Raw genomic sequence first — 144,179 nt, 5'->3', positions numbered from 1 at the left:
AGGCTAAGTTTACATTATGAACTCAATCATTCCTTATATGAAAATTAGTAGATACATCATTGATCAAGGTTTTCTGTATCAAGTTGGAAATGCTAATGGGCCATAGAAGCAAAGAATGCTCATTAGACGGTTTAACTGGTTATTGAAATAGAAGCTGAAATTAAGATAAACACTTGAGATTTAGTCCTTCTGAAGAGTGAATTTCAAACAGTATTCAAGTATGAGATTACAACACAGTTTGCACACACAAACACAGTTTGTATACACACAAACACAGCACAGATTGAATACAAACTGTGGAAAATTCTTAAAGAGATGGGAATACCAGACCACATTACATGCCTCCTGAGAAACCTGTATGCAGGTCAAGAAGCAACAGTTAGAACTGGACATGGGACAACAGACTGGTTCCAAATTGGGAAAGGAGTACATCAAGCTTATTTAACTTACATGTAGAGTACATCATGTGAAATGCTGGCTGGATGAAGCACAAGCTGGAATCAAGACTGCCAGGAGAAATATCAATAACCTCAGATATGTAGATGATACCACCCTAATGGCAGAAATCAAAGAGGAACTAAAGAGCCTCTTGATGAAGGTGAAAGAGGAGAGTGAAAAAGCTGGCTTAAAACTCAATATTCAAAAAACTAAGATCACAGCATCCAGTCCCATTACTTCATGGCAAATAGATGGGGAAACAATGGAAACAATGAAAGCTTTTATTTTCTTGGGTTCAAAAATCACTGCAAATGGTGATTGCAGCCATGAAATTAAAAGACGCTTGCTCCGTGGAATAAGAGTTACGACAAACCTAGGCAGCATATTAAAAAGCAGAGACATTACTTTGCCAACAAAGGTCCATATAGTCAAAGCTGTGGTTTTTCCAGTAGTCATATATGGATGGAAGTGTTGAACCATAAAGAAGGCTGAGCACTGAAGAACTGATGCTTTTGAACTGTGGTGTTGGAGAAGACTCTTGAGAGTTTCATGGACTGCAAGTAGATCAAACCAGTTAATCCTAAAAGCAATCCATTCTGAATATTCATTGGAAGGACTGATGCTGAAGCTGAAGCTCCAATACTTTGGCCGCCTTATGTAAGAGCTGACCCATTGGAAAAGACCCTGATGCTGGGAAAGACTGAAGGGAGGAGGAGAAGGGGATAACAGAGGATGAGATGGTTGGATGGCATCACTGACTCAATGGACACGAGTTTGAGCAAACTCCAGGAGATGGTGAAAGACAGGGAAGCCTGGCTGTGCTGTAGTCCATTGGGTCGCAAAGAGTTGGACACAACTGAGTGACTGAACAAAAACAACAGTGAGATTACTAAGTGCAATAGGCAGACTTCTGAGACAGTCTCATGATTCTCCCTCTCCTGTACTCACACCTTTGTGTAATCCTTTTTTCTTGAGTGTGGAACCTGTGACCTGTTCTAACCAGTAGAAAATGGTAGTGGTGGTAGGATATTACTCCTGTAATTTGTAATTATGCTATGCTATATGGCAAAGGTGAAGGTATGTTGCAGCTGTAATTGAAGCCCCAAATCAGTTTATGTTGAATCAATTAAAAAAGAGATTATCTTGGGTAGACCTGAGCTAATCAGTCGAGCCATTTAAAAGAGGGACTGAGGCTCTCCCTAAGTTCAAAGAGATTTTCCTGCTGGCCTTGAAGGAATAAGCCACCAAGAGTTCTAAAGCTGCAGGGAAATGAACTCTGCTGACAACTCTGTGAACTTGGAAGAAGATGGCATGCTTCAGGTCATGTCACAGCCCTGGTCAACACCATGGCTGCAGCCTCGTGATATCCTCAACGGAGAACCCAGCTGAGCCATGCCCAGACTCCTGACCTATGAAAACTCTGAAATAAAAATATGTCTTTTTTAAACTGTTATCTAGGTGGCAATTTGTGATGCAGCAGTAGAATACTAACACACCAATGGAAAAAGAATATGAAGAGAACCAAGGAGGTTCAAAAAATTCTGACAAATATATCCACATTTGAATGACTGGGAAAAGAAATAAGTACACTAATAATTATTAAAAGGAGGTGGTGGTCAGATGGTGTCTTAGGTAGTGTGGGCTGCTATAGCAAGAATTCTGGAGACTGGGTGGCTTAAATAATAGTTATTTCTTATAGTTCTGGAGGCTGGAAGTTTTATATCAGGGTGAAAGCATGGTCAGGTTCTGGTGAAAGCCTTCATCTGATTTTCTTATAATGTGAAGAAAGAACTTAGGTTTTTTTTAACCCCGTAAGAGAGCACGAATCCCCTCATAGGGGCTGTATCCACATGACCTCATCCAAACCTATTATTCCCTCTCCCCCCAAAAAAAGTTAGTCACTTATTCGTGTCCAAGTCTTTGTGACCCCACGGACTGTAACCCACCAGGCTCGTCCATGGAATTCTCCAGGTAAGAATATGGAGTGGGTTGCCATTTCCTTCTCCAGGGGATCTTCCCTACCCAGGGATCGAACTCAGGTCTGTCGCATTGCAGGCAGACTCTTTAACGACTGAGCTACCAGGGAAGCCATTATTCCCAAAGGCTACCTCCAAATACCATCATATTGGGGAAAAAGGCTTCAACAGTACGAATTTGGGAGGGGAGGACATAAATATTCTGAACATGGGAGGTGGAGACTCCCTCATACTAATACAGCAGCTGATATAAGAAGCTGCCTCTAACTCCAAACACATGGAAATTTTGAATTTTTTTTTTTGTTTAAAATACATAGCCAAGCCAAAAGCAAGAAAGAACAACTCATTTGACAGAAATGAAAAGTAAGAGCACTAAGTAGGGGCTAAAGCAAAACAACTCACAGGGGTGAAGGAAATAGAGATCTTTGGCACTCGAGTTTTACCACTTGTGAGAAGAATAAACACATAGACTCAGACCCAGGCTTGATGGAAAGCTTGAATAATCTTCTGGACTACATGAGGTTGACTTTGTTAGTGAAAATGGTACAAGGAAAACTCCATCAAACTAATACACTAAGATAATTAAAAAGAATTAGAAGAGATAAAGTTTGCAAATTTTTTGGTGATATATTTACATAAAATAAGATAAATTATAAAACCAATAAGAAACTATTATAAAATATTTGTATAATAATTTATCAGAACAAGATCTGCATATAAAAATCAACATTAGTGCCCCCTGGTTCCAGCAATATCAATTAGAAACATAATAAAAAGATTTCTTTTATAATAGCAACAAAAAATAAAGTTGGAATTAACACAATAAGTAATGTCAGACCTATATGTAGAAATTTTTAAGTAAAAATTATTCATAAAACAAGTATAACATGCATATAGTTCAAAAATTTAAAATACAAAAAGAAAGAAATAGTACTTTAAAATGCCCTTCTACCCTTTCTCAGCCACTTAATTCCCTTTTCCTTATAATGTGGAAATCATCGTGGTTTCTTATGCATTTTTTCAGAGATACCCCAGGGATACATAGGCAAAATATATTTTTTTCTTTTTGCTTAATAAAATGACAACAGAGTGGAACATTGCTTGGTATCCCAGCTTTCTTCACATATTAATATACCTTGGAGATAATTTTAGATCAGTACATATGAAATTGCCTCATTCTTTTAAAATGAAGCATTGCATCCCATTTACATAACCAGTCCCACACTAATTAACACTGGTACAAACAATGCTATTGTGAAAATCATTGTGAAAATCATTTTCCACATCTTCATATGCAAAAATATCTCAAGTTCAAATTGCTAGAAGAGGAATTAAACCAAAAGTTATATGCATTTAAAGCAGTGATAAAGAAGACAAGTAAGCCAAAAAACCTCCCTAGACTTGCACTCACTCACATTCCCACCAGCAGAGTGGCTTAGTGCCTATTTTCCCCCAGTATACTCTCCATCTCAGTGTTTATTCAAAATTTGATCTATGCCAATATGATAGGTTAAAAATCGTCTCATGCAAGTAAAAACCACAAAGAGGTACTTCACACACAGTAGGATAGCTAAACTAAAAAAGACAGATACTAGGTTTTAGTGAAGAATCTTTATACACTGCTGATGCTAGACACATTAAATGATTCAGCCACCTTGGCAACATATTGGACATTTCTTAAAAACTTAAACATACAGTTACTATATTAGACCAAACAATTTCACTCCCAGGAATATACCCAAGGGAAATGAAAGCATATGTCCACACATAATTTTGTACATGAATGCTTATGTTATTCTTGTTGTTATTTAGTCACTAAGTCATGTCCCACTTTTTGCAACCCCCCCAGACTGTAGACCAGCAGGCTCCTCTTTCCATTGGATTTCCCAGGCAAGAATGCTGAAGAATGTTGCCATTTCCTTCTCCAGGGGGTCTTCCTGACCCAGGGATGGAATCCGCATCTCCTGTACTGGCAGGTGGATTCCTTACTGCTGAGCCAGCAGGGAAACCCTACGTGAATGCTTAGAGCAGCATCATTCCAACAAAAGGTAGGGACAACTCAAATGCCCATCAATTAATGAATGGATAATCAAAACATAACTTATCAATTGAGCGTGTACATCACTTACCACTCAGGACTTCTATTGATATTTCTGGGTGCACACCTTAGAGAAACATTCACATGCATGCACAAGAGACATACAAGAGGAGGTTCAACATATTATTTGTCATAGCAAGGAGTTAGAAGCACCTGAGAAGCCCATCAAAATGAGAATGAATGAGGAAACCTGGATTATGCTTTTGAAGGAATGCTATGCAGCAACCTGAAACAATGAACCAAAGCTACTTGCAACAGTGTGAATTGATCATAAAAACATGATGCTGAGAGGGAAATAAAAGTAAAAAACAGTATTATATTTATACAGCAATCAGTTCAGTTCAATTCAGTTAAGTGGCTCAGTCATGTCAGACTCTTTGTGACCCCATGGACTGCAGCACACCAGGCTTCCCTGTCCATCACCAACTCCCGGAGTTGACTCAAACTCATGTCCATTGAATCGGTGATGCCATCCAACCTTCTCATCCTCTGTCATCACCTTTTCCTCCTGCCTTCAATCTTTCACAGCATCACAGTCTTTTCCAATGACTCAGTTCTTAACATCAGGTGGCCAAAGTATTGGAGTTTCAGCTTCAGCATCAGTCCTTCAAATGAATATTCAGGACTGATTTCCTTTAGGATAGACTGGTTGGATCTCATTGCTGTCCAAGAGACTCTCAAGAGTCTTCTCCAACACCACAGTTCAAAAACATCAATTCTTCAGCACTCAGCTTTCTTTATACTTCAACTCTCACATCCATACGTGATTACTGGAAAAACCATAGCTTTGACTAGACAGACCTTTATTGGCAAAGTAATGTCTCTGCTTTTTAATAAGCAGTCTAGGTTTGTTGTAACTTTTATTCCAAGGAGCAAGCGTCTTTTAATTTCATGACTACAGTCACCATTTGCAGTGATTTTGCAGCACCCCCAAAAATTAAGTTTGTCACTGTTTCCATTGTTTCCCCAACATTTGCCATGAAGTGATAGGATCAGATGCCATGATCTTTGTTTTCTGAATGTTGAATTTTAAGTCAACTTTTCCACTCTCCTCTTTCACTTTCATCAAGAGGCTCTTTAGTTCTTCTTCACTTTCTGCCATAAGGGTGGTATCATCTACATATCTGAGGTTATTGATATTTCTCCCGGCAATCTTGATTCCAGCTTGTGCTTCCTCCAGTCCAGCAGTTCACATGATGTACTCTGCATATAAGTTAAATAAGCAGGGTGACGATATACAGTCTTGACGTACTCCTTTCCCGATTTGGAACCAATCTGTTGTTCCATGTCCAGTTCTAACTGATGCTTCCTGACCTGCATACAGATTTCTCAAGAGGCAGGTCAGGTGGTCTGGTATTCCCATGTCCTGAAGAATTTTTCACAGTTTGCTGTGATCCACACAGTCAAAGGCTTTGGTGTAGTCAATAAAGCAGAAATAGATGTTTTTCTGAAACTCTCTCGCTTTTTCGATGATCCAACGGATGTTGGTAATTTGATCTCTGGTTCCTCTGCCTTTTCTAAATCCAGCTTTAACATCTGGAAGTTCACGGTTCAATACTGCTGAAGCCTGGCTTGGAGAATTTTGAGCATTACTTTACTAGCGTGTGAGATGAGTGCAATTGTGCAGTAGTTTGAGCATTCTTTGACATTGCCTTTCTTTGGGATTGGAATGAAAACTGACCTTTTCCAGTCCTGTGGCCACTGCTGAGTTTTCCAAATTTGCTGGCATATTGAGTAAAGCACTTTCACAGAATCATCTTTGAGAATTTGAAATAGCTCAACCGGAATTCCATCACCTGCACTAGCTTTATTTGTAGTGATGCTTCCTAAGGCCCCCTTGACTTCACATTCCAGGATGTCTGGCTCTAGGTGAGTGTGAGTGATCACACCACATGATTATCTGGGTCGTGAAGATCTTTTTTGCATAGTTCTGTGTATTCTTGTCACCTCTTCTTAATATCTTCTGCTTCCATTAGGTCCATACCAGTTCTGTCCTTTATTGTACCCATCTTTGCATGAAAAGTCCCCTTGGTGTCCCTAAATTTCTTGAAGTGATCGCTAGTCTTTCCCATTCTATACTGCAATATCATTCATTTAAAATTTTCAAACTTTTAGTTTTAAAAGTTACATAATTTAAAAAGTTAGATACTTTTTAAAAGTTAGATAAAGTTATCTAACTTTAAAAATTAGATAAGTTAGATACTTATTAGAAATTCATATTATGTAAATAAACACACAGAATGCAGATTGGAAAGACACACATTATATAAGAGAGAAAGTCAATGAGGAGATAAGGATAATAGGACTGGAGCCAGACAATAAGAAAGGCAAAAAGAAAAGTAGACAAAACTTTTAAAGGGGGCTATGAACTAGACTCACCAAAAAGAGAGATAACTCAAATAAATAAAATCAGAAATGAAAGTGGAGATGTTACAACTGATACTACAAAAATACAAAGGATTATAAGAGACTATCACGAACAATTATATGAAAGAAAATTGGACAACCTAAAAGAAATAGATAGTTTCCTAGAAATATACAAAGTACCAAGACTGAGTCACTAGGAAATGGAAAGCCTGAAAAGAATGATTGCTAGTAAGAAGACTGAGTCAGTAATCAAAATCCTCCCAACAAATAAAAGTCCAAGACCAGATGGCTTCACTGGTGAATTCTAACACTTAAAGAAGAACTAATATCTAGCCTTCTTGAAAGCTTCCCAAAAATAGAAGAAAAGGGACTCCTCCAAACTCATTTTATGAGGTCGACATTACTCTGATACCAAAACCAGAGAAGGTTATTACAAGAAAATTGCAGGCCAATGTCCTTGATGAGCATAGATGTAAAAATACTCAACAAAATATTAGCAAACCAAATCCAATAATAATTTAAAAGAATTGTACACCATATTCAACTGGGATTTATTTCAGAGTGCAAACATGGTTCAACATCCACAAATCAAAGTGTTACATCATATTAACAAAAAAAAAGGATAAAAATCATATGAACATGTTGATAGACACAGAAAAAGTATTTGACAAAATTCAACATTTATTCATGATAAAACTCTCAACACAGTGGAAACAGAAGGAACAAACCTCAACATAATAAAGCCCATGTATGACAACTCTATAGTTAACATAATACTCAGTGGAGAAAGGGCCTCCCTTGTGGCTCAGCTGATAAAGAATCCGCCTGCAATGTGGGAGACCTGGGTTCAATCCCTGGGTTGGGAAGATCCCTTGGAGAAGGAAAAGGCTACCCACTCCAGTATTCTGGCCTAGAGAATATCATGGATTGTACAGCCCATGGGGTTGCAAAGAGTCAGACATAACTAAGTGACTTTCACTTTCACTTTCACTGGAGAAAAGCTGAAAGCATTACCTCTAGGATCAGGAACTAGACAAGGATGCCTACTCTTGCCACTTTCATTCAACATAATACCAGAAGTCCTAGCCAGAAAAATTAGGCAAGAAAAAGAAATAAAATGCATCCAAATGGAAAGGAAGAAGTAAAACCACCACTATTTGCAGATGACATGACAGTATCTACAGAAAACCCTCAACACTCAACCAAAAAGAAAAATCATTAAACTAACAAATTTAGAAAGTTTCAGGATAAAAAATCAATATACAAAAATAAATTATGCACTAATAATACACTATGAGAAAGAGAAAATAAGAAAACAATTCTTTTTACCATAGTATCAAAAAGAATAAAACACCTAGGAATAAATTTAACCAAGGAGGTGAAAGACCTGTCCATTGAAAACTATAAGACATTGACGAAAGAAATTGAAGAAGACACAAATGAATTAAAAAATAGCCCATACTCATCGACTGGAAGAATATTGTTAAAATGTCTATACTACTCAAAATAATCTACAGATTCAATGTAATTTCTATTAAAATTCCAATGGTATTCTTTCACAGAAAAAGAACATACAATTCTAAAATTTATATGGAACCACAAAAGATCCTTAATAATCAAAGCAATCTTGAGAAAGAAGAAAATGCTAGAGACATCATACATCCTGATTTCAAACTATATTACAGAGCTATAGTAATCAAACAGTACAGTATTGGCATAAAAAGAGACAAAGATCGATGAAATGGAATAGACAGCCCAGAAATAGATGCACATGCATATGGGTTTATGACAAAAAAGCCGAGAATATACAATGGAGAAAAAATAGTCTCTTTGATAAATAGTGGAGGGAAAAGTTGACAGATACATGCAGAAAAAAAAAATGAAACTAGACCATTTTCTTATATCTTACACAAAAATTAAAACAGATTAAAGGCTGTTGAACATGACACCTGAAACCTTAAAACTTCTAGAGGAAAATGTAGGCAGTAAACTCTTTGACACTGGTCTTGCAATGATTTTTGGATTTGACACCAAAAGCAAAGTCAGCAAAAACAAAAGTAACAAGTGGGACAACATCAAACTCAAAAGCTTCTGCACAGCAAAGGAAACTGTCAACAAGATGAAAAGGCAACCTACTGAACGGGAGAAATAATTTGCAGGTAATATATCTGATAAGGGGTTAATATCCAAAATATACAAAGAACTCATATAACTCAGTAACAGGAAAACAAACAACTTGCTTAAAAAAATGGACAGAGAATTTAGCATTTTTTTCAGAGACAATATAGAGATGGCCAAAGAGCACATGGAAAAGTGCTCCATATCACTAATTATCAGGGAAATGCAAATTCAAGTCACAATGAGATAACTTTTCACATCTGTGAGAAAGACTATTATTAAAAAGATAAGAAATAGCAAGTGTTGGAGAGGATGCGGAGAAAAGAGAACCCTTGTGCACTGCTGGTGAAGCCGTAAATTGGTGCAGTCACGGTGGAAACAGTGTGAAGACTTCTTAAAAAAATTAGAACTAGAGTTACCATGCTGCTGTTCTGTGCTCAGTCGTGTCCTACTCTTTGCGACCCCATGGATTGTAGCCCACCAGACACCTCTGTCCATGGGGATTCTCCAGGCAAGAATACTAGAGTGGGTTGCCACACCCTCCTCTAGGGGCTCTTCCCAACCCAGGGATCAAACCCAGGTCTCTGGCATTATAGGCGGATTCTTTACCAGCTGAGCTACCAGGGAAACCCAGAGCTACCATATGACCCAGCAATTTTACTTCAGGAAAGAAAACAAAGACAATGACTTGAAAAGATTTCTGAACCCCCCTGTTCACTGGACCACTATTTACAATAGTCAAGATATGGAAACACACTAAATGTCCATCAATGCCCAATTGGATAAGCTGTGAAAGTTCACTCGTGTCCAACTTTTTGCAGCCCCATGGACTGCAGCATGCCAGGCTTCCTGTTCATCATCAGCTCCCGGAGCTTGCTCAAACTCATGTCCCTCGAGTTGGTGATGCCATCCAACTATCTCATCCTCTGTCGTCCCCTTCTCCTCCCGCCTTCAATCTTTCCCAGCATCAAGGTCTTTTCCAATAAGTTGGTTCTTTGCATCAAGTGGCCAAAGTATTGGAGTTTCAGCTCCAGCATCAGTCTTTCCAATGAATATTCAGGACTTATTTCCTTCAGGATGGACTGGTTGAATCTCCTTGCAGTCCAGGGGACTCTCAAGAGTATTCTCCAACACCTCTGTTCAAAAGCCTCAATTCTTTGGTGCTCAGCTTTCATTATGGTCCAACTTTCACATCCACACATGACTACTGGAAAAACCATAGCTTTGACTATATGGACCTTTGTTGGCAAAGTAATGCCTCTGCTTTTTAATATGCTGTCTAGACTGGTTATATATTTTCTTCCAAGGAGCAAGTGTCTTTTAATTTCATGGCTGCAGTCACCATCTGCAGTGATTTTGGAGTCCAAGAAAATAGTCTGTCACTATTTCTGTTGTTTCCCCATCTAATTGCCATGAAGTGATGTGACCAGATGGTCTTTGTTTTCTGAATGTTGAGTTTTAAGCTAGCTTTTTTACTCTGCTCTTTCACTTTCATCAAGAGGTTCTTTAATTCCTCTTTGTTTTCTGCCATAAGGGTGGTATCAACTGCATATCTGAAGTTATTGAATCTGAAGTTATTGATGTTTCTCCCGGCAATCTTGATTCCAGCTTGTGCTTCATCCAGCCCAGCATTTCACATGATGTACTCTGCATATAAGTTAAATAAGCAGCTTGACAGTATACAGGCTTGACAAACTCCTTTCCCAATTTGGAACCAGTCCGTTGTTCCATGTCTGGTTCTAACTGCTGATTCTTGACCTGCATACAGATTTCTCAGGAGGCAGGTAAGGTGATCTGGTATTCCCATCTCTTTAGGAATCTTGTACAGTTTGTTGTGATGTACACAGTCAAAGGCTTTAACATAGTCAATGAAGCAGACGTTTTCCTGAAATTCTCTTGCTTTTTGTATGATCCAGTGGATGTTGGCAATTTGATTTCTGGTTCCTCTGCCTTTTCTAAATCCAGCTTGAACATGTGGAAGTTCTTGGTTCATGTACTGCTGAAGCCTAGCTTGGAGAATTTTGAGCATTTCTTTGCTAGCATGTGAGATGAGAGCAATTGTGCAGTAGTTTGAATGTTCTTTGGCATTGTCTTTCTTAGGGATTGGAATGAAAATTGACCTTTTCCAGTCCTGTGGCTGGATGTAATATCATGTAATATTATTCAGCCATAAAAATGAAGGAATTACTGCCATTAGCAACACTGTGGATGGACTTCAAGGGCATGCTAAGTAAAATAAGTCAAATAGAGAAAAACAATGCTGTATGATCTCACTTATACATGGAATCTAAAAACCAACCAAACAAACACTGAACTGATGAATACAGACAACAGATTGGTATTTGACAGAGGCAGAGGATGGAAGGTGGGTGAAATTGGTGAAGGCGGTCAAAAGGTACAAACTTCCAGTTATAAAATAAATAAAAAACAAAAATTGCTAAGTAAATCTTAATAGCTCTAAGTAAAAACCTCTTGAGGGCTTCCCTGGTGGGTCAGTGGTAAAGAATCTGCCTGCCAATGCAAGAGAAACAGGTTCAATCCCTGGTCCAGGAAGGTCCCACATGCCACAGGGCAACTAAGCCCGTGTGCCATAGCTATTGAGCCTTGCTCTAGAGCCTGAGAGCTGCAATTACTTATCCCATGTGCCACAACTATTGAAACTCGAGTGCCCTAGAGTCTGCACTTTGCGGCAAGAGAAGCCACTGCCCCACAACCAGAGAGTAGCCCCTGCTCTCTGAGACTAGAGAAAAAGCCCAGGCAGCAACGAAGACCCAGCACAGCCAATAAATAAATAAATAAAATTATTTTTAAAAATCTTAATAGTTCTCATCACTTTGAAGGAAGACACTAGAGATATGAAGACAGAAGTATACTGTTGTAAAGTGCATGCATTATACATTGTTTGAGGGTAAGCTGAGATAAATTATTAATACAATTTGTAAAAACTATCAGATACGTGAAAGATGTTCATAGTCAAGGATATATGGTTTAAAGCAATGAAATACCATTTCTCATCTGTTACATTGATAAAAATTACAGAAGATGGATAGCGTTCACTCTTAGTGATGATGCAGTATGCCAGTAGGAGTATAATTACTATAGTTTGGACAATAATCTGACATAATCCTTTACAGTGAATAAGCTCAAACCCTTTGATTCAACAAGGCACACATGAGATTTTATTACACACAAATAAAAGCATTATACATTTGTACATGTTTATATTTAAGAATATTTTTATTTTGGTATGTATGTTGTATTTTTGCTTGGAGGAAAACTGGAAAAAAACTGAATACCTATAAATAAAAGAAAAATTTACATAGTATGGAATACTTGTAGCTATTAAAAAATGAATAGATCTGTTATGTATGTTGTGGAATAAAGTTGATGCCATGTGGTAAAGAAAAACAAAAGATTGATAGATAGATAGACTGACTCAATTTTTGTTTAAAGCAGAGAAAAGCCCTATCATACATTTATATAGGCATGAGGAAAAATGTGGAAAGATTCTCACAAAACTATAACTTTAGGGGGAGAGACTAGAGAGGAGAGGACAAATTATTAATTTATCCTATTATTACTCTACTGTGTTTAACTTAAAACAAAGGATACTTAATTGAGATTCTTTCTGTCTCAGTATTAACAGAGGTCCTGTAGGCTAAAATCAAAAACTCTAATGTTAATACATCACCCAGCAGATAGCGATGTTTCAGACCAATGACTTCTGGCGTTTCACATTTTTTTTCCTTTCCAAAGTGGAGCATTCATTGCTCCTGTTCCACCACTTTATATTGTACGTGAGGGAGTGGGGTGCAGGTAACATGTATTCGAGGATTATAGGTGGTTGACCAGAGAAGTCATCGCCAACGAGGCAGCCACTACTGCTCACTACCCAGAGAACTTGGCTCTGAGCTCGATACACTGAAGGGACAGGATGGGAAGCTGTCTCACTTCAGAAATCAGAGAGTATTTTTTATATATGGGAAGCATAGAGCAAAGAGATACTTGGAGCCTAAAAGATGGAAGCAAGAAGATCAAACCAGTCAATCCTAAAGAAATCAACACTGAATATTAATTGGAAGGACTGATGCTGAAGCCAAAGCTCCAATATTTTGACCCCCTGATGCGAAGAGCCAGTTCACTGGAAAAGATCCTGATGCTGGGAAGGATTGAGAGCAGGAAGAAAAGGAGGTGACAGAAGATAAGGTGGTTGGATGGCATCACTGACTCAATGAACATGAGTTTGAGCAAACTCCAGGAGATACTGACGGACAGGAAAGCCTGGCATGCTGCAGTCCATGAGGTCACAAAGAGTAGGACAGAACCTAGTGACTGAACAATGACGACAAAAGACTGATACAGAAAAAAGAATATTAATGCTCACCAAGCATCTATGTTCCAGAATGTCCTTCACTGAACTTTCATTGAGCAAAATCACTGCAGATGGTGATTGCAGCCATGAAATTAAAAGACGCTTATTCCTTGGAAGGAAAGTTATGACCAACCTAGATAGCATATTAAAAAGCAGAGACATTACTTTGCCAACAAAGGTCCGTCTAGTCAAGGCTATGGTTTTTCCAGTGGTCATGTATGGAGGTGAGAGTTGGACTGTGAAGAAAGGTGAGCCCTGAAGAATTGATGCTTTTGAACTGTGGTGTTGGAGAAAACTCTTGAGAGTCCCTTGGACTGCAAGGAGATCCAACCAGTCTATCCTAAAGGAGATCAGTCCTGGGTGTTCATTGGGAGGACAGATGCTGAAGCTGAAACTCCAATACTTTGGCCACCTCATGAGAAGAGTTGACTCATTGGAAAAGACCCTGATGCTGGGAGGGATTGGGGGCAGGAGAAGGGGACGACAGAGGATGAGATGGCTGGATGGCATCAACGACTCGATGGGCATGAGTTTGAGTAAACTCCGGGAGTTGGTGATGGACAGGGGGGCCTGGCGTGCTGCGATTCATGGGGTCACAAAGAGTTGGACACGACTGAGCGACTGAACTGAACTGAACTGAATTGATAAACTAACTAACTTAAATAACTACTGTGTGATTTTTGTGTAGGAATGTTTGTGAGAAACCTGTCTTTTATGTGAATCACTCTCCTCTTTAGGAGAACCTACAATACACTTTCTCTTGAGCCACAAAAGTTCTGCTTCTGATGCCTAGGTTACAAGTTATTACATGATGGAATCTGTGAATTCTGTGTATCATGTCTCTTAGATTTAGCTGTTGAGAAAAGCAGAGTCAGACTGTGAATCAAATTTATGTTGTGTGGGACCCTGTGGCTATCAGTGTTTTAAATTTGTCCCATGTCTCATTTTACTTTTTGATATTTATTTTCATTTAGCAAAGCTTCTGGCAACCTAAAAAGCTCTTGAAAATGCATTGCTCCTATCCAAGACATGGCATCTTTCATGTGGTTTGTTCATCTATAAACAACATCTGTGCTTGCTGAATGTCAGTTGTGGGAAAGTTACAACTCTCCATTTTAAGAATCTTTGAGGATTACTAATAATTTAAGTATTTTGCACTACAATGTTTTATGTAAGCCTTTCAACAGATGACAGTACAATTATATTTAGGGGTTTTATTTGGGTCCTGTAAATGTATCACTTTGGACAGATGAGTAAAATTGATAACTAATCAAAAACTTTCAGAAATGGAACTTTGCGAAGTGAAATAGTAAGGATGAATAATTCATTTTAGTTTCTAATCTCCTTAAAATAAAAGTTTAAAAATGTATGTCTGAAACTTCTTACCAAGTTTAACTGGTGCCAACATTTGTCTGATGCACTAAATCACTATGTTGGCAACCATTTCAATATTTATTGACAAATGACACTCAGTTATTCATAGCACACTGTAAGTATTTTCAGGACTTTTGGTATCAACAATGAACCAAAATAGACATTTAAAGGAATGGAAAAATACTAGAAATGGAAACTGAACTAGTATTTCCTAGAAAAGTATTTGTCATTGTGGTTATTCACTTAATTGAGCTTTTGATTTGCAAGTGTATCATCTAGCTCTAGTTACACAGATGGCCACCTCAAATCTACAGACTTAAAAATCATCCTAATCATCATACATGGATAATTTGGTTTGTATGTCAGGTTCTTGCGTCACCAGGCTTTCTTCGTCATCTAGGGCTTGTTCTCAGAAAATATAGAAGCAAAGTTTTCTTTTCTCTAACTAGACAGGTAACCACAGACAACCACCATGTATCTACTAGGGAAACTCCCCAGATAGTAAAAGAAGAAGAAGGAAGAAAAGGAAGAGAAATGAAGAAATAAAACAAAAAGATATTGACTGATGGTTAGATTCCATGTGGAAGGGTCACTGAGTTACTAAAAAAAAAAACAAAAAAAAAAAACTACTATATATAATTTTCCAACTATTCTTTTTTTAAAATTCTGTTGCAAATTTGAAGATTCAACATCACTTATAATCCTGGTTGGTCACAGGGAATGAGATTTCTCCAGAACAAGTCAATTCAACTCAGCAAATATTTGTTGAGCCCCTGTTCTGTACCACTCACTGTCCCAAGTGCTGGAGATAAGGGAGTAAATAAGACATGTGGTCCTTGCACTTGTGGAGCTTATAGTAACAAGGAGGATTCAGGAAGGATGGGAGTACCCCTGTTATTAGTAACTATTAACACAAGCCTTCCTTCAATATTTAATTGAGGGATATATTTAATTGAATGATATACTGATGGATTTAGAAGAAGATGATTTCTCTAATAATACTTATGTAAGATTAGCCATCTTCTGATTTATTTGCTTCTTGGGAAAAGAGAACAATGAAGGTTATCATTGTTGCCTGCATCTTAAAGTTTCCTCATAATTTGTGTTGCTGCTTAACAAATTCAAGTTCTTTCTCCATTACCTCTCATCTGTTCCCCTACAGAAAATGGCTCAGTGCACTGGAACACCATCTTGTGTCTGACTCAGCAATTTTGTAACATGCTGAAGTTAGAGGTTAACAGACTAGTGGCTTTTAAATATTTTAGTCCATGCATGGCTTTTAAAATTAAATGGATTTGAGCATATATCCCCAATATATGTTCAGTTTTTTAAATTAACTTATAAATTTTATATATACATAAGTATATTTTGCAAATACACAGTTACAACATATATTGTAAAATGTACATTAAAATATAATTTTAAAATGAGATAGAATAAAATACATCTTGATAATTTATTAACAAAATAAAAAGCCTTTCTTCTCACTAAAAATAAGAGAAAAAGAAGCTAATTCATGAATTATACAAGCCTATTATTAACATTTGGTTACCATAATTTTACTACCCCAATACTGATTAGTTGTCCTTTCAAACTGAGTAGAAGCTGCTCTATTTTCATACTTTTAAACAAAGGGTTCAAAATTCACTCACTCAATTGAAAGATTGAAACAAGATATAAAATACTTGTTCGTAAGTATTTTAAAGCACTTTTTTGTAGGTGACAGATGAAGTTACATAATTTTTAGCAAAAAAATAAAGCCCCCAATAATGGTGATATTTTGAAATATTTGTTTTCAAATTTTCTCTTTATAGCACTTTCTCCCTCAGTGTGAAAATGTATATTTATTTGAAGGGACAAACAAACCTTGTTTTTTATTTTTTTCCAGAAGAGTCTATTAGGTAACATACTACTAAGAGACATACCATTACAGAAAAGATATGCAAGTTTAAAATATTTGCCTTCTTTGGTAAAAAATTAATAATAATAATTGAATTCTTTTAACTTTGTTGCAAATAATTTTCACAGTCACTATCTCACTACACAGTGATGTTAAGATTCTACAATTTAAGGGTTTGTTTTTTATCAAAATATTCACATAGACAAATTGTTGGAGTGTGTAAACTTCAATGTCACAGTCTCAGAAAACTAATTGTACACTGTCAATTCTAGGATGCACACTTTTCATATTTAACAGCTCCAAAATTGGTCTTATGCCTACCACCCAAACAGTATGGTGAGGTAGTTAACTTTGCACAGGCTGAGTGAGCCTGGACTGGTTTCAGAGGAAGGGAAGAACATCCCAGGGGTAACAGTAGGATGTTCTTGTAAGAAATGTGGCTTTCTTATATTACAACACAGATACCATATGTTGATATGATATCAGTATCAACACTCATATCACAGAGGATATCAGGTGAAACCCAAAAAGTGATCAGGAGTGTGATCATTGAATGTGAAGGTATCTTAATACTATTTTAAACAAATTTATTTTTTTCTTTTTGAATGAGCAAGAGTGACAGATAATAAACACATATGTCTAATCAGCCTAAAAGGGGCGTTTTAAAAATAAGAGTGTAATTACAAATATTCTAAGTGACAAGGAAGCATTATGTCATAAGTTTTATGGGACAGTTCTTTTTATTTCTTCCTAAGTAAGTTAAGTCACTCAGTCGTGTCCGACTCTTTGCAACCCTGTGGACTGTAGCCCACCAGGCTCCTCCGTCCATGGGATTCTCCAGGCAAGAATACTGGAGTGGGTTGCCATTTCCTTCTCCAGGGGATCTTCCCGACCCAGGGATCGAACCCAGGTCTCCCGCATTGCAGGCAGACGCTTTAACCTCTGAGCCAAGCCCCTATTTCTTCCTAGTATATATATTAAAAAAACGGTCTTACAGTTGAATTCCTAGATTCAGTGAAATATTGTCATAAGTAGTCACCTCTGTCATCGCCTCTGCATTTTGGGCAGTTTTCCCTCTTCCCTCACAACCCCACTTACAACATATGGAACATGAGATTGTCCTGATGGTCCACTGGCTCAGACTCCGGGTACCCACTGTAGGGGGCCCGGTCCGATTCTTGGAGGGGGAATTAGATCCCACATGGCCCAACTAACGATCCGCATGATTCAGCCAAATAAATAAGTGTTTTAAAAATATATATATATGGATCATGGGACCATTTAGGGTCGGGGTCATGCCAACTATTAAATGTACATTTTCCCTTACTTTTTAGTTACCAAACACCAGTGAAAGTTCTAGTATTTTCTTCCTACATCCAGTCTTTCACACAGCCCCGTTTGGAAACCGCGGGTGTCGTAAGCGCTGGGCAAGCACAGAGGAAGAACATCTCTGAGGAAAGTTCTCTAAAGCGTGTCAACGAAGTGCCGCTTTCCTGTGGCAAGAACATGATTCTGTGGTGCCTTTCACACCCTGGCGCTTACTTCACCTCCCCAGCCCAGTGAGCCCTCGCTCAGGCTGATGAGCCAGGCTTTCCTACCCGCGTGTACCGAAGGGGAACCAGAGGTGTGGAGCGGTAATTACCTTGCTCCGGGACGCACGGACACAGCTCGCCCGGGAGGAACCCGCGCCTCGCCGGCCGGCTTCCACCACTGACCACGCAGCCGCTTGCCCTCCGCCGACGGTCCGGGCCACCGCCACGGCCCGGGCCCCGCCCGCCCCGCGTCCCCGCGCGCCCGGGCGCTGGAGCACCCACCCCCGGGCCGGCGGCGGGGTAGGCGCCGGAACACCCGCGCCCGGAGCGCACTCGGCCGGCGCGGCACGTGCGCCCCACAGCACCCCGGCCACCGGCTCCGCGCCGCCCCGCAGCGGGCCCGCGGGCAGGCGACGCGCGCGGTGAGTGACCGGGGCTCGGTGGGGTGGGGGCACCAGGGACCCCGGGGTTGCGGGCCTCGCTTCTCCCGTGGAGGGGGATTGGGGGACGACCCCTCCTCACCAAGGTCCTGGCGGGCTGTTCGCAGGAGGGTGCCGGGTTGGGGTTGGAGGAGGGGAGGGGGGCGCTCAGATTCATCCTCCACTGAGCTTGCTGAATGGTGGGCGTGCTCAGTGGAGGATGCGCGGGTGGCTTGTGGAGAGGGCAGCGGGCACCCCTCTAGCCTTGGACAAGACCCACGGGAGTGACTCGGGGCTCGAAAGCGGACCTTCTGTGATTAAGATATTGAGGAATCTTAACTTGGTCTTGGCATAGGGGTGAATTCTCCTCTTCTCCGCAGCACTTGTCTGGGGCCTCTGTAGAGACAGAGTCTCCACCTGGCCAGTCACTAGCAGAATGCTCTGGGGCCAGCCGCCTGGCCAGACTCTTCTCTCATCTGTGAGATGTCTCTTTAGAGAGGCCCATTTCACCTGGTTGAAGGGCACTAAATAAAAGCATTGAAAAAGATTATGTATCCCTATGATTAGATCTCAGTTTTATGAACAGCTATCCAAACCCATGCAAAAAGTTTTTTCCATGGTATAGCCTAAAGAACAGGGCAAAATTAGACTTTAGCCTTTTAAAAAACTCTAAATGTTTGTTATAATCCCTTCCATGTATGTCCCGTGTGAATAAAAATCGTTGAGCACCTACTATGTACTTGGCCCTTGGGTATCATTGTTATACTCTACAACTCTTTAAAAGCCCAGTGAACCAGTTATAAGTATTCCCATTTTACAGATGTGGAAACTTTCACACTTTCACACAGATAGTGGGTTACAGGTTTCTGGCTCCAGACTCTGTGCTCCTTGCCTTTGCGTCTCTGACTCAGAAGATTATATCCACTTCCACTTAGGTAAACAAACATTAGATTCTAGTTCCCATTAGCAAGGAATGGTACAGTGCCCTATTTCTGTGTCCAGCATATAACTAAATGGACCTTTGTGGCTGAGAGCTGACACTCTACCCCTCCATTTTTATGTGAAATTCTCAACTCATTACTGTCACTTTCTTGGGCACAGAAGACTGGTAAAGAGTTTGCAACATTCTTTTATCATGTATCATGTTTCTTCCATGTCATGATGTTTACATAAATCCCCAAATTTTGGCAAGCTCTTAATCTTTCCTGCATTAGAATTGAGTTACAGTGTAGAAAAATTCTAAAGCACATATGAGATTTTTATGGGAGAAAAATCCTATAAGTACAGTAGATGTTGTACATCATTTCTCAATTGTGGACTTTTTGTTGTTGTTGTACCTGCTTTGTTCTTTGGCCAGTTATTTGTCATCTTTGCAATTATACTTGCAACACTGCTCTTAACTTCTGCTTGTACATTTGTGTAGGCTAAATCCCAAAGAAAGAAAGCCAAATCCCAAAGAAGCCTTGTCCAATTTCCTTTGTCCTTGGAACATTGTGGTGCTCTTTGCTAATGGTAATGATGTTTTTTAAGTATGTATTGAAAATCTGTTATGTTCAAGACATTGTGCTCATCATTGTAATAAATATAAAGAAATATGTCTCGGTTCCTGTCCTCAAGTTAAAACTGTTTGCGTGCATGCTCAGTCGCAAAGTTGTGTCTGACTCTTTTGCAACCCCATGGACTATAGCCTACCACGCTCCTCTGTCCATGGGATTTCCCAGCCAAGAAAGCTGGAGTGGGTTGCATTTCCTTCACTAGGGAATCTTCCCAACCCAGGGATCTAATCCGCGCCTCCTGCATTGCAAATGGATTCTTTACGACTGAGCCACTTTGTCATAAATGATAGGTGGCATAAAATCACCTTTTATGTAGCAGATATAGGATCTAGTTTTAATCAAACTAATCCTTCAGTGGTGAGCCAGATGAATGGACCAAGAGAGAGGTCATGGTACATATACACCATGGAATATTATTCAGCCATTAAAAAGAATTCATTTGAATCAGTCCTAATGAGATGGATGAAACTGGAGCCCATTATACAGAGTGAAGTAAGCCAGAAAGATAAAGAACATTACAGCATACTAACACATATATATGGAATTTAGAAAGATGGTAACGATAACCCTATATGCAAAACAGAAAAAGAGACACAGAAATACAGAACAGACTTTTGAACTCTGTGGGAGAAGGTGAGGGTGGGATGTTTCAAAAGAACAGCATGTATATTATCTATGGTGAAACAGATCACCAGCCCAGGTGGGATGCATGAGACAAGTGCTCCGGCCTGGTGCACTGGGAAGACCCAGAGGAATCGGGTGGAGAGGGAGGTGGGAGGGGGGATCGGGATTGGGAATACGTGTAAATCCATGGCTGATTCATATCAATGTATGACAAAACCCACTGAAATGTTGTGAAGTAATTAGCCTCCAACTAATAAAAAAATAAAATAAAATAAAATAAAAAGCAAGACTGTCTAACTTAATTCTAGCAATGTCCTTGATAAGTAAGTGATATTATCTTTTTTCTTATAATAAGAATAATAATGGATGATAATATTTACTGAGCTCTTGTGATATACCAGGCACTTTGCTAAGAGCTTCTCATTTAACTCCCACAATAATCCTGTGAAGTAGGTGCTATTTTTATTTTATAATTGAGGAAACTCAAGCATGGAGGGTAGTTCTAATTTATCTAATTCTGAATTTACTTCTTGTTTTTCTTACTATTGTGATCAACTTGCAGATTTCTCCACTTGTAGAATAGATATACCAATAGTTAACTTTATTTAGTAGGAAAGCAAATATTAAAAACTTTTTGGTAAATTTTGGTAAATTGCTAAGTAAATGCCTATAAAAGATTATTATAAAAAGACTAGAATCTTAATTTACATCTCTTTTGCAGTAATATGCAGAAGAAAAGGAAAATATTAAGTAAAACATCAGGCAGAGATGCTGAAACACGAGGTTATTAGTGCAGAGGTTTGGGCTGAATTATTAGTTTATAGAAGAAGCCTTGAGGAATATCGTAGCATGGTGATCACTAGACTTAGTCCCCCGAGCCCCCACCCAGAGTGCCTCCAATGATATTAAGATTAAGATAATTGTGAAATTCCTTGAAAACTCTTAGAACAAAGTAATCATAATGTGTTTTAATGTTTTTAAGGCCTCATAGCACTCGGAAAAGACTCAGGGGTTGATGTTACAAAACTTGCTTAAATTTTACAAGATCTTAAAATTTTACAAGGATAAGCCTGCCATTCCCATGCCATTGCCCACAGATAGAGACTTCAAGGTTGAATGTGTCCAAGGAGAGATCTTTCCAATAAACTAATGAAGAAAAGTTAAGAGAGAGAGAGATTTATTTAATTTTCTCAATAAATATGGATTGCCATTTTTCAAAGTTACTTGCAATGATGACACGAATAGAAGTGGAAAAACCAGGATGGCACCCAGCCCCAGGGTGGTCCTCTGGCCCCACATCCCATGCTGTTTTCAGAATACCATCCTCTCCAGGAAAAGATGCCTTCTTTTATTTATAACTCTTGAAGTATGCAGAGAGTGAAAATAGAGAAGGTTGTATTGTTGAAACTTAATTGAACAAGTGCCTTGAAAATTGTAGCCTTGTGGAGCTAAATGAAGACATAAAAAACATTGCAAATAACAGCAGTTGATTTGAAAGTACCTTGTTTTTTCAAGACTCCATCCATGTCTTATGTCTTCTTCTTTTATTTCCTTTTTATTTCTCTATTGTAGGAGTGCTTGTTCAATTTATAAGACAGTTCAGAGTACACATGATTCTGCGGATGGGCCCTGATAAGATTCCCCAATATGTTTTAAATGTAATTTGCTTACACACAACGTGTCTGGAGCCTACCTGTTATGTCCAGTGTGAAGTGGAAATGAAACAAATAGGACTGAGAAATAGAACATTCTAGAAAAATAGGAAAGAAAAGCAAAGGGGATCATTGTTAAGGAAAATGATAAAGAAATCATAAAGAGGGAAAGGAGAAACATTCTGAAATTTAAAAAAAAGAGAGAAAGGAACCCCTGAATTCAAGAGAAGAAAGCAAGAGAAGAAAGTTCCTGTACATGGGTAAAATTAGGACTACAGATGCTTACTGGTGAGATAAGCCAAAGTTCAAGAGAGCGTCAGCAGCTGCATGAGAAAGAAAAACAGGTGTGTGTCCAATTTGGCTCATGTAATGGTGGTTGGAACTGTTAGTTAAAAGAAGAAAAAGCAGAGGGGGTTGACGTGGTTACTTTCCTTCCCCTTTAAGCCATCTGAGATTTCCAGGTGGCACAGTGATAAAGAATCTGCCTGCTAATGCAGAAGATGCAGAAGACATGGGTTTGACCCATGAATTGGAAAGATCCCCTGGAAGAGGAAATGGCAGTCCACTCCAGTATTCTTGCCTGGGAAATTCCATGGATAGAGGAGCCTGGATGGCCACAGTCCATTGGGTCACAGAGTCAGACACAACTGACCGTGCATGCATTAAGCCATCTGACGTGACATTATGAAGGGGCTGATTTGATAATCTGGGGCTTGTGGGCCAGGATTTGTCCATATTATGGCTTGGTAGACTTTTCAACAAATGGTAGTCTTAGAAGCAAAATGGAGATGATGCTTTGGGTAAGGAACTCTTTTTCGTAACATCACTTGTGAAAGGCTTGAGGAGGAGAAGTTTGGCTCCAAAGGCTGAGTTTCAAGTTAGCTATTTGGTGGACTTTTCCTTTTCTACCCTTACAGTGGCATAGATCATTAGAAATGGATACATATTGTACATACACTGGGTTTTGTCCTTTGATCTTTGTTTGAGGGAAGTAGATGATTCAACCTTCTGAACACTAAAGCATTAGGCACTGTAAGTGCTTTACTAGATGGGTATCATAAAGACAGGATGTAATGTGCATTGACCATAATAAGAGATCAACAAACAAATTCCTATGAGTATTAATAGCATTGTTCATATTAGTTCTAGTTCTAATTTTTTGCTGATACTATTGCTACTGATCAGAAGCAGCTGCACCTGCAAGAAGTATGTTGGATTAGAAATTGGGAGACCTTCATTCTGATCTGGATTCTGCTATTAATGTGACCTTTGGCAAATTGCTTCCTTTCTTTAGGGCTCAGTTTATCTACCTATAAAATGAGGGATGTAGAATATATGACTTCCAAAGTTTTGTCTTTATATACTGATTTGCCACCAGTAAGGCATGCCTGTCTGTTACTTTGCCAGCAGAAGAGAAGGATTTTGTACCCTGCCTCAGCAAATCAACTGGGTAATTAACGGTCTGTATTTGTAAGGCAGACAGCCTTCATGCACATTCAAAACAATCATTTTCTTGTTCTGTGGTGGCCCAGACTCAAATGTCAGCTGTTGGCAGGGGAGGGGAGCAGTAGGACATGGTTGTTATTAGCTAACCTTTGAGGTTCCTTCCTCCTCTGAGTTCTTAAGTTCTTTGAAAGCCAGGGTTAAGATTAACTAACATATGACCTTTTACCTAGTCTAACAAAACATACAATTTAAGTACCTTGAAAGTCATAAGTGACTTAGAAAAGAAATGCAAAACCTGGGTCCCGAAGGAAAGGGGGAGCTAGTCTCAGTGGAGTGCCTACCCTGTGCTGGATATTCTCAGGAGTCCATGACACAGACATATTCATCCTCCCAGTAACTTGGTCTAGGTAGGTATCCCTGTGTTCTTGTCATGAAGGAGTAAATGGCACCCTGACAGTTAGTAGCACACAGTGGAACTGAAACTCTCTAGCCTTTTTCTTTTCCACCATACCATGCTGCTCCTTGAGCTTACTATGGTGCTACAGAAGAAAAGCAGTGTGGAAGTAGGAAGAGTTCCTGCCTACATGAAATTACCACCTATGGTGAGGGTTTTTCCTAGCCTAGTCAAATATGATTTTGAAGTAGCTGCTTATTTTGTGCTTCTTCCTGGAGCAGTGGGGAAAGAGAGGCTCATGTAGGGGGAATTCTTTCTCTGCCCTCCTGCCAGTGACTGTATTTCTGGCTGGTCCCTGCCTCCCTCACTGAGACGTTGTTTTCACTGTCTGGAAACTGTCACCACTTGAGTGATGAGTCAATGACAGCACACTTTGATTTTCTGATTCAAGACAGAGTTGTAGTTTTAATATCGACCCTCCAGGCAGACTGTATGAAGGATGTTTACAGTTGATAGAAGGTTTCATTTTATTGGAAGATACCTCATTTACTTGAAGGTCTTTGGGGTTGTGAGTTTCTTATAAATGAAGAAATTGTTTTACCTGGTCATTCAGAGAAAATAAGCCTGTTTGTGTTTGGATCAGTGTACTATGTAAACTCAAATCCTCTGTTTTTCCTATTTCATATGTAGGTGTATATATATATATATATATATATATATTTCATATACATATGTACATTTAAAAAATTCTTATTATAACCAACTAATATTTTACTATTTGGAGAATGTTATAACTTCATAAGTTGCAATGCACATTGAAAAATAATACCCTGTGGACACCCTTTGCAGTTAGGAAGCAGAAACCTTTAATCCCTATATATCTGTTCATTCAGTTATCTTCTAGTTCAATCCGTTATTTCCTTTTGCCAGAATGTTCCGAAGTTTAATGAAAACAAGCTAATTTTAAACTGAACTAAGATAGCTACAACAAAAGGTAGCAAAATGAGATTTAATGTAGTTTTAATGTATTGTAGTTATTTTAAACTAACTAGAAGTAAGAAACAGAAAAACCATTTAAGTTTCATTTAGTTCAGCATGTGTCTTTTATTTTTAAACATCACCGTCTGGATGTGGACAGTGTTGGTCCTAAATACTTATTTTTTGGCTATGTGACATGAATCTTAGTTTCTCCACCAGGGATCAAACTTGTGCCCCTTGCATTGGAAGCACAGAGTCTTAACCACTGGACCACCAGGGAATTCGCAAGCACATGTCTTCTATGTACCTCAAATTGTGGCTTCTGCCCATAAGGAGCTTGCAAGATAATGGAAGAGACAGGCAGATACCTAAAGAAATTAGTGCTACTTACTATGGCAGGTGCTATGATAGGAGGATGCCAGAATGCTATGAAGATACAAGTAAGATACAAGATACAGTCTGGCCAAAAGACATCAGTAAGGCTTGTAAGATCTGGCTACTTCTTTCCATCTCTGCTGCTATCCCTGTGGTCCACATCACCAGTATTGCCTACCTGGGTGTTCCCAGTTGCTTCCTAACTGTTCTGCTTGCTTCTACTCCAGCCTCCATACATGGAGCCAAGACTAGTTTTTCTGTTTGCTTTTGTATTTGTGTGTATGTTTTATATAATTCATATCTTGTTTCACCCTAACTAAAACCCAGTTAAATAAATAAATAAAACCGCTAATTATACACAGTGGTTTCCCATTGATTGGAGAGTAAAATCCAGGCTCCTTTCCATGGCAAACAAATCCATGGCAGATCTGGCTCCTGCCTTCTTCTACAATTTCATTTCATATGACTCTGTACACAGTTACTTTCCCCAGATACTCTGACCTTATTTCTGTGCCTCAACCATAACAAGCCTGTTCCTCTGCCTTCAGGCTTTGCACTCAATATTTATTCTGCCAGGAAAAGTCTTTCTGAGCCTTCAGCTGGCCTGTGCCAATCGCAGCTCAAGTTTCACCTCCTAGAAACACCTTCATTGTCCAGCTTCTCTGCTTCCCAGGGACTCGCTCCCCTTAGCCTCTCTTAATCTTTTGTCATTATCTGAATGTATCTGTTATTTATTTACTTTTTGTCTACCTACTCCAGAATGTTGGCTCCATGCAAGCTGAAACTCTGTCTTTTCTCCATTCTCAAGTCCTTGGCACCTGGCAACTGCTAAGTTCTTATTTAATGAGTAAATGACAGAATAAAAAGTGTCTGAGCTGAGTTGGGATACATGAGTAAGACTTAGGCAGTCCAAGAACAGTGGAAAGGTAAGAGAATAGCATGAACAAAGACACAGAAGCATGAAGTGGTATGGGATGTGGGGGGGAACCAGGAGCAGCTCACTGTTACTAGGCAGTAGTGTCAGTAGTGGTGGATGTAGCTGGTGATGAACACAGGAATTACCAGTCACAGAAGCCACTGAATGCCATGACCTTGGCCTTTATGATTTAGAGAGAGCTGAACTGTCAGATTTCAATTTAGGTCAGTGTTTCTCGACATTTTAAACTGAGACCCAGAGAATACATGTTGTATTTTCTGCAAACTGAGATTCATCTCTAGATTTCAGAGGCCACTATGTTTTTTGGCCCTTAGCCCCTTTCTCCATCTTCAAAGGCAGCAGCCACAGTCCTTATATCACGGCTCTCTGACCAATTCTTTGCCCCCCTCATCCACTCTTAAGGACTCATACTATTAGGTTGGGCCCTTGTGGGTGGCTCAGATAGTAAAGAATCTGCCTGCAGTGTAGGAGATCCAGCTTCAGTCCTTGGGTCAGGAAGATTCCCTGGAGAAAGGAATGGCAACCCACTCCAGTACTCTTGCCTAGAGAATCCCATGGACAGAGGAGCCTGGCGGGCGACAGTCCATAGGGTCACAAAGAGTCGGACATGACTAAGAGACAAGCAGATTTTCACTTGGGTATCCAGGGTAATCACCGTACCTCAGGGTCCCTAACTTTAATCACATCTCCAAAGTCCCTCTGTCATGTAACACAATGTATTTATTCACAGGTTCTGTGGATTAGAGCATGGACATCTTTGGTGGACCACTATGCTGCAGGGCCCACAGGGATATTTATAAGGGATTTTCTATAACTCATATTCCTTCCCCCTCCCTCCCTCCTTCCCTTCTTTCTTTCAATGCTTATAAGGACTTTCTTTTCCAAGGCCAAGTGCTCACATACAGCAGCGAGCAAGACAGTCAGTGTTCCAGCTCTCATGGTGACTTAAATTCTAACAGAAAGGTAGATGACTGATAAGCAATCAAAACAGGAGATTGTTTTATGATGTAAATAAAGTGATGCATAGAAAGGAACTGGGCAAGACCACTTTGGCTGAGTGGTCAGGGAGGGGCTCTCTGAGGAAGTGACACATGATCTGAGATCTGAAGGATGTAAGTCAGTCAGCCACTAAGAGCCAGGGGAAGAGGATTCTAGCAGAGGAAATGAAAAGTGCAAAGTCCCCGGAGCAGCAGAAGACATGTCTTGTTCAAGGAACAGTCTGAAGGCCAATGTGAATGAAGCAGAGCAGCAAGGTAAAAAAGTAGAGCAAATGATGTGACGGGCGATGTGAAGCCAGCCAGTGGCTGAGATAGTCATGTATGGTAAGGACTTGGGATTTTTTTCTAACAGCAAGGGGAATCCACTGATGGGTTTTAAATAGAGGTGATACAAAGCAGGGAACATAATCCAATTTATGTTTTTAAAAGGTAGCCAGCTATGTGAAAATGACTTAGAAAGGGGCAGGGATGGACTAGAGAGACACATTAAGGAGCTATGGCAGTCATCTGGGGGAGAGATGACAACTGAGGTTTGGACTGGGGTGAGGACAGTGAAAGGACTGATCTGTGATGTATTCGGGAGGTAAAATTGACCGGACTTAGTGGTGATTTGGCTGTGGGGTATGAGAGGGTGGAATGAAGGATGACAGCTAGGTTTTTTAGCAATTCACAGGATAAAAATTTTATTCCCGGAGGTAGAAAGGGCTGGAGGAAGAACAAGTTTGGAGAAAGGAGACCAAAGTTCGATCTGAACATGTTAATATGGAGCAGTCACATCCGAGAACTGATGTCAAGGAGACAGACATAGGAGATTGGCACTCATTGCAGTGTCTTAGTTGAAGATAAGCATCTGAGAGTCTAGCATACAGATGGTGTCGAGAGCCAAGAGACCAGATGAAATTCCTCAGGAGAGAGTAGAAATAGATTAAAAAAAAATGTCTTGAGAGCTGAGGTCCTCCAAGACTTTCAAGTCGAGAGGAAAAGGATGAGCCACCAGAAGATGCTATTGAAAAGATGCTAATATTATTTGGAGGCTTCCCTGAGTAATGACTAAGTTAGAAGTACAGGAGTCAAATAAACTAGGGGATGCTCTCCGGGAAGCCCGCTAGAGCAAGACTGTAATACCTCTAGCACTGAACACCGTGCCTGGCACATGAAAGGTAACCATCACTGTTGAATGAATAAGTGAACTTTTCTGAGGCTTTCCAGTGGCATTCTGGCACATTTCTGAGCATGGGAATAAGAGGTGGACATTTGCATTGGCTGGTTGCCAATGGCCCAACGTCACACAGCTTTTCAGCCTGCTTCATGAATTTCTGGCCCACTTTTGATAAAATTTAGAGAATTTGCTAGAGCCGTTCCTTAGGTTCATCTTTGGAAACAAACAGAAATCACCAACTTGCGTTTTCCAAATCATTTAAAATAAAAATACTCAGTAAAATAAATAAGTAATGAATAAACAAGCAAACAAGTAAAATTGAACTTATGGAAAACCGAAACAGCCCCCTTAGAACCCTTGGAATTCTTTTTTTATTGCCAAGGAAATCAGTCTTGTACTGAGTTCTGGGGTGTGGGGGGTGGTAGTGGTTATGAGCCACATTTTAATCTCCTGTTACGTCCAGGAGCACAAGACTAGATCAGAAATTCTCACTACTCTTGGAATTTTAACACTAGTACATTTGACTATGATGACACAGACTTGTTTGGAAGGAAAGAAGCTTTGTGTGAGACTGAATCTCAGAAGATTAAGTCCATAGGCTTAAGATTTTTGCCCATAGGCTCAAAGTATTTAAACGCAGTTCTAAAGGACTCCAAACGTCAGATCTCTTCGCCTACTCTTTGCTGACCCCGAGAAACTTAAATGACATGGGGGTTAGAGGTGGCTAAGATTTTTCATTTATTGGTTTTAAACATCATTTTTTTAAAAAGTCTCTTAACAACACAGAGAAAATTAAAGGAGCATTTTAAGCCCTCTGAATTGTTTTGATTGTGGTATTTTCTGAATGTATTTAACATGAATGAATTTGTCTTCTTTCACAAGGAAACATACAGAGGTGTATTCCAGAATTGACTGTTCATGGCACATACAGTTAGCGGGTGCTCACTGGCACTTATTTTTATCATCATGTTGCTGTTAGTTAAGGCAAAAATAGGTAAGATATTTCTGTAATCTAATCTGTGGAGAATTTTTGGTTTAAATTCTCAGTTATAGATGAAATATGCATTTTCAGTAAATGTTCTGATGGTCTTTTTAAGGCAATCTGTCAAGTTTAAGTGGATAAGTTTGGCTCTAAGTATGTTACTAATATGTATTTTATTTCATTATATCAATGATTGAAACTCCAGTGATATCTTTTGTTCTTAAGAAAGCGACTAGGTAACCAGGTTAGGAATCATGAATGGATGTTTTATGTTATAGTGAATTTTAACAGAAGTGAATTTTAACAGAGTATTCATGGATGGATTCAGCTCTGCTAAAAAAAGAAAATAATGGCTGTCATTTTCTTTGCTTTTTTTATTGGCAGCTTATTTTGTACTTTTTAACCCATTAGGATCAAAGAAACAAAAAACAAACATAAAAGTAAGAAAGAGGAAGAGACTTATTGCTGAAAATAAAAATGGAAACTTTTCATTTGAAATAAATATTTAATATTTCATTTATTTGACTTAAGTAACTTTTTACCAATTTGTTTATGGTAGTTGATCCAAGCAATTTTCAATTAATGAAAGACTTTCAGTGGAGGCTTTATATCATATCTAAAAATTCAGGGTGAATCTATAAGGGTTTTTTTTTCATCAGCAGTTACTGAGTACTACCAAAAACTGCTAATTCGCGATTAGCTGTTGTATTTATATAAACAGAACCACCTGGAGAGTAAGAATGACCTCTCTTTAAGAGTTTATTGTGGGACCTGGCATAAGGAAAATAATATAGAGAACTCTTTTTAAAAGAAAAATACTTTTGTGTGCTTTAGTATTAGCTGTATTGAGAGTGGTTCATCCTACCTAGGGTCTTATATCTTGGAGGAATACCATGGTAAGACCTAATTTCCACCCCTGATTCCAACTACAAACATACCAGAGCCCCTAAATATTTTCTCTTTATTATAAAATAAGGCTATGGATTACATATGCTTTATACCCCTAATATAGCAAGAGGGGATTATTCCCAAATGTGCCCTTTAACATTTGTAGTAGCCTTTTAAGCATTTGTGATAGCTTTTTAATCATTTTGGTATGAGTATTGAAGTAAGTGTTATAAATCATAAATGGGCAGGGAAACAAATGTGATTTATTCTGGGAAGTACTTTTTAGTAGTTTGGTGAATAATTTGCATGTAAGAGAGATTGGCTTTTCCTAGAACTGTGTTCCTGAATGTTCTTCCAACCCTATTTTCTCACCACTTTCCTATTTATAGTTCTGGTTATAGTATTACTATTTTGAAAAGGATGTATACTTTAGTTCAAGTACAGTTAGACTTTAATACAGTTGCCCTCTGTCCTCACTGTGCTTCACCAATAGAGCCAGAGCAACGTGGCTTATGTGTATTTCCATGATTTGATGGGGTTTGTTTTATCCAGCTCTGGGAAATTTACACAGACCCTCCAACTGAAGTAGGTTTCTTACGTGCCGACTCATCTTTTGCATTTGTATCTTACTGCAGATGTGTGCAAGAGAGGGGATGTGACTGTGCAGCCTTCCCATGTCATTTCATTAGGATCAGCTGTCAACATCTCCTGCTCTTTGAAGCCCAAACAAGGCTGCTTGCAGTCCTCCAGTTCTAGCAAGTTAATCCTCTACAAGTTCGACAGAAGAATTTATTTTGACCATGGTCACTCCCTCAGTTCTCAAGTCACAGGTCTTCCCCTGGGCACAACCCTGTTTGTCTGCAAGCTGGCCTGCAGCAGCAGTGACGAGATTCGAATATGTGGGGCAGAGATCTCCGTCGGTGGTGAGCATTCCATTCTGAGTTCCTAAAGACTGGTGATCTTCTGGTATTTGACATGTATTAAGCAGAAATCCAAGTAGAGGACAGTGTTCTTTCTTCTCCCACTTCAAGGATATATTTAATCTTCCTAGTAACATGAGTACCTCAATATGTTAAGTCCAGAAACCAATAGAACTGGGATCTCATTTAGTAAATCTCCTCTTTCCTCTCCTCTCCTCACCTTTCCTCCCCTCCCCTCTCCTTTCCATCCTTCCCCTCGCCTCTCTCTTTCTCTCCTCTTTTTGGCCATTAAGACCATTTACCTGTTGCCCTTGGACTCCAAAATCAGGAAACCGGCTTTCTGCATCTGAATCTACGTGCCTTTTTGACTTACAAGAGTTTGCTCAAAGCCACAGCCTCCTAAAAAGAAGAGGTATCTCTTTTGACTTGTGCAGTCCAGGCTGATACCCAAGGCTGAACACTTCTCCCCTCTCTGACTTAATGTAAAAAAAAAAAAAAATAGTTCTTCCATCCTCTTCACTGCTGACCACTGATTATTACACTGAGCAGATGTTAAGAGAGAACTACCATCATACTTAGTATCTTTCCCTGGGTTTTCTAGAAACCTGTCTAAGACAAAACTGATGTACTAAGACTTCAGAGTGGGAGAGGAGTTGTCCAGTTCCAGGGAAGCAAGAGTGAGGGAGTGAACCAGGAAAAAAGTGGAGCAAGCATGAGATGGTTAAGTTACTGACCTGGCCATGGCATCACCAGAAGATACAGCTGGTTGCTTGGTCACTAGGGACATCCCCAGAAAGAACATATGGCAATAGAGTGACAGGTGAAAGAGAGAACTGTCTGGTGTAGGTCAAAGTTCACCCACAGAGCACCAACTCCCCCGCACTTCTAGCTTGCACTATGGGTCTCTCCACGCCGCCGCCAGGGGTAAGAACTAAGAGTTGGCGTCTGCAACCTGAGCCACAGTGCGCAGGGTGAGCCAGCAGCTCACCTTCCTGCCACTTGTAGTCTGCATCTTTGAAGGCCCAGCCCTGCAAGCCAGTGAGCATGCAAAGGCCCTGAGCCATCCCAGGGCACGCGGTGCCTCTGTGGTTCCCTCTGTGGTTCCTAGGAAGCTCCAAACTGGCAGGTGAGAGGTGTGTGGAGAGCAGGAGGAATTGCTGCTGCAGGCTGGCTGGCTAAGATGCACGGACAGGGTCCCTGTCATAACGAGAGTGGTACAGAGATCAGTGTGACTCTTATCAGGAAAGACAGAAGCCTCTTCTCTGTGACCTGTAACAGCAGCCCCCAACCTTTTTTGGCACCAGGGGCCAGTTTCATGGAAGACAGTTTTTCCACAGACCGTGGTAGGGGGGCTGGTTTCAGGATGATTCAAGCACGTTGCATTTACTATACACTTTATTTCTATTATTATTGCATCAGCTCCACCTCAGAGCATCAGGCATTAGATCCTGGAGACTGAGGATTCCTGATCTATAAGGACATGGTTGATGCCAGGCAGTAATTCCCGGAGGGCCACCACAAGCATTGAGCAGAACACCAAGCATATCTAAGCAAATCACTGGGGATGTGGAGGCATAAACTAGGTCTCATACCCCTCTTCCAGCTCAGGGGCTCCTGTTCACAGCTCTGATGGGTCATGTACACTCAGTTCTGACAGCCTGTGATGTAGCAAAAGGAGCATGGGCTTTGAATCCCAACCCAGCCACTAGCAGTGGACTCTTAGACAATTTCAGTTCTCTCAGCCTCAGTTTCTCCATCTGTGTGATGAAGATACTAACACCTACCTCCTAAGATGGTTGTGGTGATTAGATGATACCTTGGATGCAAAGTGCTTAATCTAGTACCAGGTACCTAGGAGGCACTTCAGTGATGAGCGCTAGGTTTGCAGTTCCATTGGTTTTACTCTTTTCTTCATGTATGCAGTATGCTGAATGGCTGAGCATGTTTTGCTTGAGAGGAAATAAAGTATTGGTTATAGGCAAAATGAAATTTTTTCTTAAAAACACCATTTGTCCTCACCTCCTTTGTCTTCCGAACGCCTGAATATTTTATCCAGGTAATTCACCGTCTTATAGACCAACATACGATATTGGTATCAGACATTCTCAGCTCTGTGATGTCAGTTCCAAGTGTTCACAGTGCTGCAGGTGGGTTTTTTAGGGAGCTAACGATGGCCAAGGAAGTCAGTGTCTTTGCAGATGTCCTTAAGCCATTCCATTCCATTTCCCATCCTTGCTCACATGCATGAGAGTGCCACAGCCCCTTTCATTTGTTTCCTTTTCCATCCAGAGGTTGTGCATGCATCTGCGGCAACTGATAGCATCAGGAGATCTAATGGTAAGGCACGTCTGCCCTGGTGTAGCTCAGTTGGGTAGCGATGCTGGAATGTTGCTAGTGCAGCGTGCTCAGGTGGTAACCACACCATCAAATGGCTGCTCTTTGAACAAGTTTAGCACCTTTGAGGTAAAGAACCGCCTGGAAGCAACACCTTTTTCTGAGTACGACTAGTCATTCCAAGAAAAGATACAATGAATGTTGGTTTCACCTGGTGCAGTAAGTTTAATTCTATCTGGTGATGGACTGGGCAGCCCATTTTCTCTTTGGTGATAAGTGGTAGTCCAGAGTGACATTGCAAACCCCAAGTAGACCTGTCATCAAAGTGACTGGTTCTTCAGGATTGGGAATGGGTAGATGGCCTTGAAGCCTCTTCTTTCTGGCCCCCTCCTGGGCTTGTGCTTCTCTGCTTCCCAGAGCTCATCCAGATTGTGCAGTAACTAAACAACCAGGGCTCTACTTAACCTCAGAGGATTGGGCCACAACTTATTTGGACAACCAAGGAAATAAATGAAAGACAGTAGATTCTTGCTTAGTTGTTGTTCAATATATGCTTAGCTGTTGATATTTCTGAATGTTATTTTTTAAGACTTTTTATTTCATATAGTAAGTAGGGCTTTTGAAAGTAATAAGAATAATAATACACATAATAATGCAAATAATATTTACATAATACAAATAATAATTACATGGTAAACCATTTTCACTTCAGAGGCTTTGATTTCTGATGTTTTCTTAGCTTCAGCTATTATACATTTATATTGAAGAGAATTAGGTCTGGTTTACCTTGGGACAGACAGTCTCTTCCCAACCCATGTCCCAGCCTGAAGTAGACACCTTGATTTCATGGTCCAAGGAACTCACATTTAATAAGTTGGCTTGATTTGTGAGTAAAAGCTATGGTCTTTAAAGTGAGATGCTCTGCAAACTTTTAGGAGTAAGGGTGAAAGTGAGACTAACTTTTTCATCATGCGAAAGTGTCAGGTGTATTATCACTATCTTATCTGGTCATCAAAAGACCCTGTGAAGCACTGGAGAAATGATGGTGGTTTGTACACATGTATTTTCTTTCAATCCCCCTGAAATAAAGCCAAGATGCAGTAAAGAAAGTTTTTTAGAGGCACAAACCCTAAAGGACAAAAAGAATGGGAGGGGAGACACAGCAACAAAGTTTTGAAAGCTGGAAAGCAGGTGGACCAGCAATCACCGGCTTGGCCTATAACTGGCAGCGAGAAATGTCGAGATGTGACCTGGTTTAATGCAGAAGCTCCCACCCTAGACAGACGAAGTTGATGATACCATGTACTGCTGCGAATAAGAGTAGCAGTGGGGGTTAAAGTTCTTTGACTATGAAGTGGCTTCATTTAAAAATGCACGCCTTATGATAGAAGGGGCCATGCCTACCTTGTACACTTTTGCATTTCTACACCTAACACTGCTGCCTGGTCCATGGGAGGTTTTCATTCTCTGTGTTCATAAAGAATTAATTTATAAATATTCATTAAGTGCTTCAGGTGATACTGCAGAAATTAGACTTAGGTGGTACATCCCAGGAGGACTTGACTAGGGCCAATGGATAGACGTGCCTTGGCAATAAATTTCAGGTCAATGGAGAAAGAAAGCCCCTAATTTTTAAAAGTTTCTAATATTTGAATGAGCTTCATTCTAAAAATGTAAACTCATCATCACCCAGGGTATTGGAACTAGCACTGAATGTTCACTTGTCAGGGAAAATAGTAGAATATGATGGTGAAAGGCTTGAACTCAAGTCAGCCACTCCTGGGCTGGAGCCCTGATTCCGCCACTTCATAGTTTTGTAATGTTGGGCAAGATACTTCATCTCTTAGTGTTCTCTTTGATAAAATTAAGATAATAATAGTATGTACTTGATGTAGCTGCTATAATGTCCAATTGAGAAAAACCACTCATAAAATACTTAGTATAGACTTGGCATATAGTAAGTGTTTGATCCATATCCACTATTATTACAATTGTTATTAGAACAAATTCATGCCTGGGAGGTACATTTGAACTTGATGGGATTTGAAATAGCTCCCAGCTCATCTGTGTATGGGAGACATAGGGAAAGTATTGTTATCTTCTTGGCAAATAACAATAATGTAATTGAAATACCACATGTGTGCTGATTAAAATAGGTAGTTCTATTCTTTTTTTAAAAAAGTTGTTCCAGAACAGCCTCGAAACTTATCTTGTATACAGAAGGGAGAACGTGGAACTGTGACCTGCGCCTGGGACAGAGGACGAGACACCCACCTGTATACTGCATACACTTTACAGTGAGTAAGACTATATTTGCAGCTTTTTGGTAGGTCTTCTCTTAGATGACATTTAGAAGTATCTAATAGTTCTAGCTTTACCGAGAGAAGAAGCAGTAAACACCTCCAGATACTTAGATACTTTAAAAAAAATTTTAGTAAAGCTGGTTCATTCATCTGAAGTGTGAGAACTTATATCTTAGGCCTGAAGACTGACTCAGAGATCTCTTCAGGGCATCCAAGGCCCACGTTATGGATGTTCTTCCCTGCTGTACAGGGTTAAACTGACTGCTCTCTAGGGTTAAATTTCTCTCTTTTGCAGTTGCAGACTCTTGGGTCAAGGTTTATAAATAGACTCTTTTTTGTGGTAGCTTTGCATTAGCCCTGGAGGACTTTCTTTTTAAAGCACCTTTTAAAAGACACTTGCTCCTTGGAAGAAAAGCTATGACCAACCTATACAGCATATGAAAAAGTGGAGACATCACTTTGCCAACAAATGTCCACATTGTCAAAGCTATGGCTTTTCCAGTCATCATGTACAGATGTGACAGTTGGACCAGAAAGAAGGTGGAGCACTAAAGACTTGATGGTTTTGAATTGTGGTGCTGGAGAAGACTGTTGAGAGTCCCTTGGACAGCAAGGAGATCAAACCAGTCAATCCTAAAGGAAATCAGTCCTGAATATTCATTGGAAGGACTGACGCTGAAGCTGAAACTCCAATACTTTGGCCACCTGATGTGAAGAGCCAACTCACTAGAAAATACCCTGATGCTGGGAAAGATTGAGACAGAAGGAGAAGGGGGTGACAGAGGATGATATGGTTGGATGGTATCACTGACTCAATTGACATGAATTTGAGCAGACTCTGGGAGATAGTAAAGGACAGGAAAGCCTGACATGCTTCAGTCCATGGGGTCACAAACAGTTGGACACGACTTAGTGACTGAACAACAGCAACAATCTGACCTGAGAGTTTACAAAAAGAGAGAGTCTGGGAAATTCTTTCCCTTGGAATTAATTCTGTAATCCCATCCAGAGATCTAGCTGGTAGGGCTGTGACTAAGTGAGGAGAAGATAGGGGAAAGGAAGTGGGGCCTAGGGTTCTGATCTGTACTTGGATCTGGCACTTCTGTGAAGTAAATGCCAAGGTGGCCATAGATCCTCTGGATGATTGGCTCAGTCCTAAGGAGCAAAGAGGTCAGCCATGATTTCGTGATTCAAGGCTTCCCTGATGGCTCAGCAGGTACAGAATCTGCCTGCCAGTGCAGGAGACACAGGTTCGATCCCTGATCCAGGAAGATCCCACATGACTCAGAGCAACTAAGCCCATGTGCCACAACGATTGAGTCTGTGCTCTAGAGCCCAGGATCCGCAACTACTGAGCCCACATGCCATAGCTATGGAAGCCACACACTCTAGAGCCTGTGCTCTGCAACAAGAGAAGCCACTGCAATGAGAGGCCTGCACACTGCAACAAAGAGTAGCCCTTGCTCACTGTAACTAGAGAAAGTCTGCATGCAGACACGAGGACCCAGCACAAACAAAAATAAATAAAATTATTAAAAAAAAAAAAAAGAATCCACCTGCAATGCAGGAGAGAGGCAGGTTTGATACTTGGGTCAGGAAGATGTCCTGAAGGAGGAAGTGGCAACCCACTCCAGCATTCATGCTGGGAAAATCTCATGGACGGAGGAGCCTGGCGGGCTGCAGTCCGTGGAGTCACGAAGAATCGGAGATGACTGAAGCGACTGGGCATGCATGCATGCAGTGTAGAGATCATTACTCACCCATATGAATGTCAAAAAGCATTTCATTTCTATCAAAAAAAAAAAAAGAGGGGTTAACTGTGGTCTTATGACCACAGAATACAAATATCCCCGTGGTATATCCCCTAATAAAACATGTCAAGAATTTTCGATACTTGAACATTTTGCTCCTTTGTGCTAAAAGGAGGCAACAGCACATAAAGTGTCTCGCTAAACACAAGCATCTTTCATTTACAGGTTAAATGGACCAAAAAATTTAACTTGGCAAAAGCAATGTAATGATCACTATTGTGATCATTTGGACCTTGAAATCAACCTAACCCCTGAATCACTTGAATCTAGTTACACAGTCAAGGTTACTGCTATCAATAGTCTTGGGAGTGCTTCTTCATCTCCATCCTCATTCACACTGTTGGACATAGGTATGTATTATTTCACTTTTTTAGGTTGATCTTAGCCTGTGAACATTATTTTTAGAATCACTTGTGTGATGGTTTCAAAAGGGAGAGTGGTTCATGGAGAGTGGCCAGTAGGCGTAGACAAAGGATAGATGTGTCTTTGATGTAAGCAAAGGATGTAGGTCTCTAGCGCTATAAAGACATGGTTGTACAAAATGGAATATGCAACATCATTCTCTGTGTTGGAAAAATGAGAGCCTGCTGGTTTCAGATCCTGTGAAGGCATAGGCTGCCAGTGATACTTTCTGAGTGAGGAGAGGGTCATGTGAGGTTGTTCAAGAAACTTAGTGTAAGCCTTTCATGGTGGAGGTGTCTTTTCAGGGTCACGGCTACTCCATTGTTCTATGGTAAGGCTGCGTGTGGGCCTGTAGGGCTGAAGCTGAAGCAAACTATAAGTAAAGTGTATCTGTGTACCAAATGCATCTTCCTCAGAGAATACTTAGGTTTACCCCTCTCATCAGCTTGGGAGCTGGAGTTAGCCAGTCCCAGCACATTTCTGAGCAAATGTAATTGGCCCAGTTGAATCAGAGGCAAATTCCAGGCATTCCCAGGTAACACTGAGCTTCTGGCCTGCCTGAAGCTCTGGCCTCACACCACATGTCTCTTTTCTCTCTTCCCAAAGCATCTCACTGCATCACACACATACACACTGTGCAGTACAGTAAACGATGTACGTCAGCATCTACTATACATTTTGCCATCACAATCTTGCCCATTTTGCCTTCCTTCTCTTTACGTTGACCATTCATCTCTAGCCACCTTCTTTCCCTCTTCTTCTCTTATTCCTCTGTTGCTGTGTCTCTTTCCTATGACTTTTCCTACCAACATTTTTTCTCCTGACATGATCACCACTAGCCACACCTCTACCTTCTCAGCCATTGAAACTCTTGGGTTTGGCACATTGGTTTTCTTTAAATCATTGAATTAAATGAAATCCAAATTATCAGTGTTGTTTATGGTAGTTTATCTGTATAAAAATGGGTAGATTTTTAGGGAAGATTAAAGGGAATTACTTTAATGATTTAGAAGTCAATCCAATTTTTTCTTCCTTCTAAAAGTGAGGGACTACTCATCTGTTTCACCAAGTTGGCGGCTGTGCATTTTAGAAATGAGACTTGTTCAACTTTTTATAGCTCATGTAGTTATAATTTCCAGTTGAGGAGCCTGACTCACACTTTTTTGTTTGTCCTGGTTACCAGTGAGGCCTCTTCCTCCGTGGGACATCAGGATCAAATTTGTAAATGCTTCCGTGAACAGGTGTACCCTTCTGTGGAGAGATGAGGGGCTGGTGCTGCTCAATCGACTCAGATATCGGCCCATTAACAGCAGATCCTGGAATATGGTAATGGTCTCTAGAGTGAAGGGGGAACCAGGGAGAAATTCTTAGTAGCACCGCCCAGATGTCTTTTTTCATACCAGCAAAATACAGAGTTTAAGAATATTTAGCCCAAAAGTACACATATACATGTGAGACATATCAGTCAATCATTTACACTTGTTTATTGAGAAGTATCTTAGGAAATTCTCTGGCAGTCCAGTGGTTAGGACACTGCCAAGGGTCCAGGTTTGATTCCTGGTGGGAAAACTAAAATCCCATAAACCATGCGTCAAAAAAAAAGAAAAAAATGAAAACAAATATCCTAAAGTTTGATCACTGATGCTGAAATTTTTTAAGCCATAAGCTTCTGTAAATCCACACTAATTTTCTATGATTTATTTCTAGTAAATGATTCATTTTTCCTTGTTGTTCTACTCCATACCCCATTATTACTTCCATTATTACTTTTTAGTAATTTCTTTTAAATTATTTATATATTTAGTTGACTGCACTGGGTTTTAGTTTCCACATGCGGGATCTAGTTCCCTGACCAGGGATGGAACTCAGGCCCCCTGCATTGGAAGCACAGCGTCTTAGCCATTACACCACCAGGGAGTCTCATGTTCTAGTAATTTTTTAACCTATTGGAAAAAGAAATATTAGGGAATGTTGAGAGGCTTATCTAAATTGAATATTCCAAGATAAAACTTTACACTTTGATGTAGTATTGAACATTAAATTTTTACAATAAAAATGTAGGATTATTATTCTTTCCAGTATTTTGGTAAAATATAGTGCCTATAATAATAACAAAGGATCGGCTCCACATAGGAGAATTCCATGGACTATTCCCTAGGGTCACAAAGAGTCAGACACGACTGAGCGACTTTTCCCCTATTCAAATATTAGTCGCTCAGTTATGTCTGACTTTTTGTGACCCTGTAGAGTGTAGCCCACCAGGCTCCTTGGTCCATGGAATTCTCCAGGCAGTAATACTGGAGTGGGTTGCCATTCACTTCTCCAGGGAATCTTCCTGGCCGAGGGACCCAACTCAGGTGGATTCTTTACCATCTGAGCCACCAGGGAAGCCCTAGTTGCACATATAGAAAGGTATAATATTAAATTTTTATATATTGTTGCTGTTCAGTCACTAAGTTGCGTCCGACTCTTTGCGACCCCAAGGACTGCAGCATGCCATTTAATAATTTTCTTATATAATTAAATTTTTCTGTTTGGAGCCAGTTTTATGTCTGTGTTAAAACATTCATTGCATTCTAATTGTGGCCAAATAAAAAATAATATCTAGTTAAAAATAAGATTTTTCAAGGCCTTTTTGAAAACGAGTAATTTTCAGTCTTTACTTGTTTTATAGCTGGTTTCTGGATCCCCCTTGGAATCTATATAAATGAGTTGTTAGATCCATGAATTTTTTTGTCTTTGTGTCTCTAATGAGATGCTGTTGTTTCAGGTTAACATCATATGTATTCAGTAACCCAGTCATTATATTTCTTCTCATTGAATGACAGATTTGAAGAGTAAAAAGGGTTATCTAGTTTGGTATTCTTACCTTTATTTTAATTAATTTAGTATTAACAGGCACTTAAAAAAAATCTTGTTGGTTTCAAGGTTAATGCCACAAATGCCAAAGGAAGACATGACTTGCTGGATCTGAAACCCTTTACAGAATATGAATTTCAGATTTCCTCTAAGCTACATCTTTATAAAGGTAGCTGGAGTGATTGGAGTGAATCATTGCGAACACAAACACCAGAAGAAGGTAAGTGTCCAAAAAAAAGGCCGGGGCGGGGGGGGGTCGGGGAAGGAGGGGTGGATAAAAAGTGTGAAAGACAAGAGAGAGAGAGAGAGAGAGAGAGGAAGATGTAATAATTTCCTTAGAATAGACTCTAAAGTACTGATACTAAATCAAAACAGTGCATTAATTAACAAGCTCATTTTAACATCAGCTTAAGTATTGAAGCTGTCCAGGGAGATATGTTTATATTTCTTGGAAATTTTTGACATTAGTTAAGTCCTACTCCTGTTTGTCACATATTATCACATTGGTTACAAGCTTTATGCCTCTGTTTGATTTTATCTTTTACTTCTATTTCACTTACTATCTCAGTTACTCTCTCTTATTCCACAAAGCTATGACTAGTAATTAGTTTCCTTGCTTTATCAATAAACCTTGATGCATCTTGCCTTTTGAGTTCTATGAAAATTAATATGGCTTTACAAGCCATACTAAAAGCTTGGGAAAAGGTAGTCTCTGGAGACATAACATTTTAAAATAAAGTTTAACATCCAACAATCCTCTTTTCCAAATATTACAGCCCTGCACTTCTTCAAACTTTGATACTCACTTCTCACATGAGTACCATAGACTGCCCATAGCTATGAACAGGAGGTCAAAGATATTTTCATTCTGATGAGCTTTTTTTTTTTTTTATATAATTATTGGGATGACTTTCACTGAAGTTCATGCTGCGGTTCATGGGGTCGGAAAGAGTCGGACACGACTGAGCAACTGAACTGAATCAAATATTTTATTAAAGAAAAAATGTTTGTATGAATTTTATGCCTCTTCTAAATCTTTGGAGACATAAGAAATAGCCGTTTGAGTATTAGTTTTCGAAAGCACTCAGTGATACAATATACAACTTCATAATTTGTCTAAATTTGTCTCAGAGGAAATATAATTGGCATATAACCCATTGCTTTATAATCTGGAGATTTTCAACCATTAATGGCAGAAAAGCTAAGTGCTTATTTGTGAAACTTACAGGTATTTGTGCATATAAACTAGCCTCATGACTAAGCTACATTCATTTTCTGTGAGCTACTAGTGATTTTTGGTAACTGATGACATCGAATGACTTTCAAAGATGTAAACTATTAATCAAATAAATAATATATAAATCATAGAATAATTGTATACACTTCCTTAACAGTAATTTCATTTCTCTAAAAATGTTTATAAATGAATTCATTCAACAAATTATAATTTTTCCTCTCGTTTTATGATAACAATGTTTTAACGTTGAGCCACTATTCTCTCTTTGAATGTGTGTCAGTTTTAAAATCCAGAGCTTACTCCTGTTATCCTTTTGTCACACATGTCAAAGTGATGCATTTTTAAAATGCCTTAAGGTTTAGAATATATACATTATACAGATAAAATTCTTGGATATAGGCCATATTTTATGTCCAAGTCCAAGGTAGTATATAGTCTGAGAAGTTAAGTTGTATCACATTAAGCTAAAATATAAAATAGGGAAACTCTGGGCTCATAAATTCTTGTCATTTTTACTCACACTTGATAATGACCTGTTTAGAGATGTGTGAAAAGTTTTTTCTTTTTTTCTCAAGTGTTTATCTGTTGAACTAAAAACCCATCAAGGCAGAATGGTAACTTTCTCATATCCTATATAATGAACCACCACCATAAAAATGAATATAGCAACTTGTTGTGTTTATGAACTCGTGGATGGTTATGAATTGAACCAAGGAAGCTGGCTTATTCAGAGTAGTTGCAAACATTCACAAAGAGAGAAACCCATACTCTGAAATATGCCACATTGACCAAGCTCTGCTGACTTCCTCTCTGTCTGAATCTCCCTTTTTTGTGTTTGATCTTTCTGTGGGTTGTTGTAAGATCTCTTTTCTCTTACTCTAAGCTTCATGGTTTTCACCTCTTACCACTGTTTCTGTCATCAGTTTCTGTATGAAACACCAATTGATGTAAACCTAAAAGGTGTGAAATTTTTTTAAACACTTCTTCCTTTTAACCCTTGGGATATGTATGCAAATGTAACTTGGCATTTAAAAAAAATACTAGTAAGCTTTTTTTTTTTTAGTTACTGTCTAAAACTGAGCAATGTTATTATGATAGAGCTCTTTCTTTGTAGCCTTGGCTACTCAAAACAGTGCAATATGTTATCTCTTAGTGGTTTGGGTGTATTTATTTATAGCATGTCAGCAGAGAATGAAGGCGTTATTCACTCCATATGGCCCTTCTCCATGTCATTAAATTAAACTCTTGTCACAGTCCTCCATGAAGAACATTTAAAAAATGACCACTAAGTAAGGGGTGGAAGGAAACAGATCACATTCCTATGCTTAGGAAGACAGTCCAGCAATCAGTATACATCAAATGTGGGCCTGATACTGGGAAATGAGCAGTCATATTTTGCTTCTGAGCAATCATATTTTGCTTCTAGTGAGAAAACGGTCTTGAGTTTGGGTTGCATAGTGTCTTCACATGCCTGAGAAAATGCCCAGGTGTTGGGGTACCCTGCTTCCTCATCATTTTGAGCACCTAGGAGGAGACTCCAAAATAAAGGTGAAAGAACCATTCCTTAGAGCTACATTAACAATTAAGTGTTTCTAGCTATTCATTCTTCATCATTTTTCAAAGTGTTATTTGTATCTTTGGTCTTGGTAAACTTGACTGTGGGCAGTTAATAAAGGAAGTGTTAAACGCTCACACTAGTGCCAGAGCAGTAAAGGAGCAGTCCTCCCCCATCATGGTGATGGCATAGGTAATTGGTGAAAGATCCCCAAAGAGGGAAAAAACATAACTGCATCCACCCATCTTCCCATTGAGAAGCTAGACAATTTTCATTCACTTGTGATTTTAAACAATTGCTAGGATAGGTTAGGTGTGAACAATTAAATACTAGATGTTATTTTACCACCTGTTAGCAAGCAAGATGGTAAGTCTAGCTTAGGAGTCAGCAAATATTTTCTAGAAAGTTCCAAGGCTGAAATAATAAATATTTTCAGCTTTGCAGACCTATGATCTTTGTCATAACTATTAAAATTTGCTGTTATCACATGTAAGCAGCCATTGACAGTCTAGAAATACATAGACAAAGCTGTATCCAAAATTTTATTTTTGCACACTGAAGTTTGAATTTTATAAAATTTTTATGTCACTAAAAAGGATCCTTCTTTTGATTAGTTGTCAACCATCTAAAAATGTGAAAGCTATTATTATTAGTTCACTGGCTATACAGAAACAGGGAATAGGGAACCAGTCAGATTTGGTCCATGGGCCATAGTTTGCTGATTCCTAAATTAGCTAAACTTGAAAATATCATGCTTGTGTCTTTTTGCCTAAGACTTGAGGAAATGAGAATGAATGGTTCTTTGTCTTCTCAAGGGACTTAGCTAAAAACATTTTCAATAGAGGGAAAATGTTATGTTTAAGATCCAATGAGTCTCCTTACCCTCTTTTATTCTTCTTGTGGCCTCTTCTAAGCTCAATACCTACCCTGGAAGAAGTAAATGCCTAAGCTTAATTATTTGACAAGATGGTAATCATTCCAATGGGAAGAAATGCTTTCCATGAAACCCTCCAAAAGAAGCCAGTGGGGAGTAAAAAACACTTCTCTGGATGATCAGTGAGGAATGTGTATATGTCAGGCGCTATGCCAGGTACTCAGACACAATGATAGCCAGTCAGATCCTCAGATTCAGGGACTTACAGTCTATCTTGGAACATCAGGGAAAATTCCTGGAAGAGATGACACCAAGAATAAGCTGCAAAGCCCAAAGGGAATCTTGTGGCCTTCTACCATCTGGAGCATGCGGTCTCCAAGGTACTGCAGTAGAAGTAAAGAGCTATTCCCTCCGGGAAGTACTTGTTTCTGTTGAGTTCTGTGAAATCTCTTGTTCCTGATTTTTCTTCTACCCTCTTGGCCAGTTCTTCCCAGTCTTTTTTGCTGGCCATCTTTCTCTTCTTAATCTCAATATATAGGGCTTTGTATTGGGTCTCTTTCTTTTCCCAGCTGACCTCATTCAATCTCATGGCTCTAAAACTACATAGGTAGGTAAAGAGAAAGAAAGAATATAGTTTCTGTTCTGGCGTCTCTCCAGAACTTCAGATTTGTATTCCAGTCACCTATTCTACATCTTCACTTAGATATCAACAGATACACTAAACCTCAACATCGCCTAAAAAGATGGTTTCTTCTCCAATGCAAAATGCTTTCAGAATGCCTCTGTTTCAGTCTTTCCTTTCATGATAAACGACTCCACCATATTCCTAGTTATTCAAATCAAAAAGTGGAGAAATTATCCTTAAAGTCTCCTTTTCTCCCATTCCATCATATCAGCATTGAGTCTCCTAAACATACTCAAAATGTATTCATTGCTTCCATTGCTACTCTGACTATCCTAGTTTAAGCTACTTTCTCATTACAAAGCATAACAACAAAATGAACACTTACAAACTCATCATTTAAGTTAAATGTTGTAAAATTACTAATGTATTCTTACCCTGTCAGACTTCCCCACAGGTAGCCACTGTCCTGGATTGTGTATTTATGTCATCATCACACTTTTCTCATAGTTTTCAGAAATGTATATATTTCTAAACAGTGATTAGTGTTGCTTGTTTTGAGCTTGATCAAAATTATATGCAGTATATAATCTTTTGCAACTAATTTTTTTTCCCCATGAGCACTCTAACATGATGCCTCCATTGATTTTAGGATAGAGGAAACATCCCTGCTTCTGTTAAGAAATAGGCTCTTCACTTGTCTGGATGTTGAAAGATTATCTTTCTTAAGAAGAAAAAAATAGATGGTGGATTTTCAGCTATGTCAGGTGTTCCCAGTAAATCCAGTGAAATGAGAATAGAGAAGTAATCATCAGATTTGACAAAGCAGCATTGATTTCTGACCGGGAGCAGACTTGTGGGGGTATTGAATGAGAGTGAATATGAGGTGAGGGAGTAAAGACACTGACAATTCACTGGAGTAGGATGTAGCGTTAAGAAATTCCTTAATTTGTTTTAGGATCAGAGATAATACAGTATATTTATAAGGTGATTTTTGGGACCTAGCAGAGATGAAGAGATTAATGATACAGGAAATAGGATAATAGTGGGAGAGATACACATGATGAAGCAAGGAGGATGGGACCTAGAACTCAAGGGGTTGGTCTGTGATGGAAGTAGGGAATGCTTCATCCATAGTAAAATCAGTAGAAGTGATGTGTTAGCGGATTGATGGGGTAGTTTGAAAGATTTCATGGTGGAAATATTAGGGACTTTCTGTCTGATTGCTTCCTTTTGCTCAGTAAAGTGTGAGGCAAAGACATGAGTTGAGAGAATCAGATCATTGGAAGTCAGCAGGTGGAGGGACTTATAGCACCAGCCTTTGGAAAGGAGCAACCCCTGTGGATGATGAGCCACCAAAAATAGTGACAGAAAGGAGTAAAAAGAGAGAGTGAACGAAGTGTTGAAAGTTATCAAAGAGGAGGAGGGGTGGGGGAGTCTGTGAGGGCTTCCAATGGAGACATTGCAGGTGGTAACATATGAAGGCAAGAGTCTACCATGAAGAAACTTGTTTAATCATGTAGGTGTTTGTGAATCTGTGAATCTGTTTGAGTTGTTTGAAACTAGAATTTAGAGAAGTGTATCACAGTCCAAAGAGTGGACATTGAGGAACCAAGGTGGTGGATGATTTACTTGGCTCTGTCTTTCCCTGACTGGAGCATGGCTTGGACCAAAATATTCTCATGGGTTCAATTTAGTCCACTACCTGAAATCTCCCAAGGTACTCCTTTTTCATATTCACTTTGTGTTAAATTCTCCATTTTCACTGTTCTTAGAGATCTTTCTACTCTACTCCACTGCCTGCTAAAACCTCTGTGGAGGGATTGCTGTCTACTTGCAATTCAGTTGCTCTCATCCACACCCTTGCATTCACCTTGGGTTCCGAGATGGATGCTAATCTCAAAAGCAGCACATGGCTTAGCCCTGATTTACTTACCACACGTCATGTTTCATAGAATCCTCAAATCTTGGGATTCTCTTGTAACTCAGTCAGTAAAGAATCTGCTTGCAATGCAGGAGACCTGGGTTTGATTCCTGGGTGGGAAAGATCCCCTGGAGAAGGATATGGCAGCCCATTCCAGTATTCTTGCCTGGAGAATCCCATGGACAGAGGAGCCTGGTGGGTTACAGTCCATGCGGTCGCAAGAGCCAGACGCAACTTAACGACTAAACCACCACCACCAGAGTTGAAAGAATCCTTTGAGGGCAGTTAGGCTGATCTTCTGCTTAATTTTGGATGTCCTCTTTTTTTATATTGGTGATTCCTTCCTCTTTAACCCAGTTTTTTTTTCTTCACATTGATAGTACATTCATCTCAGAAGAAATGACTTTCATTGCTCAATATTCATATTTTTTTTTATCATTTGTACTCATCCTTTTTGTGTGTGTCACTTGGAACAAATGGCCTTTGTCTTTCCTTTTCTTACCTGCCTATGATACTTTTATCTGACTTTTTTTTATGACACTGAGGTTAGGACCCCCAAGTGATTTTGACAGTTGAATGTCAAAGATTCTCTATAATATTAGCCCTTATATTGCTTTACGCAGCAGTAGTTTGACATTTCTAGTCAAGAAGTTTTACACTTTGAAACCCATACAGATTTGGCTAATGATTTCTCTCCATAGAGGCTTACACTGCAGGTGGGCACCATTAAAATTTCAGCTTCACTTGCAATTTATCTTTTGAAGAAAATATGACTCTTGAATTTGGTTCTTAGCTCTGTAATAATCTGGTAGGTTGTAGAGGCAATGAATGGCAATGAGAGGTGAGTGTTCTCTTTAAGTTTCTTACCTATATGTAGTTAACTGAAGACATGTAACACCATGGACCATGTCCACTGGCCTTGACCCTGAGCACACCATAGTTTCCAAATCCTGACTGGGTAGTCAATGTCTGGGTCATCTAGTTTGTGGGGTGTTCAGATCTTTGCTCAACACGGTGAACAGTAACAGGGTCTTTGGAGACAGCAAAACTTGGGCCCAGCTCTCAGCTTTGCCATTACCATCTCTGCAGTTTCTGTAAATCATTTGACCTTTGTCAGCTTCCTTGTCCTCAGCTGCAAAACAGATCTAATCATATGCTCCTTCTGCATTGTGTGAGGATTAAGTGGGAGCATGGATATAGTGTCCAGAGATTACTTGGCACGTGGTAGGTGGTCAATAAACACCAGGCCCCCTTCCTTTCTGTTGCCTCTGCTTTTTTCCTTTTTACATATGGACTAGCAGGAAAAAAAGTTCCGAGCTTGATTCCTGGGTCCCTGTAATCCTGAAGGATAGAGAGCACTTTCAGAATGTCTTCTGTACACATTTCTTACCATTAGTCCTCACTGCAAGGGTGAATACTACCACTGGTCGGAAGAGAAGGGGAAGAAGTGAATGTTTAGAAATTAAAAGAGATGAAGGTGAGAGAAGCAGGAAAAGGAAGTAACAAAGGAAAAGACTAGAACATGAAAGAGGCACACCCAATGGAGGGCATAAGTTTTACAGAGACCTTGTAAGCCTTCCCAGAGCCAGACAACTACATGATGCAGAGCAAAGATCATAGACCAAACAGAGCTGTGTTCAAAGCCTGGCTTCTCCACCAATTAGTTCTGGAACTTTGATCAAGTTCCTTAACTTCTTTGAACTTCAGTTTTCAAGTGAAGAAAACAACAGCAGCTAAGTTTACTGAGTGCTTAACATGTGTAAGCACTCTTATGTTCTGTTTAAATTCTCACAACAGCCCCATCTGATGTGTAGAATTATGATCCTCATTTAACAGACGAGTAACCTGGCTTAAGGACATGGTTAGCATTGTTCAGGATCACAGAGCCTGGATATGCCCATAGAGGGCCTGGCTCTGGAGCTCACACTTTAAGCACTGCACCAAAGCTTGTGTATCATGGGGCTGAGGAGGACGTGAGATGTCACTGAATGGGCCCACATGGGGCCTGCCCTTGGTGTGTGCTGGGACATGTGCCCCCTCCCCTGTCCTTCTCTCTCTTCTTCTCTTCCTGGCTGCTTGTCTTCTGCCATCCAGGTGGGACTTAGCTTTCTGGGAATTCCCAGCTGGTTAAATGGAACTTGCTGCTTGAGAAGGAACCCCAAGATAGCTTCACCGTAATATACTCTGAGAGTCACTGTTACACAAGTTAGGTTGGTGCAATTGAAGCCTGTTTTCAGGGATTGCTTCTATTGATTCCACCCCTGGCTGTAAATCAAAACAAATCTGACAGTGGGAGAAAAAAACTATTTCACCCACTCATAATACACATACATACACACACTTAGACATAGGAGTTGATTAATCAGTTTCTTTTCAAAAAATATGTTCAGTTGACTTTCTCAAATTAAATTAGTCCATATTTGACCATTGTTTATGGATTGGTGGTTATTTCTTCTACTAGTTCAGCCTGTGTTTCAGCATCAAGTAGATGATATTGCCTGGTTTGTTCATTTGCTTATTCATCATTTAATAAAGAGTAACTGGGAGCCTGTTACATTCTAAGCACTGCAGTGGATATGAGGAATACTAAGATGAATGAGACAGACTTCCTTACAAATAGATTATTGTCTAATGGTCATAAAACCAAATAATTATACTCCAACATAAATTCAGGAATGGAGATGAACACAAAGTTCAGCCTTTGTGTTTTGTATTTTACAGGATTGAAAAATGTTTTCCTCATGATTTATGTCTGTTTTTCTGTTGAGAATTCTTTATGCATTCCAACAAAAAAGAATTAACCGTGTATACTTTCTTTGAGTTATTTTACTAATATATGTTTAAGGGTAAGTTAAGAAGGTAATGTCCCCTTGTCATTTATAAAAGTTTGTTTTTAAGGTTGTTGTTTAGTCACACAGTCATGTCTGACTCTTTGTGACCCCATGGACTACAGCACTTTGTTTTTTCTGACTTCTGTGGTCAAGCATGTTCATTATTTAACAGAAGAAAAAGGAAAATACTGGGATATGAAGAAAATTGAAATTATCCTATAATTCTACTCTCCAAGAATCATTTAATCAATAACCAATTGACTTTTAAAGTTTTTACATTGTGTATATGTATATATGTATATATATATATGAAGCTGTGGATTTTTTCCCCTTCAAAACAGAGCCTACTGGGATGTTAAATGTCTGGTATATGAGACAGCACATTGACTACAATAGACAACAGATTTCTCTTTTTTGGAAGGTAAGTTTGCAGTGTCCACTAAAAATTCAGGAGAACTATATATTTAGTTTCTTTAATTGAGATATAATTGACATATGAAGAGAATTACATATTTGAATGGTAAGTTTCAAGGCTGAAGAGCTTGTTCTATGGTTGCTTTGATATGAGGCTTCAGAGACTGTGTTGAAACTCATTTTCTCAGCCAGATCTTTATGATGGTTGACTCTATGTCATTTACTTTTCCAACACAAGGATGAGGACTCTTGACTTCCTGCCTCCACACAATCATATCTTTCCCTCTTCCACGTCCAGTCAGATCAAGGTCTCTTCCCTTCCCGAAGTGTGCCCACCCACCCTCTGACCCCATTCACCACACCTTCTCTTCTGATTCTGTTCCCTCTCTGCCTCTCCTCCCACCCACAGATACAGTATGCCCAGCAGTGACCACCTCACTTTTTCATTTTAGGGGAGAGCAAAGCTGTGGATATAGATATTTAGGAATATGTTTTCTATGGCCATTGAAAAGTGAGCGGGTGGAAAGTAAGCTCCTCTACCTCAGGAATATTAATAATAGTAGAAAATAAGAGGAATAGGAATAGCAAACAGCCTTTCCTCAAGAATAGTAGTAAAACAGTGGTAAACAGAACAACCTTCCAGGAAACAATGAGGCCTAATGTTATGACAGAATGTAAAAGTTTCACAAAGTGCTGAAAGCTGGCATTATCATTTCACTTAACCCTTACAAAAACCCTAAGAGATACATATAGTATCCCCACTAACACATGAAAAAAACTGAGAGTCCAAAAAAGGAGGTTTTTCCCAAAGTCAACCACCTACTAAGTGCAGAGCTGGGACTGAAACCCCATCCAGAGCTCTTTCTGCTACAGTATGACTCATTTTGCCCCCAAAAATATATATACTGTTTGAATTGAGCTACCGATTGGCATGTTTATAAGAAGAGGTTTTATTTCTCAAAACCTATGTCTTTTTTACGACATGTCTTCCAGTTAAGGGTAAATAAACAGTTTTGGAATTATGCAGCTGACAAGCATGAAACCAGAAGTCAGAGTAATAAAGTCCTCTGATGGGGTTAGCATGATAGATTTTGATAATTACAATCTTCTTCAATTTTAAGAAATGAGCTCTTTCTCCCTCTTTCCCTTTCTCTCTCTCACACATGAAATCTCTGGTATAAAAGGAGACTACTGTAAATAGCTTGGTGAGTCATATCAAGTTCTTCACTTTGAAACTAAAACTGCAGCTTAAAATTTATCTTAAAAATTTGAATTTTTAATAGCAAGATTATTCTTAAAGCAAGGCATTTAGAGCAACCGTAATTTGTAAATAGTATAGAAGAACCTAGCTCAATTCCTGGCTGTTGGTTTTCATTTTCACAAGTAAGCAACTGGTTAAAATGCAAATTCTTCATCCCGTAAAGATCCCGCCTCCAAAAATGTTCTTTACAGTTATCTGAAAATATGCTGTTCTGGTCCCATTTCATTCCTCTCAACTCTGGGGTTTCTCTTGGTAGAATGAGGGTAATGATCAAAGTACCTGCAGAATTCAAGGTGGGGGGGTGGAAGCACAAGTAAATGAGAAGGTGCAAACCCAGAAAAATCACTGGGGCTGCCAAGGAAAAATTAGATGGTACTGCAACATGATTTTTGTCATAACAGTGAAAGCAACATACCCAGTGCTAGACCTGTGTTTCTTTCTGTCACAAAGAGCATTTAGAACAGGCGTAAGCAGGGCACTCTGAAACCAGCCTCGGAGCAAAGTCAAAATAACGATTTGTTAGCCAACAGGTAGATGGGCATGGGTTTGGGTAGACTCTGGGAGTTGGTGATGGACAGGGAGGCCTGGCATGCTGCGATTCATGGGGTCGCAAAGAGTCGGACACAACTAAGCGACTGAACTGAACTGAACTGAATGTTTAGCAAACTTCCATATGCAGATTCCTCTCTGCGCTCATCTTAATCTTGTCCCTGTTTCTTACAAAGCGTTAGGTTCTAAAATGAAGTCTTGAAATTCAAAAGGGCTTTAAAACTGTTCTAGTCCACCCTATCTCTCATGAACATTGCTTCTAGTCCAGCCAGGACAGATAGATGTCTCTGCTGGGACCTTCTGGGACAGGAAGAACTGCTCTGGAGAGAGCCCACCTTGATGGCATCTCTTGTCTATAAGTTAGAAAAGGTTTTCTTTGGTGGAGCCAAAATTGTGGGCCCAAGAAGGATCTTTTGGACCGGAAGAGATTTGAATAAGAAACCAAAAATGTAAAAACTAGAAGTTTCTACAACCTTGTGCTAGATGGTGATCATGACAGGGCACCTTCAAAACCTTCAGTGATTGTCCAGCCTGAAAAAGGAGAGTTGGAGCCAGCCCTCTGTTTTCCAGGGTTGTTACAGGACTTACCTAGTCCTTCCCAGGTGGCGCTAGTGGTAAAGAACCCTCCTGCCAATGCAGGAGACATAAGAGATTTGGGTTCTGATCCCTGGGTTGGGAAGATTCCCCTGAAGAAGGAAATGGCAACCCATTCCAGTTTTCTTGCCAGGAGAGTTCCATGGACAGAGGAGCCCAGTAGGCTACAGCCCATAGGGTCACACAGAGTCAGACACAACTCAAGTGGCTTAGCACATGCACACACAGGACTTAGTCCTTTTCTGTTGAATCCTGGATTTCTTCAACGGCCCTACACAGGAAGTGGCAATTAAACCCTGACCAGAGTTACTGAGATGAGTGGTTCTGCTCTGGGCCCCAGAATCACGAATCCCAGACCTCTAGAGCCAGAGGGCATTTAAGCAGCATGCAGGTCCAGCAATCATTTTACAAACATGGAAACTGCAGTCTGGGGAGGGAAAGCGATTTCCCAAAAGGATTTCTGTAATGTGGTGCCTGCTGCTGGGAGCCCTTCCTGGGTGGAATACTGCCCTTCTGTTTGGAACCACCCCCCTCCCATTCATCCGACTGGGGATTCCTCTTGCCACCCTCAGGCAGGACTGGGAGCTGACGGGGCAGTGCTGTGACATGAGGAACTCATCAAAACCTCAGAGCAGCCTGCAGCCAGATCAGGTGCTTTGTGGTGGGGCCCAGTCAGACCTCACTGGGGAAGGGAAGTGAAGACATGCGTGTGATGGGTGATTTTTCTTTTCTAACTTTGATCAATACTGGGAAACCCAGTGAAAGGGACACCCCGCCACTGCAGAGGGGAATTCAGGGCTTCAGCACCAAAGGAAGCCCCAAGTAAAACCCCATCAGCCTGTGAACACAGAGAGAGCACGTTTCTCTTGCGGCTAGGGAAACGAGAGCTGACCTTTCATTTCTCTAGTATGTTTACACTAGAGGAGAACAACTTGATGCTGAATGGGTACAGCCCAGGTGTATGCAGAGGGTGGGGGCGGGGGGTGATGGGTGGAGGGAGGGGAGACGGGTCCATGGTGAGGATGTGTGAGTGTCTGGAGTGGTGTGTATGCATGTGTGTTGTGTGTGTATGAGTGCACATGTGTATGAATGCATGTGAATTTTGTATTCGTGGGAGGGATCTGATTGTGTGGGTGTGTAGATATGAGTACGTGTGTGATTGTGCAGGCATGTATGCTGTGCTTGTATGTGAGTGTCTTAGTCATATCTAATAAAATGCCATAGTTTGGGGGCTTGTAAATAGCAGAGATCAATTTCTCACGGTTCTGGACGCTGGAAGTCTGAGATCTGGCTGCCAGCATGGTTAGGTAAGGGCTAAACCACTCTTCTGGGTCGCAGACTTCTCTTGTGTCCTCACATGGTGACATGGTGGAAGGGGCTAGACAGCTGTCCGGGGTCTTAGAGAGTGCTGATCCCATCCATGGGTGCTCCACCCTTATGACCTAATCAACTCACAGAGGCCCCACCTCTTGACACCATCAGATTAGGTGTGAAATTCCAATGTGTGAATCACCAGTTCAGTAAGTGAGTGTAAAGGCATGAGTGTGTGGAAGATGGGTGTGTGGGGTGTATGTGGGTGTGAGTGTGGGTGAATATGTGTGGGTCTGTGAGTGTGAGGGGTGGGTGTGAATGTGAGCATCTACATGTGTGTCTATTTAGGAATGTGAGTGTGAGTGTGTTGAGGGTAGAGGAGACTGCTGTTGTTCTGGTTCCTATGTAGTTCCTCGTTTTCCCACACCTTGGTTTCTCCTAAAAGCTACATTTCCTCAAAAGTATTCTGTACTGGTTTTTTGCCATAGTTTTTTTTTTTTTTTTTTTTTTTTTTTTTTGGTGACACCACACGGCTTGTGAGATCTTAGCTCCTCGACCAAAGATTGAACCTGCAGTAAAAGCATGGAGTCCTAACCACTGGACCACCAAGGAAGTCCCCATAGTTGCTTTTAAGAGAAAAAGTACTTTCTATGTTGAAGCCAAAAAGTTGAGCCTAATCTACGAATAAAGCAAAAGCACCTGGGAATTGTCAAAAGAGTAAATGCGGTGGTAGAAAATATTGCTCTGTCACCAACAGCCCAGGTGTTGGATGAGAGCCCTTCTCGAGGGGTCACCAATTCTTTCCCTCACATTCTCTCTAAATCCCCTTCTGCACAAACTTTCACATCATTTCCTTTGCTTTGACCAGTTATTGCCATCTGTGATTCCAGTACACTTTTCCTTCAGTTAATTCAGCTTCCATCCTTTAGGAAGAAGATCACTTTGAATATATATATATGGATGATATATGAAAAGATATGACAGTGGGTTAAAGCCACATTACCCTTTCCAGTTTCTTCTGTCAATTTCTTCAGAGTCCTCTCACTGTCTGAAGCATGGCTAATCATAAACTTTCTGAAGTCTAGGTTTAGGCCATGGGTCTGGAAGAGAAGTGTCTGTGTGCAGATGGAGCTGAATTCCCTTCTTCATTTGCTCACTCCCTCATTTGTTCATCCAAGCAAACAGGTACATTAAAGCCCCTCTTGAGGCCTAGAGGCCTCCATGTTGTATGCAAGGACGTGGACGTGAGCAAGCCAGGTGCAGGCTCCATGCCCTTGAGCTCACAGTCCAGCAGAGGACAGAAAAGCAGAGGGGATGGTGAGGGTCTTCAGGTGTTAAGAAGGAGCTCAAGGTTCAGCCGAGGGGACTATGTCCAGGGAGGGGAGGGGTGAGGAGTCTGAGAGGACCTTTCAGAAGGTAACGCTGGCGGTTTCAGCATCTCCCATTCTCTGTGCAGCTGACTAACTTTGTGAACCATAGACCAAAGTGAAGCTCAGGCAATGAGTCACTGCAGTTAAAGAGACAGAGAGTCAGGAAGATGCAAGGGATGGGAGGGTCTACACATGGAAAGATAGGCCTACAGTCAGAATCCATGTGAGGTCTGCTTGTTAGTTTCTTAATTGGCTGAAAGGATTTGGAGGTGTGGGTAAAATGAGTCAGTAGTCTAGTTACTGAGGATTAAATAGGGTGAAGTTTTTGTTTGTTTAAACTGAGTTTTAAGGATAAAATCTTTTGGAATATTTAAAAGCTTTAGAAAATATCATATATAAACTTCCCCTCAAATTGTTTATATTGATTCTGTCCAGGTATTATTATAGTTTTCTGACTTAAAAAAATAAAAGAAGGTAATACTGGAGCTCCCAGAAGAACAAATTAGTCAGGACAAGGGTGGGAGAACATTTGCCAGGAAGACCTCAGGGGACATGGCTTTGGCACGTAAAGAATCACATTAGTGAAGTGCTATCCCATAGAGATATTGGGTTGGCCAAAAAGTTCATTCAGCATAAGAGGCCACAAAAGCCTGAACAAACTTTTTGGCCAGCCCAGTATCAAGCAAGCCACAGAGGCAAGCCATATGTGTAATTTCAAACTTTCTCGTAGCCACATTTTAGGACATTAAAAAAAAAATGGGTGGAGTTAACTTTAATAATACATATTACTTAACACAGGTTTATTGGGGATGTTATCATTTCAACATGTAATCGATTTAAAAATTACTAATGAGCTATCTTGGGGCTTCTCTGTTGGCTCAGTGGTAAAGAATACACCTGCCAATGCAGGAGATTCTGGTTTAGATCCCCAGGTTGGGAAGATCCCTGGGAGAAGGACATGGCAACTCACTCCAGTATTCTTGCCTGGAGAATCTCAGGGACAGAGGAGCCTGGCGGGCTACAGTCCATAGGGTCGCACAGAGTCAGACACGATGGAAGCGACTGAGCTCGCACGCGTGCACGTGTCTATTAAGTGCCAGTGTGGCGCAGAAGCCAAGAGCTCACCCTGCAGATGGCACCCCATCCTGGGTCAGGATAGCCCCGTTTCAAAGGCTACAGGGCCCCCTCCTGTAGTGAGCAAGGTTCCTAAGCCTTGACAAGCAGGACAGGAGAGATGGGGAAATGCTTGTTTCCGAAAGAAAGCGGGCAGGGGAGGGGGTGCGGGGTGGGGGGATGGATTGAGCGCTTTGTATTCACTTGTTAAAAGAAGTAATTCATTTGATGAGTGAGTGATGAGTGATAGTTGCTCAGTCATGCCTGACTCTTTGCAACCCCAAGGACTGTAGCCTGCCAGGCTCCTCTGTTCATGGAATTCTCCAGGCAAGATTACTGGAGTGGGTTGCCATTTCCTTCTCCAGGGGATCCTCCTGACCCAGGGATCCTGCATTTCAGGAGAGTCTTTACCATCTGAGCCACCAGGGAAGCCTACTATTAAGAGACATTTCTAAGTATAAAGACAGGTCAACTTAAAAAGTATCAGCAGGTACATGCTCAAACCATAGAAGACAAGGAGAACGAGAAAAGAGCTAGCCCCAGACTAGTTAACTGAAGCACAGCTTCAGAAAGACAGTTGAGACCAGAAGCGGCTTGTTCAGTACATTCACTTGGTTTCTTTCTCCGTCTTTGTCTTTGGTGAATGAAGAGTGTTCCAGCCTGTATCACATTGCACTGAAGCCATGAATTCTTTGGCCTCCTCCCATGAAAGGGATTCGATAAAAGTAGAAAGTATTATTTGTAACCTGGTTTATATTGATGCAGGACAAAGGTCTATTGTAAATCTCCAGGGAGGATTGGCTGCCAGGAGCCTCATATAATTATAGGAGGTATGCAACCTCAGAATCAATATTTAAATACAAAAGCAGAAGATGGGAAGATTAGTTTTGTTGTGGTATTCAACTCTGTCTCTTTCCCTTTCCCAGCCCTGTCCCAACACAGGCTGGCGTAGAATTGCTGCAGATGCTTTCAGACAGAACAGGTTGCTTTCCCTTGCTTGCTGGTCATGCATGCTATACCAGCTGCCATGCAGGGAATTTGGGTTGGATAGCAGAATGTGGTCAGTGACAAAGATTAGAGTAAGTAGCAGAGAATTAACAGAAGATAGAAAACACAGATGCAAGGGGAGTTAAAGCTTGCTCTTAAAAAGTTTTCATTATTTTGCTGTTTTCCAGCTGTAAAACAGGATAGAAATCATTATGCCAGGGTAACTGCCAGAAGGTAAATCAGTTCAGGGTAACAGAACACCTGGGGGGTGTCTAAGTGCCAGCATGAGAGCAGTTTAAGACTTCATCCTCCAGGTAGAGCGGCTGTGCTACCCGGGTTCAAGTTCCAGCTTTACCGCTTGCTGGCTGTGTGTCCTTGAGCATGGTGCTCAACCTCTCTGTGCCTTATGAGCACAATGTAGATAATAATAGCATATACTAAGTGAGATGGATATGAAAACTAAGGAGAGAATTGTGAAAAGTGTTTGCAAGGTCATTGTTAGGAGGCAAACACTGTGCATGACACTGCGGATGCAAAAATGAACTGACAGGTTAATGGGGAAAATAGATCCACAGATAGAAATTTCCAGTACAGTGATTTTTAAAACTTCCAGGTGAAGACTGTCTTTACTTTGAACTAGGGCTGCTGAAGGCAGTCGTAAGTTGAAAAGTCGAGGTATTCAGGCTTAAACCCACAAATGGTGTATAGACTTTGTAATCAACTGTATGATAATTGGTGAGACTTCCACAGAGAGCTGTGGTATAAGCCAGGTTCAGAATAATAGAGGATTCATAGAAGAGCCATAAGGGTAAAGTGCCAATCGTGATGATTTTTGTATTAGAGTGAGTAAAGAGTACCCACCAAGTGTCTTCACATCTGTCATGCACCAAACACTCTTTTGAAACAGTCTGCTTCCCTTAGGTCATTGAATCCTCCAATACGCCTCTGCTGCACAAAGAATTATCCTCATTTTACATGTGAGGAAACTGAGGCTCAAAGAGTTGAAATAGCTTGCCCAAGGTCACACAGCTGCTAAGTGGTGGAACAGAAAAGTCAAAGATCTGTCCTAAGAACAAGAACCAAGTCAGCAGTGTTCCAGAACCCAAAAGGAAAAATAAAATCTTCACAGATAAAGCTGTGATTAGTAAGTGTTCAAACTCCCCAGCTTTCCAAGGGGTCCTGATTACAGGCTCTCTTCTCTGATATAAGCTAAGCTCTAGCCATTTTTAAAAAGTTATTTTTTGCCTCAGGAGAAATTCAGAAATAAAATATTACTTTATTGTCAGTACAGTAGTTTTTTTTTTTTTTTAAGTTCTAAGAGGAAATGCTTTACCAATTCACAGAAACACCTTTCCTATAACACACTTCAAAACAGAAACGGGGCAGTGCATTCTGAAATGCATCAGACTTTGTGCTTTCTTGGATTGCATTCACCAAGTTATTTTTTATTCTGAAAGCCTTTTCAGGCAGCAGAATTATTATAATGGTTTATAAGGGAGATGTTCACTTCTTGCTTCTTGGACAAACCAAAGTCAGAAAGGCTAAGTTCACTAAGTTTAGGTCATTTTCCACAGGAGAGAGCAGAAAGAAAACTGAAGGGAGAGAAGCAGTGGACAACTTTTTCTTTTAGTGTATTCTTACCAGTAGAAGAAGGTAATATCACTGGCTGAAATCTGCTCTTAGCACTGTCCAAGAAGGGACAAGAAGTACCCTGTCTTTGTGATGTTCACAGGGACCCCAGGCTCAATAGGAGTATCACCTTCATCTCTCACATCCACCAGGGGGCGCACTAAAATCTCACATTACTGTGGGGACGAGTTCATTTCTTAACCTCTTGAGCTTTAGCACCCTCATCAGAATGGGGAGTTATAAGGAATAAATGTGACACTCGTTGTAGAGCTCCTGACTCATGGTATGGCCCAATAGATGATAGATTCCCCCTTCTCACCCACCCAAATAAACACTAGAGGAAAAAATAAGTTTACCTTGAAAAGACCCAGCTGGCTTCTCCAGCCAAGGTTCTTCTTATTTCAGAACTTGTCCCCTTCTGACTCAGAGCCTGTCGGCTCTGGAGAAAGAATTCTGGACCTCCACCCTCCCCAAATTACCAACCTCATGCCCACTATTGATGTTCCACATCAGAGCATACCACAGCCGCACAATTACAGAGGCTGCTTTGCAACTCTGGGCCAGAAGGGTGACTGAGGACCCAACTATGCAGTATGGCGCCTGTAGTCACCAGCTGTCTCAGGCGTGCCAATAGAAGCAGTAGCAAGTCAGAGTGGAGGGGTCATGAGTTCGGAGGTCAGGAGCCCTTGATTCCACTCTCAGCTCCTCCATCTGTCTCTTGAGTGGGCTTAAGCAAATAATCTCATGTCCCTGGGACTTAGTTTCCTCCGTCGATAAAATGAAACACTGAATTAATTGTTCATCTGGAGAATCCCCTCCAGTTCTGTTCTTCTGGTATTATTCTATTCCAGCTATTATTATAACTGGAATAATTACTCCAGCATTTAATCCTCTTGTTATTCCATTCCTTCAGAGCCAGGTGTAATCCACGGGTTATGGATTATGTACATGATTTGCAAACTTGATGTTACCTAATTTTTTTAACTAACCTAATCACACTGTTTTCAGGTGCTTCAGGAGACTGACTGCCCTGCCGGCTAAATACTTGTTTCCCCGCTGGCTCACTGAACTCATGGAATCTTTTATTCTATGGACCCTGCTAGACAAGTTAGGTCCATTTTCCAGTTTAGTTAAGGAGATTAGTTAACTGATTGATGTTAACCTTTATCCCCAAACTTGAGTTTGACATTTTATACAAGTATAAGTTAAGGGATACCATGTTCATTTGTCTAACTTGTTGGCTCCATCTTCACATTCTCACTGATATTTGCAGCTCGAAAATATAGGATATGAAGAGAAAATGCAAGATAGGTCTAGGCGCTTCGCTGCCCTCCTTCACTCATCTTTCCAACCCACACCTCTATTTACCAGATCACTGGGATCAGATAGATTTCCACAGCAGTCACTGTGTAGGTTTGTTGGACCCAGGAGGACTTGAATTGGATTGCATGAGATTGCCAAGGTGTCTGTGAAGGACATTAAGAGAGCCATAATAGGGGCTGTTTCTCCATTTGCCTCCTGGGTCCCTGGCAAGCATGGGAGCTTTGTGAGCGCCAACTCTTGGGAAGTACATTTGGGTGGGGGTGCATGCGATAGGGGTGACAGTGCTCCCTCTGGAGCTACCGAAGAGACAGGTAGGGAAGGATGGAGCGAGAGAGCTGAGGAAATGGTCTTCCCTACCCAACTTTTGCTTTAATTTATCTTGTTTTCTTCTTCTGTGGCAAAGGGCATGTTTATTGATAACAGTTCAGAACATCACAATGTTCTCACTTGTTTTAATCCACACAAGATCAGCTGTGATGGACACTTGCCCCCAAAAAACTTTGTTGGTTCTTGCCAGGACACAGGATGTCTTCTAGGGAAAGGCTGAACATGCACTCCAAAATGCCCTCAACCACATGGCATTCACCCATTGCCTTGACCATGTTTTATGATCTAGTCTTGGCCCTTGTGGATCCAGAAAGGCACCTAGGACATGACCTGCATCATTCATGCTCCCAGAGCCTGAAATATAAAAAAGCTAGATGTTCATGCATTAATTTATAGTGAGAATTGCAGCTGTTGGGCCAACCAGAAGGCCTGAGTCAGCAGATAGGAGCATCCTCTCGCAGCATGGTAATTATTTCAGAAGCCAAATTATAATCAGAAGGCCAGTTTTTTCACTTAAAGTGGAAGAAACAAATTCTAAATGAACCAGATATTCATGTTAACACAGCCTCTCCTGACAGATAAAAGACATAGGATACCAGATTATTAAAAGATGGCTTAGGAGCAGGAAACCAGAGAAAGGGGCATTTGCCAACCCTAAGGTGTGTCTTTCAGCGTCTTGAGGCCACCACACACCCCATGAAAGGAAGAGCCTTGCCAAGAAAACTGTGATGCTTTAGTCTGGTGAGCAATGCCTTTCTCTCCCTACATTAGGCATGGACAAGCACTGCCAACACAGGCTTGGGCAACTCTCCATTTCCAGTGCTTCTGTTTCTCATGGTCCTTGTCCTAACAGGATTACAATACAAAGAGTTAGTTTTCTGCTTACTTTCTGGGATTGTTCCCAAACAATTCTTTAAGAATTCACTTTTAAAAAATGTTAACTGATTTTTTTTCTTTAAGTGGTGGGGCTTGGTGGAGCATAAAACTGTGTGGTGGAAGAAATGAAAAGATGTAAATAAAAAGGTCACTCTAGTGTAGCTGCCTGCTGCAGGCAGTCATGAGGTCCTAGCATAGAGCATCCAGTGACCTTGTCTGAGAGTACACAGTAAGTAAATGTGTTTTGTTGCAGAATCTGAGTCTATTGGAAGCAAGAGGAAAAATCCTCCACTATCAAGTGACCTTACAGGAGGTGGCAGGAGGGGAAATCACACTACAGAACATCACAGAACACACCTCCTGGACCTGGGTCATTCCCAGAACTGGGAACTGGGCTGTGGCTGTGTCTGCAGCTAACTCGAAAGGCAGTTCCCTGCCCACTCGTATTAACATAACGGATCTGTGTGGGACAGGTAAGTACCAAATTTTCTTTAATATTGCTTGTAGGAAATTGTCTTCCTAATCTTCTATCTCATTCAGACCCAGTTCAGGGCCTGGAATGAGTAGCATAGAAGTTTAGACTTTGAAATTAACAGGTTTCAGAGGCTGTCTGAAATTTCATTTTAGCCAGTGAGTATCCAAATGAATTAACACCTCTGAGCTTCAATTTCCCCCTCTCTAAACTAGGGATTATATTACCTGAATTGCAGGTCATTGTGAGTTTAAATACAGAGACTAATAAATACATAAAAGGTGTTTGGGGTTTCCCTGGTCGCTCAGCTGGTAAAGAACCCCCTGCCAATGCAAGAGGCACAGGTTCAATCCCTGGGTCAGGAAGATCCCCTGGAGTAGGAAATGGAAACCCAAGTATTCTTGCTTGGGACATCCCATGAACAGAGGAGACTGGTGGACTCGAGTCCATGGGGTCACAAAAAGTTGAACATGACTGAGAGCATGCACACACATATAAACAATAAATATTAGTTAAGTAAATATTCATTACATTTAATTGAACACTAATATCTGGCTAATTTTTCCATGAGCAAGAGTAATATGTGTTGTCAAGTTCTAGAAAAAGCATACCTATAGTCAAAACATGTTTTAAAACCAATAATATTAAAATGAAATTCTGGCTGTAAGGAACTATAGTACAATATTGCTATATGATAGCTCTTTATTATTCAAATTTAGATATGATTCCAATTATCTACACTAAAAACCTCCCAACTAGCTAGACATATTTTATAGTCACATCCTCTGAAAACTAACTTGTCAGGATTAAAGCTGATAATTAGTGAAGAAAACAGATACTAAAACTATTTTCAGGATCTGTATTATAAAAGTACTTTAGTCAAGATTGTTGGCCTAACTTTAAAAAAAAAAAATGCCTGATAGAATAAAACTTTATAATTAGATTCTTCCTTAAAATTCAGTGTAACAGTTTATCTACATGGGGGTCTGAAAGTGAAAGCCACTCAGTCGTGTCCAACTCTTTGCAGTCCATGGAATTCTCCAGGCCAGAATACTGGAGTGGGTAGCTGTTCCCTTCTCCAGGGAATCTTCCCAACCTAGGGATCGAACCCAGTTCTCTCACATTGCAGACAGATTCTTTACCAGCTGAGCCACCAGGGAAGCCCAAGTATACTAGAGTGGGTCACCTATCTCTTCTCCAGCAGAACTTCCTGACCCAGGAATTGAACCGGGGTCTCCTGCATTGCATGCAGATTCTTTACCAGCTGAGCCACCAGGGAAGCCTAGCAATTATTATTGTGAAGAAGCTTCTACCAAGAATTATCATCTTATATATACTATTGTTGGATCTTGGTTATAAGTCTTTTCAGTCATATATCTATAAAGGTAGAGATAATATAGTAGATAAAAATACAAATAAATATTGATATAACCTCGGGTCAGCATATGAGTTAGGAATTGCTTTTAGGAGTAAGAGTTGCTCTTTCTAGAGGCTTGACTATAGTGACTTACTTATTCTCTTATAGAAGAGAAGTTTGGAGGTAGACGGCCCAGGGATGGTGTGATAGCTATACACATGAGGACCCCAGCCTCCTTCCTTCTGTACCCACTGCCACATAGTCCAGGATGACTGCTGGAGTCCAGCTGTCTCCTTCTAGGCAGCAGAAAAGAAGGGAGAAGCCTCACCTCTCACTCTTGTGGAGTTTTGCCCCACGTCACACAACAACACTTACAGTATTGACCCTACCTGGTCACCTGGTCACACCCAACTACAAAAGAGACTCAGAAACACATTGTTCTCTTGCTAGAGAAGATGAGGAGAGGTATTTGGTAGGTAACTGGTAATCTCTGCCTCATGTGGGGAAGGCATCTAAGAAGAAACGTGAAGGAAAAGATAGATTACCTATGGGAAAAGAGCTTAAACTTTACTCATAGTAAAGTAAGAATTTTTTAAAAAAACCAAACACTGTAAATAAGGCTTTAAAATGCAAAGAGCAATTTAGGAAAAGTATATGATAGATTTTTTGCAAATACATGTAACTTTTCAAATAAATAGGAGATAATGGGATATGAACAGGAAACTCAAAAATAAATATAAAATAAAAGGAATAGGGACTTCCCTCATGGTCTAGTGGCTAAGACTCCACTCTTCCAATGCAAGGGGCCAGGGTTTGACCCCTGGTCAGGGAACTTGATCCCACATGCTGCAACTAAAGGATCCTGCATGCTGCAACTAAAAGATCCTGCATGCTGCAGCTAAGACCTGGGCAGTCAAATAAATAAATAAATAAACAAACATTTTTTTAAAAAATAAATAAAAGGAACAATAAAGATATAAAAATAAGTTCAGCAATCAATGAGATGTAAGTTTTCAAAGAAAAACCTTAGCAATCAAATCAAAATGAAAAAGAGTAAGTAGCATCAGCATAACCTATACTGGTGAGAGTGTGGGGAAAAGCCACTTTTGTGTGAACTGGTACAGCTTTCTTTACTGTTGAGCCACTGGGGAAGCTCATGAATTGGTACAACTTTCTGAAGAGAAATTTGGCAGTTTGTAACATAAAAAACTTCAAATATGAATATATCTTTTGACCAGGAAACTGTACCATTAAAATGCATCTTCAGCAAATAATAAGGCATGAGCTTAAAAAAAATGTAAACTTTTTTGTTGAAATGGTTTTGAAATAATGAAACACTACAAACAACCTAAAATTTTATAATAGAGGATGGATTGGTTGTATATATCATGACCCTCACCTACCTTAATCCCACTCCAGCATAAAAGTGATATTGTAGCTGTGTTTTTAGTGGTGTGGAAAGATGCACATGATGAGTGAAAAAGTAGGCTTTCAAAAGTATACATGGTATAATGTAATATATGTACATTTAAAAAATGTATTTACACAAATAGACATTTTAGCACAGTAAAGAAGTCTAGAAGAATGTACATGGAAATATTAACAGAAGTCATATCTACATTGTGGTATCACAGGTGATTTTTATACTCAAATTTGCTTCTTCATTGAATAAGTACTGTATATGTAATTTTTAAAAGGGATCCTGTAGGGGAAAATTGAGATCTTACCACTGTTTAGTATCCTGCTCTAGTTAAAAAGTAGTATGTCAAAATACCTTATTTCTTTAAACCTCACTGCAGATGGGTCTTGAGGATATAAGCATCTTGAATTTTCTGGGCCCATTCCAGTTTCTTTACTTAGGTTTGAAAACAGCTTTTCAACATGGCACATTCGTTATCTTAGAGTCGACCTCTGCATTATTGATTCAACAAAATTTATTGAGATTACTACATAAGGTATCTAGAGTTCAGCAATAGGTAAAAAGTACAGTTAGATTTTGTCCAGTGGCAGGGGCGATCATATAAAAAAAGTAAACTACAGTACAGGATATATGTGAGACGAGAGATGTGCACAGGGCACTCTGGGAACAGAGAAAAGCTGAAGCATGGGCATGAGGGGAGGCTTCCTGTGAACCGAGAATGGAGAGACAGGTTGGTGTTCGCCAGGCAAAGGAGTGCAGGGATGCAGGCGAGGTTTGTTTTAAAGTAAGATCTGAGCAGGCATAGAAGTTGAAAAGAAGAACCAGGGTGGGAAAGAGTTAACGAGAAAGGGGAAAGGGGATAATTAAGGGAATGAAATTCCTGGGGAGCTGAAAGATGATGGATCCAGAGGCCAAAAAGACAAAAGAGGCACAATTCCCCCTCTCAGAATGAAGGAGTGTCAATAAGGATGAGGCTCAAAATAGAGAAATGTGGAGGGGTGGTAAAGTAAGACATTGAAACAGTTCTCTAGACCTGAGCTGTAGCTAAAGGGGTCCTGGTCCTAGAAATCTTAAGACCCCATTGCCTCTCTTAAGGCCACACCTGAGCCATCCAGTAGAAGTAGTCAAGCATCCTAGGGAGACCTGGAGGTCAGATTTGCAAATCTCCCATCCGGGAGCTCTCATGTCTCATAAATTCTGCATGATCTGTAGTAATAGTGTACCATGTACTTTTGCTGCTTCTCTTTCAGTATAGTTCACACAACTCACAGAAATAACTTTCTTCCCAGGAAGAGAAAAATAGTGCCCCAAGAGGCAGAATTATATTGATTTTGACGAAGCAGGGGCAACTTTGTTGTAAAAGGCATATGCCACAGTATTGAATATCAAGAAGTATGAGAATGATTTTGTTGGTTTATGATGAAAACTGAATGGGTTTGGGTGGACTCTGGGAGTTAGTGATGGACAGGGAGGCCTGGTGTGCTGAGGTTCATGGGGTCGCAAAGAGTTGGATACGACTGAGCGACTGAACTGAACTGAACTGAATGTGTGCTAAACAGACTGGTCAACAAATAAAACACATTTAATATTTCAGACCTGTCCCTGTGCTTAGGAATTTTGGAAATTATGGCCAGAGTCAGAAGCTAGCATAACCATAGAGGCCTACACAGATGTCAGAGACTGAGACCCCAGGAAGTGAAGTAACTTAGCCAAGATCATACATCCAATTAGTGGCAAAGCTGGACTGAAAAACCAGGCCACCTGTCAGGTGGGCACTTTTTCCAAATACTTTATGAACTTCATAGCTCTGTTCAGATGTTCTTAATGAAAATAGAGAGGGAATTTGAATGATAAAGGCTGAAGAATAATTTTGAAAGGTGTCACAGAAATGAGTTGTTAGCCAAGTTCTAAAAAAGAGGGCATGCCCTGGCAAACACAGTGGGGAGAAAATTCAGGCTGGTTCCTGGCAAGTGTGGTGACTCAGAGACTGGGCAATGCCAAGTTGATTTACTTAGCTAATTGCAATGAAAGCAGTGGTTAGAAGAGCTCATTGACTGTGTTCGCCCATCATCTGGCAAAGAGCCTTTCAAACCCTATGTGCTCAATACATATTTACTAAATGAATACGTTTTATTCTCCAAAACAAAAATAAATTTGTGGCATAGCCAGAAAATAAGATACCAAGGCAAATGAAGACAAAGAACCAGGGCTGGGGAATTCCAGTTCCTGGCAAGGTAGCTAACACAGAGGTACCAAACCCACCCAAAGATGCCACAGGAGAGACAAGGACAGGATGACTGAGTACCTGTGAATGGGAAATAGTGAGGAATGGAGAGGACTGAGGTAGCACTGGCTTGTTGCACTCCTTTTTCTTCCCCTTGTTGCCTTGGTATTTTTACTATGGTATTTTACTTGGTATTTTTACCCAGCTATTTTTACTATGGGGCAGGAAAGTCTGGTGGGCAGGGCAGAATAACTACGAGGAAGCCCTGGAACCTAACGAAGAGTGCCTGAGATATTCTCCTGCCCCCCACCCCATGGCCTGGCAGTTATAGAAGGGAATGACAGCCCCACTCCCCCACGAAGAGCAGTGTCAGCCACAGAGGCGTGGGCAGGTTCTGGAGCTGCCAGGTTCACCTCCCAAGAGCCAGGTGACAAGCCGAGCTCAAGGTGTATCACTATAGGCTCTCTGGCTCTCCACTCTGAAAAGCTCCTTCTCCTCACCTAAGCTTACCTGGAGGAGCACAAGCTCTGAATAAGGTTTCATTACTAACCCCCCCCCCCATAGAAAAGCGAAGGTCAAGGTTGCTGATCAATCCAAGAAAATAAAACGTGACCCCAAAGGAGAAAATTAGAAGAAATCTGAGCGGCACAGTTCTGGGAAGGAAAGGCACCAAGTGGGACTACTTGTATGGTAGGACGCATAATCAGCACAACAGAAAGAGCAAGAGTTTAGAATAAGCGCTTCCCTGGTGGTCCAGTGGATAAGAATCCTCCTGCCAATGCAGGGGACATGGGTTCAATCCCTGGTCCAGGAAGATTCCACATGCTGTGGAGCAACTAAAGCCCATGCGCCACAACCACTGAGCTCATGTGCTGTAATTACTAAAGCCCTGAAGTAAGGCTGTAAGCCGTGTGCCTAGAGACCCTGCTTTGCAACAGGGGAGAAGCCCTTCACTGCTACTAAGAGCAGCCCCCTGCTCACTGCTACTAGAGAAAGCGTGCTCACTGTAACAAAGACCCAGTGCAACCAGAAATAATTGAATAAATCAGAGTTTAGAGTTAGCATAGTAAGTATCTTTAGAAAGATAGGTAGGATACTGGGAACACAAATCAGAAACAGGTGGTTGTGGAATAACCCCAAATAGAGATTTAATATGAAAAGTTCAGTTGTTGAAATAACTCACCCAATGGGTTGGATAGCAGAAAGGACTTATCTGAAGAGTGAATGAGTGAGGGGAAGATTGGGTGAGAAACTTAAAAGTCATCAAAAAGGAAAAAGAGTTTGAAAAATGAGAAGACTTAAGACGTTGAAAGAATAAGTAATGATAATTGCCTAAAAGGAGCCCCAGTAAGAGAAAACATGAATGAAAGGGGAAAATATTTGAAAATATTTATCAAGAATCTTACAGAATGTACTACTCTGGTGCAGGATGTCAATAATGGGGGAAGTGATGCGTGTATGGGGTCAGGGGTGTGTGGAAAATGTCTGTACCTATCACTCAATTTTGCTTTGAACTTAAAACTGCTTTAAAAAATAAAGTCTATTTTAAGAAGAAATAAGAAAAGATAATGAGTGCAGAATGATCAAGCAGGGTTGCCCTCAAGAATACAAAGATGGATCAATATCAGAAAAGTCTATCAATGTAATTCACTACTTTAGTACTGAAGGAGAAAAGAGGGATATGTTCTTAACAGATATAGAAATGTATTTAATAAAACAAAATTTTTAGTAAATAAATAGTATGTATTTTATAAAAATAAAACTTATTTGAAAGCTATAAAAAAAGGAAAACTTTTTAGCTTTTTAAAGACTTTCTACCAAAAACATGCAGCAAGCATCATCTTAATAAAGATATGTAGGAACATTCTTTTTAAAATTAGCAACAAGATTAAAAAAAAAAAAAGGAAATGAGATTTAGTTCAAAGATTGGAAAGAAGAGATTTTTAAGTGTACAGCTAACAAGATTATTACATGGAAAATTTAACAAAGGCCATAGACAAATTATGAGAATTAATTAGAGAGTTTAGCAGGTCAGCTAGAATAACACACACAAATTCATAGTGGAAAAGGAGTAGAAAATAAGATGCCATTTAAATAGCAAACTAATAGTATAACATGTCTAGGAATTAACCATAAAAAGCACATTAAAACTTTAAGGAGGAATTTTTGAAACTCCATTAAAAGATATCAAAAGAGACCCAAACAGCTTCAAAGAAACATCATATTTATAAATGGGACAACTTAACATTGTAACAATATGAGTTCTCCCTGAACTGAGCTGTAAATTTAATATAATCCCAATAAAAATACCAGCTGAAATTTTTGAGGACTCTCATAAACTGATTATAAGAGCTATATGGAAGAATAAAGTTTCATGAATACCCAAGATCACTTTGAAAAAAAGAGCAAAATGAGGAGGGACTTTAACTACCAAATAGTCAGGTGTCACAGAGCCTTGTAATGTGACCAGTGTGTTCTGGTGAAGAAACTCATCCACACACAAACCCATGAATATGTGGAGCTTAGTGTGTGGCAGGGGTGGTACCACATTTGGAAAAATTGACCTGTTTTGTGGAAAAAATAATAAGGCTTATTTCCTTTAAAACACACACACACACACACACACAGACCCTTTAACTAGATTTGGATGAAAAACCTAAATGTGAAAGGTATTAAATAAAACCAAAAGCAAATGGGAGGAAATGTAGTCAAGTGTTTTTGTGACCCCAGAATGGAAGGATTTTATAAACAAGACTCAAAATACACAAACTGTGGTGAATTTATCCACATCAAAGTAAGTGTTTATGTTAAACAAACACATCATAAAATTAACAGAGACTTGAAAGACTTCAGTGAGATATTTTTAGTGTTGAAAACTAACAAGTGATTAATATCTAGAATACAAAAGTTATTTCTGCAAATCAGGAAGAAGACAGGAAATACAACAGAAAAAAAAATGAGTGAGGTATGAGAAGGGGAAAGTCAGACAGCTAGTAATATGTGAAGAGCTCAGCCTCATAAGAAATCAGAAAATGACAATAAAACCACGATTGAATACCACCTTACATGTGCCAGCTTGGGAAAATGAGAAATAAAATACCAAGTGTTGGTGGGGAAATGAGAACTCTCATGCTTTTCTTGTTGGAGGGTCAACTGATTTACTGTTTTAGAGATCAGTCTGACCATATTTAGGGAAATGGGTGAATTTAGTTTATAATTGAGAAATTGTGTGCATTTATATGTAGAGAGAGAGTCTGTTTTAAAAAACTGTAGTTGCTCTTCAATGTTGTGTTAGTTTCTGTATAGCAAAGTGAATCAGTCATATAATACATATATGTATATCCACTCCACACTGGTTCAAATTTGGGAAAAGAGTACGTCATGACAGTATATTGTCACCCTGCTTATTTAACTTATAAGCAGAGTACATCGTGCAAAATGCTGAGTTGGATGAATCACAAACTGGAATCAAGTTTGCCAGGAGAAAATCCAACAGCCTCAGATATGCAGATGACACTACCCTAAAGGCAGAAAACGAACAGGAACTAAAGAGCCTCTTGATGAAAGTGAAAGAGGAGAGTGGAAAAGCTGCTTAAAATTCAACATCCAAAAAACTAAGATCATGGCACCTGGTCCCATTACTTCATAGCAAATAGATGAGGAAAAAGTGGAAACAGGGGCACATTTTATTTTTTTAGGCTCCAAAATCACTGTGAACAGTTACTGCAGTCATGAAATTAAAAGATGCTTGCTCCTTGAAAGACAGGCTATGACAAACCTAGACAGTATATTAAAGAGTGGAGACATCACTTTACTGACAAAGGTCCATATTGTCAAAGCTATGGTTTTTCTAATAGTCATGTATGGATGTGAGAATTGGACCATAGAGAAGGCTGAGTGCCAAAGAACTGATGCTTTTAAATTGTGCTGGAGAAGACTCTTGAGAATCCCTTGGACAAGAAGGAGGTCAAACCAGTCACTCCTAAAGAAATCAACCCTGAATATTCATTGGAAGGCTGATGCTGAAGCTGAAACTCCAATTCTTTGACCATCTGATTCCAAGAGCCTGATGCTGGGAAAGATTGAGGACAAGAGGAAAAGAGGGCAACAGAGGATGAGATGGTTGTATGGCATCACTGTCTCAATGTACATGAGTTTGAGCAAACTCTGGGAGATAGTGAAGGACAGGGAAGCATGGCATGCTGCAGTCCATGGGGTCACAAAGAGTCGGAGATGACTTAGCGACTGAGCAATACTCTTCTGTTAGATTTCCTTCTCATTTAGGTCATCACAAAATATTGAGTATAGTTCCCTGTGCTATACAATAGGTTCTTATTAGTCATCTATTTTATATATAGTAGTGTGTATATGTTAATCCCAGTCTACCAATTCATCCCGTCCCTCCTCCTTGGTGACCATAAATTTGTTTTCTAATCTATGACTCTATTTCTGATTTGCAAATAAGTTCATGTGAACCATTTTTCTAGATTCCACATATAAGTGATATTATATGATATTTGTCTTTCTCTTTTTGACTTACTTCATTCTGTATGACAATTTCTAGGTCCAACCATGTCACTGCAAATGGCATTATTTCGTTCCTTTTTTATGGCTGAGTAATATTTCATTGTATATACGTGCCACATCTTCTTTATCCATTCATCTGTCAGTAGACATTGAGGTTGCTTCCATGTCCTGGCTATTGTAAATAGTACTGCAATGAATATCTGAGTACATAAATCCTTTCAAATTATGGTTTTCTCTAGATCTTTGCCCAGAAGTGGGATTGCTGGGTCATATGGTAGCTCTAGTTTTAGTTTTTTAAGGAACCTCTGTACTGTTCTCCACAGTGGCTATACCAATTTACATTCTTACCAACAGTGTAAGAAGATGAGAGAGACACTCTTAGACAGGCATACACAAGGACATGCAAGAGAAGGTTCATTGCATCCTTGTTTGTGTTGACAAAAAGTTGGAAGAAAACTATTGCTTGTCACTTGGAGACTGCACAAAGAAAGTGTTGAGGCAGTAATCTGAAGGAATGAGCTGGATTTTCATATAGCAGCAGAATAGATGTATCCTAGAAACATATTGTTGAGTGGGAAAATGAAAGTTAGGAAAAGCACTAGATTTACTGCAAATGTGTTTCATGAAAATACGACACACGAACTGAAAGCAATGCTAATTCTCAAGGACACATATATACGTAAATAAACATATAGGAGGTAGATTGCTGCTGCTAAGTCCCTTCAGTCGTGTCTGACTCTGTGCGACCCCATAGACAGCAGCCCACCAGGCTCCCCCGTCCCTGGGATTCTCCAGGCAAGAATACTGGAGTGGGTTGCCATTTCCTTCTCCACTGCATGAAAGTGAAAAATGAAAGTGAAGTCGCTCAGTCGTGTCTGACTCTTAGCGACCCCATGGACTGCAGCCCACCAGGCTCCTCCGTCCATGGGATTTTCCAGGCAAGAGTACTGGAGTGGGGTGCCATTGCCTTCTCTGGAGAGGTAGATTAGAAGGATGCATATTATAGGTCACTAGAGCAGGTACCTTTGGGGACACAGAAATGGAAAGTGAAATGGAAGATGAAGGGGAAATAATTCCATAAATAACACTATAGAGCAGTACCTTTGGGGACACAGAAATGGAAAGTGAAATGGAAGATGAAGGGGAAATAATTCCATAAATAACACTACACAGGGTCCTGGCACTGATGCCTGTTCTCCAAGAACTGAGAAGCTGGTTGAACAAAATCCGTGAACCTGAAGTCCTTTGAAAGAGATCGGTTCTTGCTGCAACTTTGCTGGGTTGGGTGGTTGTTTTTTATATCTGTGTCCACTGTGATTTTGTTTTTTTTTCCCCCCCACCTTTCCCCATAAAGAGTTGCTGGCTCCTCAACAGGTCTTTGCAAAGTCAGAAGGCATGGACAAGCTCATGGTGACGTGGACACCTCCAGAGAAAGCTGCCCCTGCTGTGCAGAAATACGTGGTGGAGTGGAGGGAGCTCCACCCAGGGGGCGGCATGCAGCCCCCTCTCGGCTGGTTGTGGAGTACCCCCTACAGCCTGTCTGCTCTGATTTCAGGTACTTCATATTCACCTTCCTTCTCAAGGGTTACTAAGTTCATGTTTTTCAAGGAAACTTCAGGCAGGAACCCAGAGCCTTGCTCTCAGTTACCGCTGCATGAGAAGACGAGCAGTGATGACCTAGAGCCCATCAGAGTGCACCACTGCAGCCATAGAAGACCCACTGATTGACTAAAACCTCTAGGATTTATGGAAAACTCATGTGCCTGGGACAGTGCCATATATGATGAGTAAATAATGAACTCAACAAGCATGGCTCAAAGCTAAGTAAAAGCCAGTCAGTGTGATGGACACCTTACACTTGGGAGTTCATTTAATTGTGAGAAATTCATGTGTAGCAAGAGTTATTTCCCCCACTATTATAGATGAGGAAACCAGGAGATCTTTCATTTCCAATTCTGCTACTTATTGTTTGTGTGATAATAAACCCAGAATTATCTGTATGAGACTTGGTGTCTCTCATCCTCAAATTCCAAATCTGTCAGTGGTTCCATGTATCAAGTGATAGAAAGCATCTGAAAATGCATTCAAATGATTGGACAGAAGTTAACCAGTGTTTTTTTTTTTTTAATTTCATTTTGTCTTTGGAGTACATCTTAAATTTCTGTATCATACAATATGAATTTAAACTGGAAAGAAATTTCATAAATAGTTATTTAATTCTGTGCATGAGCAACATTGTTGTTATTGTTGTTTAGTCGGTAAGTCATGTCTGACACTTTGCAACCCCATGGACTGTAGCCTACCAGGGTCCTCTGTCTATGAAATTTCCCAAGCAGGAATACTGAAGTGGGTTGCCATTTCCTTCTCCAGAGGATCTTCCCAGGCCCAAGGATCAAACCTACATCTCATGCATTGGCAGGTGAATTCTTTACCACTGAGCCACTCGGGAAGCCTATAAGCAACATTGGACAATTGGAAAACAAGGTGGCCAAAGGCTTGTTTAATCATTTTGATAAATGATTGCAGTGGTGTGTGTCTTCCTCCTATCAGAGTCTGATGCTTACCCTTATGCTGTCATGGAAGCAGTTCCTAAATGGGACTTGCTATTTCTAACCAGTGAAAAGAATCCTTAACCTCTTCTGTCAGAGAGATCTAGTCCTAATCGCACCGGAGGTGGCTGACATATTTGCCAAACAAACATTAAAGGGCAATGTCTCGAGTTCTTTACTTTTTTCAAGTTCTTAATTCATAAACTCTGAAGTCTTACTCTGTCAGCTTCTACATATTGTTTTGTGTTTGAAATACTCAAGGCCCTCCCCTTACTTACCAATGAATGTTACCCAAAACCAATTAGTGGAAATTTCTTATTTTAATTTTCCCGAAGAGAAATTGTATTATTTGCATGCTAGAGTTAAGCTAGTTAGATGGTCACTTGCTTGAAAATCTTCCAGGATGAATTTCAATGAACAAGGCACATGTGTCTGTGTGTGTGTGTGTGTGTGTGTGTGTGTGTGTGTGTGTGCATGCACATGTGCTGACACATTCAGAAGCCGAACCTACAATATTTTTCTCCTTCTATTTTTCTTCTACTAATTGTTGTTCTATAATAAATCAAAATCATCATGAGATTATTAATGCAAATTTAGGTCAGCAGATCACCCCAAATTAATTTGTTTATTTATTTTTATTGGCATATACTTGCTTTACAATGTTATGTTAGTTTCTACTAATAGCAAAGTGAATCAGCTATGCATATATTTCTATATTACAGGAAACCTGAATGAACTCCTTGGCCAACCCAATATATAACCCCTCTTTTTTTTTTAATTTCCTTCCCATTTAGGTTACCACAGAGCACTGAGAAGTATTCCCTTACAATGTTGATAAATGTGTTTTCTTTATGGCAATGGATGTGTTCATTTAATGTGTTAAAAATGTTAATGTGATTTTTAAAGTACAAGTTCAGCATAGTGATGAAAAGTTCTACAGCCAGATTATCTGGGTTTGAGTCCTGGCTCTGTCACTTATCAAAGTGTATGATCCAGGGCAAATTAACTTCTCTGTGCCTCAGTTTCCTTATCTGGAAAGTGGGGGTAATATTACCTACCTGACTGGGTTATTGTGAAGACTAATTGAAGGAGAAAACATTTTTAACAATACCTAACACATTTAAAGTGCTCGATAATCTAGCTATCATTATTATTATTATATGTGATGGAGCTAAGATTTTATAGGTTTTGAAACTCTAAATCCCATAATATTTTCATTACACCATGACAACCATTATACCTGTCCAGTAGGCTATACACACCCTGCTTGAGGAGACAAGATTTTCACAGAAATAAACAGAGCATGGTGCATGATAATATGTGAACCTGTCCTTAACTGTGTGCCTCTTTTAGAGTCTAGCTACTCAGACTTCTAGTGGGTTGTGTTCAGTTTTAATCACTGTACTTAAAGAGAATGCTGCCTGGATAACCCCATGAGCATCAGAGGAAGGTGAACAAGCCTTTAGGGTCTGAAACTTTTAATGGGGAAACCGTTTAGCGTGTAGAAGAGTATTCTAGATTGGGGTGGGAGGTGGTTGATGACTCTTGCTGGCTTCGATATGTATGTAAGAAAGAGTATGTGTCCTTTGTTGTTCTGGAGAGCAGAATGAAGGCCCTCTGCATAAAAATTGTCTGAAGACAGATGTCAGCTCAATTTTGAGAAAGTACTTCCCTTACAGTTGATGGTCTCTAATAGGACAGTTGATGAGGCAGCGCGTTCTCTGTCCCTAGAGTTGCTGAAGTGGAATCAGTGTTCCTTTAAGGGTGTGTGTGTATGTGTGTGTGTGCTCAGTCATGTCTGACTCTGCGACCCTATGGACTGTAGCCCACCAGGCTCCTCTGTCCATGGGATTTCCCCCGGCAGGAATACTGCAGTGTATTGCCATTTCCTCTTCCAGGTGATCTTCCCGACCCAGGGATCAAACCTGCGTCTCCTGAATCTCCTGCACTGGCAGGTGTATTCTTTACCACTGAGCTAATGGGAAGCCCTTTATGATTGTTACGTCCATCAAATCAGATGAAGCAGTAGATACTAAACTCTAAACTGCTCTATAATTGTAAACCCTTATTATATTAGGATTTACTCCTTTGGGATAGTTTGAACTATACAGTCCCTACAGATCTTTCTTTTTAGAAATTCTATTAATTCTATACACAGTGCCTAAAATAAATGACAAGAGAGAATTTTTTCCATACTTAGGAAACTAAAATGTTCTTAAGCAATTCAGACATATTCATTTGAATAAAATCAATAATACTGGATGAGATTAACTGTTAATTCAAGTCATTCTTCTACCTGAAAACACTTGATTAACTATAAGTTTGTTTTGGCGTAACGTTCTGGAAATAAACACTTAAAGCTTAACTAATTCATGCTTATCATGAATTCAAAGTTACCCTCTCCAATGAGTAAGATAACTCATTGCCATAAGATCCGTACCAGTTTTTTCCCGGCATCTAGCTGGGGTAGAATTGGGTGCTTCGAGATGGGCTACAGTGAAGTTCAACTCCTGGATTATAAGTTGGTGGGGTCTAGGCTAGAGACTGTCAGTCCTGTCTTGTCTAGGTGAAAACAGTTCTGACCTTATTATATAACCACTCCTTTTACAGATACATAGACATCATGGTGTCTAGAAAACCTTCCCTCATGCCTAGCTATTGGGGCTTATCTTCTGTATGCTCTCATCATACTTCCTCTATGATCACTTCTCATTGCTGATCATTTAGTGTTTCCCTTCTCCCAAACTTAATAGGTGACATTAGCTTTCCACAGAAAAATCACTTGAGAGACAGTTTATGAATAGGGAGACAGAGCCTTTGCCCAGGAGTGCTAGGTGTATGTGCATGCATGGGAGTCTTGAGAAATAGGCCTGGAAGTCAGGGCCAGACTCTAAAAAGAAATGAAAATGTTAAGAGAATGGGCTTCATCTACCAGCAGCAAAGGCTAATGAATTTCTGAGGTGGGGAGCAGACAGTGATTAGGGTGTGTTCATGCCGGAGACCCAAGAGAGGCAGGTTCGATCCCTGAGTTGGGAAGCTCCCCTGGAGTAGGCAATGGCAACCCACTCCAACATTCTTGACTGGAAAATTCCATGGACAGAGGAGCCTCCAGTCTACAGGCCATGGGGTTGCAGAGTCAGACATGACTGACTGAGCACACATATACACACATGTAAGAATTAGCCAGGAAAACAGGAGTTGTTCTTAAGGTTAGAATTGGGGAACAAGCTTGCTCGGGCTCTACTCTCCATAAAAAAGAAAGTGTCAGCTAAGTTATGGAGCCACATTTTCTTCTCTCCTCCATGTGTTAGTTGCTCAGTCATGTCGGACTCTTTGTGACCCCATGGACTATAGCCCACTAGGCTGCTCTGTCCATGGGATTCTCCAAGCAAGAATACTGGGATGGATTGCCATGGCCTCCTCCAGGGGATCTTCCCAACCCAGGATTGAACCCCAGTCTCCTGCATTGCAGGTAGACTCTTTACCATCTATCTGAGCCACAAGGGAAGCCTGCCCTCCTCCACTAGGGGCAGGCTATTCACAAGAAGCCCAAGGTTTTCTGATGCTGCAGTTCCCAAGGCCTCTGCCCTGAACTCACACCTTGCATGGCAAAATGCAAGGAAACCACTTGCCTAATGTGCTCATCTGGAACTCCCACATGGCACTGTGGTTGATCGGTCCATTCCAGAACTAGCAACAGAGCTGCCAGGCACCAGCCTCTCCCAAATGAAGCAATTCCATATTCCATGTTGCCCTTTGGATTTCTGGGTCTGGATGCCACCCACAAAGCATCTTTGGATGACAGGGCTAAGCTGATTGCAGCCTTGTTCTACTTCACTTGGCTCATGAATACTAATTGGAACTTGCTCATGGCATGAGTTTTTATTTCCTCATGGACAGTAGTAGTTGCACATTTTGGCTTTATGTACTACCTACTTGCTGGATATTTAAGGATAAAAAAAGGAAAAGGAGTACATCAAGGTCATATATTGTCACCCTGCTTATTTAATATGCAGAGTACATCATGAGAAACACTGGACTGGAAGAAGCACAAGCTGGAATCAAGATTGCCAGGAGAAATATCAATAACCTCAGATATGCAGATGACACCACCCTTATGGCAGAAAGTGAAGAGGAACTAAAAAGCCTCTTGATGAAAGTGAAAGAAGAGAGTGAAAAAGTTGGCTTAAAGCTCAACATTCAGAAAGCTAAGATCATGGCATCTGGTCCCATCCCTTCATGGCAAATAGATGGGGAAATAGTAGAAACAGTGTCAGACTTTATTTTTGGGGGCTTCAAAGTCCCTGCAGATGGTGACTGCAGCCATGAAATTAAAAGACACTTACTCCTTGGAAGGAAAGTTATGACCAACCTAGATAGCATATTAAAAAGCAGAGACATTACTTTGCCAATAAAGGTCCATCTAGTCAAGGCTATGGTTTTTCCAGTGGTCATGTATGGATGTGAGAGTTGGACTGTGAAGAAAGCTGAGAGCCGAAAAATTGATGCTTTTGAATTGTGGTGTTGGAGAAGACTCTTGAGAGTCCCTTGGACTGCAAGGGGATCCAACCAGTCCATCCTAAAGGAGATCAGTCCTGGGTGTTCATTGGAAGGACTGATGCTGAAGCTGAAACTCCAATACTTTGGCCACCTCATGCGAAGAGTTGACTGATTGGAAAAGACCCTGATGCTGGGAGGGATTGGGGGCAGGAGGAGAAGGGGACAACAGAGGATGAGATGGCTGGATGGCATCACCGACTTGATGGACATGAGTTTGAGTAAACTCTGAGAGTTGGTGATGGACAGGGAGGCCTGGCGTGCTGCAATTCATGGGGTCGCGAAGAGTCGGACATGACTGAGCGACTGAACTGAACTGAATGGATTTTTATAGAAAACACACTATTTAGTAAATTATTCTGTGATATAAAATTCCTCTTCCAAAAAAGAAAATGTGAAACCCTAATCAACTGTCAGTGTAGGGGACCCAATCTACCAGCGGCAGGGCATTGAACAATGTGGGAGAGAGTCCTTTCTCTGACCACATGAGACTACAGTTAGTTACCTGATAGAAATAATCTTTTTCCTTTAAATTTTCATTGGGAGTTTAAAGATAAGTCATGGGCAGTATCTATGAGAGGGGCCTTTTCTTTACAGGAAGTTGACATTTGAGATTCATGGAAATAAGGAGTTTGGGCAGGGAAGAGTGCCAATAAACCTTATGACTGACAGAAAACTGCAAAGTGTAGCACTTTAAAAGATATGAAGGAGTATTAGCATCCCCAGGTATCTTCCCAGTCTTCCAAGCTGTGAAGCAACTGAGATCTGAGTGGAACATGGCGGGGGTTGGGGGGGTGTGGTGGAGGGCTGGCAGGGGGGGGCAAAGGGGTAGATTACACTGAGTGGCACCCTGATTAGTCACACCGGAATGTGTCACCTACGCCACCCCGTCAGATCATGACAAGTATCTAGGGAATCAGAAGAGCCGTTCAAGGGCTATGCCTACAAAACACCAACCTTATTTTGCTGTAAACAGCAAATATTTATTTGTAGAAATCGAAGTTTTTCCTTAAAAGTGAGTTTTGTTTCAGAAGCTGTCTGTGTGATTTTGTTTAAACCCTTTTTTGAACTGGAATAGCCTCTATCTTTATGTCTTGCAGAAAACATAAAACCCTACATCTGTTATGAAATCCGCGTGCACGTGCTTGCAGGGGACCAGGGAGGGTGCAACTCCACCCGGGGTAGCTCCGAGCACAAAGGTGAGTCTTGGGATTTTTTGTCCAACTGTGCTCTAGTTTAATGGTTTAGATTTGGAGGGTGACAAAAGCCTCCTATGTTCTACTTCACAGCACCACTGAGTGGCCCCCACATTAATGCCATCTCAGAGGAAAAGGGGAGCGTTTTAATTTCATGGGACGAAATTCCAGCCCAGGAGCAAATGGGCTGCATCCTCCATTACAGGATATATTGGAAGGAACGGGACTCCAACTCCCAGCCTCAGCTTTGTGGTATGTGTGAGAGACAAAGGCAACAGGGCCTTTCTTGTTTATATGTTGGGAAAACACAAGTGTGTGCAAGGGCTAGCGCTATACCTAGTACTTAGTTGGTGCTCAATAAGTACTTGTAAAGTTAATTGAATGAAGATAAATAAAAGACATCTAAACACATATACACACTCACAAAGTTACTGAATATGTGTTACATGCCAAGTAAATGGAAGAAATGACGTTAATGAATGAGGCTCTCAAGGAGCTCACTTACATGGAGACAGCATTTCAAAAAGCAATAAAGAAAAAAAAAAGCAATAAAGGCACTTGGATATCATTATATAGACCCTTGAGGTTTGCAGGGAATGCGTTTGGAGAACCTTTGAATCCCCACACTAGCAAATACCATCATAGCATGTTATTTTCTCCTTAAATGGATAAAATACAATTTAAGTAACTCCTTATGACCCATAATTATGCAATAATACTAAAGCAATTAAATTCTGGCTAGAGCATTATCTCAAGTGATTTCATCACTCATTCACTGAGCAGCTCCAAATCACTTGCCAGATTTAATGTTTTAATCTTTGATTTATGCAGTTTTGTTTTATTTTTCCTGGCTTGAACCTCCCTTTCATATTTATAGGCAGCCAGAGTTCTTTCAGGAGCATTTATCATAAAGAAGCAACCATTTTATCCCTTAGTGAGAATTATTGGGTCCAAGAGGAATGTAACAAAGCCGACCTGCCATATAGGTGCCAGAGTGCTGCCTGCAGAGTGATTTTTACCTGGTAAACTTGAGGAACTGGTCCTCTCTCTTGACCTTAGATCTGCTGTATTGCTTTTCTAAAAGTTATGACTTTTAAAGCTAATTAATTTTTTATTATATAATACTTACATATGGTAAAACCATTCAAATAGTTCAGAAAGATATAAAGTGGGAATTATCCTTTCCTCTATACTTATGCTGTTAGTAGTTCTTTATGTGTTCTTCCAGAAGAAAACCTAATGCATATACTAGCATATATTTGGGATAACCATCTGTATTCTGATCTGTACCTTACTTTACCTCTCACTAGCAACTAAACAACAAAAAACAGCAATCCATAGTGAGATCTTTCCACATCAGTCCATGTAGACTTGTCTCATTCTTCTTTTTAATAGTTCTTTAGTGTTCCACTATGAGACCTTACAATAATCTGCTTAGTAATCCACAATTTCTAAATGCAGCATATCACTGAACATAACTGCTACCCACTGTCAGGGTAAGTCAGTTCTGAAATGTACCCCCAAAGGTGCTTCATCAATTGATGTCATCCTGGGCCATTTGGAATGCTTTATGTGAAATTTTCTCCCCCTTAAATGTTAATTTTTATAGAGTTTAAACTGAGATGTCTACTTATAACAGATCAACATGGTTAGATGGTTCTAAAAAATCTGCTCTTGTAGATGTTGAAGAAATTACCTACCTTATTTGCAACAAATCTGATGAATCTGAAGTCTGTGTAAGGGTATTTTAAAATAAGTTTAAAAGGAAGACGGTGCAGATTCAAAACCCTATTTTGTACCAGTTTAGATAGTTTCCCTCTTAGCACTTACAGATAAATAAGACCTGTTCCCTATCTTCAGAGAGCTCACAGTCTACCCAGGGTGATGGAAAAGTACACAGAAGTGATGTAAATTCTTTATCAAGGACTGACAATTACCTGTTTTGTTGGTTTTTTTTTTTTTTTTTTTTCATTTTCATGACAACTACCTGTTGCATTTGGCAACCAGAAATCATTGGCGAATCCACAAGGGTAGTTTCTAGAGAGTGGTAGGAGGTAATAGGATGGGGAGGAGGGAGAAAGAAACCAGAAAGGCTCCACAACAGCAAAGGGAGCATGGAGTTCCCAGGAGGAAGGACCCTTGTCTTAGGTGTCTTCTGGCCTGGCCCCTAACAGCAGAAGCAGGGCGCAGTAAGAACACTTCACCCTGCCCGGACAGGAGAGAGCCCTGGGGCGGGCTGTCTGCATTCCCCAGGCAATTCCAGAGCATGGCCACTCCTCTGGAAGTGTGTTGATGCTGCATGTTCACTGCTCTACAGGCACACACAGACTACTTGTTATTACTTGGCTGTTTTGCCAACATGAAGGTAGAAACCATGATTATTAGTTCACCATTGTCTCCCCCTTCCTTGCAGTACAGCCAGGCATCCGGTAGGTGTTTAATAAGAACAGTATTTTTTGAGTAACAAATGGGTGAATACTGCCTTCTTTGTTAAAACAATGCAGATGATTAGATCAAAGCTAATTTCCAGTAACCATGCAACTATTTTGCCTAGTGCACTTCCCTCGTGGCTCTGTGGTAAAGAATCTGCCTGCCAATGCAGGAGACGTGGGTTCAATCCCTGGGCCGGGAAGATCCCCTGGAGAAAGAAATGGCAATCCATTCCGGTATTCTTTCCTGGAGAATCCCATGGACCGAGGAGCCGAGTGGGCTACATTCCATAGGGTCACAAAAGAGTCAGACACAACTTAGCGACTAAACAACAACAACAATTTTGCCTGGTACCACTTGACCTTCTTACTGGTCACCTTTCAAAATTGGCAACCATTAGCCTCTCCCTAAACTGGTGCCTTTCTCATTTAACCATCATCAGCCTAAAGTTTCAGACCCAAGGACTGAATGGCCTCCTTTATCTCTGCCAGATCACAGCCCAGGTGAGGCAGCAGAACCAGTATTTCCTGCATGACTTCTTTCTCCCATTACTCAACTCAGCCTATTTGCCAACCAGATTGCTGACACCATCACTCTCCTCCCTGCTCCTCCCATAATTTCTGTTTTTATTCTTCAAATGTACACAATATAGGCATGTGTGTGCGTGTGCGTATATGTAAACATTTTTGGCTCAGAAAACTATTCAAACACGTCCCCTTGTGTTCCAAGGTCTCATTTGACTCCCTGGTGCTCATCATGCATGCTTTGCTGCAGCACAATGAGCAGAAAGTCTCTCTCAAATTATTTTTTTTGGTCCCCTGCCTTGGGAATGAGACGCAATTTAGTTTAATCATATAGCTGAAGTCTGTGCAAGCAATTTCATCAGGTTGAAGTAGGGTTGGGAATTTTCCACATGGTACTTCTTCTCAAAAGGCTGTAAAATATAGGAATTGCTCTGATAACCACAGCTGTTAAATGATCTGCTGAGGCCTTAGCACCTTTGGGCAGAGTGAACTCAATAATACAGGGCTTCATCTTGCTGGTCACCCATAGTAAGCAGGGGTGTGGGAGTGTCATGGGGTCTGTTATCCCTACTATTAATAGATGGTGAACTCTTTGATACTCTGTGTCTTAGTGCCTTGTATGAATAATAAATATGTATGACTGTTGAAATAAATTTAGCAAGCAGGGGGAAAAATCTAACTTGCCCTAGGATTTGTGTGTGCTCAGTCATTCAGTCTTTGTGGCCACATGGACTGTAGCCCACCAGGCTCCTTTGTGCATGGAATTTTCCAGGCAAGAATACTGGAGTGTGTTGCCATTTCCTTCTCCAGGGGAATCTTCCTGACCCAGGGATCAAACTGGCATCTCCTGCATTCACAGGCGTATTCTTTACCATTGCACCACCTGGGAAGCCCCACTCTGGGATTTGTAAGCCCATAAATGATGTTGAGGCACACAGTGCTGAGTTCTGGTTTCCACTTTGATCACCAGCACATGGACAAGTCTGCTGAGCAAGTAAGCTAAACCTGTGGAAGTTCCAGCCTTAATTTTACAGTTCCCCTCAGTTTTTGAGAGCTCACTCAGAAACTCACACCCAGTAGATCCCTGGAGGAGGAGACTGCCTGTTTACTAAAGGCTACCGACATTCATGTTTCTTGGAGGAGAAAAACTGCGTCAACACATTGCTCAAAAACCAAATCTTCCCTGCTGAGAACCTGCAGGGGTGTTGAAAGTATAAAGAACTGACAATCTAGGCTTAAACTACCAAAATAAATCTAAGTACTGTTGCTCTCATTTTTTAGATTTTATGTCAAATTGAAGCAGATCAGAGATTAAACCCACCAAGACCAATACCCAGAACTTAGAAAAAAAAAAAAAAGGAAATCAGAATTAATAAATGTAACTTAAATGTCTATTTTATTAATTGATAAATGCACAAATTTCTAAGAAATGGAATTTCTTGAAAATTCTATTGAAAATAATTTGTACATTTAATTTCCTCCCCAGGAGTTCTCAAATATACCTGATAAATGTCAGAAACATTATAATTACAGGAAATAAAAGGAGTTACTACAGCTAAGTAATTTCAAAAGCAAAATAATACACATTCTTTGAAAAGATTTTTATCACAGAAAAAAAATTTAATTCTTTTGATATGCTGTGACATGGCACCTCATAAATGATAGTGTCTAGGGTCTTTTAAAGTATTAAGTACTAATGAATTAGGACTATTTTAAAACAGCAGTGTGCTTTTCTTTTTCAAGTTAAATGAGGCATTAACAAATAAATATGAATAAAAGCCCACATTCAAGTGTTTCCTTTAATGCATGCCTTTCCTCCTTTATCTTCCTTTCAGAAATTCCCTACAGGATCTCCCCAAATTCACATCCCATAGACAGCCTGCAGCCCAGAGTGACGTATGTTCTGTGGATGACAGCTCTGACAGCTGCCGGTGAAAGCCCCCAAGGAAATGAAAGAGAATTTTGTCTGCAAGGTAAGAACCACCCTTACAGAGGGCAAGTCCACTGGATCCCTCCATAGGAGTATACTCTCACTATGTGATATAGAGATTATCAGACTTTCTTTAATTCACTAATTACTTGCTTGCTGCTACACTTTTGTGTTTGCCATTTCCTCTAACCAGAGTGCCCTACCATTTTATTACCTGCTTGGAGACAGTCTCTACTCAGTTTTCAAAACTCAGCAAAAATGTTGCCTCCTCCAGAAAGTCTTCCCAAATGCACATCCATATTTTCTTCATAATGCACTACGCTTGACCCCTATTCAAAACTCTGAATCCAACAGGCAGGAACTAGTGTCTATCACTTATTATCAAGGTCTGGAACACCACCCAGCACATAGAACTTGTCCTCTGATTATCTGTTCAATGAAAGATGAGCATAATCCCAACAAGGATACATCTCTTGACTATTGTCCAACTCTTTGCAACTCCTTGAACTGCAGCACCCCAGGCTTCCCTGTCCTTCACTATTTCCCTGAGTTTGCTTAAACTCAAGTCCATTGAGTCCATGATGCTATCCAACCATCTCATCCTCTGTTGCCCTCTTCTCCTCCTGCCCTCAATCTTTCCCAGCATTGGGGTCTTTTCCAGTGAGTAGGCTCTTTGCATCGGATGGCCAAAGTGTTGAAGCTTCGGCTTCAGCATCAGTCTTTCCAATGAATATTCAGGACTGATTTCCTTTAGGATGGACTGGTTGGATCTCCTCGCTGTCCAAGGGACTCTCCAGAGTCTTCTCCAACACCACAGTTCAGAACCATCAATTCTTTGGCAGCCATCCTTATGGTCCAACTCTCACATCCATACATGACTGGAAAAACTGTAGCTTTGACAATATGGACCTTTGTCAGTAAAATTATATCTCTGCTTTTTAATATGCTGTCTAGGTTTGTCATACCTTTTCTTCCAAGGAGCAAGTGTCTTTTAATTGCATGGCTGAAGTCACCATCCACAGTGATTTGGAGCCCAAGAAAATGAAATCTGTCACTGCCTCCACTTTTCCCCCTTCCGTTTGCCATGAAGTGATGGGACTGGATGCCATGATCTTACTTTTTTAAACAACTTTTGTATATCAGATAGTTATCATGCTCCAGGCACTGTGTTAAGCACTTTGCACACTATATTTTGTGTGCCAGAAACTTTGCACAATAACCAAGTAGCTTAAACAACAGAGATTAATTTCCTCACAGTTCAGGAGGCTGCAGTCTGAGAACAAGGTGTCAGCAGAGTTGGCTTCTTTTGAGGGCTATGACAGAATCTGTCCCACAGCTCACATCTGGGGGCAATCTCTGGCTCCTGGTCCCTCTGCCTTTTCTAAAAACAGCTTGAACATCTGGAAGTTCACAGTTCATGTACTGTTGAAGCCTGGCTTGGAGAATTTTGAGCATTACTTTACTAGCATGTGAGATGAGTGCAATTGTGTGGTAGTTTGAGCATTCTTTGGCATTGCCTTTCTTTGGGATAGGAATGAATCCTTTTCCAGTCCTGTGGCCACTGCTGAGTTTTCCAAATTTGCTGGCATATTGAGTGAAGCACTTTCACAGCATCATCTTATAGGATTTGAAATAGCTCAACTGGAATTCCATCACCTCCACTAGCTTTGTTCGTAGTGATGCTTCCTAGGCCCACTTGACTTCACATAGGATGTCTGGCTCTAGGTGAGTGATCATCATGATTATCTGGGTTGTGAAGATCTTTTTTGTCCAGTTCTAAATAGGGAAAGGAGTACATCAAGGCCATATATTGTCACCCTGTTTATTTAACTCATATGCAGAGTACATCATGAGAAACGCTGGGCTGGATGAAGCACAAGCTGGAATCAAGATTGCCAGGAGAAATATCAATAACCTCAGATATACAGATGACACCACACTTATGGCAGAAAGCAAAGAAGAACTAAAGAGCCTCTTGATGAAAGTGAAAGAAGAGAGTGAAAAAGTTGGCTTAAAGCTCAACATTCAGAAAACTAAGATCATGGCATCTGGTCCCATCACTTCATGGCAAATAGATGGAGAAACGGTGGAAACAGTGACAGACTTTATTTTGGGGGCTCCAAAATCACTGCAGATGGTGACTGCAGCCATTAAATTAAAAGACGCTTACTCCTTAGAAGAAAAGTTATAACCAACCTAGATGGCATATTAAAAAGCAGAGACATTATTTTGTCAACAAAGGTCCGTCTAGTCAAGGCTATGGTTTTTCCAGTAGTCATGTATGGATGTGAGAATTGGACTATAAAGAAAGCTGAGTGCCAAAGAATTGATGCTTTTGAGCTGTGGTGTTGGAGAAGACTCTTGAGAGTCCCTTGGACAGCGAGGAGATCCAACCAGTCCACCCTAAAGGAAATCAGTCCTGAATACTCATTGGAAGGACTGATGCTGAAGCTGAAACTTCAATACTTTGGCCACCTGATGTGAAGAGCTGACTCATCTGAAAAGACCCTGATGCTGGGAAAGATTGAAGGCAGGAGGAGAAGGGGACGACAGAGGATGAGATGGTTGGATGGAATCACTGACTCAATGGACATGAGTTTGAGTAAACTCTGGGAGTTGGTGATGGACAGGGAGGCCTGGCGTGCTGTGATTCATGGGGTCGCAAAGAGTTGGACACGACTGAGCAACTGAACTGAATTGAACTGAGCTACTCCAGTCTGACCTTATCTTAACTAATAGCCTCTGCAATGACCCTATTTCCAAATAAGGCCACTTTTTGAGGAATTGGAAGTTAAGACTTCAACATGTGAATTTCAGGGTGGAGGACACGATTCACCCCCTATAACACACACTTTCACTCATTTAATCCTGACTGCAGCTGTGTTGCATGCCTATACCAGGCACACTACCAGGCACTCCATATGAAATCAATGAAGGAATGAGGGACTAGGGCATCTTTTTATAGGTATGAGGTACAGAATGATGACCCAGGGTCATAGAGGTGGCAAGTGGGAGAACTACAAATCAGGCTCAGATTTGATTTTAAGTTAAGTTTGAATATGTGAAGAAGTGGCCCAGCTAACATGGGTTTCTCTCCTACCAGCTAAGTCTCACTGTTCTCTCTGGCAGTGCCTTTTACATCTGCTCCAAGCATAAAACAAGCTATTCTTATTTGTGACAAGGACTACCAAGTTAATCATTCAGGACCCTATGCTAGATACTTCTCCACTGGGAAAACTGACAACTCATCTCCCAGCACTCGCATGAAAGTAAACTTGTGAGCAGTTAATTGGATTAAGGACTCAGCATCTTTCTGCTCCTGGTATTCCAGACTTGTCTCATCTGCCCAGAAAGCAAAGCAGATGCTAAAGAAATGTCAGATTGTGCCAGTTGTGTGGGGTGGTAACAAGGCTGCCAGTGTTAATTCCCCTGTTCAGCTCTAGGAACAACCCTTCTCAGGGGAGTAGCAGGTCTCTGGCCACTAGTGCCCCCTGTACACCCTCCCCACCCCCAACCTGTTCTTCACTCTCTCAAAAGAAGAATCTTTCTACAAGATCCCTCTTGCTGACATTCTACCTCCTGTTGCAACCCATCCATGGTTCCCAAGGGCTTTCAAGCTAGAATTCAAACTGCTTTGTTACCAGGCCATGCATGACCCGGTCCCGTTCACCTGTCGAGCTCCATCCTCTGCCACACACTCATCGTTCGTACTAGAAAGCAAGACCAGACTACCTGTGGTTGCTGAAGCACTCTCTGCTTACTCCTTCCATGCCTACTCTGCTAGTCTGTCTGCACTTCCCTAGCTTGTCCACATAGCTGACTTCTAGCCATCCAGCTCTAAACTTTTGACATCCTGCCTTTGGGGAAACCTTCCTGAGCTGCTCATGAGACCGTTTCCCATGTTGTTTTCTGCAACAGTGCCTCATACATGCTGTTTTTACATGTATCCCATGGCATCATAGTTTACTGTTTCCATGTTTATACATCAGTCATCTGGACTATCTTCATGACTTCTTAAGACAACAAAGCCCAGGTCCTATTCATCTGTGTATTCCAGCATTTAACCTGTCTGTTAGTTGGTTTACACTCTACATGTTGAATGAATTAATGAAAAATTCCAATACATAATGAAATATTGTTTATAGGAAGGAATCAGAACAATTTCAAAGACCCAAGTTAGAGGGCTTATTTAATGGCTTGGTAAAACTAATAGCTCCCATTTCTTGAGGACTTCTATGTTCAGATACATGGCTATGTGCTTTAAATACACCATCTCTAATGTTCACAACAACTTGCAAGGTAGATGGTATCGTTCACCATTTATAGATCAATTCTCTGAGGTCCACACATCAGCCAGTGGCAGAGCCAGGACAAGACTCCAGGGCTCCCAGGTCACAGCCAGTGCTTTGTATACCACACTCCCTTTCCTTCTGCCCCTAGTAGAGGAAGGAGCCCTTGTAGGATTGGAGCTCCTCTGTTAGAACCATAGGATTGGCCCCTGTGTGCCCTTTCTCCCTAACCAAATGGGCAAAAGTGAGTCAGCCTTGTTCCTGAGTCCAGCTAAGCAGGAGCTGTAAGGTCCAGGGAGTTCACCCAACTGTCAGTATTTATATATTTACTCATTTACTTAGCTATGCTGGGTCCTAATTGCAGCATGCAAGATCTTTAGTTGTGGCATGTGAACTCCTCGTTGAAGCACATGGGATCTACTACCCTGACCAGTGATCGAACTGGGGCCCCCTGCATTGGAAGCACGGAGTCGCCAAGCCACTGGACCACTGGGAGATCCCACAGTCAGTATTTAGAAATGTTCACTGAGGACATTTCTAAACCCATTCTAAACTCAGTCACAGGGTTTGCTCACTTTTTGCTGCAGGCAAAGCCAATTGGAGCGCATTTGTGGCGCCAAGTATCTGCACGGCTGTCATCATGGTGGGCATTCTCTCAGTGCGTTGCTTCCGACAAAAGTAAGTTCATTACACTTGCTGCCTTTGGTAAAAGTTGTTTTTTTTTCTTTTTCATATAATAGCTGTTGCTGCTATGGGTCAAAAAAATGATTTTCTCATACACTGCTGGTAGCAGACTATTCAGCTTTTTGGAGTGACAGTATATGTTTAACTTTTTAAAACATTAAACCTTTCCCCTAGCAATTTCTAACTAGAAATTTATTCTAAGTATATCATAGGTATATACAGATATTTAGTGGCAAATATGTTCACCGAAGTATTGTTCATAAAAGGAGAGCAATTTGAAGCAACCTAAATGCCTGACAACATGGAATTGGATAAATAAATCACAAAATATTTTAAGCCATATAGCATACTATGCATTCATTAAAGATGTAGAAGAAAAGTAAATCATATGAATATTTGCTATATGGCATTTTAAAAAGCATGTTGTAAAACAAAATGTACTTTCATTTTTAAAAAATGATAGTGCATATACACATGCACACGGACAATGTAAGATGTATTAGTGAGCATTAAATTTGGTTGTATATAACTTAAAATGCCAAAATAATATGACAGATGAGCTAAGCTTCTCACTCAGATAAAGGAAGTAAACTCAGGTAACGACTGGTGTAGGAGCTCTCTAGTCATCAGGGACCTAGGCTCCTTTTTCTGCTGCACTGTCCCGACATTGGCTTCTATCCTCAAGTTCACCTCATGGCCCAGCGGTTGCAGGAACTGTGGCCTGCCTGCATTCTGCAACTCCAGGGAGAAGGGAAGTGTCCATACCTACCTCTTCAGGAGCCTTCATGTGAAGAAGTCGCACGTGACACTTTCCGTTACATCTCATTGGCCAGAACTTGATGAGGCAAGAGATGCTTAAAACTGTGACCTTTTAGCTGGGCTCCTTGTTGTCCCAGTAAATCAGGGTCCCCTTTCAAGAAAGAGGGGAAAACGTGTACTAGATGGCAGTTAATATACCCCTCCCCAAGGACATACACTAAAATATTAATGGTGGTTATAACAGGGGGATAGAATCATAGGTGATCTTAGTTCTGTTTAACTATAGTTTCTAAAATTTCTTTAAACATGTACCATTTGGTATGGAGAATTTTTAAAATGAATTAGTTATTCAATAGTTTTCTTCAGATGTTGTGTAAAATAGGAGAAGAGGTCAAAGTAAAACTACCTCAAAGTCATTTTCTACTGGCCATTGAACTTGTTTGAAAGGCTTTCCATTTATTAACGCTCTCTCATATGTGATACATATTTCAAAGCAGAGCTCTTTTTAGGTAGACTTTGAAAAAGTTGAACTCAAAGAGTCAACTAGAATCCCATGCATCCTCCTGAGGGAAATAGTATCAGTTAGGGTGGAGGCATCTGCTGTTAAAGAAAAAAAAAAAAAAGAACCTCCAAATATAGTGGCTTTAATAAAATAGCTTATTTTTCTCCCATATAATAATTCTAAGGTGTGTCATCCCAATTGGTCACCAGCTCTGCTCTACACAGCCATTTAGGGATCCAGTTGTCTTCCATTTTATTGGCCCACAATCCTTTGGGTGCTTTCCTCATCTGCATGATCTATACTAGGTCACAGGAACCTTTGCTCATGTTTCTTTGGGGGGAAAAAAAAAACCTAGTCACACACACACACAAAAAAAAACCACCTAGTCACATGGCCTCATCTCGTTTCAAAGGGCTAAACACATCATAGCAGTTCACTTTTCTTATTAAACAAAATTTATTAAAGCCACATCTTTAAAACTGCTTCATATTGCTCTTATATTAAAAAAAAAAGTCAAAATAGTTAAGTCATGTGCATGTAGGAAACATTTTTTGGATTTTTTTCTTCCACATCATAAACTCATCTTAAAGTATCTTCAAAAACCCAGAGATGTGGAAAGAAATAAAAGACCCTCTGATCACCAAATACAACTACTGTTGGATATTTCCATACGGTATTTTTTTCTTGGCTTTTTTTTTTTTTAAGCTTGGTTATGTCCAAGCTGTTTATGCCACTTGTATCCTGTTTTACTCTTTATTTACTTTTAGCAAAACAGTTTATTTGCCATTATAAGCTCTTTATAAACATTCTAATTTACTAAAAAGTAATCTCCCCAAGAGGGTATTGACCATGTCCTCTTATTTGCTGTTTTATCCACACAGCATATGGCACTGTGTTGGTCATACATTAGGGATTCAGTCAATGTCTGTTGAATGAGTACTTGGCTGCTCAGTGATAGCTAAACATCATACTGAGGGAAAGTTCCATAGTTTATTTAGCAAACCCTAAGTGGTTGTGGTACAAGCTTTATCATCTGTCCAGACTTCATAGAAAACTAGTCCAGCCTTGGGTGAGGCAACATCTTTCTCCTGCAGTATTTACATTTTACTCATTTGCATAAGCCTGCATTGAAATCACTTCACTAAGAACCTGTGTTCCTATGCCACTGTGTGCACACTTAACCAGATGTCATGTTGTCTTTACCTGCAGGGTATTTGTTCTCCTTTTGGCCCTCAGACCTCAGTGGTGTAGCAAAGAAATTCCAGATCCAGCAAATAGCACTTGGGCCAAGAAATATCCTATTGTGGAGGTAAGGTGTAAAGCTGTGGTGGCCAGTCGATGGGGTTCTGGTGACCGGTACATCTAAGTGTCCCATTGTAGTTACAGGGAAACCTAAGTGCTTAGATCCTGTGAATAAGCTGCTTATCATAGCAGGTTACCATCTGAGTCATTCCCCCCGCCCCCCATGCATAGTAATTTTCTGAAGCTTATGAGTGCATGCTCATTCAGTCATGTCCAACTCTCTGCAACTCCATGGACTGCAGCCTGCCAGGCTCCTCTGTCCATGGGATTTTCTAGGCAGGAATGTTGGAAATTTCCTACTCCAGGGAATCTTTCCAACCTGGGGATCGAACCACATCTCCTGCATTGTCAGGTGGATTCTTTTATCACTGAGCCACCTGGGAAGCCCCTGAAGCTTATGACCAAGACTAAAAACCCAAAGCTTTCCATTCCTTCTATGCATGATGTTCCCCTCCTCACCTCAGCTTACTTCAAAAAGAGATTTAAAAAGCAAGTGTATTTGGTGAGCACTGGCTCATCCAAATTCAAGAGCACTGAAGCTTTTACTGTGACGCTCCCAGTCCTTTGTGAGTTCAGAGCAGATAAATAGAGCCCAGACTATTTTGGTCTTGGCAGGAAGCCAGTAAGTCATTCCATTGTGCAAGGAAAAGGTTTTAAGGCGGGAGAGGTTGCTCAGCTAGCACAGGAGATTATTGGGAGTAGAGGACAGGCAGGGACTTGCAGCCACACAGTCCCAGGAGGGGAAAGCAGCTCACAGCGGGCGAAAGGGTCTGTCTCCGGCCAAGGACCTTGAAGTTGAAGGCATCTGAATGTGGAGCCGGAATATGCACTGAAGGGGAATAAAGGGGGGCAGGGGGGCCCACGTCCTTCCCATTGCCTGGGGCCTTAGCAGCCCCACACTCTCACGTCTTAGAGCCCAGTTCCTCCAAGACTCTTCCTCTTCAGTTACCCATGCATTCTCTCATCCACACCCTTCCTCAGGCCAAAAGACAGTGGTACCAGCTGCTCCTCAGGGAAAGAGCTGGTCCCAGCTGTGTCTGCCTCAGTAGGCATTTAAGTCACCACAGTTTAATGCCTTTGAAATAAGGCCACCTCCGCCACTTACTATGTCAGTGATCCTTGAGGAGCTTGTCCGGTGACATGAGCCCTAGTTTCATCCTCCTTAAAATAGGAGTTGACAATATATCTCATATATATTGTTGTGAAGCCTAAGTCAGATGCCATGTAAAGCACATGGATCATACAAGGCAAAGATCATTCATTTTCTTCCCAGTAAGATTTATTCTTGAAGTCTTCACTCTCTATTGAGGAGTTTTGTCCCTGTTAAGTTACAGTAGCAAGAACAGTATAATAATAACAATATATGTATATATGCATGTATATGATGTATATTTGAGCATTTGACATATAATTATATACAATATTATGATATATAACAATATTACACAATAATATGTTTATATATAAAATATAATGTACATTCTCTATGCCAGGCACTGTAAAAAAACTTTCACGTATTAACATCTAACCTGTACAACAGCTTTATGAGGTGGTAATGTTATTTTCCCCGTTTCTCAAATAAGGAAGCTGAGGCACAGAGGACTCAGTAACTTGTCCAGTGTTAGTCAACAACAGGTGAATCCTGGGTTCACGTATAAGCAGGATGTGCTGTCTGCCATTATACTTTTAAATGTTCTAAAAGATCTCCAGCACAGGGTGAGGAGGGTGTTTCCAGCAGTCAGCGCCTCTGAGCTGAAAAAACTAACTCAAGAGGTGTTCCCACAGTGGACCCTCACTTGGAGGCAATATTGTAATGACTTATGGGAATGTACTCAATAAGGATGCCACTGCTAGTGTTAGAGGGGATTCCGGTACCAGGAGTTGAATAAGTGGAGCTGTAAGGTCTCTCTCTTCCAATGCTGAGATGCCACAGTCCCATGTCCCGAAAGCCTGAAATAGCACAGTGGGGAGCAGCTCTGGGTCAGTCACGGACACCTGGCTCCCAGGCTGGCGGCTTTGGTGTCATGGTCTCTATTTGCCACTGCCTGGGTGTGAGGGGACACAGAGGCATACAGACCACTGAAGAGCCCATAAAAAGCTCAGAAGAGGTGCTGAGATAAACAAAGGGTTAGAGAAAGTAACACAGGGAAACAATAACAGAAATTGCCACACACGTGCCCGCATTTGTACAGTGTGAGTGTTTTCATTGCAGCATTATAAATAGAAGCCGGACATTACATAAGGTAACCTGCCACCAGGGGGCCAGGTTAAACATTTGGGTATATCCGTATGGCAAGACGTTATGAAACTACTAAAAACAAAACTGAGATCTATATGTATCTAAATCTCTAGTATGTTTAAAGGTGAAAAAAAGCAGTTTGTAATTATTGTCTAAAGTGGATTCTCATTTGTATAAAAGGAAGGTGATTCTACACACACACACACACACACACACACACACACACACACACACTCTCCAACATGTGCAGAGGATATTTCTGGAAGCCTAAATATGAAACTGGTAATGGTGGTTGTCTTTGGGGAGGCAGTTGAAGGCATGAAGGCCACTTAATTTTTATTACAAATTCTCTTTGAACAGAAAAAAAAAATTACAAGACTATGTCCCTGTATTTCTTTTGCAAAACAAAAAACCCCAATAAATTAGAAAATTAAAAAAAAAAAATTAAACATGCCATCGCCTTGTGGCAGCCTCAGAACCCCACGTCACTTGACCCTTGCAGGGGTAGACTATTTTTAAAGGCCCAAACTGCTTTCCTGGTGACAGCCTGGGACAGACATCAGAAACAATTGTCTTTCACCTCCAACAAAATGTGCTTTGAGTTCTCAGATTTTACATTCCCCTGAAAGTGAAAGTATCAGTTGCTTAGTCATGTCTGACCCTTTGCAACCCCATGGACTGTAGCCTGCCAGGCTCCTCTGTCCATGGGATTCTCCAGGCAAGAAAACTAGAATGGATTGCCATTCCCTTCTCCAGGGGATCTTCCCCACCCAGGGATTGAACCCAGGTTTCCTGCATTGCAGGCGGATTTTTTACCATCTGAGTCACCATGTAAGCCCCCTACCATTTCTTAAAATGTGGCCAAAAAGACATGGTCTTAAAACTCGAGAGGAAAAGGCCCAAGCATAAAGGGAATACTGGGATGTTATCCATTTTGAGCTTGTAAAAGCTTAAAATAGTTCCCATGATATACCTGAGTTATTACTGGTCCAAGAGGCCTTGCCCCAGGACTTGTCAGCCAGGGGGCCTGCTTTGTAAAAGTTCTGAGGTACAGCCTCAGTTGGTACTGCCAGAACTGTCAAAAGGCAGAGCCTTGCCTTATGAATACAACAAGATGATCCTCACTCTCTGCGATCCTTCCATAGCGGTGGTTACAGCAGTTTGGCAGCTGCCAGCCATGTTCCAAGCCAGACCAATGTGCCAGAGCCAGTTTGCTTAGCTATAGGAAAAGAGCTGGCTCTGGAAAGAAAGGTATACACCTACCCTCTGGCTGCTCAGGGCCCTTTGTAGAAGTCCGCCCTGAGACAGCATTGTCATTCACTTTGGGGACGCTTGCCATGCTCGAGGCAAGGGAGGGGACATCAGTGACCAGCATAGATCATACCATTCTTGCACAGCTTGGCATCTTACAGATAAGTGACTCAAAGGCCAGAGAGGTGTATTGAGTTTTCCCGAGCTGTAGATTCTCAGAGCTGGGATTAGTCCTCAGGGCTTGCCCTAGACCAAGGTTATTTTTATTATCCTCCTCCTATAAGATCTGGACCCTGCTTGCAGCTGACAGACATGTTTTGGGGGGTTTTTTTGCCCTTTTTTTTTTTTTAAAGTAACAATATAAAGCATCTTGTGCCAAGAACCTAACAGCTAGCTTCTTCGCTGTTGTAGGAATCCAGTGTGGGGAACAATCACTAGGGACTTCCTGAAAGTGGGCTTTGGAGCTCTGCTTCAGAAAGATCAAGCAGGCAGCATAAAAGAAAGTTTCAAGTGTGGTGAGAGCCCAGTAAAGCCTATAAAAAGAAATGTTAATAAAGTGCTTAAACTTGGACTCAGGAATCAGTAGTAAGCTTTGAAAGGAGATGTAACCAACTAGATGCTGAGAAAGACAGAGCAAGAAGAGTAACAGACAAAATTAGCTGTAGAGAGGAAAGGATGAAAACTTCTTCCAAATAAGTTATTCCACAGGAGTCTTTCTTAAGAGCAGAACTGACAAGGATATTACCCTGCCAAAAACCTTTCAGCAGTTGTATCGAAGCACGAACTCTTAAGTATCCCTTAAAGGTCCCTTCATCACGTGACCTCCTTTTCTTTCTAAAGCCTTAATGTGCCTGTCCTAAGAAAGAACTGCAGCTTCCAGAGTAGACCAATCCTCCTTTCCCCACCAGCCTCTTACCTGGGAAAAACTATACACCTCTCAGGATTCAGCTCTAGTGTTATCCTTTTAAAGTCTTCCATGCCTCCTCCCCAGACAGATGCAAGCTCAGCCTTTCCTCTGCACCCACTGTGCCTACTATGCTAGAGGAAGAGCAGCTGGTGCAGTTTGACTCACCAGAAACAGTCTAGCTGACGGCTTAGTGGGATAGTGACTCACTGCTGGGGGCTGAGAGGAGTCCGCGCTCGCCAGCAATGTTAACTGCCTCTCTCACCGCCCAAAGTTAACGGCCCACAGCGTTCTGCCTTGAGCTGACTAGGCAGTGCAGGCTGCGAGGCCTTTTGGAAGCCTGAACAAGTCGGTTGTCAAGGCTACTTACTCAACATAGCCACATGAGCCTCTTCTTTCCCTTTCTCAGGAAAAGACACAGCTGGCCTTGGATAGGCTCCTGAAAGACTGGCCCACTGCTGAAGAACCTGAGCCCCTGGTTATCAACGAAGTCCTTTGTCGAGTGACACCAGTCTTCAGACCTCCCCATCACCCCAGCTGGTCAGAAAAGGGACAAGGAGTCCAAGGTCACTATACCTCTGAGGAAGACACAGGGTACATTGCCTCGAGCCCACCACCTCCGAGAGCTCTCACAGCAGAGACAGGACAAGGGGTGGATCTATACAAGGTTCTAGGGAGCAAGGGCCCTGACTCAAAGCCGGGAAACCCAGCCAGCCCCTTGACCGTCCTCCCAGTGGACTACCTTCCTACCCATGAGGGCTACTTACCCTCCAACATGAATTATCTCCCTTCACACGAGGCTCCCATAACTGATCCTCTGGAAGAACTGCCTCAGCACATCTCTCTTTCCATTTTCCCCTCAAGTTCCCTTCGCCCACTCACCTTCTCCTGTGGTGAGAAGTTGACTCTGGACCAGTTAAAAATGGGGTGTGGCTCCCTCATGCTCTGAGTGGTGAAGCTTGAAGTTTGGAAAGCTGATGAACCTCCAACCAGCAAGTCATGCCCTGTCTACCCAGCCACCTGCTCCAGTGGTCATTACCTCTGGGTGCTCCCGTCAGATCTGGGTGCAGCTAGAGGGCAGGTAAGCCAGCTCAGGGTGAATCTCAGGAACTGAGAGTTGGCTGTAATCAAATCCAGATACCTCATCTTGCCTTCTGCAGAGCCTTAAGATTACATCCTCTGCTGTGTGGATCTAAAAATTCCAGTCTGGGTTCTTGCAACTTTCTTGTCTATGTTGTCCAGAAAGGGGAAAGGCAAGAGTAGAAACCAAAACTCCTACTAGCAATGGCAAACAGTGCAGAGGACCATTCATTCAACAACCACTTATAGTTGACCTTGAATAACGTGTTTGAGCTGCATGGGTCCACCTATATGCATATTTTTAAAAATAATAAATTCTACAGTACTATGTGATCCATTGGTGGATACTGAGTCACAGATACAGAAGGCCAACTAAAAGTTATATGCAGATTTTCAACTGCACAGGGGAGTCGATGCCCCTAATCATCACATTGTTTAAGGGTCAACTGTATATAAAGTTGCTACTATAGACCACATCTATGTCTAGATCAGTATGTCCCATCGGCCTGAGATACAAATGTTCTGCTAGAGGCAATGTTTAACTCTTCATCCATGCCTCCTGCCGTTCCAGACTAACATAGTTCTCCCAGGCTTTATTTGAAAAGCTTAAGCTTCTTCCTTACATATCTATTCTACTCTGTTTAGCTGCTGTGTAAGCACCCCCACTGCATGGTTCCTGGCATCTCCGCAGCTTCAGCATTGGCTTGTCTGCACCCAGGCTGTGGAGCCCCTTGTTTGACTATTTGCAATAGGTCATGACAGACAAAGCTGCCACCTCAGAAGCAGTCCAAACTGTCACCTCTTGGGAGTAAGAGCCAACGTTTATTTCTTGCAATACCTGCTGTCCCTATATTTGCTTTCTTTAGATTATTTAATAGCCATTTTAGCCACTCTTCCCCTCCCGCTTCAACACACAGGTCCCAGTCTCCTTTTTAACCAACCACATCTTTTCCCTTGGAGAAGGGAATGGCAACCCACTCCAGTACTCTTGCCTGGAGAATCCCATGGATAGAGGAGCCTGGTGGGCTACAGTCCACGGGGTCGCAGAGTCAGACACGACTGAGCAACAAAATCATCACCACTACCTTTTCCCTTCCCTTAAAGCCCCAGGTTGGTACTGCAGCCCTCAACTATTTTCTCAATAAAAAAAAAAAGTCTCCTTTTAAGGATGCAGAAGCCTCCTCAGCACTCCCCTTGTACAATGCACTTTTCCTCTACTGGACTGTATGTAACCTGAAGGCAGGGATCACAGCAATCTGATTCTCCAGCACCATGCCTGGTCCACAGTGCTGAAGAATCAGATTGATAGAGTAGGTTTATCAGTGTAAAGTAAGAGATGTTTCCTGCCATCACCTCCACCTTGTTCCTTCTGTTCTAGAAGGCAGTCCAGCTATGCCTTCTTCCTCTTTATTGAGACAATTGCATTTACTTGTAATCTTCTTCATCCTCAACCCCCATTCTACCCTACCATTGACTGACAGCGCTACTACAATACATGTTGCTGTTTAGTTGTGTCTGACTCTCTGCCACCCCATGGACTGTTACTCATCAGGCTCCTCTGTCCATGGAATCTCCCAGGCAGAAATACTGGAGTGGGCTGCATTTCCTCCTCCAGGGCATCTTCCCGACCCAGGGATAGAACCCATGTCTCCTGCAAGTCTCCTTCATTGCAGGTGGATTGTTTACTGCTGAGCTACCAAAAACCTATTTGAGCATGCCTCTGGCTGCTCACTCTGGGAGATAAAATGCCCTCTTTCCGTGAATGACAGGATAGGTAACCTCATTCTACCCTTGCTCCAAATAGTTTTTCTAATCTTCCTTCCTGCCCACACACAAGTAAAATTCCTAGATCAGATTGCCTCGTTTACCAAGGCTAGTAGAGCTCACCAATATTCATATAGCCAGGCTTTCATTCGTCAGGAAAATTAGCAATACTTTAAATCCTCACTCCTGATACACATCCCAAAAGCCAACCCAGAAATCTACGCTTTATTGAAACTATCAAATTCCTTAATTCTCTGGGACCTAAATACTACAGATAGAGTTCAAGTTCATTCTCAGTGAATTCACGGGCATCTCTACCAATTTGTGTGTAAAGATCATTACCTTCAATTATTCATTAAAAAGACCCTCTTTAAAAAAAACAAAACATTAAAAAAAAAAGACCCTCTTTACCAGAAGCCAGAAACTCCATTTCCTGGGCCTCTGTCTTCCTTATAGGCTATAGGAAAGCCAAGCTGTTGTTATCTAGTTCTTTCCCTTTAGTGCCTTTTCCCCTCCACCCTGTCCCAATTTCTCAGCTTCCACGAATAGCCTACAGCTGCAACTCACCAATGCCCAGCCACCAGTGAAAGAGATGCCAAGCTAGGCACATTCTATTCTAGTCAGTACCCCTTACTCGATTCTTGGTTTTCTCCATCAGGCTCTTTTTCTTCCACCTGATGTAGTTGTCATCTGTCGCAGCATCACTACTCAAACCTTCCAAAGAAGCCCTGTTCTTCTCTTTCTAGCCTGCAGGAATCAAGGACATTCACATTATCCACCCTAATGAAAGGCTAATAGGTAAACCTTCAAATTAATCACTCCCTAAAATAAAGAGACCAGAAAGTCCTCTTCTTCACCTTAAAAAAAAAAATTAGGAATTTAATCAGTTGGCCAACTGACGATGGAAAGAAACAAGTCATATTTTTACATCACAGTCTACACTAGAATAAATTTCCAATTAAAACTTTGCAAAACACACCCAAGTTAGATAAAAATATTGTCAAGATATGCCAAGATAACTTACAGATCAATATGAAAAAAGAACCAACACTTCAAAGAAAAATGGACTGAGTGAGCAACTCACAAAATTCATATAAATACCCAATAAGCATGAAAAAACCCATTTTATCAAAGAAATAAAAATTAAGTACCATTTTTCCTTACCAAATTAGAAACATTAAAAATTAGCTGGTATTAATAAGAGTACTGTCAGTTGGCTCTTTTCTGGAGGCACCTGGACAATATTCAGTAAAATTTGAGTCAGGAACTCCTTTCCTAGCAATGTAGACTAAAACTGTATAAATATCATAAAGTGAATAAAAGATTTATCACAGCAGTGACTAGAGGGGGATGGATGTTAAGAGTAGTAACTGAAGCAATGGGTCTTTGAAATACAAGTTTATATAACGAGCCAATTTTGCCTTTACTCCCATTCTTACAGGAATTGTTAATAATGATCAACAGCCTCTAACACAGTACTTAGTCCCTGCAGTTTTCAAGAGGTATAACTCAGGTCTCACCATGACTAGTTTAAGGTAGGTGTTCTCTCCACTTCAGAGATGAGAAAACTATGGCACAAGTTAACTAAACCCCAGTCATACTATTAGAACCTGATACCACAGTCTGTTTTAGAGCCTAACTTTCTACTACTTTAATTCTTCTCCATCCAAGTGACTGCACAACAAATTTTCTATCAATTGGGATTCTGACTCTAGTTTACCTGTGATTCCATAAAAATCTTTGAACCTATTGTTACTAGATAATAAAAAACTGGCATTTCCATACTTCCAAAGTTCTAGAGCATTCTTGGTTCTTTAGGAAACTACCTAAAAAGCTGGAAAATCTTAAATGACACCAGGACAAATCTGGCACTAAGTTTGCTAACTTATCTACTCATCTAAATCTTACAAGGCACACTATAGGTCACAGACGGGAATCAACACTTCTGAGAAAGTCCGTTATTTTAAGGAAACTGTATTTAAAACTATGAATAAAAATATTATGCCTTTCAAATAGAGAAGTAACCAGAACAGTGTGTTCTCTCTTTAATTAAAGTATCTATGACTCCATCCAACTTAACCTGATTTTTTCCAAACATGGATGTTTAAGTAGAAAGGAATTAGGGCCGTTTTTATCCAGTTGTGTTGCTTGTATGAATTGTTGAAATATAAGTGCCTTTCCTTTACTCTATGGTAACTGGCTCCACATTTTGTTGATGGTACTTTTAAGTGGCAAAAACCATTCTTAATTTGGCTGAGATTTCAATCACATCTCCAAGAAACATACAGACCTATTATGTGATGCCACAAGGTCCCTTTAAATTAATTCAGGCCACTTATAAATTTCCACGACTGTGAAGAAATTCTTCCACAAGGAACCCTGGCCTTGTGTAGGCAAGAGAATGTCATGTGGAGTCTGTATCTTCCCTTTTCCAATTTCAGATTTTAATACTACCCACAGGTAATTGGACTCAACAAAATACTGTAAAAGCTGTTGTGAGATTCTCATGGAGACTGTTTTTCATAGATCCTGGATTTTCACCAGAAAGATCGTAACCAGCGCTAACATGGTTTTTCCTAAAAACCTCATGATCCTCATCCCTAGCCAAATCCCAAGGTGAAAACTGGATATCACAAGATTTCATTTATGAAAAGAAATCTTAACCTTATTCCATCACAGAGGGTGTTAAAGACCATTTGCCTTAAATTTCCTGTTTCCTCTTCTCTCCCGCAACTGCGGATGACTGGATTCCTTTGCACTCCTATAAACACTCCCTTTAGATCCCTCTGGTCTGTGGCAGGTTAACTTTCAGAACAGCTTCATAGACTTGTTGTTAAAACACCCACTTTTCATGTGTTTGCAATAGATTTTTAAAAATAGCTAGAAAGAATAGTTAGCCAATAATTTCTCCAGCTATGGATACTTCTCAAAATTTTTCCTCTAAAAATCTGCAGATAGAAGTTTAATAACTTTAAGTAACAAGAAATTGGTGATCCTGAAAAAAAAAAAAGGTAAGGAGGAACATCCCTGTTTGGGTGTCATTAGGAGGTGCCGATTATTTAAGTTCTTCAAGCAATAGTATAATGGTGATTTTCTCTTAATAAACTGTCCATTTTCTCCTAAAGAGAACTTCTCAGATGATTTTTATTTTCATTGAGCATTATACAGCATCCAGAGCACTTCTCTATATTTCAGTCGTGACTTCCAGCTCTACTTTCTGACTCAAAATGCAGAGCTGAGTGGAGGGTGGACCAATCCAAATATCAAACACGTCGTCTACTGCATTTTATTGATTCAGTGACAAAGTGTCCCTCAATCTTCAACGGATACCGTTATAAACAAAATACAGTAGTCAGAAGCACACACAATATACCTGGCTGGGCATGTTGATTTTCTTCGTATTATTAGTGATCAATGAACACCTTTATCAGAAGTAATTTATCCAATCCAGTCTTCCCATGGCCTTTTTAAGTTACTACAACTGTAGCACCTAAGTGAAGCCTTGCTAAGTACACAGTATCAAGCTGAAACCAAATTTTCTGTAGTTTTTAGGAAAAGGTGTTCCTTTTTTGTTGGGGGAAAAAAATGTGGAAGCTTCACTGGAAATTCACAATTTCCAGAGAAGACAAACCAACTTTATCTCTAAACAGAAAAGTTCCTGTGTTTAATTCATTTCACCAGTCATGTAAACCTAAGTATCTTCAGCTATAAAATGCAGTTGGGGTGGAGAGGAAGCCACCATTTTCTTTGATGTGTTAGATAATTTCCAAACCTCTGGCAGCCTGAGCAGTGACAGAATGTCTAAACATGTGCGTATCTAACATTTGTCACTATTTGTCAGTATGCCTGCCAAACAAAGCAACTGACTGTGGATTATTACACCCAAGGTGTGAAACAAGGAATTCAATGTTCCCATAATAAGATTTCTGACATTATTCATCAGCTAGTAAGAAAACTTCAGTCCCAAACTGACAAAATTCTGAGCAATAACAAGAACCAAGTCCAACTGGATCCTTTTATACATCTCCATTCTAGCTAAATGAAAACCATTTCTTCAAATTGAAGCGTTTTTGGTCCTAAAATCTGTTAAGAGAAGTCAGCTGCAATTGCAATTATGGTGTTATGGTGTAAACAATACTGTCCAAACTACTGCTCATTCTCCCAGCTCAGTTCTCCAAATAACAAAACCCTAAATATTAACTAGCCCTTTGCTTTTCACATTTCCATACCAGTAACATTTATGCAGCCATTTAAGGAATAAAGCCACAACCAAGATCAGTTCAGAGCAATTCTTATCACTTTAGGTAGTCTAGTTTTGAAAAATTCACAATGAACCGGAGGTATCAGAATAATTATCACCAAGTATTCTTTGTTTTCCAAGCACAAGACTTAGAGTACACATTCAAGTGCACCAGAATGGTCAGTCTCTCCAACAGGCAGCAAAAGGGACAAATGTTACTGATTTAACACTACCTATGTAATTAGAGGCTTCAGCTGGTAGAATCCACCTGCAATGCCGGAGACTCTGGTTCAATTCCTGGGTTGTGAAGATCCCTTGGAGAAGTGACAGGTTACCCCTTCCAGTATTCTGACCTGGAGAATTCCATGGACAAAGGAGCCTGGCAGGCTATAGTCCATGGGGTCACAGTCAGACACAACTGAACGACTTTCACGTAATTAACACCTCCAACAAAAACATAATTTGGTAAATCATTTTCTAACTTGTATGGGCCATTTCTCACCCTTCCTTTCCATTTCAAAGTGAACTGACTCCCAGTTAAGACAGAAGTAATGACACAAAAGCTAGATTCTGCCTAAATGGATATCCTGATTAAGCTGAGAAATGCAGTTCTCAGAATCCATTAATTGATGCCCTAGTTCAACCTATGAAGTTAAGACATTTGTTTTCTTACCCATGTAAAATGTTTCTATTTCTCATCTTATGGCACAGTCAGCACAATAGAAAGATCATCATCATTAAGTGATAATTGCCACTAAATGTGAAAACCTATAACCATGCCATTAAGTGTCTTAGTCTAGCAAATTATACTTTCCATAACAGCTTTCAGAATCATATTTAGGTTGCCAACTAAATAATTTCTTAAAAAATAATAAATCTTTACTAAAAAGCTACTGAATATCTTGCCCTTATTCTGATTAGAGGTTAAGAAGTTAAAATTTTTTAAATACTTCAAATTTCACAACTTCCCATACAGGGCGATTTAATCTGCACCTGTAACTTTTTTTTTTTTTTTTAAAGACCTCTTTTGTTGACCTAAGTGATGGTGTAGACCAGGGGTCAGCAAACATTTTCTGTGAAGGGCCATATGTTTTAAGCTTTGGGGACTATATACATCATTCACTTTTAAAAGGTAGAAGCGATTCTTAGCTCAGAAACTGTACAAAAAACAGACCACAGGCTGAAATCTGTTGACCTCTGGCTTAGATGTAGCACTAATTTAAATGATACTCACTTCCAATGTTAGCATTTCCCACCATGGACAAAATCTTAATGGCTTTAATAATTTATATCCTAATCACTTTCTGAAATTAAGCTTATACTTTAGGTTACCTTTCCTTACATTACTGATTTCATGAATTCCTCTCAACCACATTTCAATCACTTCTCATATAACCCCCATAATTTGATCATCAGATCAAGATTCTCAAGTTGAAAGAACATGTCAGAGGTAAACCTAGGCTGAGCAAAAAATCATTTGAGCCCAAATTTCTGAAAGCTGACACTTAATATACAGATCAATGATAAAATCTGACAATTTTACAATGTTCATGGTTTAACTAATCAGGTCTGAAAATCTGATGAGGGATCTTACTGCTTTGTTACTAGATTTTAAATGTTCTGCCTAAACATTTATTTCAGTAGAAATACAAATGTCTGGGTTAGAATCTATTTTCTAAGCATTTAATTGCTTTCTTTATAAAGCAGAGTTGCAGGCACCCAAGAGCCTAAGAATTTGCTATTAGGATAGATGGCTTCTAGATGTCCACTAGTATACATTATAATGATCTTAAAGTCAAAATCATTCAGGTTCTAGCAGCTCCACATTTCTGAGTTCTTTTAACTCTTTTGATATTTGTTGGTTCTTTCCATGTTAGTCTCTTAAAGATGTTTAAAAATCCTAATATACAGTATTCAGACTTTCTATGCAACTCGCTAACAGCATATAACAAAAATTTCTATTTCCAACCACCTATAGCAATTAGAAAAATAATACAATAAAAACGAATACCTAATATTCTCCCTCCATAAAACACCAGAAACAACCCCCAAACATATTACTTATTTACAACTCGAGATATGTTCTGCCTCCACTTTTTAAATGAAACTGAGTGAAGTAACTTAGATGTATAGTGCCTGGTGACACATTTTAAAATCTTTCATAACTGCACAAAGGTCTCAAAATATTTAACTATAAGAGACCTCATCTCCATCATCTCAATGTAAACAAAATATCTTAATAAAAAATATAAACTATACCACTATTTCACTTTAAAAGCATCAAGACAGAAATTCATTAGAACATTCTATCAGCCATTATTACCTTATTTGTGAAAAGACAAACCCCCGACATAACCTTCACTCAAACATGGAGTTTCCTACAAGAAATGTCAATTGTCATGTCCATCCTTAAAATTCATTTTACAAGAATTAAATTTTGTAATTAAAATAGGTACTCTCCCAATTGCTATTTGACAGACTAGGTTAACAAACACTCCATATAAACAAACCTGTTTTGTGAAAAAATGAAATATGAACATTACCCTTGGGGGTACACACATAGGTCATAAGACACGTGACAATAAATGGGCTCCTATGATTGCTTTTATGACTTTTAAGAAGTGAGCATGAAAATAAAATCTTTATTTTCAGTTATCACCCACCAATAAGAGAAAGTTAGGTTCACAGTTTTAGCTCGTGACAAAGTGAACTAGGAGGCAAATTTACATCCATCAGATACAACTAATGGACTAACTTTTAGAATCCAGGCGATCTTGAAAGCTTGCAACATACCAGATATTGCTGTGTATTCTCTAGTGACAGAATGCCAGCCATGGCTGACAATGAATAGAACTTGTTTTAATAGGTGTTTTCTATATGTTGCTAGAAATCAGGTTTATTACATGTTCCTGTCCAAAAATGAGTTAAGATACTTTAAACATACTACCTATGGGTATGTTTAGGAATGTGTATGTTGCAATCTCAAGAGGGGTCAATAGTCCATATGGACTAAATTGATACTTGCCTCTGGGTAGCAGGTATGTTTGTAAATATAAAATTATGTTTAACATTAGCACCAGTGCAGAACATGCTCAGCATAAGATCCAAAACACCAGCACAAGCTTATCCACCATTTAAAAAACCAATTACCTCCTTCCTAAAATGCCAAACTAGTAGGTCACTAGATCAATTAATCTAATCCCAATGTGTAACTCTTGTACTGTACGGTTTCTCCTTTACAAGTATGGGGAAAACTAATGAGCTAAAGAGACATTTTATGACTTAATGTCTTATATCAAGTATTTTTAAAATTGGACATTACCACATAGATAGAAAATTACTAATAGTGACAAAAAGATCTTTAAATCTGCAAATAAAGCCCCTTTCCTGTTAATCAATGTTGCAGAAGACTTAAAAAAAAAAAATCCTAGAAAGGCTGTTTATTCTCTCCATGTATGTTTTAGTAAGTGGTCTTGATCAAAGAATCCATTATTAACCTAATTTTGTAACAGAGGAAGAGGTAAAAAGATACTTGTTACCTTCTACAGAATCTATCAACTTAAGACCAAAATTAATAGCAATATAGGAAATTTGGAAACAGTAAAATGTTTGGTTTTCATTTCATGGATGGTGCTGCTGTTCCAACCTTATAAAGTAAAGCTGTCCACTTTCCAAACCCCAGAAATTAACAATCTCCAACCTTACCGTACTAACCAGTGCCCTTTGGTTTCGAACAAGGAAGAGTTAAAGGGTTGATTATGGATGTACAATTTTGATTTTGGGACCTTTCACACATACAAATCATACTGAGCGGCCACTTATTTTACAGAGCAGTTTAAATGTTAACACATTAGCCAAATTAACTTGTTCCACCCACCCTATTGGAGGAGGAAAAATCCAACACCCATAAAACTACTTCACTTGACAGTATGTGTCTATCAACAATAAGTAGCTTAAACAACTTTTACCAGTAAGGTGTCTAGACTGATTTTTAAAATGGGCAAGTGACATTTTAAAAGTAAATATAATTGAAATTGAATCAATTATAATTTGAACCTAATGAACCATGCAGGAGCAAGGGTTAATAAACCAATGTGCTTTGAATTTGTTCAAGTACTGGTATTTCTGTATATAAAGATTTAGCATATATAACAGCTATCATGAGAAGTGAAAAAGACCTTATCCCCAGAAATGAAAATATTAAAACTAAGTTAAAATACATAAAGTAGTTAGTATTCCACACAGCATAAAATTTGACAAAGTTTACATGTCCCAGTTGACCATGTGTGAAAATGCAAAGCAGGTATTAAAACTGATATTATTATGTTCAATATTTAAAACCAGTTTGTAATAGGGGGAACATCTAAATCCTTAATTAAAAAACACAAATGAAGTGAAAGCTTTAAACTGGTACACACTGTTCACACCTATATTTCAAGTTTGGAAATGCATATTTGCAAGCAGCAATACAAAAGTATTCATGAAGAATGCATAATCTCTGAAAATTATGAAAACATCCCTGCTACCAATACATTTCTAAATACAAAACTGACTACCATATTGTTACTTCTGTGTAGCAGGAGAAGTTCATTTTCAAAACAGATAAAATTCAGTCTTTAGGTGTGAATGGTATGAATGACAGTCTTTTTTTTTTTGTTTTTTGTTTTTTTTTAAATTTCTTAGTCGTTTGGGATCCTTAAGCATGCAAGCCTCAAAGAGGAGGGTCCACAAAGGAACCAGGGCTGTCTTATGGCATCCAGTTAAGCCAGAGCTGGGAATGCCTCTGGGTCATCCACATCAGGAGCAGAAGCACTTGACTGAAAAAGAAACAAGCAAAATTAATGATTCTCAAATCTTATTATTTCCAGTGTCTACATTTAGACATATTCTTTAAAAAAAAAAAACAACACAAGTTTTATTACAATAAGTAAAATATGCCAAAGCTTTTACTTTCAAAAGGAAAAATTACAGATCAGAATAGGACTTGAAGGGAATAGCTGGGAGACTGAGATGGACACACACACTGTATGAACAGGTGACTGAGGACTACACTGCAACCACCTATATAAAGAGTCTAAAACAAGTGACTCTGTGTGTGTAACTGATCCACTGCAGAAACGAACACAACATTGTAAACTCCAGTAAAATTAAAAAAACAAAAAACAGGACTACAAATATTTGCAATGAGCCCTGTCCTGAATTTTCTATCAAGAGCTGAGAAAATTCCTAGTAACACCATGGGTTATTTGTTTTTCTAACAAATCACACTAGTAGATTCACACAAGGTATGTATGTGGATTCACTGTTGTTCAATATTCTTTTATTTTTTCCACTTGCTAGTAAGAATGGCAATGAAAGCAGGCTAAGAAACCAATTATTTAAGCAGCACATTCATAATTGATAGGAAGGAACTTAATGGCTATTTATATTCAATACAAATTACAAAACAAAAAAGTACGGAAAAGATCCATATACACAATGCTGGCCTTTAAAAAGAACCCATGTTACAGAGGAGGGAAAAAAAAATATCACTACACTGTTATGAGTGACCATAAAATCTAGAATATTAAGTTACTACTATAAACATTGTCAGACTCAATCAAGCAGATGGGGTGCCAATTTATCAGATGTTGAGAATTCAGGACATTATGGTTGATTCTGAAATAGACTGTAAGGCACAATGAACTAATTCAAATTATCACTAATACTTTAATACTATCTCATCAATAAACCATGAACTTTGGGATCAAGCAGATCAGAATTCAAAACTACCAATTACTAGGGCTTCTAGCAAAATGTTTCAGAAAAATTTGTTTTGTATCACAGTGCAAGGCAATGGAGATCACAAAAAATAGGACAAAAATGAATTCCAACTCTAAGAGACCAGCTGTCAGGAACAAAATAACAATCAACAACCAATCAATGTCACACAATTATATATTGGACACAAAAGTTTTATTAAGCTGAGCTCTAAAAAGCAGTGAAGATTTGTCAAGACAATTATTGATATTTGGCACTTCAGGTAGACAAAGACCACAAAATTACCTTGGTTCCTTGCACCTGAATTTCATCTTCTATAAAATGGGCATTTTTTTTAAAAGCACAGTACCATGATAAGCACTAAATTAAGTGTTCAATAAAGGGTGATAAACTTAACCACTGGCAGCACTATACAGTCATTTAAGTGCTTTAAACAAAAATATAACCTAAAATGTAATTTTTTAAAGGAATACCAACCTTTTTCTTCTACTTATGTCCCCAAAAGGAGTTAGGTCAGTCATCTATCAAAAGAGGTCCCTCAAGTTACTTACAAGAGTAGAATATGTCTTAATTACCTTGTCAGTCCTGATGCCACGGTTTGGACGTCCACCACGCCCACGGCCACCTCGTCCTCCCCTGCCACCACGTCCTGGGCGGCCAAGGTCTCCAAAATTGATCTCCAGCTGAGATGTAATATCATTTGCTGGCTTCCGGAAATGGTGATCCATAACTGAGTCTTCAGCATGAGCCTAAAATTTCAAATGAAGGCCACTGGGTGATTTGATGGATAGGAAAGCAATGTTGTATATTTCTCAATGAGCTTTCTACAACCTGTACTTTGTGTGAAAAAATGTAGCAACAGGTAATAAGTAAGCTTTGGGATCAGCTATAGTAATCTAGCAGTAAGAATTCCTTTCACTTTTCTCCACTTCATATTCCCTTAACTTGAATTATAGGTGATACTAGCAAGACTTGATTAGAGGTATTATCACAACTACTTAAGCGGCTGGGCCCCATCTCAAACCTACTGAATTATAATCTTTAGCAGTGAAGTATGAATAAAGTTTTAGTTGTTCAGTCATGTCTGACTCTTTGCAACCCTATGGACTGTAGCCTACACCAAGCTCCTCCATCCATGGGATTCTCCAGGCAAGAATACTTCAATGGGTAGCCATTTCCTTCTCCAGGGGATCTTCCCAATCCAGGGATAGAAGCTTGGTCTCCTGCACTTCAGGCAGATTCTTTACGCTCTGAGCCATCAGGGATGAATAAATACATTTAAAAATATGCCCTTCAGATTAGGATTCCAATCTGAACCTCTGATGAAGACTTTTAGATAGATGGTATATATTTCTGTTAGAGACATTACTGAATCTCTTAAGTTTTAAAGAGAACTTTTGCTCTATACCAGCTATGACTTGGGGAAGAAACTGTGTATAGACGTCTCAAAATGCTTTTCTGTTTATATTTAAACATGTTCTTCCATATAAATTGGAGAACTACAGATTCAAGTGAAACACGTTACATAAACAACCTTCAAAAACTGTGCACAAATAAAACCATGCCTTAAATTTACCAAAGGAACCTTCTTTAAAATGAAGTCATCATGTTTGTGAAATTCAGATCCCAAGCCACATGACACTCTGCAAAAATGCCAAGCAATCTCACATTGCTTAAGGCCTGATTTTCTTTTGTATATTTGGGAGAATGGGTTTTAATCTAGTTGGAAACTTCCTATACTAAAGTATGTTTTAATTTTTCTAAATACATGTATAATCCTCTTTTCTGAAGGGTATTTCATTCTAAATATCTTATAATATTACAACTGCTAATAATTACATTTTCAAGTACAAATTCTTTATTTGTAAACAGATTTTCATTCCTTTAATCATCTAATACCCTTTTGTCTTTCTTTAAAAAGGTTTTGAAAAATATTTTCAAATTTTTTTAATTTAAAAAAATATTAATTTTAACATTTAAAAAATATTAACTTTAAAGGAGCCTAAAATACAAAATCACTAGCAAGTAAGTCAATTACTATGTGAAGTGTCTGATTTTAAATGTTAGTTATTGCAAAACAACAACATTAATTTATTAGTTAAAACCATTTATAAATTTCTAGAGCAAGAATCAAATAAGCTTAAGGTGATATATTACAGAAAAATCCTGAAGGTAATTAAGAGGAAGCCTGGATATTCAGGTTACATCCCCAATCTTCAAGTAAACTACCAGGATCAATTTATAGGGGTTTTTTTTTTTTCTATAGCACTGTGCAAAAATTAAGGAAATAAGAGCTTGGTCTCAGCTGTCAATAATTCAGTTCTCTATTTCTCAAAAAAGTGTTTTCCTTTCCCTAACTATTTCATTTTTATTGTGAAGCTGAAGATAAGTATAATAAGAAGAAAAAAAGAGTACTCAAAGCACTGTATACAACAAACTTAAAGACCTGTTATCAAGTTACAATGAGGTTGCATCCTGATAAACCTGATTATCTTTAAGTTCAAAATACATTTAACATACCTAACCTACCAAACACATCATAGCTTGGCCTAGCCTACCTTCAATGTGCTTAGGACATCTACATTAGCCTACGGCAGAGCAAAATCATCTAAAACAAATCCACAAAGCCTTTATTATAATGTGTTAAATATCTCACATAATTAAATGTAGTATTGAAAGTGAAAAGCAAAAAAAAAAAACCCCAAAAGTTCCACATCAGGGACAATCTGTATTCAAGTGATAAGGCCATATATGCCAGATTTCAAGTACAATATCACAAAAGCAGCCTAACTATGAGGGTCCAAGCATTTGTAAGTGGTTGATAACGAAAATGTCCTAGTTTCAAGGTTATTCATAACCAATTTCACATTTTATAATTTTCAGAAAATTCTAATTATATATATCACCTTGTGTAATAATTATTTCTGAAAAGCTCAATATAAAATATTTAAAGCTGGGACACTTAACCAGATGTCTATAAAATTCATGAAGAGGTTGCAGGGTATTAATGGTAATGATAATAATCTAAAATTATACCAAAGTATTTCATGTCTGTGTCCTCTTCTGAAGAAAAGTTCTGTTGGGACCCCAAAAACTTACGAAGTTCTGTTGGGACCCCAAAAACTTATGATGCCAAAGTACTTTTTTTACATTATCCTAAGCAGTTTAATTGTTAGTTCAAATGAATAATCTCCCCAAAGTGAATTTCTATGGTTCTTTAAAGGAAGGTTCTCTTTGGATACCCAAAACAACTTTATCAGCAAGAACTACAAAAAAACCCAAAGCATTATAATGAAACAAAATGTTTTTTCTTTACTGATAAGAAATTACACAAGACTGTCCCATTTATACTACTTTCATGATGCCCATGTTTAAAAAATCATCTCTAAACTTCTACTTTAGTGCAGAATATTTCCAAGCTTGTTTCACAATTATTTTTTGCTTAGAAAATTAAAATGTACAGATTTTACTGTATTTTTTAAATTATAGGTTGCCTTCATAACATTCCAGTTTAACTGTGACTAAAAGCTCATACTCACATAAACCCTAAAAAGATATAGCAGTGGGACAGTCCCCTAAGAATGTGTGCCCCAAGACTTAAATAAAAGCTACCAAATCAAAAGTCACACGTCTTTCTCAAGTATTTTCATTAGTTTCCTTGTTTCCTAAGGAAAGGAAACTCATAAATTCTCTGGTCTTCAAGCTATTACTCTTCAGTAAAGATTTACTAAAGATTCCTGGATAAGGCTTCCCAGGTGGCACCAGTGCCAGGGAACCTGCCTGCCAATGTAAGAGACGTAAGAAACACAGGTTCGATCCCTGGGTCGGGAAGAACCCCTGGAGGAGGAAATGGCAATCCACTTCAGTATTTAAAAAAAAAAAAATTCCTGGATATTATTTATATATGGCACAGGCAGACAGTTTAAAGATATACCACATAAAAAAAGCCAACCTTTCAACCTAACAAGTCTTAATGACTCCCAGTTAAGTAAGATTTTAAAAAACATTACAGCTTTAAAAGAATAATTTCTTAAGAATATATCATAATGCAGTTTATTTTCCTTTGGGGGAAATATATGTCTCAAATAATCATATGTAAAATTTTATTTTATAAACAGATTATCCATGTGAAATTTTAAACAAAAATTGTATATGCAATTCAAGACAAATCTGAACATTTTCAAACACCACAAAACTTCACTTTACCTCTTCACTTTTTGACTTATGAAGAACAAATCCCTTCTTCCACTGCCCATCAGCACCTTCATTTGGTTTTCGGATATTAAATTCTACTTTTGCCCGGTCCTTATTTTGAATAGCCTTCCACTCATCCAAAGTCATTTCTTTTGGACCCTCTTCCTTTACTTCTTCAACTTCATTCTCCCTGCGTGAAGATGTTTCAGTATTACACCTGGCAGGGGGCTCATAAAATCACAGAACTTACAAGTGTAAGCGAGGAAGTACCAACCTCAGCTGGTTGGTAATCATCTAGATTTCCAAGGACAGGAGAATGAGTTTTCTTTGTAACCCAATGGCTAACATGTGACTTGGTAGAGACCAGGAATTCACTGTTTGTTGAATCAGTGAAAATGTGGATAACGAAGGAACATACAATTCATATTCATAAACTCTTAAATGATCATCTATCAGTAATACAATTTTGAACTGGCTTTATTAAACCTAGAACACATTTTTTAAAACCACACTACTGTTTTTAAAACTTACAGTATGTGACTGAAATCTGATTTATCTTCTGCTAAAACATATTTTTAATTTCCATAATATGTAATTCATAACACACATGAAGGCAATCATCTAGGCTGCCCATGACAACCAAGTTTTATATTTAAGAATATAAGAGAACTGTTCCCTCATCCATTTTTATAACACTTAAAGCAAATCTTTAATTTCTACAAATCCAATCTTTATATATACTCCAACTTTCAAACCAGTGTGTACATGAATAAGCAACTAAAGTTTCACTAGTAATGGAACTTTCTATAAAATACTGATTTTCAATACTTAATACCAAATTGTGTTATTTCTAATATAATTCTCAGACTATAACTATTATGTAGTATCCTGTTTCCTTTTTACACAAACAAAGCATGCACCTAGGAATTCACCATTTAATCTCAATTTTCAATTGTCACCAAACAAGTTTGCTATTTTGGGAGCACCGCTTCTTTCCAAAGATAGCAGGTGATTCAGTTAGCCTCAGAGCTCAAATAACTCCCATATATGCTGTTCTTTACTGTTTGACAAATCTCATCTTAAACTCCCCAGATCAGTTTATACTGAATTGATGCAATTTTAAGTATCAAGTCCAACCTTGTCAGTTTGCAGATCAGAAAACTAAAGATAGAAAAAAGGTCCCAGTTACTAAGTTGTAACCCAGCCAAGAATAGAACTCAGCATACATTTATCACATCATGAAACCATGATATCTACCTTCAAGGGTTGTTGTAAGAATCAAATGAAACAAAACAAAAACTCAAGAACTATACTTAAAGGAACCAATCAAATTCTGCCAAAACTGTGTTTCTTAAATGTACACTTGCATATGTAAGCTATTTTCATCATCATGGTCTTTAGGTTCAATACCTAGAATCCCAATTTCAGTCCTGGGAACTGAGCTAAAATTTGCTTCCAATACCCTATCAATACCAATATATCTCTTACTTAACTGTTTGTATGTATAAACAGTTATAATCTTGACAGATTACTCTCAAGGTGATTTAAATGTTTAAATATTTAAACAAATCAAATATTTATTCATTTAAGTAAATGAAGGTTATTCATTAAGGGAACAATATATGTGTTGAGCTTTGTAAAGTAATTAAGTGTTGTATAAGGTTCATTTAACTTACCTATTCCACTGTTAATCACATAAAATATTCATAAGTTTCATATAAAATAAAACGAAGTTCAACACATCACTCAACGCCATATATTTTTATCTAATAATAGTAATAACTAAAATAACTAATAGTGTAACTGAAAATAACTAATATATTTATATTTTTAGTAATAACTAAAAATAGTAATTTTTCTAATAATAAATTATTATTCCTTACTTAAGCAAATCCACTAAATATGACTTTCTAATCATTAATAGTGCTTCACTCTAAGAACAATTCTGGAGAAAAAGAGTTTAGAAAGCATCCCTTCCCTAAATAATTTGATTATGCCTTGATTAAGAATTACTGACCTAATTAATCTGCAGTGCAAGACTTTAAACTACATACTGAAAGAAATGACTGACATATAACTTCTGCTTGTATTGAAGGAAGACAGAGGAAGGCACAAAACTATTTCTACCAGCATAACTTGAGTCTTTAAAACTGTCCAACCCTTGCATAAACAATTTCAAAACTGTCTTGTACCTAAAAACTCAGGAAATAAGAAAGCTAGTGAAATGATAACATATTCTGGCCCTTGCTCTCCTCACACATTTTAAAACAAACCAATAATGCTGTATTCCACATTCTATGTGAGCGGAAAAAACTTCAAAGAGATGGAGGAACTAATTTTAATAGTCACATTTTATCATTTTAAACTGTCTCAGTATAAAATGTGTACAGCTATAGAGTCCAAAGTACTCTGAACTTTGCAAATAATTCTCAGGTTAAAACAGCTAATTTTCGTGCTCAGGGCTAACAGGATTTACTAAAATACGTATCTTCCATATCTTTTTAAGATGCCAATGGTAATTTCAAACAGAAATAACCATTTCTATTTATCAAACCATCACAGTCCAACATATACATGTGTAAAGTACTCCTCTACTATTTGAAGGACTGGAGTACAATAAAGTCTCTCCTATTAAAAAGCAAATATTTAACATTAAGCCTATAGATTGTTTTTTTGGTAAACCTCAAACATTGCAATGCTCAAGCATTACCACCACACACAAAATCACTTACTTATTTTCAGTGTCCGCAACTGGATGTTCTTCACCTTCAGGTGTTTCCTCAGTCACATTTGATTGTTCCAAGTCACTGCAATTATAAGATATTTGTTTCTGAATGTATTTGGGGGACTCTCTAAGGAAAGAAAGAAAAAAAAGGCATCTAGGTCCATTTACATGTAGTTAAAAGAGTCTTTATACAGAAGTATTTTAAAATTCTCACATTCCCAGTTTTTTCCTACTCAATTTACTCTCCTGTAGAACACTAAGAGAAAATAATTTAAAAATATATACTGATCCAAGTTATGGCTCAAGCACATTACTCAAAAACTAGAAAGGCAGCAGTTCTAAAATAAAGCCCCACAAGCTTTTTAAGTTTTTAATCACCGAAAGGTCAATAGCTAGAATAAGAATTATAAAAGAAGAAAGATACAATAGCAGAATACTCAAATAACTTCAATATAAGATTTCAATAAAAGTGATATACCTATATGAAAAGTATCACATACTTTTGAAACATAAAAAAATTGGTCATTCAACACATTATAACCCAAACATATCCAAAAAATCACCTATCATCTTGTAAGGAAGTAGCTGAGATGACAGCATCCATTCTTGTCCCAAGGACAAGTAAATATTTAACAGAATTAAGGGCAGACCTCAAAAGTAAACTATACAATTTTATTAAAATTATTTATTAAAGAACCGGAATACCAACGTTAATTCATCTTTGACAGTTCCCCAGTTGTGAGATCCGCTCCCTCCACGTTTGTCCTCATGCTTCAGGCCACTGTAATGTGAAAAAGAACTAACAAAACTGAGTTAACATAATACTCTTTAGGTCTAGAAATTCAAATTTTGTTTTATTAAAGAAGTAGATTCAAATAGTAAAGTATAATAAGAACCAATATAAGACTTACGATCTATCACTTCCACTATGCCTATCAAATTCACGTTTGCCACGAGAATCAAAGCCATCTCCCCGGCCCATTCCTCGTCCACGACCTCCTCGACCTCTTCCAAGACCACCACGGCCTCGGATAGGCCGGTCAATAATCGGTCTACAACAAATGAAAGATATTACATACTTCTAAGGTTTCTGGAAAAAAGAATGAGGGAAAGTCAAAGACTCAAAAATATAGGAACATATTTACTGGCTCATATCCCAACTGTTAAATGTTTTAGAAAATTCAAAATAATCTATTTCTAAACAATTAAAGGTAATCAGAACTAGGAAATTCCCCAAAGAAAGAAAATTATTTTGACATTCTCTTTTACTACTAATGCATACACTCTTCCACTGTTACTCATTTCATCATATAATCTAATAAAACTGCTATTCACTCATATACTTAAAAATTAAACACATCTAATCTGCATAACTGAAGTGTTTCACTACAAGATATCTAAGTCTGAACACCAAAAACTGTTACCAAAATGTCATTAATAACACACACACTCTGCTGAAAAATCTGATAAAATTAACCAGCCACACTGCTTCCTGGCAATTATGTTCAATTTTATGTGTTAAGCTGTCTGTCTATAAACTGACAATACATGAAGAGATTAAGAAACAATCTTGCCTATCAACGGAAAATTCTCCTCCTTCACCCTTTTCTTCAAGTGGCTTTTCAAATCTTCTTTCACGAGGTGGTCGCCTTTCTGGTCTCCTATCAATTATCTTCCCTTCACCCTGAAGTTGTTGATCAGGTCTTCTTCCAACACGTCTTATTCCTAAAACGATTAAAAAAAAAAAAAAAACCCATATAAGCAAATCATTTCTGCAACACAGAACATTTAGGCCTAGACTGTTAGAAAAAAAAAATACTACTACTCTTTAAGTCCACTACTAGCACTTCCTATTGAAAAAGGCTAACAATGGGCACCTCTGAAGTTTAACGAAGTACTTCAGAAAAATTTCTATTTAAATAAACTTGTTTCAAAATTCCATTTAGTTTGCCAAACCATTCCCCCACTAAAGCATTCTCTGTAACTGACCTGGAAGTCATTTAGTTATTTCTCTCACTTTTCAAGATGCCCACCTCTTAATTTAAAATTCTAAATTCAAAGAAATTTTAAGCAAATGATATAGTAAAAACGATTAATTACAGTATCCATTTACAAATAATAGTCAAGCAAACCAACACAATCACCAGATAAGAACCCTTTAAAAAAAAAAAAAACACACCGACAGTGAAGGCATTATTTTATTTTATATAACCTGAAGAGGAAAAAGGAGAGTAAAAAAAAGACTGATGATTTTATCAAATTACAAAACTGAAGGGGAAAGCAAATGTCATTTAAGATTATATCCAATGAATAATTAGGTCCTACTGTATAATATGGGAAACTATATTCAATATCCTGTGACAAACCATAATGGAATATATTAAAAAAGATTATATATACACACATGTATAACTGAATCATTTCAGTGCAGAGCAGAAAGTAACATATTTTGTAAATGAACTATACTTCAATAAAAAAATTTTATAAAGATTACATCTCCATAGTTGAAAATAGCTACTTACCCCTCTTCCTCCTGCAGTTTACGTGTGTGTATGTAAACATATACATACATACCACACCTAATTTTAAAACACACTGTTATGCAACCAGAAGCTATTATTATGGAGAAATTTTTTTTGGTTTGCCCTTACAATTATGTTTTCAAAAAAATCTTTAAAACCCACATACACAAATTAAGCAAGATGTAAGAAACAGAAACTTGTGACACTAAATGATGGCTGAAGCATTTACTGATTTCCCTCTTCCTTACCTTTTTTCTGTTTGTGTCAAAGGCCAAAAGGCCTTGTGGTGGCCTTAAGGATAATAAGTAGACTGATGGTTAAATTTATGACTGTAAAAGTTTAGGTATGCTCTAGTTCCCAAACCACAATTTCTGACAGTCACCTGAGGAATTGATTTCACAAGATATTAAGTTGGTTCACTCTGGTTCTTTCTAAGAAAGTGTACCACCAGCAAGATGCACCCAACTGTTCAGCTGCTTGCAGTCAAATGGTAAATGTCTAACTCTTAAATGAAATTTTAAGGTCCGTTCCACATAAACTCTCAGGACAGATCACAAACGTTAGACCTTACACCAAGGCATTTTAAAAAAATTTCTTCAGAGGTAGTGTATGGGGTGGAGCTACGGAACCAGTTCTTATAATATCCAAGCCTCACACACCCAAATGAACAATGGCTTGCTTCCCCACTCCAATATTCAGTATCAGGCTTACAGAATCTAAAACACTTACAAATAAATCCACGCAGCAATTGACATTTAAAAATGTGTCTCTAGATTTTTCACTATATTCCAGGCTTTCAACATTAAAAAACAAACGAGAATAGACTTTAGTGATGTTCAGCCGTGTCGATTCTCAAGTTCCTCAAGTGGGCAAAAGACAAACTACAAAATTCACAGAATATAAACAGTAAATACCTACCTAAAGCATATCTAGGATTGTGCCAGGACCTCTATTCAAAGGCACAGAACACATGATCAGGTTAACAATTCTTCCTACTACAAGTGTCCAGGACTTTGTTTACAGATCTATACTTCCCCAATGCCTAGAAATGACTGCTACATAGTAGGCTCCCAAAATGAATTTTTTTCATTCAACATTTTTATAATCTGTGTTTTATGCAATTTAAGGTTAAGTGTGCTCTGAAATGCTGACCTAAGGAAAATGTTGATAGCTATTAATGGAAAATTTCCCAAGGAAAGACTACTGAATAGTAAATGCAATCCTGCTTATAAATTTATGAACTAACTATAATTTAAAATACTAGGTTCCAGGTCAAAGTTTATTTCATAAACGGACTTTATGATCAAACTGAGGGGTTTAAAGCACACCTCGTGTTTTGAACATTCAAAACGAGTGAACACACTTCAGATTCCATTTTTTCATGTACCTTCTTTGAATTAGTGTCATAAAGGAGGTAAACTTGAGCACAGTTTAAATAACCACACAAGTCAGTGTGCCTTAACATAGAAATTAAATGATTTATTACATTGTGCTACAGCCTGTATAGCCTGCTATAAAGACTAGCTGAGTATTTAGCTTCAAAGATGCATGCTTTCTAATACTCCAACTTGTGCTTCCCTCTCCAACCTGTAATTTTAATATAATTGTTTTATTTACCACCTAGGTTCTTCATCCCAAGCCTCACAAAGTTCTCTCTATATTTCTTAAAAATTCTAAATCAAAACCTAACACAATTGTTTTCATTTTCAAATTAGTTGAACGCTATCAAATTCAACTAAAGCTAAGAACTCCTTTCTGAAGCACGTGGCAAAATTTCAACTTTCAACACACGGAGGTAATCTCTACGATTCAGAGCTTAGGTCCTACACCTACTTACTTCGGATCTTTAAGGATTTTTCCTTACTCCTCACTGCTATGCTTTTTCACCCACCACCAGAGAAACCAGGAATGACGGAGAGTGCAAACCCCAAGTTCAAGGCAATCCCGCGAAGTTTACAATGACCTGGAAGCAGCTACTACCCGCCAATGAAATCCCGACCATGCTTCACGCACATGGGGAGAAAAAGCCAAAGATTGAAAAGGACTCTGCGGTGGCTACCGCTGTGACAGCGACGGGGCTCAGGCCAGGGGCACACCACACCAAACACTGCGTGCGGGGTGGGGGTCGGGGGACGCGGGGCTTCGACCGGGTAGATAAAAAAGATCTTGACTCGAGAAGAGTTTCAGGACTTCCTGCCATCACGTTTTCATTCAGAATTCCCACTTCTGGTCAATCCCTAGTGGCCAAATTCCTCTCTCAACAGCTTGAGTCACTCCAGCAAGTTATTAAGTTTGTAATAGTTGACTGGGCGAGGGGTGGACAATAAAGCACGTGTGCACCTAAAAGGGCAGCTTATTCCACAACATCCGAGAGGTTCGAACATGCGGGTGGGGGGGTGTGTGCGTAGGCAGAAAACTCGACCCTCTTTCTCGGGCGTACCCGCGCCATCCTGGGACAAGATGGCAAGAGAGGAGCCTAAAGGAGACAACCTCACCTCAGAGCAGCAGGCTGAGGGGGGAGCTCTGAGCAGGAAGAAGCCGCGGAGCCCCCGCTACCCGCTGCACTACAAGTGCTCCGAGGAGTGGCTCCCTTCACCGAGCCTCGGTCCATGCGCTCGCCCGCCAAGGAATCCGGCGGGAAGGCAACAGCCTCCCAGGATCCCGACCACGCTTCTCGACTCAGACCTGAGGCGGGAAGGGGTGGTTCCAGTATCCCTGCAGGTGGCGGTTTGAACTTGGGCTTACACGCTCCCAACACCATCGCAGGACCTGGCTTTTGTCGAGTTGAGGGAAACGCGGGGATATCGGCGGCCAAGTGTCCCGCGAACCCTCGGAGCCCAAGAAGCGAGTGTTAGCCCCAAGTCCCCTCGCTCCTTCCCTCCATCCCGGGTGTCTCCCACCTTCTACCACTGCTTTACCTTCTTTCTTAAGCGCCACAGGCGGCTGCGTCTCCTCCTTCTTGTCAACCACGCCGACGCTGGGGGGCAACGGATTCTTGCGGTCTTTCTGGGACTCTTTACGCAGCTGTTTGCCCGCCGCATTAGAGTTGGTCTGAGCTGCGGCCTGAGCTGCGCTCTTGGCCCCAGGGCCCCCAACGCCGCCCCCGCCGGCTTCTTTTTTCTTGTTCTCTGCTGCCTTCAACACCTCGAAGGGGTCCGATTCGTCGTCAAATAACTGGTCAAATCGGTTGGTGACCACGCAGCCGAAGCCTTCCTGTAAGTGCCCAGGCATGATGGTGGCTCGGCGGCGCGTTCCTCCACGGATTGCAGCGGGCCGCGCCGAGCCAAGAGCGCCTGCTTCAGCTCTTCCCACAAGATGGCCGGGCCGAGAGAGGGGGGCTGTCTTCTCTTCCGGCGCTAGGCACACATCCGGGAGCGGCCAGCGCCGCACGGTACCACGGGGTCTGTAGGCCAGAGTCGCTTTTCCTGAGGCGGCTCCCGGCACCAGGACTACAATTCCCAGAATACAGGGCTTAACAACTCTTCGCGCGCGCCTCAGAGGCGGGACCTCATCGAGGGAGTGGGGCGTGCAAGCTGAGGGAGAAGCGCGGTGGTGGGCGGAGTCCTGCCACCTGCTATCGCCACCCTTAAACTCTTTGGGTCTCCTGCTGCGCTGAAAACAGGAAAACGTGACGGCGTGTTTTGCTCGCGAAAGTTCTCAGTCTTCGGTTTTACTCCCCGCCTCCGGCCCAAGACTAACTTTCCCCACCTCTCCGGGAGGGTCAAGGTGACCATCAGTCTTACAAGTGGAGACTCACAAACTTCCAGGGCTGGCGGGTTGCTGAGGTGCAGCACTGGCCTCGCGAAAGCGGAACCCGCTCTCTTCCAAATCCCTAGCTGCTCAAGTTGCTGGAGTTGCCCTCCTTCAGCCCTAATAATGATTCGAACCGTCTCTGTTTCATGTGAGGCGGAATACGCTTCCTCTCGCGGGGACTTGAACTCGAGCAGCGGAATTAATGCAAAAGACAAGTTGAACTAGCAGAGTGAGTGTTGCGCGCTTTTCTTGGATGAGAAGGGCCGTCTTGCGACCCGTACTTTAATTGTTAATTCCTGGCAGTACAGCACTAGCCAGACACTGGGAAAGCCTCCAAAAGGCATTGTTTGTAGAAACACTTTCTAGAGTCTAGACTAACATTAGTGCCTGACAAGTCAAGGATTGGGTATTAGTAAAAGGTACTCAAGAAATAACATTAGAATGTTATCTGAAGAGCATCTGAATGTGTGATGTGCTAAGAGTTGCAGTGAGGGGAGAGAAATATATCAGAATTGTCTTTAATTCGCATTGGTATTAGCTGAGAATATTAAAGTCCTTTAAAAGGGTGTCATGTATATTCAAGCATATTTGGCAACACGGTGAGGGGAAATGTATTTTCATAATTTTTAAACCTTTTCTATTAACGCAGAATATAGAAAATGCATCTCTTATGTTCCAGGTACTATGAATAACCTTAATGTCAACAACTTGCTAGGTAAATAATTTTCCCTTTTCACAGGTGAAACCATTTCCTAGTTGAAATGATTTGTCAGGTTCATGTCTGTAAAAGTTTAAGTGCCAGGAGTTAACTCCAGTCTTCTAACTCCACTGTGAGACACTTGACATCAGTTTTTTAACCCAGACTGCCTTCTGATAGAAATCAATCGAAATAAATTAATTTCCAATATTTAATAAGACTTAAATGTTGTTTATAAAGGAGATCAGTCCTGGGTGTTCACTGGAAGGACTGATGCTGAAGCTGAAACTCCAATACTTTGGCCATCTAATGCGAAGAGTTGACTCATTGGAAAAGACCCTGATGCTGGGAGGGATTGGGGGCAGGAGGAGAAGGGGACGACAGAGGATGAGATGGCTGGATGGCATCACCAACTCGATGAACATGAGTTTGAGTAAACTCCGGGAGTTGATGATGGACAGGGAGGCCTGGCGTGCTGCAATTCATGGGGTCGCAAAGAGTCGGACACGACTGAGGGACTGTCACTTCACTTTCTTAACAGGGAAAATAAAAGTCATATTACAGGCATGTGGCAGCAAGCCTAGTGGTTTTCTAAATACAGCCCCTATTCCTCAAGGTCAGGTATTTTTCTGTGGCCTCAGCCCCTGCCACACATACTCCCCCATCTCACACACAGACCCTACCTCCTTCCATAAGTTCTGGCTCTTATGACTTTTACCAAGACAGAGGACAAGGAGTTTTTGATCATACTCTTCATGCCCCTTTGAAAATAGCTCAGAAGATCACCATGGTTTAACAAACTCTTTCTCTTTCGCAGGGTCTGTTAATATCTGCATCTTTGAGACATCTGCTACAGCTCCTCTTACCACTTTCTGGCCTCTGCCACAGCAATATCAAGAACTAGAACTTGATGTTTTATTACGTACTTGGTGCACTTTATTTATGTAATCTCATTTAATCCTTACATCAACTCTGTGGGAAAGGTATCACTGCTTTTTTAAGGTGAGAAAAACGAAGCACAAAGAGACTAAGTAACTTACCCACTCCTACCACAGTCTGGAAGGGCTTCTCTAGTGGCTCAGTGGTAACAGGTCCACCTGCCAGTGCAGGAGATGCAGGTTCGATCCTTGCGTCAGGAAGATCCCCTGGAGAAGGGAATGACAACCCACTCCAGTATTCTTGCCTGGGAAATCCCACGGACAGAGGAGCCTTGCTTACTACCATGGGTTCGCAGAAGAGTCAGGACGGGACTTAGTAACTAAACACCAACACCACCACCACCACCACAGTCTGGGGAGTAGGTCAGGCCTGACTTTAGTTGTTTTTATCCTAGGTACAGGTTTCTGGTTTCTTCAAACAGATCTTTATGACAGCAAGCATTCTTACAACAAGAATACTTTAAAATAGCTACATGTAGCAAAATTGTATGGCTATGAATTTTCTTAGCACTTTTCAACTTCCTTCTCTCCCTTTTGTCTCTCCTGGAATTTTGGTTACTCCAGAGAAGTTTTAAAGCCCATTTTTAAAGTATACAAGTAAAGATCAAAATTGCAATTCTTTTACATCTCACAATCGATTTTATTTTATATGTAATTATTTTTGCAAATGTTTCCTTCTGAGAAGTTAGTTTCTTTATGAATATTTAAAAGTTCCTACTACTCTTAATAGAAAAAATATTGGCCATATAAACCTCAAGAGAGAAGGAAAAGGAGATTTCTTGGCAAACCTGTTACTCAAATGAAAGGCGGGAGTTGTAAACTGTCAAGTTATAAGATAGCACTGATTAGAAATGTAGCCTTAAATATCAGCTCTCTGTAGCAATGCTTGAATCACATATTGTTCTCTGAAAAATACTTGTGCAACTTCACAACCTTATCTATAGCAAGCTCTCTAGAGTTCTCTAGCAATAAATGCTGGAAACTAGCCAAGTGTCTTGATTGAATATACAATATAGTTGCTTAATGTTAATGACACTGATAAAAGGAATAGTATACCTCCTTCCAGCCCTCGTTTGTTTTTAGGATGCTAGTACTTAGTTATCAACTACATTACAGCTTGTTTTTACCCATTTCTAAAAGATCTCAACCCACTGTTACTGTTGCTATATTCTAATAATAATTACTAACAAGGACTACAGTTTGAGCATTTGCTATGCACTTTACACTGTGCTGAATACCTTACATGAGTCATTTCCTTAAATTCTCAGAACAACAATATGGAATAAATATTACTACTACCCTTTTATACTTGAGGAAACTATGGTTAAGTACCTCTCCCAAATTCACATTGCCTAGAAGAGTCCAAACAATCTGATCTCACAGCCTGAGCACCGACCATATATATATGTGAGGAACATGATAGTGGAATCAAAGTCTTTCATCCTTACATGGCTACCACCTATAGCAAAAGAAAACTATTATTCTAGTACTTTGGGGACACTGGATACAGGTATCATATAAATGTTAAGAGAATCTAATTTTTAGTATACTCTGAGTATATAATGCATTTTTAAAACAAAAGCAATAAAGGTGGTTCTTATGAAGAAAATATCAAATCTTCTGTCTGAGGATAGAATGATCAATATAATATGGCAAGTCTTGGCTATTGCTAAACTTAGGCTATCAAAGCTAAAAATGGAAATATTGCACTCTATTTTGCCACCTCAAATTTATTTGAAGATAGGTACCATTGATTTTAAACTTCCCTTCCTCTTTTTCCCTACACTGTACTCTTAAAAAAACACACACCTTTATTGAGAATTAATCGCATACCATATAATTCACCTATCTAAAGAGTGCTATTTGAAGGGTTTGGTTTTTTTTTTAGTATTTTCACAGAGTGGTGCAGCTATTACCATTATCTAATTTTAGAACATTTTAAAGAAACTCATATTCATTAACTGGCACTCCTTGTTCTCTCAACCCCCAGCCCTGGGCAACCACTAATCTACTTTCTGTCTCATCAGTTCAGTTCAGTCGCTCAATTGTGTCCAGCTTTTGCAAACCCATGGACTGCAGCATGCCAGGCTTCCCTGTCTGTCACCAACTCCTGGAGGTTGCTCACACTTAGAGCCATTGAGTCAGTGATGCCATCCAGCCATCTCATCTTCTGTTGTCCCCTTCTCCTCCTGCCTTCAATCTTTCCGAGCATCAGGGTCTTTTCCAATGAGTCAATTCTTTGCATCAGGTGGCCAAAGAATTGGAGCTGCAGCTTCAGCATCAGTCCTTCCAATGAATATTCAGGACTGATTTCCTTTAGGACTGACTGGGTTAATCTCTTTGCATTCCAAGGGACTCTCAAGAGTCTTCTTCAACACCACAGTTCAAAAGCATCAATTCTTCAGAGCTTAGCTTTCCTTATGGTCCAACTCACATCCATGCATGACTGGTGGAAAAACCATGGCTTTGACTATATGTAGATTTGCCTATTCTGGACATTTCATATGCTTGGAATCATGTGATCTTTTGTGATTGGCTTCTTTCCCTTAGCACAGTGTTTTCTAAGTTCATCCATGTTGTCACATGTATCAGTACTTCATTCCTTTTTACAAATGAATAATACTCCATTGTATTTTATTTATACATTAACCAGTTGATAGGCACTTGCATTATTTCTGCTTTGTAGGTCTTATGAATAATTCTGTGAATATTTACAGGACTTGTGTGGACATATGCTTTCATTTCTCTGGGATATACATCTAGGAATGGAATTGCTCAATCATATGGTAACTTATGTTTAGCATTTTGAGGAGCCAGACTGTTTTCTAGAGTGGGTGCACCATTTTACAATCCCAGTAACAATTATGAGAATTCCAAATTCTCCACATCTGTTATTTCTCTTTTGATTATAAGCCATCCTAATGGGTGTGTGGCAGAGAAGGCAATGGCACCCCACTCTTGTACTCTTGCCTGGAAAATCCCATGGACAGAGGAGCCTGGTAGGCTGCAGTCCATGGGGTCGCTAAGAGTCAGACACGACTGAGCGACTTCGCTTTCACTTTTCACTTTCATGCATTGGAGAAGGAAATGGCAACCCATTCCAGTATTCTTGCCTGGAGAATCCCAGGGATGGGGGAGCCTGGTGGACTGCCGTCTATGGGGTCGCACAGAGTCGGACACAACTGAAGTGACTTAGCAGCAACGGGTGTGAAGTGGTATCTCACTGTAGTTTTGATTTGTATTTCTCTAATAGCTAATAATGTTGAGCATCCTTAACATGCTTATTGGCCATTTGTATATCTGTTTTGGAGAATGTCTATTTAGATCCTTGCTATTTTCTGGCTAGTTATATTTATTTTTTAATTATAGAGTTGTAAGAATGCTTCTATATTCTAGATGAAGGGCCTTATCAGTTATATAATTTGCATATTTTGTCCCAATTCTGTGGGCTGACTCTCCACTTTCTTGGTAGTGTCCTTTGTAGCATAAAAGCCTTTTAATCTAATGTGGTCTTTTGTGATGAAGTCCAGTTTATCTGTTTTTCTTTTGTCACTTGTGCTTTTGTTGTCACATCTAAAAGCCTTTGCCTAACCCAGAATCGCAAAGCTATACTCCTGTGTTTTATTCTAAGTTTTATAGATTTTTTAAGTAGCACTGAATTTTACATTTAGTAGTATAATCCACTTAAAATTAATTTTTGTTTGATGTATTCCCCTTCCTTTAAATTAATTTTGAATATGCCAAACCAAAAGAAAAATTTTAGAAGAAAAAAAAAAAGATTGTTATTTTTCATTTTACTCTTTTAAAAACATTTTATTTTGGACATTACAATAAGTAGCAAGTTTTTAGGTTTAAAAACATTCAGTGAAGTTCCAAGTGCATGTATGTAAACCTCTTTGGAAACCGAAAGTATATTTTATCCTTATTACTATTTATTCATCCTGAAAATAAACATTTAAATCAACAACTATTTACTGAACAGCTGCCTGTGTATCAAGCACTGTTCTGAGCCCTGAGGATTCTGTGATGAACAAAACAGGCAAGGTCTTGGTCTTCATGGAGTTTACACGCTGATAGAAAGAAGCAGTGAATAAACAAGTAAATAACTACGTCACTGACATCATTTTCAGAGAGCAATATGTACTTAGAGAGCACAATGTGAGAGAGGGACAACTTTTTTGTATTATGTGGTCAGAAAGCCTTCTGAGCTAAGGCCTGAACAATGAGAATAAACCAGCTTTACAAAGATTTGAAGAAGAAGCCGAAGAAACTGAAGTAAGAAAATATGAAGTAGGAAGGAGTTTGTGGATTCCAAGACAGAACACAAAAGCAAAAACAATTTCTTATACCTATGGATGATTCATTTTGATGTATGGCAGAAACCAACTCAATACTATAAAACAATTATCCTTCAATTAAAAATAAATACATTAAAAAAAAGTCTCTGTGGCAAATGAGCATGAGATTGGCATGGTGAATTGGAAGACAGATCTTACAGTGAATGCAAAGGTAATTTAGTCTGTGTGTGCTTTCAAGTGCTTCCAGTTTTCTCTGCCAAGAATTCCCTGAACATGGTGATAAAGCTTAAAAATTAAAATATATTGTAATCAAAGTCTTCTTTATTACTGTAAAATAAGCCATATAAAACATTCTTGAAATTTTAACCTGATTGAGAGTACAAAGCCATTCTTATTCATCCCGTAGGAGCTCAAACATTGCTCTTTTTCTCTAAAAGATCCCCCTTGGGGCTCCTTGGCGTCTGTGAAGTAGGTCAGAGGTAACAATATTAAACAAAGATTATTGGCAGGTTTCTTCGTGGTGATACAATTACCAGGAGCTACCAAAAACGAAACAAACAATACATGTGCAGGTGGTATCCATAAAACTTAAAAATTAGAAGAGAGAATTATAAGTACAATGCTCAGATATAATAAACGATGAATAGGAGCCTTTATCTGACTCAATGGACGTGAGTTTGAGCAAACTGCGAGATGGTGAAGGACAGGGAAGCCTGGTGTGCTGCAGTTCATGGGCTTGCAAAGAGGATTTAGCGACTGGAAAACAACAATCACAATACCTTAATGGATGTTCAGAGACACCACTCTTGATTGCTGACTGGAATCTTTTAGGTTTCTGCTGCTCCCAGAAGAAACAAATGGTAAGGATGAAGGAGATGGAACCTCATGGCTGACATTCACATGTGGAGATTATGTGTAAAAATTTTGGAGCAAATTGTATATGTGCAGAGATCTCAGGTTAGGGAGAGACACAGGAATGAGAGCTACAAGACCTTACCATCCACCATCACCACAGGGAATTTCTTCCTTTAGTGCCAACTTGGTAGAGATTGGGTCTGAGTTTATTAAGCGTATTCCTTTTAAGTTTAAACTGAGGCCTATGTTTCTCTAGAAATTGCATCCAAAATTTTGCATATTCCCATAATAGACATTGCTTTAAGCAGATCTTCTGAAGAATTTAAGAACAAATCTGCAGAAACAGAAAGCAGATTAGTGGCAACCTACACCTGTGGAGGGGTCAGGTCAGGAGGGGTGGCCGTGAGGAGATACCCCTCATCCAAGGTAAGGAGCAGCGGCTGCGCTTTGCTGGAGCAGCTGTGAAGAGATACCCCACATCCAAGGTAAGAGAAACCCAAGTAAGACAGTAGGCGCTGAGAGAGGGCATCAGAGGCAAAATGATAGGATACTGAAAGAGGAACTCCCCAGGTCAGTAGGTGCCCAATATGCTACTGGAGATCAGAGGAGAAATAACTCCAGAAAGAATGAAGGGATGGAGCCAAAGCAAAAACAACACACAGTTGTGGAAGTGACTGGTGATAGAAGCAAGATCCGATGTTGTAAAGAGCAATATTGCATAGGAAGCTGGGATGTTAGGTTCATGAATCAAGGCAAATTAGAAGTGGTCAAACAGGAGATGGCAAGAGTGAATGTCGACATTCTAGGAATCAGCGAACCAAAATGGACTGGAATGGGTGAATTTAACTCAGATGACCATTATATCTACTACTGTGGGCAGGAATCCCTTAGAAGAGATGGAGTAGCCATCATGGTCAACAAGACAGTCTGAAATGCAGTACTTGATTGCAATCTCAAAAACAACAGCATGATCTCTGTTTGTTTCCAAGGCAAACTATTCAGTATCACGGTAATCCAAGCCTATGCCCCAAACAGTAAAGCTGAAGAAGCTGAAGTTGATTCGTTCTATGAGGACCTACAAGACCTTTTAGAACTAACACCCAAAAAAGATGTCCTTTTCATTATAGGGGACTGGAATGCAAAAGTAGGAAGTCAAGAAACACCTGGAGTAACAGGAAAATTTGGCCTTGGAGTACAGAATGAAGCAGGGCAAAGGCTAATAGAGTTTTGCCAAGAGAATGCACTGGTCATAGCAGACACCCTCTTCCAACAACACAAGAGAAGAATATACACATGGACATCACCAGATGGTCAACACCAAAATCAGATTGATTATATTCTTTGCAGCCAAAGATGGAGAAGCTCTGTAAAGTCAGCAAAAATAAGACCAGTGGCTGACTATGGCTCAGATCATGAACTCCTTATTGCCAAATTCAGACTTAAACTGAAAAGAGTAGGGAAAACCACTAGACCATTCAGGTATGACCTAAATCAGATCCCTTATGACTACACAGTGGAAGTGATAAATAGATTTAAGGGACTAGATCTGATGAACTATGGACAGAGGTTCATGACATTGTACAGGAGACAGGGATCAAGACACCATCCCCATGGAAAAGAAATGCAAAAAGGCAAAATATTGTCTGAGGAGGCCTTACAAATAGCTGTGAAAAGAAGAGAAGCGAAAAGCAAAGGAGAAAAGGAAAGATATTCCCATTTGAATGCAGAGTTCCAAAGAATAGCAAGGAGAGATAAGAAAGCCTTCCTCAGTGATCAATGCAAAGAAATAGAGGAAAACAACAGAATGGGAAAGACTAGAGATCTCTTCAAGATGATTAGAGATAGCAAGGGAACATTTCATGCAAAGATGGGTTCGATAAAGGACAGAAATGGTATGGACCTAACAGAAGCAGAAGATATTAAGAAGAGATGGCAAGAATACACAGAAGGACTGTACAAAGAAGATCTTCATGACCCAAATAATCATGATGGTGTGATCACTCACCAAGAGCCAGACATCCTGGAATGTGAAGTCAGGTGGGCCTTAGGAGGCATCACTACAAACAAAGCTAGTGGAGGTGATGGAGTTCCAGTTGAGCTATTTCAAATCCTGAAAGATGATGCTGTGAAAGTGCTGCACTCAATATGCCAGCAAATTTGGAAAACTCAGCAGTGGCCACAGGACTGGAAAAGGTCAGTTTTCATTCCAATCCCAAAGAAAGGCAATCCCAAAGAATGCTCAAACTACCACACAATTGCACTCATCTCACATGCTAGTAAAGTAATGGTGAACATTCTCCAAACCAGGCTTCAGCAATACGTGAACCGTGAACTTCCAGATGGTCAAGCTGGTTTTAGAAAAGGCAGAGGAACCAGAGATCAAATTGCCAACATCTGCTGGATCATCGAAAAAGCAAGAGAGTTCCAGAAAAACATCTATTTCTGCTTTATTGACTATGCCAAAGCCTTTGACTGTGTGGATCACAATAAACTATGGAAAATTCTGAAAGAGATGGGAATACCAGATCACCTGACCTGCCTCTTGAGAAACCTATATGCAGATCAGGAAGCAACAGTTAGAACTGGACATGGAACAACAGACTGGTTCCAAATAGGAAAAGGAGTACGTCAAGACTGTATATTGTCACCCTGCTTATTTGACTTATGTGCAGAGTATGTCATGAGAAACGCTGGGCTGGAAGAAACACAAGCTGGAGTCAAGATTGCCGGGGGAAATATCAATGACCTCAGATATGCAGATGACACCACCCTTATGGCAGAAAGTGAAGAGGAACTAAAAAGCCTCTTGATGAAAGATGAGAGTGAAACAGTAGGCTTAAAGCTCAACATTCAGAAAACTAAGATCATGGCATCTGGTCCTATCACTTCATGGGAAATAGATGGGGAGACAGTGGAAACAGTGTCAGACTTTATTTTTCGGGACTCCAAAATCACTGCAGATGGTGATTGTAGCCATGAAATTAAAAGACGCTTACTCCTTGGAAGGAAAGTTATGACCAACCTAGACAGCATGTTAAAAAGTAGAGACATTACTTTGCCAACAAAAGTCCATCTAGTCAAGGCTGTGGTTTTTCTAGTGGTCATGTATGGATGTGAGAGTTGGACTGTGAAGAAGGTTGAGCACCGAAGAATTGATGCTTTTGAACTGCGGTGTTGGAGAAGACTCTTGAGATTCCCTTGGACTGCAAGGAGATCCAGTCAGTCCATCCTAAAGGAGATCAGTCCTGGGTGTTCATTGGAAGGACTGATGTTGAAGCTGAAACTCCAATACCTTGGCCATCTCATGAGAAGAGTTGACTGATTGGAAAAGACCCTGATGCTGGGAGGGATTGGGGGCAGGAGGAGAAGGGGACGACAGAGGATGAGATGGCTGGATGGCATCACCAACTCGATGAACATGAGTTTGAGTAAACTCCGGGAGTTGGTGATGGACAGGGAGGCCTGGCGTGCTGTGATTCATGGGGTTGCAAAGAGTTGGACACGACTGAGCGACTGAACTGAACTGACACCTGTGGAGGGGCTTAGGTACCAATGGGCAGTGACTGCTAATGGGTATGGAGTTTGTCTTGGGGTAATTGAAACGTTCTAAAATTTGGGAGTTCCCTGGTGGTCTAGTGGTTAGGATTCAGTGTTTTCACTGCCATGGCCCTGGGTTCAATCCCTGCTCAGGCAGCTGAGATCGCACAAGCCACTTCAGTTTAGTTCAGTCACTCAGTTGTGTCTGACTGTGCAGCTCCATGGACTGCAGCACACCAGGCTTCTCTGTTCTTCACTATCTCCCAGAGTTTGCTCAAACTCCTGTCGACTGAGTCAGTTATGCCATCCAACCATCTCATCCTCTGTCACCCTCTTCTGCCCTCAATCTTTTCCAGCATCAGGGTCTTTTCCAGTGAGTCAGCTCTTCAAATCAGGTGACCAAAGTATTGGAGCTTCAGCTTCAGCATCAGTCCTTCCAATGAATATTCAGGGTTGATTTCCTTTAGGATTGACTCGTTTCCTTGCATACCAAGGGACTCGCAAGAGTCTTCTCCAACACCACAGTTCAAAAGCATCAATTCTCTGGCATTCAGCCTTCTTTATGGTCCAACCCTATACATGACTACTGGGAAAAATCATAGGTTAGATTAGACTATTGTTTGCAAAGTGACGTCTCTATGTTTTGATACGCTATCTACATCATCGTAGCTTTTCTTCCAAGAAGCGTTTTATAATTTCATGGTGGAAGTTACCATCTGCAGTGATTTTGGAGCCCAAGAAAAAGTCTTTCACTGTTTCCATTGTTTCCCCATCTATTTGCCATGAAGTGGTGGGACCGGATGCCATGATCTTAGTTTTCTGAATGTTGGGTTTTAAACCAACTTTTTCATTCTCCTCTTTCACCTTCATCAAAAGGTTTTTCAGTTCCTCTTCCTTTCCTGTCATTAGGGTGGTGTCATCCCATATCTGAGCTTATTGATATTCTCCCAACAATCTTGATTCCAGCTTGTACTTTCATCCAACCCAGCATTTTGCATAATATACTCTGCATATAAGTTAAATAAGCAGGGTGACAATATACAGCCTCGACGTACTCCTTTCCCAGTTTGGAACCAGTCTGTTGTTCCATGTCCAATTCTAACTGTTGCTTCTTAACCTGCATACAGGTTTCTCAGGAGGCATGTAAGGTGGTCTGGTATTCCCATTTCTTTAACAATTTTCCACAGTTTGTTGTGATCCGTACAGTCAGAAGGCACTTGTCATGGCCAAAAAAAAAAAAGTTCTCCCTATTAAGTGTGTGGTGATGCTTATACAATTCTGAATATACCAAAACCCACTAAATTATGAGCTTTAAATGAGTGAATTGATGGTATCTCAATAACAATTTTAAAAAATATCTGTTTATTTATTTTTTTACTGCATTGGGTGTTAGTTTCAGCATGCCAGGTCTTCACTGTGGTGTGGGGGCTCTCTAGTTGTGGCACATGAGTGCTAGAGTGCATGTGCTCAGTAGTTGCAGCTCTCGGGCTTATTTGCTCCATGGCATGTGGGATCTCAGTTCTCCATCCAGGGATGGAACATGTGTTCCCTGCATTGGAAAGTGGGTTCTTAAGCACGGGACCACCACGGAAGTCCCAATAAAGTCTTCATTTAAATGAAAAGTTTCTAAGGCATTCAAAAGACAAAGGACCCCTGCTGTCTGGCATGAACCTCTGGCTGTTTCTTATTTTCTGATCCTAGAATACAACAATCATGCTTACTGTGTGTCAGGCACTGTACTAGGTACTTTACATGCTTATGTTATTATATAACAAACCTTGAAGTTATCTACACTAAACATGAAACCAACAAATGGTAGAGACTAAATTCTTTCCATTATGCCACCTGTACTCCTCAGGCTTTTCCAACTAAGTACCAATCATAGCTAGACATATGTCTCTTTTGATAGCATTGTAGGATATTCTGCCCTTCCATTCTGTTCTAATCATTCATCACATTCTAACAGTTCTCAAATATCTCTTTTCCTCCATGCCCATGGCCAACACTCCAGTGAGGCCTTTATTTCTCTCTAGGTGTATCACTGTGACCCTGACTTCAAATCTCATCAGGTTTGGATTATCTGGTCATGTTCCTCCTAGACTCGACAGCTTTTCATGGCTCCCTATTACTTACAGGATAAAGTCCCAGACCCTCAGCAAAACACTGAAGGTCTTTAATAACCTGATGTATCTTCTTTCCAGCCTCCTCACCTTCTTCCTGCCTCCTACCACATGCACCATATTCCTTAAGCCATATAAGAGCTACTCATTCTATCCTATGCACATGCTCCATGCCCTTTATGTACCTTACAATTCACACCTTTTTCCAGTAATATGTGGCAAATTCCTTCTCATTTACCAGGTCCTACCTTGAGTTTACTTCCTGTAAGTAGCTTCCTGCAGTGCTCAAATGTCATGCCCCCTTGCCCTCTCTTGTGCTCTGATAACTCATTTCTACTCTATTTGCAGTACTTATTACACTGAATTGTCATTACTTGTCTATTTACCTCTTCTAATAGTTTGTAAATATTTGCAGTAAGAGTGTTTTGTTTAGCTCTTATGCCTGCTGCTTAGCCCTTGAATGGATCTATTGAAGGAATGTGCCCTGTATTTCCCACTAGATTTCAAGTCCTTTTATTTCCAGTGCCTAGCATACTTTTATTTCCTAAATAGCTGTTCAACGAAACTTCATGCATATTGAGCATTTACTGTGTACCGGGCACAGTGCTAGTATTTTAATGTAGATTAACTCATTTAAAATTTATAATAACTATGAGGTCAGTGTTATCATTAACACAATTTATGTAAGGCACCAGAGACACAGAAAGATTCAATGACAAACTGTGTGACCTTGAGCAAGTAAATGACAAAACCAAAATTCAAATAAAGTCCAATGGTTCCAGGACTTCACTGGTGGTCCAGTGGTTAAGAACCCGCCTGCCAGTGCAGAGCACACGGGTTCAATCCCTGGTCTGGGAAGATTCCACATGCTAGAGCAATTAAGCCTGAGCACCACAACCAGAGGAAATCCACAAGAGCAATGAAGACCCAGTGCAGTCAAAAATAATAAATAAATAAACTCCAATGGTTCCAATGTCCACACTCTTAATCTATGTTGTATAGCCTATGTGTGAGTGTCTGTCAAGTGAGAAATGATTAAATAGAACCCTTTCCAACCTCTAGAGGAACAAAAGTCCAGGAACCATTAGCCTATTTAAGGAAGGAAGATAGAAAGTCCATTAGGAACTGGAATGCACTTAATTTCTCATGGGAATAATGTCAGATTTCACAGGGATTGGTTAAAATACTGTGAGAACTTCAGGCATATTACAAGCAATATAAGCAATTGTGGATTGACCGGTCATGTTGGGAGGTGGCAGAGCCTGGTCTTAATCCTGGGACTGTGCAAAGAAAGGTCCTCTCATCAAGCCATCACCCCACTGAGGAGCCTTGGGACCTGGGGCAGGTTCTTAACCTCTCGAAGCCTTGGGTTTCTTATCTGTTAAATAGGGGTATAATTGTTAGAGATTTCTGTGGAAAATTCTTAAAGAGATAGGAATACCAGACCACCTTACCTGTCTCCTGAGAAACCTATATGCAGACCAAGAAGCAACAATTAGAACCAGACACAGAGCAATGGGATGGTTCAAAATTGGGAAAGAAGTATATCAGGGTTGTATATTGTTACCTGCTTATTTAACTTTATGCAGAGTACATCATGGGAAATGTCAGGCTGGATGAATCCTGAGCTGGAATCAGGATTGTTGGGAAAAATATGAACAACATCAGATATGCAGATGATACCACTCTAATGGCAGAAAGAAAAGAGGAACTAAAGAGCCTCTTGATGAAGGTGAAAGAGAGAGTGAAAAAGCTGGTTTAAAACTCAACATTAAAAAAACTAAGATCATGGCATCCTGTCCCATCACTTCATGGCAAAAAGATGGGGAAAAAGTGGAAACGGTGGCAGATTTTATTTTCTTGGACTCCAGAATCACTGCAGACAGTGACTGCAGCCATGAAATTAAAAAACACTTGCTCCTTGGAAGGAAAATATGACAAACCTAGACAATTAAAAAGCTGAGACATCACTTTGCCGACAAAGATCTGTATGGTCAAAGCTGTGGCTTTTCCAGTAGTTATGTATGAAGGTCAGATTTGGACCATAAAGAAGGCTGAGTGCCAGAGAATTGATGATTTTGAATTGTGTTGGAGAAGACTCTTGAGAGTCCCTTGGAATGCAAGGAGATCAAACCAGTCAATCCTAAAGGAAATCAACCCTGTATATTCATTGAAAGGACTGATGCTGAAGCTGGAACTCTAATACTTTGGTCACCTGATTTGAAGAGCCAACTCATTGGAAAAGGCCCTAATGCTGGAAAAGATTGAGGACAGGAGGAGAAAGGGGTAACAGGATGAGATGGTTGGATGGCATCAGCGACTAAATGGACATGAGTTTGAGCAAACTCAGGGAGATAGTAAAGGACAGGGAAGCCTGGTGTGCTGTAGTTCATGGGGTCGCAAAGAGTTGGACCTGACTTAGCACTTGAACAACAACAACAAATTGTTAGAGATTTCTTAGGATTGTGAAGATTCAATGAGCTAACACTTGTTAAACTCTTAAAGCAAGACATGTAGTTAAGTCCAATTAAAAAAAGTAAAGGATATCAGAGATGAAAAAAAATTTTTATTGGGGAGGGTCGCTAAAGCCAAATAATCATTTCACTAATTTGTGAATAGTGACTAGCACCTTTCTAAATGAGAGGAAGAAAGAAGAGAATGCATTCAAACTTAAGCCAATTCTGCTCATTTTTATCAAGTTTGCAAATTAAATGTTAGCAAAGAAAATGCATTGTAAACATTTGCTAAAGGGAAATGTTGGGGACACAATGTGAGTGCATGCTCAGTCACTCAGTTGTGTCCCACTCTTTGTGACCCTATGGACTGCAGCCAGCTAGGTTCCTCTGTCCATGGGAGAAGGCAAGAATACTGGAGTGGATTGCCATTTCTTCCTCCAAGAGATCTTCCCGACCCAGGGATGGAAACTGCGTCTCCTGCGTTCTGCGTTGGCAGGCTGAGCCTTTACCACTGAGCCACATGGAAAGCCCTAGGGACACAACACAATAAATAATAGCCTTAAGGATTCTCCATAGCTCATTAAGAGTTGCCTGGCCATATATTTATACTTAGAGAATACATATCTTTTGAGGAATTTAAACAGTTTTTAAAATTAGAACATTTCTAGCCCAAGGGAATTCTGGATTCTGTTAATAATTTTAAGGGCTCTGTTTCCTCCTTTCCCTCAATCACCTTTTACCCTCTTTCTCCAGCTATAAAATGTCCCTCGCAAACAGATTTTTAAAGATGCATTTCCGCTAGTGAAATCCATGAGTTCTTTTTTTGTTTATTTTGAGAGGAGAGGAAATGGTTAAGAAAGTAAAATAAAACAGAAAAATACTCAGTCCTCTTGGCTGCCTGCCAGGAAAAATGCCAAATGTCAGATGAGAGGCCTTGCTGGAATCTACCCAGCCACAAAACCGAGGGATTGGCCCACCACAAGATAATCCTCCAGGGAAATTTATACCAACAGCCTAAAATTGGATGCTTTTAGGAACTCTTCTCCAACAAGGTCTTACAACCCGACTTCATAGTAAAATATTAGGGTCTTAAGCTCCCAGATCACTCAGTAAACAAGAGCCTGAGATCTCGGGTCACATAAAAAAGATTCAAATATGTGAATACTTTAATCCATCTGGGAGACCATATAACATAATGATGAAACACAGGCCCTGGAGCTAGAGAGACCTCTGTTTTGATCCTGGCCCTCTTATTTACCTTCTTGATGATTTTGCACAAGTTGCTTATTCTCACCAACCCATTTCTTCACCTGTAACATCAGAAATAAAACAGTAGTCAGAGGGTTGATCGAGAATTAAATCAAAAGCCCCTAACACATTTAAGTTCCTCTCTCACTAAATGTTAATTACCACTACTACTAGGTTTGTCAGCCCTCAACATTGAAAGGTGGAAACCAGCACCTTCTAGTACAGAGGCTGCAGGACCAGGCTACTCTTAGGGTGTTCACATTATGTCTACACCAGTAAGTTGCCCTAAAGAATCTAGGTAGGTCTAATAACTAAACCATGAGTTTGTTTAGGTAAATTACTAAAAAGTTATTTAGGTTATTACCAAAAGGTAATAACCTAAATCAAAGACAAATGATACACTTAATGATAATGGTAACTATTTGAGCACCTATTACATTATCCGACTTCATCATCACAGTAGCCCCTAATGGAGTATCATTGTGTTGATTCGCTTATCATTGTTGTGTTGATTTGCTAAGTCATGTCCAGCTCTTTTGCAACCCCATGGACTATAGCCCACCAGGCTCCTCTGTCCATGGGATTTTCCAGGCAAGAATACTGGAGTGGGTTGCCATTTCCTTCTCCAGGAGATCTTCACGACCCAGGGATTGAACCCGTGTCTCCTGTGTTGGCATGTGGATTCTTTACCACTGAGCCACCAGCAAAGCCCAAGGGAGTATCATTAGCCTTACTTTACAGAGAAACTGAAGCTGTCAGTTTTCCCTACCTACTAAGTGATGGAATTGGGATCTGTCCAAGGAGTATCAAACACTGCACCTTCTTTTCATTCATTTCCACCATAAGACCTTGGATTTGAAAGCTGCAAAATTTAGCAATGTAATCTAGGAAAGCTCAGTATATTTACTCAACATGAACTGTGGCAAAACCTCAGAAAGTAGTTCCTCCTAGCAGCCTCTACCCCACCTCAAGATCAGAACCCCCTTAAGCACACCTCTCATCCCTTAGGCACATACTTGGTTTGAAGAGGTTTTTAGCAAGTCCCGTTTTAATCATATTAGACACCAAAAAACAAGGCTGATACCCTGAAACTGTCCTGTCTAGCCACACTTGATCATGAATGCCTACCAATAAGGCAGAGCTTTCAGAGAAAGCTGAAAGAGGCAGAGCACTCAAGGCAAAGCAGTGGCATGCCCCAGATAGCCCTGTGGCAGAGTATTTTTTCCAAAGATGAACGAAACAGTGTCTTATCCCATGTTCTCTACTGCAATGTGATCTTGCAACTCTCCATCAAGAGGTGGAGTCCATTGCACTTGCCCTTGAGCCTGGGCTGGCCTTCATGAATTACTTGACCAACCGAATATGTTGCAAGTGATATTCTGATTTTCCAAGGCTGAGTCATAAGAAGCATTTCAGATTCTTGGATGTCTTGGATCCCTCACTCTTGAGATACTGTCTCTGAGAAATTCAAGCCACACAGAGAAGTCATGTGTGGGTGTTTCTGGTGGCAGGCTCAGTGGAACTCCCAATCGACAGCCAGCCTCAGCTAGCAGCCTTGTGAGTGAGGAATCTTGGACATCCAGCCTAGTCAAGTCTTTAGAAGACTGTAGCCTCAGCCAGGGCCAGCTCCATAATTTGTAAGGCCCTGTGCAAAATGAAAATTCTGGACTCCCTGTTCAAAAAATACTACAAGAATCAAGATAGCAACAGCAGGATATAGAACCAAGCATGAGGCCCTTCTAAGAATGGTGCTTTGTGTGACTCCACAGGCCCCAGCCATAAAGCCCACCCTGGCCCTAGAAGACTGATTGCAACCAGCTGAGAGATCCTAAGTGAAAACTTCCCAACTGAGCCCAGTCAACCCATGGAAGAATGATACATCGTTATTTCAAGTCACTAAATCTCGAGGTGGTTTGTTATGTGGCACTAGAATCATGAGAACACTCCCAACAAAACAACTGCAGGTAGCCATAACCAAAAAATGCTAAAGGCAACAAGTCTATAAAAGGATCCTCTGCTCAAATATACACAGAAGGTTGATTTTATACAATAAAACACATAAATCTCAGATCCAGGAATAGGGCTTCCCTAGGGTCAGAGATGTTTTTCTGGAACTCTCTTGCTTTTTTGATGATCCAGCGGATGTTGGCAATTTGATCTCTCGTTCCTCTTCCTATTGTAAAACCAGCTTGAACATCTGGAAGTTCACGGTTCACGTATTGCTGAAGCCTGGCTTGGAGAATTTTGATCTATTTCTGCTTTATTGACTATGCCAAAGCCTTTGACTGTGTGGATCACAATAAACTGTGGAAAATTCTGAAAGAGATGGGAATACCAGACCACCTGACCTGCCTCTTGAGAAACCTACATGCAGGTCAGGAAGCAACAGTTAGAACAGGACATGGAACAACAGACTGGTTCCAAATAGGAAAAGGAGTACGGCAAGGCTGTATATTGTCACCCTGCTTATTTAACTTATATGCAGAGTACATCATGAGAAACGCTGGGCTGGAGAAGCACAAGCTGGAATCAAGATTGCCAGGAGAAATATCAATAACCTCAGATATGCAGATGACACAACCCCTATGGCAGAAAGTGAAGATGAACTAAAAAGCCTCCTGATGAAAGTGAAAGAGGAGAGTGAAAATGTTGGCTTAAAGCTCAACATTCAGAAAACTAAGATCATGGCATCTGGTCCTATCACTTCATGGGAAATAGATGGGGAGACAGTGGAAACAGTGTCAGACTTTATTTTTTTGGGCTCCAGGATCACTACAGATGGTGACTGCAGCCATGAAATTAAAAGACACTCCTTGGAAGGAAAGTTATGACCAACCTAGATAGCATATTAAAAAGCAGAGACATTACTTTGCCAACAAAGGTCCATCTAGTCAAGGCTATGGTTTTTCCAGTGGTCATGTATGGATGTAAGAGTTGGACTGTGAAGAAAGCTGAGCGCCGAAGAATTGATGCTTTTGAACTGTGGTGTTGGAGAAGACTCTTGAGAGTCCCTTGGACTGCAAGGAGATCCAACCAGTCCATCCTAAAGGAGATCAGTCCTGGGTGTTCATTGGAAGGACTGATGCTGAAGCTGAAACTCCAGTACTTTGGCCACCTCATGCAAAGAGTTGACTGATTGGAAAAGACCCTGATGCTGGGAGGGATTGGGAGCAGGAGGAGAAGGGGACGACAGAGGATGAGATGGCTGGATGGCATCACTGCCTCAATGGACATGAGTTTGAGTAAACTCCAGGAGTTTGTGATGGCCAGGGAGGCCTGGCGTGCTGCGATTCATGGGGTTGCAAAGAGTTGGACATGACTGAGCCACTGAACTGAACTGAACTCTGAATCAGAGAGGTTTTACTCCTTTGGGCAGACTGGGAGAAGAAGGCAGGCAGTATAGGTGCCTCAGAAACAGCTGAAAGAATTTAATGTAATTATATTAAAAATAAAAGTCAAAGAAAATATAAATAAACTGTATTCTGCAATTACATTTATTGCAGCTGTGGAAAGAAGTTAAAACTAGGAGCCAAACCATTTTGGTTATCTCTCTAAGGTATCAGGGAGAAGAAAAAGTTTCCTAGGAATGCATGAATAGTTTGATTTTCTAAAAAGTGAAAAAGTTGAATTCGGCAAACTACAGCTTAGTTACTTAAGTGATTATCCTGTGCTAGATTCTGGAATAGCATGTTCAAAGAATAGTTTCTTAATTACTAAAAGAGGAAGAACTAATCACTAGGATCCCACACTGATTCATTACGAATAATCATGATAAACACAGGGTTTTGGCACACAGCGGGTCATCAAAAAATACTTGCTGTACGAACTAATTTTATTTCTTTTTTTTAATGGAGTTACCACATATTTCATAAGGAATCCAAGGCATTTAGCAAAGTGTTTCATGAATTTCTTTAAGGGAGAGAAATGTGGGCCACAGCATAGTAGAGTTAGGTGATGTCGTAACTGATTAGACAATCAGTTACAAATGCTTTGTAAAACAAGGAATAGACTGCCTGGCATATCTAGCATAGCATGGATTTTGACATCATTGTTTAGCCATTTGTGAATTTCTAGGACTTGGGAAAACTACATAATTTCTCTTAACCTCAGTCTCCTTGCCTGCAGAAAGAGAATAATATCCCAAATGGGACAGGCATGAAGTAGTTAAACAGAAAACCCCAGGTCAGTTGGCCCCCAGAGAAACAGGGCAGGTGGTTCCTCTGTCAGGGAGACAATTACAGTGAGAAGCAGGAAACAACCCAAGAGGAAAAGGGTTTTGAGTAAGAGGAGAGTCTTCCGGGCAGCACTTGGCTCAGAAGAGTCTTCTTTTCAACAGACTTTAGGCATGGGTCTGAAAAAAGTCCCTGGCATTCTAGAGCCTTTTGACTGGAGGGAGAGGCATGGCTTCTGATATGTGTGGCTCTCTTCTATTGATTGCTACTACGTACGGAACAAAACATAACATAAATTCAGCAAAAGAAATACATAATCCGGGGAAACCCCATGCTTGAAGGACCCAACTTTGGGCAGCTTCAGAGACTGAGATTACTTTGCAGTTGGCAGATCACATTAAAATAGAAAAGCAAACAATCCAGGGACAGTCCAGGAAGCCTAACACAGGACCTGGGCTTCCCTTTCAAAGCCCTCCAGTGTACACTTTTAAACTTTTTATTTATTTATTTATTTTTGGCTATGCTGGGTCTTTGCTGCTGCATGCTGGCTCCTTTCTAGTCGTGGTGAGCTGGGGCTGCTCTCTAGTTGAGGTGCACAGGCTTCTCATTGCAGTGGCTCTTCTTGTTGTGGAGAACAGGCACTAGAGTAGAGCATGCCGGCTCAGTACTTGTGGCACACAGGCTTAATTGCCCCA

General features: G+C 40.0%; 2 protein-coding genes and 1 long non-coding RNA gene across 6 annotated transcripts in view; 1 reads left to right on the top strand and 2 right to left on the bottom strand.

Moving 5' to 3' along the window:
• The first annotated feature begins 27,746 nt into the window (after positions 1-27,746).
• Positions 27,747-101,753, top strand: IL12RB2 (interleukin 12 receptor subunit beta 2). Its single transcript, XM_061121651.1, has 16 exons — positions 27,747-27,878; positions 29,596-29,707; positions 31,219-31,506; positions 36,020-36,134; positions 38,117-38,301; positions 39,537-39,679; positions 41,282-41,432; positions 50,597-50,676; positions 62,263-62,482; positions 73,364-73,564; positions 80,216-80,314; positions 80,405-80,563; positions 85,101-85,238; positions 90,072-90,162; positions 92,639-92,738; positions 97,535-101,753. The coding sequence occupies exons 2-16, from the start codon at positions 29,632-29,634 to the stop codon at positions 98,072-98,074; spliced, it is 2,586 nt and encodes an 861-aa protein (XP_060977634.1). The 5' UTR covers positions 27,747-27,878; positions 29,596-29,631; the 3' UTR covers positions 98,075-101,753.
• Positions 101,754-106,831: 5,078 nt separating this feature from the next.
• On the bottom strand, positions 106,832-122,755 carry SERBP1 (SERPINE1 mRNA binding protein 1). Of its 4 annotated transcripts, none has more exons than XM_061121652.1 (8): positions 122,329-122,755; positions 118,463-118,613; positions 117,800-117,940; positions 117,598-117,687; positions 116,896-117,015; positions 114,176-114,353; positions 110,545-110,718; positions 106,832-109,026 (listed from the first exon to the last, which is right to left on the bottom strand). In XM_061121652.1, exons 1-8 carry the CDS (start codon positions 122,639-122,641, stop codon positions 108,970-108,972), a joined length of 1,224 nt encoding a protein of 407 aa, XP_060977635.1. In that variant the 5' UTR covers positions 122,642-122,755; the 3' UTR covers positions 106,832-108,969. The 4 variants fall into 4 exon arrangements, with proteins under 4 accessions (XP_060977635.1, XP_060977637.1, XP_060977636.1 ...); XM_061121654.1 differs by having other exon boundaries at positions 116,896-116,970; XM_061121653.1 differs by having other exon boundaries at positions 117,598-117,669.
• A 15,682-nt stretch (positions 122,756-138,437) lies between these two features.
• The window catches only part of LOC133041220 (uncharacterized), a 12,387-nt gene continuing 6,645 nt past the window's right edge, over positions 138,438-144,179 (bottom strand). Inside the window, exons 2-3 of the long non-coding RNA XR_009689198.1 lie at positions 139,323-139,374; positions 138,438-138,594 (exon numbers count right to left, since the gene is read on the bottom strand). This is a non-coding gene — a long non-coding RNA (uncharacterized LOC133041220). The remainder of the gene's footprint in view (positions 138,595-139,322; positions 139,375-144,179) is intronic.

This window comes from Dama dama, chromosome 20, assembly GCF_033118175.1.
Source record: "Dama dama isolate Ldn47 chromosome 20, ASM3311817v1, whole genome shotgun sequence".
In the NCBI taxonomy this organism is placed as follows: Eukaryota; Metazoa; Chordata; class Mammalia; order Artiodactyla; family Cervidae; genus Dama; species Dama dama.
Note: the sequence above shows the minus strand (reverse complement) of the source record. Positions and strands in the feature narration are given on the sequence as shown.

Coding starts and splice junctions, on each gene's coding strand:
- IL12RB2 (XM_061121651.1), top strand. CDS start 29,632: ATGGCACATACAGTTAGCGGGTGCTCACTGGCACTTATTTTTATCATC. Junction 31,507..36,019: donor GGCAGAGATCTCCGTCGGTG/GTGAGCATTCCA, acceptor TTTTTAAAAAAG/TTGTTCCAGAACAGCCTCGA. Junction 41,433..50,596: donor AACACAAACACCAGAAGAAG/GTAAGTGTCCAA, acceptor CCTTCAAAACAG/AGCCTACTGGGATGTTAAAT.
- SERBP1 (XM_061121652.1), bottom strand. CDS start 122,641: ATGCCTGGGCACTTACAGGAAGGCTTCGGCTGCGTGGTCACCAACCGA. Junction 117,941..118,462: donor GGAGAATTTTCCGTTGATAG/GCAAGATTGTTT, acceptor CATTTGTTGTAG/ACCGATTATTGACCGGCCTA. Junction 117,688..117,799: donor CATAGTGGAAGTGATAGATC/GTAAGTCTTATA, acceptor CAGTTTTGTTAG/TTCTTTTTCACATTACAGTG.